This window comes from Nerophis lumbriciformis, linkage group LG01 (genome assembly GCF_033978685.3).
Source record: "Nerophis lumbriciformis linkage group LG01, RoL_Nlum_v2.1, whole genome shotgun sequence".
Lineage (NCBI taxonomy): Eukaryota > Metazoa > Chordata > Actinopteri > Syngnathiformes > Syngnathidae > Nerophis > Nerophis lumbriciformis.
This window is the reverse complement of record NC_084548.2, coordinates 19,140,126-19,284,304: the sequence shown is the minus strand read 5'-3', so window position 1 is coordinate 19,284,304 and position 144,179 is coordinate 19,140,126. Positions and strand designations below refer to the sequence as shown.

The 144,179-nt window shown below is 39.1% G+C and overlaps 1 long non-coding RNA gene across 2 annotated transcripts; it reads left to right on the top strand.

The window, feature by feature from the left end:
- Nucleotides 1–38,404: 38,404 nt before the first annotated feature.
- LOC140678743 (uncharacterized) lies at nt 38,405–91,582 on the top strand. 2 transcript variants are annotated; one of them, XR_012050360.1, is made up of 5 exons: nt 38,405–38,545; nt 59,232–59,308; nt 70,933–70,989; nt 84,336–84,461; nt 91,514–91,582. It is a non-coding gene; the product is annotated as an uncharacterized lncRNA (long non-coding RNA). The 2 variants fall into 2 exon arrangements; XR_012050359.1 differs by lacking the exons at nt 84,336–84,461; nt 91,514–91,582 and adding an exon at nt 74,094–74,406.
- Nucleotides 91,583–144,179: the final 52,597 nt, after the last annotated feature.

Sequence of the window (144,179 nt, the reverse complement as noted above, 5' to 3'; positions counted from 1 at the left end):
TTTTTTGTCTACTTTATACCTTTTGCTTTTAACCTCTTTTTGTGCCCGTGTGTGCGTTGTCCTTTCCATCCTTACCCTTTCCATCCTTTGTAACTGAGCTACTGTGTGGAACAATTTCCCTTGTGGATCAATACAGTTTGTCTAAGTCTAAGTCTAAATTTTTTAATAATACAGTAATATTTCAATTTATGGGCCTGATTGTTTCTGTGACGGGACTCTTGATTCAAAACACTGAAATGAATTGAAATCCATTTACCGTATTTTTCGGACTATAAGTCGCAATTTTTTTCATAGTTTTGCCGGGCTCCAGTGCGACTTATATATGTTTTTTCCCTTCTTTATTATGCCTTTTTGGCAGGTGCGACTTATACTCCGGTGCGACTTATACTCCGAAAAATACGGTAATTGGTATTTGCCGGTTTCTCGTTCCAGCTGCTTCTCCATCAAACACACCATCAGCAGTTGTTCCATATTTTCATTGATAGTTTTCCACCATTATTTTAACATTATTGTCTGTCGTTCGACTCATTCTGCTTCAGTATGGCGCAGACTAGCAGTAATACGCCAAATGCGCTTCACCATTTCAGCTACACAGTCTGTGATGTTTTTGATGATTTACTTCCTTAATTCAATTAATTTTATCCACTTATTCTCAGCACTGTCCTTCACACTAACCTTTTTCCTTTCCATGGTTGGAAAACAATTGTGGCAGTTCCTCTGCCGTGGGTTCCCCTGACCACCACACACCGGCACGAGAGCCCCGGTATTCTGGATTCAATAATGTTTTTATTTAGTCCACTCTGCGGCAAACGCACTCGACTTTTCGGCCTCAGTCTCTCTTGCGCTCCCTTGTGCTCTCCAGCGTGTGTCTTTCTCTCTCTCCAACTCCAACAACGTGTCTCGGTCAGGCTGCTGCTAATAAGGTGATTAGATAACCAGCCCCAGCTGGGCAATCTACTCACCTGTCGCTCGCTTCGAGGCAGGCCCGCAGACCACGCCCCCCTCCACAGCAATGTTATGTCCATCCCTTGCTATAAGCTAATGCCAGACCAGATGTTTTGGGCGACTCCTAACGGGGTTCATTTCGGCTATCGCTACATCAACTAATGACGGGGATGCTTGCAACTTAAAGCATCACAATTAGTTAAAAGACAGCACAGTCAGAAACTGCGACACCCATTTAACATTTAAAACTGCACTGAAAACTAATCAGACATGCACGCACAATTACATTATTCACTTGTTTTTGTTTGTTTTATTTTTTTTGTCCATGGTCTGTGCTTATGGTATGTTTGTAATGTGTAATGTCTTGTGATTTATGTATTCTTTTGTATCCTGACCTGTTGAATGTTTACTGTATTAACCTGCCTCAGGACAACGGATGAAAATTAGCTATGGTGCTAACTCCGGCATATTTACATTGTTGCTCTATGTTGATGAATATGCATTGTCCTAATTCATATAAATAAATAAATAAATAAATGAACACTGTTAAGCTGGGGCACTCTTAAGTTGAGGTACAACGCTATAACAACTGGACAGCATAGTTACAGTGGGAAGGGATTCATATAGCCTCAATCGTTACGGTTTACCTGACACATGAAACGTGACAAATGGGGGGGGGAGGGTTTCTCTATCCACTTGAGCCGCCAGATGGCATTAAAATGTGTAGTGTGGCAATTCCAACTCGGTTGCTATGTCGTGTGGCGCTTTCCATCATTTTCGGCAAACTGCATTGCAAAATGATTACCCCCAACAGCTTACTTTTGGATGTTAAGTAAAAAAAAATGGTAACACTTTAGTAAGGGGAACATATTCACCATTAATTAGTTGCTTATTAAAGTAGCAAAGACTTAATTTAGAGTTATTTGGACACTAAGGGAACATATAAGGGTTAGGGTTAAAGTTAGGGTTAAGTTTAGGGTTACGAATAAGAAATAATTCTGAGGTTATTGAGGGAAGACTCTTAGTTAATGGCTTACTGGTTGTATAATAAGGCCATGCAGAATAAGGCATTAATAAGTACTTAATAATTACTAATTAAGAGCCTGTTACTAATTTGCATGTTAATAAGCAACTAATTAATGGTGAATATGTGTTCCCCATACTAAAGTGTTACCAAAAAAAATATTTCATTATTGAATAATTAACATTTATTAAAACATGAACCCTCACAGTAGTACTGAATACAGTTGAGTACCGGTATCGATTCCCAGTACCTCGGGGCTTCTGTTTGCATGTTATTGTAAGACTCATGCAAGAACCACAAGTGCGATTGTGTCACAAGTGTCGCGTTGGGCCGTTGTCCACACAAAGACGTGTCCCGGCATGGAAGAGTAGCGAGGGGGACAGGTTGGGCGCGACGAGAGACATCCATTTTAATTAAATGCTACACAGTCCCACTCGGAGGCCTTAATACAAGTGGGCTTACTGCAAAGATCTCATTTAGGACAAACAAGATGACTGCATCTTTCTCTCACTATCAGCCCCAGCCCTCGCTGGGATGCCGGCCTGTAAAATGACTGATGTTTGTAAAAAGCGACAGTTGTGCCTGCGAAGCACTTCTGCAGGGACGCTGGCGACTTTTTATGTGCGGGTTCATAAACTCCCAGACTAATGCACTCTGACACTCTGTTTTGATATCATTACGCCGTTGTGCTCATCCCTTTTTTGAGGGGGAAAAACGCAAGTACTTTGAAAGTCGAAATTCATAAATACATTTATGTCAAACTGCACTTAATATTGATTTTGTTAGTGTACAGATTCAATAATAAGGTACGGAGTGCATGAATATTTAAATATCATCTTCATTTCTGCATCTCCTAATGGCTTTTTCTTCTCCGCACTCAATTTAAACACAATTTGAAACCTATAATGTATTGAAAATGACTGGAATTTAGCAATAAATCATTGCCAGACCTTCTTTTAAGATAGTCCCGTATTATTCTCTAAGGAGATAGCCACAATTAGATTTTGTTTAGCATCTATTCTTCCTACTATGGTTTTTATTTATTTTTATATTTTTTTATAATATTTATTTATTCATTTGATAGGGAAATCATAATAAAAGTACTGAGAAAACAAACACTTTTTTTGGTCCCCCTCCACCGCCCGAAAAAAAAAAAAAAAAAAAAAAGAAATAAAATAAAATAAAAAATACAAAAATAAATTTTTTTTTTTTATTACAGACAAATAATAAAAGTAAAAATAATAACACCCCCTTCCACTCCCCGTCCCACATTTCAGTCACAGTGGGTAGCAATGTACTGCCTTCCTTTTCACCACAAGCAGATAGAGAATCACAATAACTGATTAAAAGGAAAAAAAAAAGAAAAGATAAAAAAAAAAAAAGCCAAACATACAGAGAAGTGTCATTGAATAAAAACAACAACAGAGAAAAAAGAGTTGAGGTAAGTGAAAAGGTTCATTGTCTACAGTGAGTGTCACATTGATCCTATAGTGCAGTGGTCCCCAACCGGTACCGGTCCGTGGATCGATTGGTACCAGGCCGCACAAGAAAAAAAAAAAAAAAAAATATATATATATATATATATTTTTTATAAAATCAACATAAAAAACACAAGATACACTTACGATTAGTGCACCAACCCAAAAAAAAAACCTCATTCACACTCATTCGCACAAAAGGGTTGTTTCTTTCTGTTATTAATATTTCTGGTTCCTACATTATACATCAATATAGATCAATACAGTCAGCAGGGATGCAGTCCGTAAGCACACATGAATGTATTTATTTATGACCAAAAAATAAAAATAAATAAATACAAAATAAAATAAAAACTAGCTCCAATAAAATCCTTCTATGAGCTATTAATGATGCAAAGGCGATACTATCCCTAAAAGTCTGCTTAGTTTTTTGATAGTTTGGTGGAATTCCAAAAATGGCCAATTCTGCACGAGGCGTCAATTTAAAATGTAATGCATTTGCAAGATGTTTAAAAATATTAGTCCAGTAGGCTTTCAGACAGGGACAGGACCCGAACATGTGTGTCATGTTTGCAGGAGTCGATTGACAGCGATTACATGTGTCTGCAATATTGGCATACATTTTGGAAAGTTTGGTGTTAGTAAAATACGCTATATTGCCAAAAGTATTTGGCCACCTGCCTTGACTCACATATGAACTTGATGTGCTATCCAATGGAATTGTCCAAAATGTTTTGGCGTCCTGGAGCATTCAAAGTTCCTTTCACTGGAACTAAGAGGCCAAGCCCAACTCCTGAAAAACAACCCCACCATAATTCCTCCTCCACCAAATTTCTCACTCTGCACAATGCAGTCCGAAATGTAGCAATCTCCTGGCAACCTCCAAACCCAAACTGGTCCATCAGATTGCCAGATGGAAAAGCGTGATTCATCACTCCAGAGAAGGCGTCTCCACTGCTCTAGAGTCCAGTGGCGACGTGCTTTGCACCACTGCATCCCACGCTTTGCATTGGACTTGGTGATGTATGACTTAGATGCAGCTGCTCGGCCGTGGAAACCCATTCCATGAAGCTCTCTGCGTACTGTACGTGGGCTAATTGGAAGGTCACATGAAGTTTGGAGCTCTGTAGCAACTGACTGTGCAGAAAGTCTTTGCACTATGCGCTTCAGCATCCACTGAGCCCTCTCTGTCAGTTTACGTGGCCTACCACTTGGTGGCTGAGTTGCTGTTGTTCCCAAACTCTTCACTTTTCTTGTAATAAAGTTGACTTTGGAATATTTAGGAGCGAGGGAATTTCACGACTGGATTTGTTGCACAGGTGGCGTCCTTTGACAGTTCCACGCTGGAAATCACTGAGAGCGGCCCATTCTTTCACAAATGTTTGAAGAAACAGTCTCCATGCCTAAGTACTTGATTTTATACACCGGGCCAAGTGATTAGGACACCTGATTCTCATCATTTGGATGGGTGGCCAAATACTTAAGACAACCTTAAACTGTATTCGATTAAGCTAGTGGTTCTTAACCTGGGTTCGATCAAACCCTAGGGGTTCGGTGAGTGGGGCTCAGGGGTTCGGCGGAGGTCAAGACACACGCGACTCATCGTGTAAATAAAAACTTCTCCCTATCGGCATATCACAGATACGGCAACAGCAGAAGTCACACTGATTTGCAGGTGTGTAATTTGTTGTGAGTTTATGCACTGTGTTGATTTTGTTGTTTGAACAAGGTGATGTTCATGCACGGTTCATTTTGTGCAACAGTAAAAAAACATGGTAACACTTTAGTATGGGGAACATATTCGCCATTAATTAGTTGCTTATTAACATGCAAATTAGTAACATATTGGCTCTTAACTAGTCATTATTAAGAACTTATTAATGCCTTATTCGACATGGCCTTATTATAACCCTAACCATCTAACCCTGGCCCTAACCCTCTAACCCTAACACTAACCAAATAACTCTAAATTAAGTCTTTGTTACTTAGAATATGTTCCCCATACTAAAGTGTTACCAAAAACATAAAACTTTGTCTTGAATTTGAAAAAAACTAACATTTTATTTATCACTAAAGAAGGTTTCGGTGAATGCGCATATGAAACTGGTGGGGTTCGGTACCTCCAACGAGGTTAAGAACCACTGGATTAAGCTTTGAACAAGATGTGCTATCATTTATTTGTACCAAAGCAGATTTCCAGTCATTGTCATCCAAAACCAATTTCTGCTTTGCAGTCGGTTCTAATTCTACGGTTTTTCTTTGTTGTCATTGTCATTGTTGTAAATAGAGAAATGCCTAAATGGACAAAAGAGCAGACTAAAGGTCAAATTACATGTAGCCTCGCAAGATACCCTTAAAGGGGAACATTATCACCAGACCTATGTAAGCGTCAATATATACCTTGATGTTGCAGAAAAAAGACCATATATTTTTTTAACCGATTTCCGAACTCTAAATGGGTGAATTTTGGCGAATTAAACGCCTTTCTATTATTCGCTCTCGGAGCGATGACGTCACAACGTGGCGTCACATCGGGAAGCAATCCGCCATTTTCTCACTTTCGTTGGTGTGTTGTCGGAGGGTGTAACAACACGAACATGGACGGATTCAAGTTGCACCAGTGGCCCAAAGATGCGAAAGTGGCAAGAAATTGGACGAAATTTGTTCAAAATACGAGGCTGTGGGGAAAGCCGACGAAATGGTCAGTCGTTTGTTCCGCACACTTTACCGACGAAAGCTATGCTACGACAGAGATGGCAAGAATGTGTGGATATCCTGCGACACTCAAAGCAGATGCATTTCCAACGATAAAGACCCTAGCTTCCCTGGCCTGCTGACATCAACTCCAAAACTGGACAGATCAGCTTTCAGGAAAAGAGAGCAGATGAGGGTATGTCTACAGAATATATTAATTGATGAAAACTTTATTCATTACTCGCGGTTTTACGTAAATTATTATACATAAACTGTGTTTACCAATAATTTAGCTTAAAAACATTTATTTTTTTCAATCATTCGAGTACATTCGGGTAGTCTTGTGTAATGCAGTATTTTGTGTCTATTTAGGTATGATTAACCTGAGTGCTGAAATCGTGGACAAATATATGTTCTTAGCGCGCCTGAAATGGGCTGTCTGCACTCTCAAAGTGCATGTTGTTGCCAAATGTATTTCATATGCTGTAAACCTAGTTCATAGTTGTTAGTTTCCTTTAATGCCAAACAAACACATACCAATCGTTGGTTAGAAGGCGATCGCCGAATTCGTCCTCGCTTTCTCCCGTGTCGCTGGCTGTCGTGTCGTTTTCGTCGGTTTCGCTTGCATACGGTTCAAACCGATATGGCTCAATAGCTTCAGTTTCTTCTTCAATTTTGTTTTCGCTACCTGCCTCCACACTACAACCATCCGTTTCAATACATGCGTAATCTGTTGAATCGCTTAAGCCGCTGAAATCCGAGTCTGAATCCGAGCTAATGTCGCTATACATTGCTGTTCTATGCGCCATGTTTGTTTGTATTGGCATCACTGTGTGACGTCACAGGAAAATGGACGGGTGTATATAACGATGGTTAAAATCAGGCACTTTGAAGCTTATTTTAGGGATATTGCGTGATGGGTAAAATTTTGAAAAAAACTTCGAAAAATAAAATAAACCACTGGGAACTGATTTTTAATGGTTTTAACCCTTCTGAAATTGTGATAATGTTCCCCTTTAATACAACTTTTTTCCCCTTACAACCCGTTATTGTTTCCAGCTAACGACTAAAAGTACAAGCAAGAGCAATGTGTAGCTCAGGCGGACGCAAATGAATGAACACGAGTGTAATAGGCATGTGGAGCCTCAGCGTGCGATCCATATGATGGCCATCAATAATTCATTCTTGGCTTTGGCCTTTTGGGAGGCATTAAGGTAATATGAAGAGCAGCCGGGCCAAATGGTTTGCAAATCCTTTTTAAGCAGGATCCATGGTATCGTTTACTCCTTTCCAGTGAATCTAAGCGTTTCAGATGCACACTTCATTTTATTGGATGTGATTACAAGCTATTGTGTGGCTAACACACAGGAGAGCGACGTCACAACACGGATGATTTCATCAGAGGAAATTAAATAAGCGTAAAGAGGAGACTTTTTGCCGGGTTTTGGGACAAAGTACGTGTCATGTGGACGTCACGCTGTCCACATCTGCTTGTGGTGTGTTGTACTTCCTCCTTGAGCATCTTTGCCACAGCCTCACTTCCACTTTGGTGATGAGACCTTTTGATTTCTCTCCAACGTCCATATGGCTGCGGTTTGTGAGGTGTCGCACGCAATTGGGGGAAAAAAAAAGGGCTGTGAATCTTTGGGCACCATACGATTTGATTCGATTCAGAATCAATTCTGGATTCAAAACGATTTTCAATTCAAAATCCATATGTTTTATTAACATTGGGTGCCAGTTCTATGATTAACTACGTTCCTCCATAAAATAGATAACCAGCTGTGACACATTTCTGTATTACTTAAAAGAAAACTGGTTTTATTTAATAAAATGCTACCCATACTTGCCAACCTTGGGACCTCCGATTTCGGGAGGGAAGGGGCGTGGTTGGGGGCGTGGTTAAGAGGGGAGGAGTATATTGGCAGCTAGAATTCACCAAATTGAAGTATTTCATACATACCGTATTTTCCGCACTATAAGGCGCACCGGATTATAAGGCGCACCTTCAATGAATGGCCTATTTTAAAACTTTGTTCATATATAAGGCGCACCACATTATAAGGCGCATAGAATAGAAGCTACAGTAGAGGCTGGGGTTACGTTATGCATCCCGTAGTTGCGAGACCTGTTGTGGCTCAATATTGGTCCATATATAAGGCACACCGGATTATAAGGCGCACTGTCAGCGTTTGAGAAAATTGGGAGGTTTTTAGGTGCGCCTTATAGTGCGGAAAATACGGTATGTATATATATATATATATATATGTATATATATATATATATATATATATATATATATATATATATATATATATCCTGAAAATATGCAAACAAAACTGTGTTTGGATAATTGATCCTTCAAACTTGCATAAATAAATCTTAAGGAATATAACATAACTTGGCTTCTGAGAGCTTCAAAATGTAATAAATAAAATGCTAAAGTTGTTGATAAACAAGCAATTATTTTAATAATTAAATATGGTCATTTTAAATGAATAATTATGATCATTTAAAATGTATTATTTCAAATATGTTTATTTTAATGTATAATTCTAAGGCTGGATGTAATAAGGAGTCAGAAAAAATACAAATAAAATACAATTAATTTTGATGTTTTTAGCAAAATATAGTAAAAATTTATTTAGTTTTTTTTTTATTTTAATTAATAAATATATGTATTTTTAGGTAAGATAAACATAATAATACAATTTATCTCTAGTCTGGATGATTTAGTTCTTGTCACCCTGCTGTCCTTCCGTCGTGAAAAAAGGCTGTCATCACTCAGGTCCGCATGGAGCTGGAGGGGGCGTGGCTGAAAATCGGGAGATTTTCGGGAGAATATTTGTCCCGGGAGGTTTTCGGGAGAGGCGCTGAATTTCGGGAGTCTCCCAGAAAATTCGGGAGGGTTGGCAAGTATGATGCTACCCAAACATTTATTAAAGGAAATGCAAACTAGTGTTGTCCCGATACCAATATTTTGGTACCGGTACCAATATTATTTCAATACTTTTCTAAATAAAGGGGACCACAAAAAAATGCATTATTGGCTTTATATTAACAAAAAAACTTAGGGTACATTAAACATATGTTTCTCATTGCAAGTTTGTCCTTAAATAAAATAGTGAACATACAAGACAACTTGTCTTTTAGTAGTAAGTAAGCAAACAAAGGCTCCTAATTTAGCTGCTGACGTATGCAGTAACATATTGTGTCATTTATCATTCTATTATTTTGTCAAAATTATTAAGGACAAGTGGTAGAAAATGAATTATTAATCTACTCGTTCATTTACTGTTAATATCTGCTTACTTTCTCTTTCAACATGTTCTATCTACACTTCTGTTAAAATGTAATAATCACTTATTCCTCTGTTGTTTGGAAGCTTTACATTAGTTTTGGATGATACCACAAATGTGGGTATCAATCCGATACCAAGTCGTTACAGGATTATACATTGGTCATATTCAAATTCCTCATGTGTCCAGGGACATATTTCCTGAGTTTATAAACATAATATAAATTAAAAAAAAAAGCGAAAGAAGATGTGATGACAAAAAATATCGACATAATCATAGTAGTATCGACTAGATACGCACCTGTACTGGGTACCATTACAGAGGATGTCAGGTGTCGATCCACCCATGGCATTTGACTGGTACTTTTCAAAGGCGGTACAGTACCAAACGTTATTCATTAGTATCGCAGTACTATACTAATACCGGTATACCGTACAACACTAATACAAACAAAGCAACGAGAGAAATATCCAACACTTCGCTTTTCTTAAATAAATTTGTACAGCAGATATGGGCATCTACATTAACAATATGATTTGCTTGAGTGGCTGGACGGGATAGATAAAGAAAAACAAAAAAAAACATTTTTAATCGGTTAAGAATCGTTTCAAATAAGTATCGCGATTCGTTCTAAAATCAATTTTTTTTGACACCCCTATTGTTTTGTGTTTGATAGTTTTTATTGGCATGCCTGCATCCCCTGTTATGTACATAGAGTATATGGACTGGAGTCTTCCAGCAGTTTGACTCTTCAGCCCTGTGATTAGTCCACCCCATAATATGTAAAGGTGGCCCGGCGGTGGTGGCTAATAGCCTCCCTGTCTGTGTAAGTTATGGATGTAGCCTTTTGTGCTGCAGGGTCGCACATAAAGGCCCCCTCTTTTTAATTTCCACTCACACATGGTCAGACTAAATGGCTGACAGTGGAATTGAAGGACCCGCGTTCATTCCAGTACACATACACTTTGTTGCAAAAAATGGCTATTGTCACAGACTAAAGAACGCCGACTGCTTTCTCTGCCATATTTCTACAAGGTTAACTATATTACCTGTGGTCCTCTCTGCACTGAAATATAGCTCCCTGGGGGGTATTGATTCAACGCATTTCCTCAAAGTATGCTCAGCACTACAAGCTATTTTAGTTTTTTTTGCTGGGAATAACGCAAATAAGTATACTCGTACTAATAATATCAAAGATGTGTACAGAACAACACGCTGTATAGAATATAGCCATAATCTTTTTATCAAAATATCCATCCATCCATCTTCTTCCACTTACCCGAGGTCAGGTCGCGGGGGCAGCAGCCTAAGCAGGGAAGCCCAGACTTTCCTCTCCCCAGCCACTTCGTCCAGCTCTTCCCAGGGGATCCCGAGGCGTTCCCAGGCCAGCCGGGAGACATAGTCTTCCCAACGTGTCCTGGGTCTTCCCCGTGGCCTCCTACCGGTCGGACGTGCCCTAAACACCTCCCTAGGGAGGCGTTCGGGTGGCATCCTAACCAGATGCCCGAACCACCTCATCTGGCTCCTCTCGATGTGGAGGAGCAGCGGCTTTACTTTGAGCTCCCCCCGGATGGCAGAGCTTCTCACCCTATCTCTAAGGGAGAGCCCCGCCACCTGGCGGAGGAAACTCATTTCGGCCGCTTGTACCCGTGATCTTGTCCTTTTGGTCATAACCCAAAGCTCGTGACCATAGGTGAGGATGGGAACGTAGATCGACCGGTAAATTGAGAGCTTTGCCTTCCGGCTCAGCTCCTTCTTCACCACAACGGATCGATACAGCGTCCGCATTACTGAAGACGCCGCACCGATCCGCCTGTCGATCTCCAATCCACTCTTCCCTCACTCGTAAACAAGACTCCTAGGTACTTGAACTCCTCCACTTGGGGCAGGGTCTCCTCCCCAACCCGGAGATGGCATTCCACCCTTTTCCGGGCGAGAACCATGGACTCGGACTTGGAGGTGCTGATTCTCATCCCAGTCGCTTCACACTCGGCTGCGAACCGATCCAGTGAGAGCTGAAGATCCTGGCCAGATGAAGCCATCAGGACCACATCATCTGCAAAAAGCAGAGACCTAATCCTGCAGCCACCAAACCGGATCCCCTCAACGCCTTGACTGCGCCTAGAAATTCTGTCCATAAAAGTTATGAACAGAATCGGTGACAAAGGGCAGCCTTGGCGGAGTCCAACCCTCACTGGAAACCTGTCCGACTTACTGCCGGCAATGCGGACCAAGCTCTGACACTGATCGTACAGGGAGCGGACCGCCACAATCAGACAGTCCGATACCCCATACTCTCTGAGCACTCCCCACAGAACTTCCCGAGGGACACGGTCGAATGCCTTCTCCAAGTCCACAAAGTACATGTAGACTGGTTGGGCAAACTCCCATGCACCCTCAAGGACCCTGCCGAGAGTATAGAGCTGGTCCACAGTTCCACGACCAGGACGAAAACCACACTGTTCCACCTGAATCCGAGGTTCGACTATCCGGCGTAGCCTCCTCTCCAGTACACCTGAATAGACCTTACCGGGAAGGCTGAGGAGTGTGATCCCACGATAGTTGGAACACACCCTCTGGTTCCCCTTCTTAAAGAGAGGAAAAGGCATGATATAGTAATTTTTGTACTAAAAATGTCTCAATATTGCCAGGAGAAAAAAATTAAATATTCTGTTAAAATGTTATTCAAGAAAAAGTTTACATTGTACTTTATAGATTCAAATTCTTACAAATATTACTTTGAATTTTTTAAAATTATTATTCTAAAAAAAAAAAGTTCTCTTGGTATATCCAAACTCTAATATACAACTTTATTGTAGTATTTGTATTTACGTCATACAATTATGACTTTATTCTTGTAATATTTTGTACTGATGACCTTTTTCCTCATCTATTCTATTCTATGATGCAACAAATATAAACTTGTTTTATTACATATTTTCCATAATAATTCACAACTCTATTTTTAGACCTAGACTGAGACAAACTTTATTGATCCACAAGGGAAATTGTTCCACACAGTAGCTCAATTACAAAGGATGGAAAGGGTAAGGATGGAAAGGATAATGCACACAAAGGCACAAAAAGAGGGCGAAAACTAAAGGTACAAAGTAGACAAAAAATGTACCATAGTAGCAGTATAAAATATAACATATATGTAAAATGTATATATTATATATACAGTATATTATATATACTGATATTTTATTATATTATATTTTTATTTGATCACATTTAAACAATATTATTGAAATTCTATGACTTTATGCAATAAAAAGTATCAATGAGGGATGTCCCAATCAGCATTTTTGGCCTTTGATCCCAATCGAATTTCGAACCCATTTTTTTCACAATAAATTATAGAACTTGAAATGTTTTATAACAACATTTTTTATGAAGCTTATCTTATTATATATACACTTTGCTAGTATTGTTGTGAATCATAAGATGTATCACATTTGTGGTATTTAATGCTCCATACAATTGTTTTTAAACAAAATCAAGTGGCTAATGCACAATACCAAAACAAAAGCCAAAACTATTATTGGCTCCCACTTAAATCATTTGGGTTTTACCCTCAAAGCCTTCCTGTATCCAGAGACATACTCCCTGGCTTTGTAAACAATAACACACATACTAAAAACATGAACAAGAACAAGAAAAATATCCATTCAATCACTTTTTAGTAATATTTATATCGCGATACAATTATAGGTATCGATAGTATCGACATCTGGATCGATCACCCCTTCTCTACATTGAAACTTTAGGGGTTAGCGTCTTGTGTCGTCCTGCTCGGTGTGTGTGTGTAGCATGCTTATCCATTCCTTTTCCTCTAGGCCTGCAGTAATAATACTCAGCACCTACTCAGTGGCCTTGTGGTCAGAGTGTCCGCCCTGAGATTGGTAGGTTGTGAGTTGAAACCCCGGCCGAGTCATACCAAAGACTATAACAATGGGACCCATTACCTGCTTGGCACTCAGCATCAAGGGTTGGAATTGGGGGTTAAATCACCAAAAATGATTTCCGGGCGCGGCACCGCTGCTGCTCACTGCTCCCCTCACCTCCCAGGGGGTGAACAAGGGCATGGGTCAAATGCAGCGGACACATTTCACCACACATAGTGTGTGTGTGACAATCATTGGTACTTTAACTTAACTTTAACTTTAACTTAACTTAATAACAATAATGATATCTTAGAACAGTGTTTTTCAACCACTGTGCCGCGGCACTCTAGTGTGCCATGAGATGCAGTCTGGTGTGCCGTGGGGAGATTATCTCATTTCACATATTTGGGTTAAAAAATTTTTTTGCAAAGTAATTATAGTCTGCAAATGATGTGTTGTTGTTGAGTGTCTAGAGCTCGGCAGAGTAAATGTGTAATACTCTTCCATATCAGTAGGTGGCAGCCGGTAGCTAATTGCTTTGTAAATGCAGGTAAAAAGGTGTCTTATGCTTAAACCAAAAATAAACAAAAGGTGAGTGCCCTTAAGAAAAGGCATTGAAGCTTAGGGAAGGCTATGCAGAACGAAAGTAAAACTGAACTGGCTACAAAGTAAACAAAAAGAGAATGCTGGACGACAGCAAAGACTTACTGTGGAGCAAAGACGGCGTCCACAATGTACATCCGAACATGACATGACAATCAACAATGTCCCCACAAAGAAGGATGAAAACAACTGAAATATTGTTGATTGCTAAAACAAAGTAGATGCGGGAAATATAAGACATGAAACTGCTACAGGAAAATACCAAAAAAAGAGAAAAAGCCACCAAAATAGGAGCGCAAGACAAGAACTAAAACACTACACACAGGAAAACAGCAAAAAAGTCCAAATAAGTCACAGGGTGATGTGACAGGTCGTGACAGTACACCTCTTTGAGACAAGAGCTATAGTGATGCATGCTTGGTTATGCTTTAAAGTCATATCCAACAATTGCGACAACGACTTTTTACTGTCAACTGAGTTTATGATTTCTGCTGGTGGTGTGCCTCCGGATTTTTTCAACGCAAAAAATGTGCCTTGGCTCAAAAAAGGTTGAAAAACACTGTCTTAGAAGACAATTGCAGCTTGCGCACAAATTGGAGCCGGTGTTCTGGCAAGACACGCAACTTCCTGGAACTTAAAAGGCAAATATACTCAACATAAATACTACAGTGCAGTGGTTCTCAAACTTTTTTCGCCAAGTTCCACCTTTAGAAAACACCATGATGACCAACATTAAAATACAGTAGCGTAGTAGGCCTAAGTATTCATTAAAAAACCAGGCAGATTTTACAGTATATTAAATATGCTTGTTTACTTGTATACTAAGAGAAATCTAATCTTAGAGAAACATTTTATTCAAAACATTTGTACGAACGTACAACACTTAAGACCTTCAGTGTATCAGTATATGGAATTAAATTATGGAATGGATTAAGCAAAGAAATCAAACAATGTACTAATATGATCCACTTCAAGAAACTCTTCAAACTTAAAGTGTTTACAAAGTACAAAGAAGAAGAACCATGATAAACATTCTGAATTTATCTCACCCATCCATTCATTTTCAAGATAATCTTACTTATCTCACCAAATATAACTTACTTCATTTTATTGTTATTAATTATGGAGTATATTGTGAATAAATTGAGAACAGGAAGAGAACAAAAGTTTTAGCAACTGCTATGTATAGGAAAAAGGGTAGGATTAAATAAACTCTGCTTCTTCCTACTCCTTTTCGAACATGTTGAATAGAGAAACTGGAAATTGTGATGTATCATGTTGTATGCTTGTATGTTCCAAATGAACTCAAACTCAACTCAGCTCAAATATTTTGGCCACTGTAACATTACACACAGTTTGAACAGTAACACTGTGTTTGTACATAAGACAATAAAACACTGTACTTTAATCAAGTGATCCTTTGGCGTACCACTAGATCAGTGGTTCTTAACCTGGGTTCGATCGAACCCTAGGGGTTCGGTGAGTCGGCCTCAGGGGTTCGACGGAGCCTCCGCCGCGGATGTCGAGACACACCTGACTCATCGTGTAAATAAAAACGTATTACGGATACGACAACAGCAGAAGTCACACTGATTTGCAGGTGTGTAAATTGTTGTGAGTTCATGCACTGTGTTGGTTTTGTTCTTTGAACAAGGTGATGTTCATGCATGGTTCATTTTGTGCATTGGTAAAAAAACCATATAACTTTGTCTTGAATTTGAAAAAAAAAAAAGATGTATATTTTTTACTGAAGAAGGGTTCGGTGAATGCGCATATGAAACTGCTGGGGTTCGGTACCTCCAACCATTGCACTAGATGGAGCTCTGAGAATCACTGTTAAAGTAAATTGTGCTTTGATGGCAAAGTGGATTGTTACTGTTTTAATTAAAAGAAAGCTTCTATAGTAAAAAAAAAAAAAAAAGATACAACAATATGGTGGTTGGAACGTGGTAGCATTATTCAGAGTACAACATCATTTTGCAGCCTAACACTGTTGACTAAATGTTGCAGAATTCCATTTCGAGCATTTCTGAGTAGCACTTAATTTTTTTTTTTCTTCCTTGAGTAGATTATTAAAAATTGATCATTCTTTGTAATAGAGTCATATCTGTCGCTTTTCATATTTTAATTCTGTTTCAAGGAAAACACGGGACATTAATCAAAAATGACAGAACATACTCTTAATGTAATCATGCGGTGGGGAATAGGAATTGCAAATGTCTGACTGACTGAAGCACCACCCCAACACACATACATGCATTTCCATTAATATTGCAAAATACAATAATCATGTACTGTAGAGGGATTTTTTTTTTTTTTTTAATAGATTTGAGTGTGGGAAATGCGGATACGCAGTGAACAAGTGGTGGTGCCGACACGAAAGTAGAATGCTTCTCCATCATGTGCCTTGGAGAGAAATGTGAGATTAACGCAAAATGAGGCAAAGCAAGGAGTTGGCTCACTAATGACATCCTGCAATAAATGCGATCCATTATGGACGACTGGGCATTATTACATTTATGGCCCAAAATATCTCATCAGCATTGGAAAGTTGTTTTTCCTTTAAAGGGACTGGGAAGGAGCATTCCGCAGACACTGGCTTGAAATAGAGAGGCATACCTTTCAAAACAAGTCAATATTCAGCACAGAAGAAAGAGGTCCTAATTAGATTCATTTGCCTCTTGGATCAATGTTTTCCAAGGGATGTGAGTTATAAAGTCAGAGTGGGGCATAAATAATCAAAAACAAATAAAGATGTGTGTTTGGAGAAATATGGCTGATAGTGCTCATAAAATCTCTGCCAAGCGAGCAAAAGCAAAATGAATATTTAAAGATGGGAAGGAAGAAAATAGCCCAGGATGGAGCGGGGAGTGGGGGTCTAAAAAGGGTCTGACCTTGGCCGGCAGAGTGGAGGAATCCTTCAGAGGGTACCTTGGCCATACTTAGTGAAAAGTAGATAATTTGTTCATGTCACGCACTTGTTGGAAATGGCAGATAAATGGATTCCAGCCATTATTTTCCAGCCTAAGTGAAGTGAAGGAGGAAACGTTGCGGAGAGGACAAACCCAGTTATGACTGATAAGTGTCTAAAAGCTAATGAAGGCGGCCCGGGCCAAGGTCAATGGCTGAGAGCGAGATGCTATGTGCTGCGCCGTTGTCCCGCCGCTTAAACATAGAGGAAATACACATTGAGCTTTTAACACCTTGAAACATAGGAGAGACTTGTGTATGAAATATGGCCATGTAATGGCTTTTTAATGATGGCCTCCCAGCCCACTGTTCTGGCCTGAGATTGGAAATCTGAGGTGAACCTTGATATCGCTGCACTAAGTGCTTGTAATGCACCGTAACTTCTGGCCGCCCCGATGAGTGAGACAGTTCAGGCCAGCAGATAAATGCCCCTCCTGTGGACAGGGGCCTCGGCTGGTATAGGAGGACATGGCCCTCGTCCTGATTCCTGCACCAGGACCTCCTCTGTGACCGGACACCCCTGTGATTTGTGGCTCTTCATGCAGACGTCTATGCAAAAAAAAAAAAGATAAATCAGAGCAAAAGTCATTGTTTTGTGGCAGGGCAGGTGCAATAAATGCAATGTGAGTACAACCCTCAACACTCAAGCAGCCCTTGTCACTGCCTGGGCGCACCTCAGTGCGCAATCATCTGCGCCACTCCGGCTGCAGCAGCCATCTGCAATCAGCACACCTGTCACTGATTAACTTCCTGGGCTTCTTAAGCCAGTGCAAACCTGTGTTCCGGGCCAGAACGTAGTTTACTGTTCTGTACAGTAAGCCGACTCGTATCAAGCTCTATGCTCTCTCTCTCTCTCTCTGTTTTTTCTCCTCCTGCGTGTTCATTGTGTGTCGTGTCGTTCCAGCAGCATTTTTCCGTCCCCTGATTGCGAGCTGTGTGTCTCGTCTCCCCGTGTTCCCCTCTGGTTCCCTGGCTGCCCTTTTTGGATCTCGACCTCCCGCCTGGACACAGACCTTTGACGCCTCTCTCCTGCCCTTGACCTCACGCCTGCTCACGGACTTCCGAGCCTGCCTTGCCCCTCTTGGACTTCCGCCTCTCACTCAACATCCATCTTCAACAACTCCCGGTAACACTCAACACATAATCACTACACATAGTCGCACACATCTACATTTTGGTTTAGTTACACGCCTCACTCCATTCTATTGTATACAATATATATATATTTTTATATATTTTTATATATATATATATATATATATATATATATATATATATGTATGTGTGGGAAAAAAAATCACAAGACTATTTCATCTCTACAGGCCTGTTTCATGAGGGGGGGTTCCCTCAATCATCAGGAGATTTTAATGGGAGCATTCACATACCATGGTTTGTATAGGGCACAGAGTGGGTGGGTACAGGCTGGCGTAGGGGCGTGGTGATTGGCTCATGTGTTACCTAGGAGGTGTTTCCGTCTGTGGCGGCATGCTGTTACAATTTCGCTGCGCTTGTTGAGGGATGACAGGTCTGGACGATAAATAATAAACAGTTTCTCTTTCAAGCATAGGTTGCATCTTTTATTACCACTATTGTAAGGTGTGCTGGATGCAAGAATTTGCCATGTTATTGAATATTCAACATTATTGTCTTTGAGGTCCCAAATGTGTTTGCTGAGTTCTGTGGTATTCCGCAGGTTTTGGTTCCTGAAAGAAGCCTTGTGATTGTTCCATCTGGTTTTGAACTCTCCCTCGGTTAATCCTACATATGTGTCGGATGTGTTAATGTCCTTGCGTGTTACCTTAGATTGGTAGACAACTGATGTTTGTAAGCACCCCCCGTTGAGAGGGCAATCAGGTTTCTTTCGCAGTTGCAGCCTTTGTTGGTTTTTCTTTATTTCATTCTGTTAATTAACATAAATTATACAATTTGTTTCTTATTGAAGGGCAGCACGGTGATACAGGGGTTAGTGCATGCAATACGAAGGTCCTGAGTTCAATCCCGGGCTCGGGATCTTTCTGTGTGGAGTTTGCATGTTCTCCCTGTGACTGCGTCGGTTCCCTCCGGGTACTCCGGCATCCTCCTACCTTCAAAAACATGCACCTGGGGATAGGTTGATTGGCAACACTAAATTGGCCCTAGTGTGTGAATGTGAGTGTGAATGTTGTCTGTCTATCTGTGTTGGCCCTGTGATGAGGTGGCGACTTGTCCAGGGTGTACACCGCCTTCCGCCCGTGTGCATCCCCCGCAACCCCGAAAGGGACAAGCTGTAGGAATTGGATGGATGTGAAGTGAATTATATTTATATAGCGCTTTTCTCTAGTGAGCTTTACATAGTGACACCCAATATCTAAGTTACATTTAAACCAGTGTGGGTGGCACTGGGAGCAGGTGGGTAAAGTGTCTTGCCCAAGGACACAACGGCAGTGACTAGGATGGCGGAAGCGGGAATCGAACCTGGAACCCTCAAGTTGCTGGCACGGCCACTCTACCAATTGAGCTATGCCGGATGGAAGTTTCTTATTGATATTACTCCCTTCAAGCCACGCCCCTGTTGTGTCCCTCCCACTTCTTTAAACCAGATTTTGAGGTTGGGCAAGCGCAGTAATGCTCACGCTGGAATATAGTCAAGCGAGAACATTAATATAGTGCTTGACTGTGTACGATTTCCTCTTAAATCTTGTGAGAACATGTTGAGGAATGAGTGTGATCAGCGTGATAGAGCGCAGGTCGTCGCTGCTGCAGCTTGGGCACAAGCAGACCTTTGGCTGGACTTTCAGTTTGGGCTTCCATAATCCAATCATCTGAGTGAATAATTACAAAATAATAACACGGCGCGCAGCATCGTCTTGGCTCCATCCACAGGAGTGGCTTCCCACCCCGCCACTTGTGTGCTTAATGTCCTCTAAAGACCCATATTACACCCCAATTAGATGGCACTCTTGTTTCCTTACATCAAGGGCTTGACTCTACTGGCTTGTCACCCTCCCTTGGCCTAATCAATTTCATTACTCCAGTTACAGCCCCAGCCCTGGGAAAGCTGTGCCCTTAAACTTCAGCTCTTGCTTTAATCGATCAATAGTCCACGTCCCTGCCAAGGTTCCATTTAAAGTTCATTTATTTCAAGCCATCATATAAAACAAGACAGAGCATCGATGCGGCCCCACTTTGTTTTATTTGAACGTGGATTTTCCTCGGCGACACTCAAGTACGCTCCGTTTTTGTCATGGCGCCGTTCTGGGAAAAGGCCCATTATTGTAGGTCACATGATTTTTTTCAACTTACCTTACACTCAACTTAAATATAGAAGCCACGTTTTTTATTTTTGTTCGCTCCCAATGTCCAAGATTTAAGGTAGAAAAGACAAGGTCCGCTGTATTAGGGTTGGCCGAGTCTTTTTTGGTTACCCATACAGTGCATCTGGAAAGTGTTTACAGCGCTTCACTTTTTCCACATTTTGTTATGTTATTTCAAAGTACAATTAATTCATTTTTGTCCTCAAAATTCTACAAAAAATACCCCATTATAACAATGTGAAAATATATATTTTTTTATTTTTTGCAAATTTATTAAAAATAACATCCTGGATCAAAACCAAGGCTTCCCATCCAACGCGATGGAGCTTAAAAGGTTCCGCAAAGAGGAATGGGCAAAACTGCCCAAGATACACTATATTGCCAAAAGTATTTGGCCACCTGCCTTGACTCACATATGAACTTGAAGTGCCATCCCATTCCTAACCCATAGGGTTCAATGGGATGTCGGTCTACCTTTTGCAGCTATTACAGCTTCAACTCTTCTGGGAAGGCTGTCCACAAGGTTGCGGAGTGTGTTTATAGGAATTTTCGACCATTCTTCCGAAAGCGCATTGGTGAGGTCACACGCTGATGTTGGTCGAGAAGGCCTGGCTCTCAGTCTCCGTTCTAATTTATACCAAAGGTGTTCTATCGGGTTCAGGTCAGGACTCTGTGCAGGTCAGTCAAGTTCATCCACACCAGACTCTGTCATCAATGTCTTTATGGACTTTGCTTTGTGCACTGGCACACAGTCATGTTGGAAGAGGAAGGGGCCCCCTCCAAACTGTTCCCACAAGGTTGGGAGCATGGAATTGTCCAAAATGTTTTGGTATCTTGGAGCATTCAAAACAACCCCACATCATAATTCCTCCTCCACCAAACTCTTCCATTTTCTAATAATAAAGCCGACAGTTGACTTTGGAATATTTTGGAGCGAGGAATTGTCATGACTGGATTTGTTGTACAGGTGGCATCCTATGACAGTTCCACGCTGGAAATCACTGAGCTCCTGAGAGCAGTCCATTCTTTCACAAATGTTTGTAGAAATAGTCTCCATGCCTAAGTGCTTGATTTTACACACCTGTGGCCGGGCCAAGTGATTAGGACACCTGATTCTGATCATTTGGATGGGTGGCCAAATACTTTTGGCAATATAGTGTAGATGTGCCAAGCTTGTGGCATCATATTTAAAAAGACTTGAGCCTGTACTTTCTGCCAAAGGTGCATCAAGAAAGTATTAAGCAAAGGCTGTGAATACTTATGTACATGTTGATTTTTTTTTTTTTCATAGACTATGTTTTATAGACCATATTCAAGTGATTTTCTAACCTTCGCTGCAGGATGCACTGTTTTGTTGCACTGTCTTATTTACGTGGCTCCAGTTCAACTGCGACTTCTCCCCGGCCATTTTGTTGTAGTTTTTAGTCTACTGACAGATATAAGTTAAAAGTATATGCTACTTTGTATTAAAAATGGCAACAGCAGAGGATGCATGTCCATGCCAGTCTGCCCCACAGCAAGAGGATGCTAAAAAAGAAGAAACTTATTGACTACAGAGTCGGACTACCATGGCGGACAGGAGTAAAGCACTTTATGCCATATATGGATAATCCGCTGTTATCACCAATGGGAAAAATGTCACTAATGGGGCACTTTCCAAATGGATCGTTTAGCGGAAGTCTGAAAAGAAAGGCAAGGTTGTTTTATTAAAGGGGAACATTATCACCAGACCTATGTAAGCGTCAATATATACCTTGATGTTGCAGAAAAAAGACCACATATTTTTTTAACCGATTTCCGAACTCTAAATGGGTGAATTTTGGCGAATTAAACGCCTTTCTAATATTCGCTCTCGGAGAGATGACGTCACAACGTGGCGTCACATCGGGAAGCAATCCGCCATTTTCTCAAACACCGAGTCAAATCAGCTCTGTTATTTTCCGTTTTTTCGACTGTTTTCCGTACCTTGGAGACATCATGCCTCGTCGGTGTGTTGTCGGAGGGTGTAACAACACGAACAGGGACGGATTCAAGTTGCACCAGTGGCCCAAAGATGCAAAAGTGGCAAGAAATTGGACGTTTGTTCCGCACACTTTACCGACAAAAGCTATGCTACGACAGAGATGGCAAGAATGTGTGGATATCCTGCGACACTCAAAGCAGATGCATTTCCAACGATAAAGTCAAAGAAATCTGCCGCCAGACCCCCATTGAATCTGCCGGAGTGTGTGAGCAATTCAGGGACAAAGGACCTCGCTAGCACGGCAAGCAATGGCGGCAGTTTGTTCCCGCAGACGAGCGAGCTAAACCCCCTATCGACCCTAGCTTCCCTGGCCTGCTGACATCAACTCCAAAACTGGACAGATCAGCTTTCAGGAAAAGAGCGCGGATGAGGGTATGTCTACAGAATATATTAATTGATGAAAATTGGGCTGTCTGCACTCTTAAAGTGCATGTTGTTGCCAAATGTATTTCATATGCTGTAAACCTAGTTCATAGTTGTTAGTTTCCTTTAATGCCAAACAAACACATACCAATCGTTGGTTCGAAGGCGATCGCCGAATTCGTCCTCGCTTTCTCCCGTGTCGCTGGCTGTCGTGTCGTTTTCGTCGGTTTCACTTGCATACGGTTCAAACCGATATGGCTCAATAGCTTCAGTTTCTTCTTCAATTCCGTTTTCACTACCTGCCTCCACACTACAACAATCCGTTTCAATACATTCGTAATCTGTTGAATCGCTTAAGCCGCTGAAATCCGAGTCTGAATCCGAGCTAATGTCGCTATAGCTTGCTGTTCTTTCCGCCATGTTTGTTTGTGTTGGCTTCACTATGTGACGTCACAGGAAAATGGACGGGTGTTTATAACGATGGTTAAAATCAGGCACTTTGAAACTTTTTTTAGGGATATTGCGTGATGGGTAAAATTTTGAAAAAAACTTCGAAAAATATAATAAGCCACTTGGGAACTGATTTTTAATGGTTTTAACAATTCTGAAATTGTGATAATGTTCCCCTTTAATATCTCAACCATGTGTCCACGGTTTGATTGAACATTTTTGGGACGTATGCAGATCCCAAATGCACAACAGCAGGAACTAATAGGTAATGGTTTTGCATAATAGGTCCCCTTTAACTGAGCAGAATAAGGAGCGCAATCCATTTAGCATGTCCGTGTTTATGAATATGCAGAAAATGTGCTGATCATCAGAACTCCCACTATTGCAAATGACGTCACATCCAGCTCACATCCGGTCCATTAAATATGCGTGGTGGTAAAGCAGGGTCTGTTCTCAATGAGTACTAGACGCCATTCAGCCTTTCTCGAAGAAAAAAGCCCTATGCTTGCGTTGTTTTTCGGCTCTACGGACCGTTTGAATCGTTTGTATATTAATTTTTTACAAACAGAAACCAGAAAGTCAGGGTCAATGATACTTTGTCAGGAATGGTACTTCTACGTCTCCCCTCTTCTTTATTTTGTTCACAAATGTGTCAGAATACATATGACAACAGTACACAAATCAAATATGGTGATGATTCAATTGTTACTTTGTTAAATTAATATGTAGTCGTGGATGTCAGTTGTCGGGTGTTAGTATGTAAAACGCTTTGAGTCACTAGAGAAAACGCGCTATTTAAATTAAATTCACTTCACTTCACTTCACTTCACTTCACTTCACTTCACTTCACTAGTAGTCTCTGTTTGTTTACATGGACGACATCCTGGCTGGAGTTATACAAGGGGATACACTAGCCCCCTTCCTCTTCATCATAGTCCTTGATCATGCGCTCAGGAAGGCAATAAATGGGCGAGAGCAGGAACTTGGCTTCACGCTGACACCAAGGAAGTCGAGTCGACAACCGGCAGTGGTCCTGGCAGACCTTGACTATGCGGATGACATCAGTCTGCTCTCCAACAACGTGGAACAAGCACAAGAACTCCTACAGAGGGTAGAGCTAGAGTGCGCCAAGGTTGGCCTTAGGCTAAATGCCAAGAAAACTGAGGTCATGACCTACAACGTTCCACTAGAACATCGACCTCTGGTAACAGCAGGAGGCACTGTGCTGAAAGAAGTTGAGGATTTCAAATACCTGGGCGGATGGGTCAACTCAACGGAGCAAGATTTAAAAGTGAGGAAGGCACTTGCATGGAGTGCCCTGAACGGCATGACCAGTGTATGAAACTCCAACCTCCCCCGCCAAATCAAACTCAGCTTCTTCTACGCGACAGTTGAGTTCATTCTCCTCTATGGCAGCTGGACCCTGAAGCCAACCCTGGAGAAATCTCTGGATGGTTGCTACACCAGGATGCTCCGTGCAGAGCATAACATCAACAAGAGTGCGCACGTAACCAACAGAATCCTCTACAAGGGAATACCAAGGGTGAGCGAGAAGATTGCTGTAAGGAGAATGAGACTAGCAGGACACTGCCAAAGGCATCAGGAGCTGCCAGCCAGCAAATTGGTGCTGTGGGAACCAACACATGGGCATCGGTCAAGAGGACGTCCTACACTAACATACGTGGACATACTCAAGAAGGATGCAGGAGCTCAGAGTATCAAGGAACTGGCCAAATGTATGGAGAATCGGGATGACTGGAAGCAACGATGGAAGGCTTGTCTGAGGACTCCCCCGCCAAATCAAACTCAGCTTCTTCTACGCGACAGTTGAGTCCGTTCTCCTCTATGGCAGCTGGACCCTGAAGCCAACCCTGGAGAAGTCTCTGGATGGTTGCTACACCAGGATGCTACGTGCAGAGCATAACATCAACAAGAGTGCGCACGTGACCAACAGAATCCTCTACAAGGGAATACCAAGGGTGAGCGAGAAGATTGCTGTAAGGAGAATGAGACTAGCAGGACACTGCCAAAGGCATCAGGAGCTGCCAGCCAGCAAATTGGTGCTGTGGGAACCAACACATGGGCATCGGTCAAGAGGACGTCCTACACTAACATACGTGGACATACTCAAGAAGGATGCATGAGCTCAGAGTACCAAGGAACTGGCCAAATGTATGGAGAATCGGGATGACTGGAAGCAACGATGGAAGGCTCGTCTGAGGACGATCTAGAGAGATCATGAGCAAAAACGATGCATATTCATCAGGGAGATTCTTGATACTAATTTCCTTGACCCAGCCACACACCAAGAAGTTGAAGGCCTTCATGCTTCTCCAAGTTTTCATCTGTTTTGTGGTGTAGAATGAACTTCTGGAACACCAGATAGTTCGATATGTGTGGGAACTCCACCAACGGATAATCCTTAATATCACTCGACAAATCTTTTTTGATAAAATATAGCAATCTATTCCATTGCATTGTTAGATTTTTTGCTCCTATCTGCTTTTTGAAGGAAGATCTAGGCCCCTTGTGTACTCAAGAGTTTGCGTGCTGCTTGCTGCAAAATAGCCATCTCAGCTTGGTTGACCACCACTGTTTTCACTTCCGGTAAGAAGTCACGTGACGGAATACAAGCATTACTGGGAGGAAAAGATGCAAATACAGTTATGTAGCATGCACATTGTGATCTATTGAGGCTGAAACTGCTCTGTGGGCGCTATTTTGCGTGTTTATTTAAGGCGTCTGAAAAGCTGTGAGAAAATAGGCTATTGCCCTGCAAAGATGATGGACAAAGAATAATCCGTCCTACATGTGTGTGTCTACATATTTGGACTGTCATAAAGGAACACATATTACACATATTGTATATTCAGCAATTTCACATATAATTTTATAGCTACTGGATGACTTAAGAAGCTGATTAAAATAACTTCAACTGATGCGTTTTGTTATCTGCTTTTCTTAAACTTTTCATTAGTTTTTTCATTCAGGAAATGCACTATTATAAAACTATATCTCCTATAGGAAAACAAATATTGTAATATACATTTTATTGCATTTGGTCATTCCAGACGCATGAATGCACTGCTGTTGTAATGAGCCATCGCCTCTCTGCAGAGCCTGTGAATAGTTTGCTGTCTTGATTGCGATTCTATAAAAGGTGGTACAGATTATACTGTAGATACAGTATGTGCTGTTAGTTGAACAACATGGCACACAGGCTGGAAAGCATAATTCCAAAAAATGTGGAGGGAAATGAGTGTTTCCATGGCCACAGCCAGTAGTCCACAGTAAAACCTTATTAAAATAGGGCAGCAATACATGCAGCAGTGACGTGCGGTGAGGTTGATGGCTGGTGAGGCACTGACTTCATCACAGTCAGATTTACAAACATATGAACCCTAAAGAGTATCTTACTCACCATTTGATTGGCAGCAGTTAACGGGTTATGTTTAAAAGCTCATACCAGCATTCTTCCCTGCTTGGCACTCAGCATCAAGGGTTGGAATTGGGGGTTAAATCACCAAAAATGATTCCTGGGCGCGGCGCCGCTGCTACCCACTGCTCCCCACTGCTCCCCTCTCCTCCCAGGGGGTGATCAAGGGGATGGGTCAAATGCAGAGGACAAATTTCACCACACCTAGTGTGTGTGACAATCATTGGTACTTTAACTTAACTTTAACTTTACACATACAAACTGTAGCACACGAAAAAGCACATTTAATAAAAAAACGTTATTATGGTCTTACCTTTACTTATAAATGCGCTGCTGTTGTGCTGGATTAATGAACCCCCTGATGGGAGTGTGATATCAACTTTCCACATGCAAGATTGAATCTATTTAAAAAGTGTAACCGAGGGTTTATAAATGTCGCCTATACTGTATGAAACTACAAAATAACAAACACGGAGGCTCCAGTTTACACGAGGACCACTTTATTTACCTTCTTTCAAAAACCTCCGCAACGTGACATCACTTCCGCTCTTGGCGCCTTCAAAATAAGAGCTCAAGGCATATACTGTATAACAGTGCATAACAGGAACTTAACATCACAAAGAGGAAAGCCCATAAAAATAGGTTACAAAAGTTATTTAATAAGAAGCCAAAAAGTGCAAAAACAATAATGTTTTTGTTGGAGGAGTTGTGAATTAGGTACACCTGCAGTCTGCAGGTGTAGTGTACCTAATGTTGTGGCCCTGCAGTCATTCACAACTCCTCCAACACGAACATTATTGTTTTTGCACTTTTTGGCTTCTTATGAAATAACTTTTTTAAATAGATTCAATCTTGCACGTGGAAAGTTTAAGTGTGGGCTTTAGTTGATATAACACTCCCGTCAGGGGTTGCCGTGCATTCTACGGCGGGGGTGCAGGAGGCGAGCCTCAGCCAGTGCGTCTTTTGCAGCCGTTTTATGATCGCTCAGCACAAGAAATACTTTACACACATACAGTTGTTGACAAAATACACTGTACATTATATACCTCAGCTAACTAAACTATGGAAATGTATAATATAGTTCATATAGCAATACGGTCTCACTGCACAGCAGACCAGCAGTTAGCCGAGTCCGTCCATGTTGAGGCACTGAGTGACGTGCCTCGACTGGCTGCTGTTCACCGCACCGTCTCTTCTCAGTATTTGAACGGCAAATGTGAAAATTCAGCGATTTTGAATTAAAAAAAAATCTAAAACTGGTGAACTTAAATGGAAAATAACTTTATAGTATAATGACTGGATACATTTAATAATTTAATATATATTTTTTTCTTTTTACATTTTTTTTCTTTCCATGATGGCCTCACCTGCCTCTAGTGACTGCACGTCACTGACATGCAGTCTTAGTAGATCCCACGCAACATGGCCACTAATAGTACACACAATTTTATAGTTTGCACATGCTTTTTAGCGCGTGGTATTTAGATCTTAGTAGATCAAGCCCTTAAAGTATTCATGAGTTTCACTTATTAATCCCACACATAAAGTTTCACAGGACTCTATACACCTCCCACACATTTCCTTCTTCACAGTCTCCCTGTGGATCCAGCAAGTGTAACATCTTATATTGTCACCAGTTAATTAAGTTCAATGATTAATGAAATATACCTAAGTCTGTCTCCTCCATTACCTTTTTCCCCCACTTGTGAAATCTATAGAGGGGACCATGCTTTGCTGCACAATCATATCCAGAATTAAGGTTCTTCAATATTCATTAAGGCTTCTATAGAAGATGATTGTGATTGTGCATTATAACTCCAGACTACTTCATTATCATTCACAGCTTGACAAAACCGTGGCATGGATTCAGAAATCTAATGGTGATAATTAGCGTTGGATAATGTGAACGAGGTCCCTATTTACATGAAAGTGCCAGTTAAAAAAGTCATGTCTTTGACTTATTTTGCCTCTTTGCATGAACTGTCTGTTTAATGGTGAAGACACTGACGAGTTCACACTTGACTAAACCGCATGAGCTGCTGTCGTCTCAGGTTTCATGACAGGTGTCAAGACAACCACTCGGCGACTTTTGTGGGCTTTGTGTGTTCATTTGTGCTGCCGGTGAGTCGGTGCGTGACGGCTCGACCACAAACCACAGCCACTCTCCTCAAATGTCCGCTCACGCGGGGAGGAACGCCGCTACTTGTCGCGAGATATTTTCTCAGGTACACCAATCATCACTCACAATGGCGATACACAACTGGTAGCGACACTAATGAAAGTTTTTTTTAATTTTTTAAAAATTTTATTTAAGATTTATTTAGGATTTTCAATTTTTACAACACATATACAGCAGTATACATTGAAATGTTGGCAATGCAAATGTCCACAAAACATCACGAACAACAGGGGGAAGGATACACCAAGAAGACACATTTCAAAGGAACTGAACTTAACAGTCAGTGGAGAAAAAAAAGAAAAAAAAAAGTATACAGGTATATATGCATACATACATACACACACCCCACATACACAAATACAGTAGTGTTATGAAAACATAAAACCAAGAATATGCATACATGTATACAAACATACACACACACATACACAACACCCCCCCCACAATAAGATACAATTAAAAAAAATTAAAAAAAACCCTGCTAAGGTTAATGAAAAGTTTTTAACATTTTAGTTATACGTTTCACGGTATGTAATGTCACTTACGGAGGGTCAAATTGGACAAAGTAAAATAAATAAATACGTCTTTAAATACTGAAGTACCTCAATTTACGAGCTGGATTGGTTCTGTGACGGAGCTCTTAAAGGCCTACTGAAATGCGATTTTCTTATTTAAACGGGGATAGCAGGTCCATTCTATGTGTCATACTTGATCATTTCGCGATATTGCCATATTTTTGCTGAAAGGATTTAGTAGAGAACATCGACGATAAAGTTCGCAACTTTTGGTCGCTGATAAAAAAGCCTTGCCTGTACCGGAAGTAGCAGACGGGTAGCGTGACGTCACAGGTTGTGGAGCTCCTCACATCCGCACATTGTTTACAATCATAGCCACCAGCAGCGAGAGCGATTCGAACCGAGAAAGAGACGATTTCCCCATTAATTTGAGTGAGGATGAAAGATTTGTGGATGAGGAAAGTGAGAGTGAAGGACCAGAGGGCAGTGGGAGCGATTCAGATAAGGAAGATGCTGTGAGAGGCGGGTGGGACCTGATATTCAGCTGGGAATGACTAAAACAGTAAATAAACACAAGACATATATATACTCTATTAGCCACAACACAACCAGGCTTATATTTAATATGCCACAAATTAATCCCGCATAACAAACACCTGCCCCCTCCCATCCATATAACCCGCCAATACAACTCAAACACCTGCACAACACACTCAATCCCACAACCCAAAGTACCGTTCACCTCCCCAAAGTTCATACAGCACATATATTTCCCCAAAGTCCCCAAAGTTACGTACGTGACACGCACATAGCGGCACGCACGTACGGGAAAGCGATCAAATGTTTGGAAGCCGCAGCTGCATGCGTACTCACGGTACCGCGTCTGCGTATCCAACTCAAAGTCCTCCTGATAAGAGTCTCTGTTGTCCCAGTTCTCCACAGGCCAATGGTAAAGCTTGACTGTCATCTTTCGGGAATGTAAACAATGAAACACCGGCTGTGTTATCCGGCACAACAGTCAGGGGGTGCATTCTATGGCGGGGCGCGTTATCCGGCACAACACCTGCCGCAATACACCGCTTCCCACCTACAGCTTTCTTCTTTGCTGTCTCCATTGTTCATTGAACAAATTGCAAAAGATTCACCAACACAGATGTCCAGAATACTGTGGAATTTTGCGATGAAAACAGACGACTTAATAGCTGGCCACCATGCTGTCCCAAAATGTCCTCTACAATCCGTGATGTCACGCGCAGGCGTCATCATACCGAGACGTTTTCAGCAGGATATTTCGCGCAAAATTTAAAATTGCACTTTAGTAAACTAACCCGGCCGTATTGGCATGTGTTGCAATGTTAAGATTTCATCATTGATGTATAAACTATCAGACTGCGTGGTCGGTAGTAGTGGGTTTCAGTAGGCCTATAATGCAAACAATTGTATCTCAAATCAATCAATACGTTTCCATTCACTAAATTAGTCTGATTTCTCAAATAGTTTGTCTTTCTGTATTTTTACACCTACATGTGAAATCCAATCGTCCATGCAAACTCTCTAATTCAACTATTGGACGTACGCCATGTGCCTCCCGAACACTGGGGGCGCTTATTTCTTTTTAGCGTGGATAAAACTATTTATTTTCCGGCTGAGCTATGATGTCACACTAGGTGTCAGTGGCTCCTAACAAGTTAACAGCCAATCTCTGTTGTGATGTCCGCTGTAATATTGACGCAGATTACAAATATTAGGTCTCTAATGGCTATGCTGATGTTAAATAGCACACAGTATTAACAAATGATCTTGGATTGCGCTACAAACATGACCCTACTACCAAGAATGCAGTGGAGCAAATGCAGGTCCGAAGCAAAGAAAGACCGGCGGAAGAGAGTTTTTTCGAAGGAATTTTCGGATGGAGAATAAGATAAACAAAACTTTCGCATGTCTCCGAGTTCATTAATAAGGATCTGTGCATTGATGGAAGGAGTTTTAAATTTGAAGGAAAAGACCGTTTGTGCCCCGATGTTAAATAGCACACAGTATCAAGAAATTATCTTGGATTGCGCTACGAACTTGACGCTACGACCAAGAATCTATCGGAGCAGATAGAGGTCCGAAGCAAAGAAAGACCGGCGGCAGAGAGTTTTTTCAAAGGAATTTTCTGATAGAGAATGAGAGAAACAAAACTTTCGCATGTCACCGAGTTCATCAATAAGGATCTGTGCATTGATGGAAGGAGTTTTAAATTTGAAGGAAAAGACCGTTTGTGCCCCGACTGATAGTGTTCCAGATGAGGGTTGCTATTGTTCTGGACTATCTTGCCAATTGTGTGGGATACAGAGTTATTGGTAATCAGTTTGGAGTGCACAAATGCAGCGTGAAGAGGTTTGTGTACGCTTTATTATTTGCTTTATAATACACCTGTTCTTTTTCTTTTATTCCATTCGTATTTTGTTTGGGAGTCCGAATTAAGCCGGCATTCTCAATTTCTTTCGCTACCTTCTTAAATAAAGCTGTTTAAAATGTTCTGTTCTTTTACTTTGTGAAGCAAATAAACAGTCCACTCTTCATTACAATTGGCGGGGATGCTTGTAACTCAAATTTTTGCTTTCAACTTAAAGCATAACAATTAGCCAACAGACAGTACTTATCACAAAACACTTTAAGTTAAGTACCACTGTAATTACTTTAATGTATCACTATGTGTCACAACGCATCCATCCATGAATTTTTCTATAGTGCTTATCCCAGGGTTACCCAAGTTAAGGCTTGTGGGGATCCGGCCTGCCAGCGTCTACAATGTGGCTGGTGGGTCACCTAAAGTTATTATTATTTGTATTTAGTTTTTAATTTTTTAATCTGTCCTGTCCAGCCATTCAGGCAAAGCATATTGTTGATGGACTGTAGATGCCCATTTTTGCTACACAGATAAATTACAAAAGAGAAGTGTGGGATACTTCTGTTTTTGCCTTTTTTGTATTTGCCTTCATTAAATGTTTGGATATATTTAGTGTTTGGCACAGCCGGACCGGAGCAGTAGGGGATCAAAAGAAAAAAACAAAAAAAGTTTACAAAGGAAAATTGTCGGACAAGATGGGGACACACAATAAATAAAATACATGTATGTATATAAATAAATAAATAAATAAATACAATTTATATATATATATATATATATATGTATATATATACCGTATTTTTCGGACTATAAGTCGCCGTTTTTTTCATAGTTGGGCCGGGGTGCGACTTATACTCAGGAGCGACTTATGTGTGAAATTATTAACACATTACCGTAAACAATCAAATAATATTATTTAGCTCATTCACGTAAGAGACTAGACGTATAAGATTTCATGGGATTTAGCGATTAGGAGTGACAGATTGTTTGGTGAACGTATAGCATGTTCTATATGTTATAGTTATTTGAATGACTCTTACCATAATATGTTACGTTAACATACCAAGCACGTTCTTAGTTGGTTATTTATGCGTCATATAACGTACACTTATTCAGCCTGTTGTTCACTATTCTTTATTTATTTTAAATTGCCTTTCAAATGTCTATTCTTGGTGTTGGGTTTTATCAAATAAATTTTCCCCAAAAATGCGACTTATATATGTTTTTTTCCTTCCTTACTATGCATTTTCGGCCGGTGCGACTTATACTCCGGAGCGACTTATACTCCGAAAAATACGATATATATATATGTATAAATATTGGTTATGGGTTATACTTCTATAGCGCTTTTCTACCTTCAAGGTACTCAAAGCGCTTTGACACTATTTCCACATTCACCCATTCACACACCCATTCACACACTGATGGCGAGAGCTGCCATGCAAGGCCCTAACCACGACCCATCAGGAGCAAGGGTGAAGTGTCTTGCTCAAGGACAAAACGGACGTGACGAGGTTGGTAGTGTTTGGGGATCGAACCAGGAACCCCCAGGTTGCTGGCACGGCCACTCTCCCAACTGCAACACAAAAACAATGTTGCAACAGCTTGGTTATTATACAGGTTACGGAACATAATCAAAGTATTGTTTGCGGTTTTAGTATGCATTTTTAAAGTGATTTGCAGGTAAAATTGATTGCATTAGCTGCAGAACGAGAAGATTCTTAGAAATTAAAATGCAAAAAATATATATATTTTATCTTGTTGTCGCTCATTAGGATTGTGAACAATAGGCACAATTCCAAAAGAGTGCAGTTACCCTATAAGACCAGCCATGTTAAGAATTCTCCATGTTTATCTATGTTTTCAGATACTTTATTTTGAAGCATTTCTTGACAGTGTCACTTCCGCTTCTTTCCTGTTGGGGTCACTTCCGCTTCCCTTTTGATGTGTGTTAATATGTGCTGACTTGTTTCTCTGCTACGTTTAATCGGTGCTCTAGTCTTTGACGATGTGAGTATGTTGATTATTATATAAGACTAATTTAGTTTATTAATAGACATCACTGTGTTTGTGTAACATTTAGTGGTGTTTTATGAGTATTATTGGTGCTGTGTTGTCAGAATGCTACGAGCTAACATCTCCCTGTTAAGGATAGCATTGTTGCTGCTAATGTGGCTAGCTCACATGCCATTGTAGAAATGCAATATATTATATCTCTAGTATTTTACTTTGAGCATATATTTATATTGTTGTTTAGTTAAATGACATAAATGTTGATGAGTGTTTGCTTCTGATTTACAGATACTAACTAAATAAATGAACCTAAACCAATATGCACCATTAAAGTTGGAAGAGTCCAAATGATGACTGTGTGTTCTCTGACCGGAACCCCAACGTGGTCAATATCCGAAAAAAACAGTCGCAGAGTTTAATACTCAACAAGCCACAAAACACAAAATTCTGAAAAGACAGTCAGAAAGCGGCTTAAAGATGGTTTGTAAAAGATTATCTATGCAAAATTTTGACCAAGGAACCACCATTACAGTAGTAAGAATATTCGGCACGGTTTACCTGACACAAGAAACGTGTCAAATGGGGGGTTGCACTATCCACTTTAGCCCCCAGATGGCAGTAGAATGTTGAATATCATAAAATGTGTTTTTTGTCAATTCCATCTTTGACCACAGTGTCAGTTGCTACGTAGAGTGACGCTTTCCATAATTTTCAGCATTGCAAAATGATCAAGCCCCCCTCTTCCTCTCACGCATATCCACCCAGGAATGGCAGTGTTTTAAATGTGGGGGAAAAAAACGTTATAGTACCCCTTTAAGTTTATTCCTAACCTGCTTTCCATTACAAATCACTAAATATGCTTTTTTTTTGTGGTCTAAACTGTTTCAAGAAGAACATAAAAGTATAAAAATGTACCATGATTGAAATGCGAAGGACTGTGTCCCATTTTTAGCCCCATTTAAATATTCTCTCACAGCCACAGTTGGCAAACTAGTTTTGATATTAGAAACATACAAATAAGAAGCTCATGCATGTATTCACACATTTCTGCACAATAAACAGACAAAGTGCATGATCAAATGATCTTTTATGAGGTTTTATAACAACGGTTGTTTTTAAGAGTGATGCTAAACGAGTGGTGCCCCTGGCTCTCACTGATGCTTGATTTAGTAAACATGTTTAAAGGCAATAAAAAGCCTCTTTGGTACAAGGAGCATGTCAGCTTTGCCACATACGACAGAAGCTGCTTGCTTGCTCGCACTGAGGCTTGGCAAGCAAGAAGCCATTTCTTCCAAAGCTGGCCCAAAAGACAGCATCTTGTTTTAATCAGGGATTTTGGCTGCGATAACTGCAGTGAGAGCTGCGAGGACTTGGCAGCCGCTCGCAACGCCAACCGTGGCACTCGTACAAAATACACAAATATTTCCACAGTAATTATGTGTCAAGTGAAACAAGCAATTGAGGGCTCGGGGTGAATGTGCTGGGAGGAAGCTGAGAGCAAAAAAGAGTTACTTGGGTGCACGAGTGGGGGCCCCAACAAGACAAATTAGGCCATCAGGCTTTCAGAAGCTCCGGGATGTTTTGTTTTTCTTTTTGGCCCAGCTGGTAAATGCAACAGACCGTGCCGTGCTTGTGAATACCGGATTGAACAACATCATGCGGTGATGCCAGGTCTATAGTTTCAACTCTCGTGCAGCTCCCCAAATCCAGTTCAAAGACACAGCAGCTTGCCTAAGGGGCTTATTAGCCATTGTGAGATCATTGACTGATGCTTTTTTTTTGTGGTTTGTGAAGGCAGATTTACGGCGCGATCTGGCGTCGTCACTTGAACATGAATCACTGTCACACAGTGTGCCTCAAACAGGGCTGGAAAAAGGCAAGATTTGAACACACATGTCAAAAGAATTCACACTTCTCCCAAACTTATGAACAGAAAACTGAGACCACCAGGATTTGCATGGTGTCATAGATAAGAATGTGATATGTAGTTATATATTTTTTGGAAAGTCTAAGAGCAGTGTTCTCTTTATCACTAGCCAACAACCATATATCTACACATTATATTTCATTTTATTCCAAAAGTTTTTATCTGTCTTAAAAGAAGAAGTGGTTTTAATTAGACAAAAACTAAAATAGAGGAATGTCTATGTCAGGAATTTAGAAGTTTCATCCATATGAGGATGACACTTGAACTTTCAAGGGTCGAACGCTATTCAACTGGCGGCCTTGGGACCAAAATGACTCCATACCGGCCCTCGAGTTCAGTTCAAAATTTGGGAGACAAACATTTTTTCAAACCAGGTCTTAAAACCACTAGAGTGCTCCTGTTGTATCGAGGACCTTGGACCACTGTAAACACATTGGCAGATCATTGCATTGACATTTTAATACAAACATGGAACACTAGGGTCCAAACTTGTCATTTACATAACTGAGGCGTTCCTCAAGACACCCTTTTAAGTCCTCTCCGTTTTGGAAGTTTTCTTTCACAGAAAAGAGCAATTTGTATCATTTTTAAAGTAGGATATAGAGACCACACAAATCCACTCTTCATTAGGTCAGGATTATTAAAACTAAAAGACATTGTAGAATTGCATACTCTATTAGTGATGCTCAAAGTTAGAAATAAAGTTCTTCCAAAAGACTTACAAAAGTTATTTGTGTTCACGTCGGAAGATGAGAATCACAGAAGGCCGTATGACTTTAAATATCCAAGAGTGCGAACAAATTTGAAGCAAATGTGCTTATTTGTTGCTGGTGTGAAAGCATGGAATGCTCTAGACAAAGACTTAAAAAGTTGCAAGAATATCTTTGAATTTAAAAGGAGTTACAAAAAGAGACAACTGGAATTATATCAAACTGATTTTTGATTGGAACGTGTCATTTTGAAAATTCTTAAACGAAAATTAAAAGTATGTTGGAGTTCGGGTGTTGGTGGAGGGAACAGTTATAGAGTCATCTAAATAACTTGTGTTAAAAAGGGGGCAGATAAATATAAGAATAGTATTCTTCCATCTGCTCCTTTCTGATCACGGAAATGTATAAGAAACAAAAAAACAATGGAAGTGTCAACTGTATATGGCTTGTATATATGCATTTTCATGAAAGGACTAAAAAGAAATGATGATGATGATGAAGTTACATTGTTTTATAATGGGATTCATGTAACAAAGGTGTTTCTGTAGCTTGTTTATTTCAGATGTAGTTTATTTAGTTTAACGTCTTTAGTTATACTAGTGGTGTTCCTCAAGGTTCCATTTTAGGTCCTGTTTTTTTCATCATTGGGACTATTCAACTGGCGGCCAACGAGTTCAGTTTAAAAAAAGAGATTCTTAAAAAGACTCTAGCGCTGTCATAAAGATGATGTTTGACTAGATTTTACATTTTTGGAAAGTGTTATTAAAAACAGCAAAGCGCTCCTGTAACTCTGAAAAAGCTATTAGACCAAAATCAAATTTCTACTGTAGAGGACGCTGGTTTTCCGGAATATACACAATAATAATAGTGAAGGGAGAAGCCGAACTCAGGGTCCTTTGCTTTCCTAGATGTGGCCCCCAAAATTATTTTTGTTAAATGTCCCCTGGAGTAGACAGTGCTGACTGAAACTTGTGTCAGACCTTTTTGTCCATCGATTAAAATATTTAATCATAATTAATTTGTTCATAGTTAACGCAGATAAACATACTTTTTTGTCAAAAATAAGTGTACAGAGATTTTAAAATGTTGAATTCCACGACTGTACCATTAGTTTGCTTTAATAAAATGTTTTTTTTACACATTACCCTCAAGTTGCTGGCACAGCCACTCTACCAACCGAGCTATACCCCCCAATGTAAGAACAGGCATAGTAAGGAAAGAGAAATGCAGAAAGAAAATATAAATATAAAAAAAATAGCAAAAATAACATTTAATAATTAAAGTTGCAAGCAGCGATGGACGGGACCGACTTTGAGGGCTCATAAGATCCAAACCGGAGCAATAATTAAAACTCTTTCATCAACTTTTAATCAGAAGGGTTCAATCTCTCTCCTGTGCTAATTTGAAGCCGACACGACAAACGCGCTCAGAGGAGATAATGTTTGAAAAAAGGTGACTGTTTTTACACAACTTTTGTTTTGAAGGGGGAATTGCAAACTTCCTGTTGATTTTTGCTGGGGGTTGTCAGTGTATGAAATATAGGTCTAAGTGAGACCTACATAGAGGTTTTTGTTTCATGTCTCTACGACATTCCTACTGGGAGTTACAGGCAGTTGTGTCTGTGTTTTCTTCCTAGGGAGCGCTAGAGCGCAATTTTGAGTTTTGGGGTTTGGTTTTTTGATTAGATCGCAATTTTCACCAATCCTGATGTGTGTGTCCAATTTGGTGAGTTTTGAAGCATGTTAAGGGGGTCAAATTACAGCTCAAAGAGGCGGCGGTATATTAATAAAACGCTAGAAATACAATAGGGTCCTCTGTCCCAAAGGGACTCGGTCCCTAAAAATATATATACTAGGGTGTCCAGGGTTGGCGACTTGTCCAGGGTGTACACCGCCTTCTGCCCAAATGCAGCTGAGATAGGCTCCAGCACCCCCCGTGACCCCGAAAGGGACAAGCGGTAGAAAATGGATGAATGGATGGTTTTCTGATATCTTATAGTTCATTAATTGTATGATATAGTTACATTGCTTGATTTTTTTTGTCAATGACTTTTACAGATGAGAAGAAGTGGCTTTGTGGAAGGTGAGGAAAGATAACTTTGTTTGAGCAGTGTAGATATACTAGCTAGAAACAAAATGGCTTCAGATCCAGGAAGTGCAAGACAGGAACAGGAAGTGGGGAAAGTGATAAATGGGACACACAGGTAGTTTGACAGAAGAAAACATGAGGGGAGAAAAAATGAAAGGCCTCTTGAGGCCCAGGAAAAATAGGAATACTATTTGTTTGGCTATGAGAAGCAGTCACCTGCTCAGAAGTTGTTACATTCCTGTCTGCATGGAAAGTAAGTCCCCAAAGTTTCTTCTTAATGGTTTCATATGACTTTCTCTTCTAAAACATTCTCTTTCCTGTCGGCCATTTTGTCTTCCACTGTCATTATCTCACACATACACAATATTTATTTATGTACCTTTACCTAAACATCCAATGAAGCCAACTTAATCTTGCCAATTACTTAAATTCCCTTTTTTGTTTCGTATGTAGACTCAGTTGTTGTGTGCTTTATTACTGATAGAAAATAATGGTTCTTCTTTACTGATGTTTTTTTGTTTTTCAAAAGGGGAATCATTTCTTCTATTCATGTATTTTTATTACTCTTTTTTTTTGTATTTGTTCTTTGGCTGTAAACTCAAAATACATATATCTTTTCTATCCTAATTATCCATAACTTGATATGTTTGTGCTTTTCTGTTTTTTTTTGTTTGTTATTTGTATGGTATGACTTATTTGTTTCAGACATGCTTAAAGGGGAACTGCATTTTATTTTGGAATGTTGCCTATAATTCACAACCCCAATGAGAGACAAGAACACATAGATTTTTTAATGCCTTTTAACTCATAAAAAAAAGTAAGCTTACCATAGAGCCATTAAAACCCATAAATCATCTAAAAACTGCCAACAATATATTAACATTTCATGGCCTGAATATTAACAATGTATTAGCGACATTATTTTGGGGTGGTATAGCTCGGTTGGTAGAGCAGCCGTGCCAGCAACTTGAGGGTTGTAGGTTCGATCCCCGCTTCCGCAATCTTAGTCACTGCCGTTGTGTCCTTGGGCAAGACACTTTACCCACCTGCTCCCAGTGCCACCCACACTGGTTTAAATGTAACTTAGATATTGGGTTTCACTATGTAAAGCGCTTTGAGTCACTAGAGAAAAGTGCTATATAATTCACTTCACTTCACATTTTTAAGCGCTAATGTTAAAGGCCTACTGAAACCCACTACTACCGACCACGCAGTCTGATAGTTTATATATCAATGATGAAATCTTAACATTGCAACACATGCCAATACGGCCGGGTTAACTTATAAAGTGCAATTTTAAATTTCCCGGGAAACTTCCGGTTGAAAACGTCTAGGTATGATGACGTATGCGCGTGATGTCAGTAGTTGAATCAGACATTTTGGAATAAGTCGGTCGCCAGCTTAAATCGTCTTTTTTCATCGCTAAATTCCACAGTATTCTGGACATCTGTGTTGGTGAATCTTTTGCAATTTGTTTAATGAACAATGGAGACTGCAAAGAAGAAAGCTGTAGGTGCGATCGGTGTATTAGTGTCTGGCTACAGCAACACAATCAGTAGGACTTTGACTTGGATAGCAGACGCGCTATCCGACGCTAGCCGCCGACCGCATCGATGATCGGGTGAAGTCCTTCGTCGCGCCGTCGATCGCTGGAACGCAGGTGAGCACTGGTGTTGATGAGCAGATGAGAGCTGGCGTAGGTGGAGAGCTAATGTTATTAGCATAGCTCTATCAAGGTCCCGTAGCTAAGTTAGCTTCAATGGCGTCATTAGCAACAGCATTGCTAGGCTTCGTCAGGCGGTACAGCATTAACCGTGTGGTTACAGGTCCAGAGTTTGGTAGTATTGTTGATATTCTGTCTATCCTTCCAGTCAGGGGCTTATTTCTTTTGTTTCTATCTGCAGTTAAGTACGATGCTATCACGTTAGCTCCTTAGCTAAAGTGCTTCGCTGATGTATTGTCGTGGAGATAAAAGTCACTGTGAATGTCCATTTCGCGTTCTCGACTCTCATTTTCAAGAGGATATAGTATCCGAGGTGGTTTAAAATACAAATCTGTGATCCACAATAGAAAAAGGAGAGTGTGGAATCCAAAGAGCCCTTGTACTTAAGTTACGGTCAGAGCGAAAAAAGATGCGTCCTGCACTGCACTCTAGTCCTTCACTCTCACGTTTTTCATCCACGAATCTTTCATCTTCGCTCAAATTAATGGGGTAATCGTCGCTTTCTCGGTCCGAATCGCTCTCGCTGCTGGTGTAAACAATGGGGAAATGTGAGGAGACTTTCAACTTGTGACGTCACGCTACTTCCGGTACAGGCAAGGCTTTTTTTTATCAGCGACCAAAAGTTGCAGCAAAAATATGGCAATATCGCGAAATGATCAAGTATGACACATAGAATGGATCTGCTATCCCCGTTTAAATAAAAAAATGTAATTTCAGTAGGCCTTTAAGGACCTACACATTGATCAGAGGTAACTTCCTTATGCTGCTGTATTGACGTCATCAGCTGGTGGGCTGTTCTCTTGCCTCTGACCTGGTAAAAGTTATTTCTATATTATAAATCATGGGTAGTAAACGGATGTGGCCTTGAATCGAGAAGTGGGTACACTTTCACTGCCAACTTGGACCCGGAAATGGCGAAAAAGACCCGAAAAGACGGTCGGTTGCACCCCTCTCCTTCCTTTGCGATGATTATGAGTCATTCTTCATCTAATATATCAACATCCCATCAGTCGGCATCTCAGTGAGAGCAGATATTGTACAGCAAGTGGGGTTTTATTATGTTTGTTGGCTCTTATGCAGTCTGCCATGAGTAGTAGTCAAAAGTAGGGATGTCCCATAATATCGGACTGCCAATATTGTCGGCCGATAAATGCTTTGAAATGTAATATCGGAAATTATCTGTTTCGAAAAGTAAAATTTATGACTTTTTAAAACGCCGCTGTGTACACGGAAGAAGTACAGAGCACCAATGAACCTTGAAGGCACTGCCTTTGCGTGCCGGCCCAGTCACATAATATCTATGGCTGTGAATGCAAGCCAAACTTGATCAACAGCCATACAGGTCACACTGAGGGTGGCCGTATAAACAACTTTAACACTGTTACAAATATGCGCCACACTGCGAACCCACACCAAACAAGAATGACAAACACTTTTCGGGAGAACATCCGCACCGTAACACAACATAAATACAACAGAACAAATACCCACAACCCCTTGCAGCACTAACTCTTCCAGGACGCTACAATATACACCCCCTGCTACCCCCCCCCCACCCCCCCCACACCTCAGCCCCGCCCGCCCAACCCCGCCCACTTCAACCTCCTAATGCTCTCTCAGGGAGAGCATGTCCCAATTTCCAAATTGCTGTTTTGAGGCATGTTAAAAACAATAATGCACTTTGTGACTTCAATAATGAATATGGCAGTGCAATGTTGGCACTTTTTTTCCATAACTTGAGTTGAAGTTTTTCTCTTATTTTGAAAACCTTGTTACATTGTTTAATGCATCCAGCGGGGCATCACAACAAAATTAGGCATAATAATGTGTTAATTCCACAACTGTATATATCTGTATCGGTTGATATTGGTATCGGTAATTAAGAGTTGGACAATATCGGAATATCGGATATCGGCAAAAAAGCCATTATCGGACGTCTCTAGTCAAAAGCAAACGTGTTGCGTCCATGAAATTAATACGCCGCCGTATGCTTAAAATGAGCAAAATACGTAAAAAAATACGAAAACATTGCATGTTGTTATAAGTGTGCCTGTTGATGAAACGTTCGTGGAAGTGTTTGGATGCTTTTAAGCGCTCTCTAAGCAGAATTGTAAGCAGACTTTTGCCAGCATTTATTGACTATTTAGGCTGCATAAAAAAAGAAAAACGTACTGTATGTGTGTTTGGCTTACATAAGGATTGTGAATAATAGGCACAATTCCAAAAAAGTATAGTTCCTCTTTAACAAGTTGCATCACATGGTTACATTTGTACAGTTCAACATGTGTGAAAAGTAGTAGGAAGATAATTCTATAGCTCTTCTCACGGCTGCCCCTGGCTAAACAGGGGCACAGAGTAGAATTTTATTTTGAGCCCCCCCTTTCATTACAAACATTTTTCACATGTTTTTTTCTTTTTATCAATGTGAAAAGTTTTTATACTTTTACAACCAAACGTTAATGTACTTTGAGGCAGGTTTTGTACTAAAATGAATTAATGGGGAATACATTTTTCAATAATAGTTTTTGCTAGTGCAAAATAACAAATTGAACATATTTAAAACCTGTAACCAGTACAGCCATAAGGACTGTGCGCCATGGGGGGACAGTGAGAACATTTGGGGATGTTTGGCATGATGTTCTCTTAGTATAGTGACAGTGGATTCAACCCCACGCCCACATAGCTATTGTGTGACCTTAGAGCACCCTGCAGACAGAGTCTCAGTGCACCTGATTTAAAGCTTGCTTATCCAAACAGGACACCAAGCACTTGTCAATTCAGCAAAAACAATATCCCCTCTTGCACATATCCTAGTGTCATTCAAAAGGAGCTTACACAGGATCAGGAATCTGAAAAGTGGCCTTATATACCTTGGTCACCTTTGGTATGTAAGAATAGCTGCTCAAGAATAAACACCTCCGCCACTTGATAGTTAAAAAGTCCAATGTAAAACCACAATTTATTAAACTTTGAATAACCTATATATAGAATAATATGGAACATAAATGCAATTATGTTTGTTTATTATTATTATTATTATATAATTTATTTATCAATAAAAGACACAAAAAAGTGATGTACTATAACAGTGGTTCTCAACCTTTTTTCAGTGATGTACCCCCTGTGAACATTTTTTTAATTCAACTACCCCCTAATAAGAGCAAAGCATTTTTGGTTGAAAAAAAGAGATAAAGAAGTAAAATACAGCACTATGTCATCAGTTTCTGATTTATTAAATTGTATAACAGTGCAAAATATTGCTCATTTGTTGTGTTCTTTCTTGAACTATTTGGAAAAAAAGATAGACTTAGACTTAGACTTCCTTTTTATTGTCATTCAAATTTGAACTTTACAGCAGAGATAAGAACGAATTTTCGTTACATAAGCTCATGGTAGTGCAGGATAAAAAAGCAATAAGGTGCATATATAAATAAATAAATATATATAAATAATATATATAATATATATATATAAAATGAATAAATATATATAAATAAATAAATAAGATTACTGTACAGATAAATATATTGCACTTTTTCACATGTGTCCAAGTTTATGGATGTATGTTATATTGTCTTTTTTATTGTAGCGAGTTAATCCATTTTGGGGGGAGTTGAGGGGATAATGTAATTATGATGCGTTCAAGAGTCTTACGGCCTGAGGGAAGAAGCTGTTACAGAACCTGGAGGTTCTGCTTCGGAGGCTGCGGAACCTCTTTCGAGAGTCCAGCAGTGAAAAAAACATATAAAAATAACTAAAAACTTGTTGAAAAATAAACAAGTGATTCAATTATAAATAAAGATTTCTACACATAGAAGTAATCATCAACTTAAAGTGCCCTCTTTGGGGATTGTAATAGAGATCCATTCATGAACTTAATTCTAAACATTTTTTCACAAAAAAAGAAATCTTTAAGATCAATATTTATGGAACATGTCCATAAAAAATCTAGCTGTCAATATTGCAATGTTGCATTGTAATGAATGGAATAGCCTACTTGATTTGATGTTCAGTTTATGAACTTACATTCATATTTTGTTGAAGTATTATTCAATAAATATATTTATAAAGGATTTTTGAATTGTTGCTATTTTTAGAATATTTAAAAAAAGTCTCACGTACCCCTTGACATACCTTCAAGTACCCCCAGGGGTACGCGTACCCCCATTTGAGAACCACTGTACTATAATATTGGTTCCTCAATTGGCGGCACCCAAGTAATATAAAAAAACGTCACCCGCATAATATAACCATGCAGTTTTATTGATAACTACTCATTCGTGTAGGGGATATACTGACTGGCTGGATAGCTTCACAGGCAATATGCCTTACTCTCTAAAAAAAAAAAAAAAATATGATATGGTTTAAATCACAGTGAGTGTGAATGGTAACATGTGACATTATTATTGTTTTATCAAAAACAGGTATTGGAATTGTTAAAGTTCATAATGTTTCAATTATATTTTTATAATTTTATTCACAATACTGGTCCTTACAGTCTAAATCTGGCCCTTAAAACAAAGTAATTGATTATTGTGCTTAAATTGGTTAACTGCTGGGTTGCAACTATGTGACCTCGAGACACTTCTTGTTTTAGCTTGGGGGGCAAATAGCTAAAGAGCTTACATTTATTTAGCGACAGCTGCACAGATATCCGAGTCTATTTTTTTAAGGTTTAGTGGTGAATATACAAGCAAGATGAAATCATGAAAAAATATATAAATATAATATTTAAAATATTCATCAAGCTATCTGGTGGAATACACTTAATTTTACACTTGCAAGGAGTAAAAGTATTTATTTACATCTGGATGGTCCACAAATTAAGCATTAAACCATAAAAGATAATATTGAATATTTTTGGGCATGGAAGTAATACATAGACTGGACATTAATAAATGTAAAATAGCTAAAGACATATTCAAGAACAACAGTAACATCAGTGGTAATTAGATGAGTATGATGGATGGTCAGTTAAGGAGCAGCAACTTATTTCCCTCTATATTGGACTATTTTAGGAACACTGAAAAGACTTTGTCCAAAATCCCTATTCAAATCATTTTCACAGGCGAGAACATTGCATTCCAACTGACTTCCTGCTAAGACTAAACTTGAGTTATAGGCGACAAAAAAGCAATTAGAAATGTTTCATAATTTTAATCTACATTTAAAGCACTTCTTTTTGGTCTAGATAATATATATTGAATAAGCTTTTGTGTACATTTTGCATACATTTTGCTCCACAGTCACTTTTATAACCCGTTTTTAAAAATCTGTCTGCAAGATGTTCGTTTCTAGAGGCGTTGCCAGATTGCAAATGAAACCACGCCCACCTTCTTCAAAAGCATCATAATTTATGTTTTGAAAATGTACACTCTTTAAATATGTCTTGAAGTGTTTTTTTGCAGCATTTATGTCACTACATTTCACACATACAAACCCCGTTTCCATATGAGTTGGGAAATTGTGTTAGATGTAAATATAAACGGAATACAATGATTTGCGAATCATTTTCAACCCATATTCAGTTGAATATGCTACAAAGACAACATATTTGATGTTCAAACTGATAAACATTTTTTTTTTTTTGCAAATAATCATTAACTTTAGAATTTGATGCCAGCAACACGTGACAAAGAAGTTGGGAAAGGTGGCAATAAATACTGATAAAGTTGAGGAATGCTCATCAAACACTTATTTGGAACATCCCACAGGTGAACAGGCAAATTGGGAACAGGTGGGTGCCATGATTGGGTATAAAAGTAGATTCCATGAAATGCTCAGTCATTCACAAACAAGGATGGGGCGAGCAAATTGTTGAACAGTTGAAGAAAAACCTTTCTCAACTAGCTATTGCAAGGAATTTAGGGATTTCACCATCTACGGTCCGTAATATCATCAAAGGGTTCAGAGAATATGGAGAAATCACTGCACGTAAGCAGCTAAGCCCGTGACCTTCGATCCCTCAGGCTGTACTGCATCAACAAGCGACATCAGTGTGTAAAGGATATCACCACATGGGCTCAGGAACACTTCAGAAACCCACTGTCAGTACAGTTGGTCGCTACATCTGTAAGTGCAAGTTAAAACTCTCCTATGCAAGGCGAAAACCGTTTATCAACAACACCCAGACACGCCGTCGGCTTTGCTGGGCCTGAGCTCATCTAAGATGGACTGATACAAAGTGGAAAAGTGTTCTGTGGTCTGAAGAGTCCACATTTCAAATTGTTTTTGGAAACTGTGGACGTCGTGTCCTCCGGACCAAAGAGGAAAATAACCATCCGGATTGTTATAGGCGCAAAGTTGAAAAGCCAGCATCTGTGATGGTATGGGGGTGTATTAGTGCCCAAGACCTGGGTAACTTACACATCTGTGAAGGCGCCATTAATGCTGAAAAGTTCATACAGGTTTTGGAGCAACATATGTTGCCATCCAAGCAACGTTACCATGGACGCCCCTGCTTATTTCAGCAAGACAATGCCAAGCCACGTGTTACATCAATGTGCATGGCTTCATAGTAAAAGAGTGCGGGTACTAGACTGGCCTGCCTGTAGTCCAGACCTGTCTCACATTGAACATGTGTGGCGCATTATGAAGCCTAAAATACCACAACGGAACAACTTAACAACTTAAGCTGTACATCAAGCAAGAATGGGAAATAATTCCACCTGAGAAGCTTAAAAAATGTGTCTCCTCAGTTCCCAAACGTTTACTGAGTGTTGGCCATGTAACACAATGGTGAACATGCCCTTTCCCAACTACATCGGCACGTGTTGCAGCCATGAAATTCTAAGTTAATTATTATTTGCAAAAAAAAAAAAAGTTAATGAGTTTGAACATCAAATATCTTGTCTTTGTAGTGCATTCAATTGAATATGGGTTGAAAGGGATTTGCAAATCATTGTATTCCGTTTATATTTACATCTAACACAATTTCCCAACTCATATGGAAACGGGGTTTGTATGTGCTATTATGCACATGCGAAGGTTAGATATGGTAAATGGTAATTGGGTTATACTTGTATAGCGCTTTTCTACCTTCAATGCACTCAAAGCGCTTTGACACTAGTTCCACATTCACCCATTCACACACACGTTCACACACTGATGGCGGGAGCTGCCATGCAAGCCTTGCTAACCACGACCCATCAGGAGCAAGGGTGAAGTGTCTTGCTCAAGGACACAATGGACGTGACTAGGGTGTTAGAAGCCAGGGATCGAACCAGGAACCCTCAGATTGCTGGCACGGACACTCCACCACACTGTCGGGGGCCGTGCCATCAATTTGAAGGTTCCAGGTTCTATTCCTGCTTCTGCCGTCCTAGCATAGTGGGTTTTAAGAATAGACTAAGAGGAGAAGTATTGCGGAAAGAGATTATTCTAGATTGTACCTAATGTCATGACTGGTTTTATTGATTATTGACTATTTTATTGATTATGGTACAAGCAGTAGACAATGGATGGATGGTACTTTTTCGTCACTTATTCTTTGTCTTTGGTACACTAATGTATATATTTTAGGCCATTGGTTCTTTGTTTTATTTTTGCAAAAAAAAAAAAAAGTATATATATATATATTTTTATATTGCTCTTTTTATCTTTGGTATGAACATTATTATGTAAACTTGAAGTTAGTGGTTTTTTTTTTTGGTTCTTTGTTGTTGCTATTTTTGTATTACAACATTTTATTATTTGATTATGTTGTACTGCATTGTAATCTTTTGTTCTGTGATTGTGTGATGTTTTTTGCCTGGACCCCAGGAAGAATAGTCTCCACTGCGGTGTAAACTAATGGGGATCCTTAATAAACTAAACTAAACTAGTCACTGCCATTGTGTCCTTGGGCAAGATAATCTACCTACCTGCTCCCAGTGTCACCTACACTGGTTTAAATGAAGCTTAAAGATGTAGATCAGTGGTCCCCAAACTTTTTAACTCGGGGGCCGCATTGGGTTAAGGCATTGGGTTAAAAAAATTTGGCCGGGGGCCGAATCAAGCGCGATGATGTCACGTTATCGATGGGAAAATGCATTTTTAGATATGATTTGTCCAAGCGGTTAGGAGACACCGAAAGTAACAAGCGGTAGAAAATGGATTAGAAAGGACAGATTTGAAAAAATAATAATAAAACAAAACAAAAACAAAATATACAGTATTTTTTAATTTTTAAATTTTTTTTTTTTTACTTGGGATTATAACGCGGGCCGTAGTTTGGGGACCCCTGATGTAGATAATGGGTTTCACTGTGTAATATGCTTTAGTTCTCTAGAGAAAGAGCACTGTGTAAATATAATTCACTTCACTTCAGATGAAAATATTTGATCATCATTAGATAAAAATAATATTTTGTTCTACAATTTTTTGTGTTTCCTCAAAGCCTGAGGCCAAGCGTTTGACCCAATGTTCAAATTAAAGACATCCACCTTGATGTGACATCACAACGCAGCCAGACTGCAAAACCCAGCAAACAGAGGCATCCAAAACTGCGTACAAGCTCACGCCAGCACGCATGAACCTTATAATTTGATACCTTGGCATTTTTCAACACCAGTATCCAACATTGTAACACAATGTATAAGTAAAAAAAGACAACATTCATCATAGGTCCACTTTAATGAGTGTTGTACAGTATAAAGACATGACCACCCTGCATGATATTTTTGTTGAACACATTTCGACAAGGGGACTTTAAATTAAATATTCCTAAAGATTGTTCTTTTTCTTAAGAAAAGAAACAACAAATATTTTGTTTTGTTTTGTTTGCAGTCTATTTCCAAATATAGGAGGTTCTCTGCGCAAACGGCTTTGATTGAACTCTATAGAAAATGCCAGCGCCTCTTAGTGATGCTGTTTTCTCTCCCTCAGTTTTTTTCCTATTTTGTGTACCTTTTGTACATAATGCGGGAGTTGAGAAGGTGTTCCCTGAATTCATCTCTTATTCAAATGCTCGCATTGTCTGTTCCAAAAAACTGTGATTTCCCTCCTCACTCTGCTACACAAAGCCGAACATCCCAGGTGCCTCGCTACAGATGGCGATAAAAAGGTATTTGCTTTTTGAAGACGTTGTCTTGGGTTGTGGCGTAAATTCATTATTAAGGATATCCTTGGTTGGCTCTTTTATTATTGTCGTGTTTTTGGATGAAAACTTCCTGATTGCTGGTGGAGTGAAGGATGAAGAAGGCGCGGGCCCCTGGATAGTTCATCTGTGCAACTGTGCAACATCAACAAAGTTTTAATGAAAAGTGTGACAAGAATTCCAATAGTTGAGCTGGTGGTTGTTGTTTGCACATGCTGATGCACTTTTAACCAGAAAGAGGAAATCATCTTGGCTTTTTTTTGACAGGATTTTACATTGTGGTGAGTGACTGACCTTTCAAACCTTATACATTCATGTGCTTTAATCAATATTAATACATCAAGAGGATAACATCAAAATAATTAACTTAAGGTAGTTTTCAAATACCATATAATCAAATTTTTTTTAAACTGTAAATCATTTTTGCTTTTATCTTTTAATTATATAAGTCCATGCGCAAAAGTCCCCTTTATTTTTCTTTTGCTTTTAAAGGGGAACATTATCACCAGACCTATGTAAGCGTCAATATATACCTTGATGTTGCAGAAAAAAGACCTTTTTTTTTTTTAACCGATTTCCGAACTCTAAATGGGTGAATTTTGGCGAATTAAACGCCTTTCTATTATTCGCTCTCGGAGCGATGACGTCACAACGGGAAGCAATCCGCCATTTTCTCAAACACATTACAAACACCGAGTCAAATCAGCTCTGTTATTTTCCGTTTTTTTGACTGTTTTCCGTACCTTGGAGACATCATGCCTCGTCGGTGTGTTGTCGGAGGGTGTAACAACACGAACAGGGACGGATTCAAGTTGCACCAGTGGCCCAAAGATGCGAAAGTGGCAAGAAATTGGACGTTTGTTCCGCACACTTTACCGACGAAAGCTATGCTACGACAGAGATGGCAAGAATGTGTGGATATCCTGCGACACTCAAAGCAGATGCATTTCCAACTGGACTGGACAGATCAGCTTTCAGGAAAAGAGAGCGGATGAGGGTATGTCTACAGAATATATTAATTGATGAAAACTGGGCTGTCTGCACTCTCAAAGTGCATGTTGTTGCCAAATGTATTTCATATGCTGTAAACCTAGTTCATAGTTGTTAGTTTCCTTTAATGCCAAACAAACACATACCAATCGTTGGTTAGAAGGCGATCGCCGAATTCGTCCTCGCTTTCTCCCGTGTCGCTGGCTGTCGTGTCGTTTTCGTCGGTTTCGCTTGCATACGGTTCAAACCGATATGGCTCAATAGCTTCAGTTTCTTCTTCAATTTTGTTTTCGCTACCTGCCTCCACACTACAACCATCCGTTTCAATACATGCGTAATCTGTTGAATCCCTTAAGTCGCTGAAATCCGAGTCTGAATCCGAGCTAATGTCGCTATATCTTGCTGGTCTATCCGCCATGTTTGTTTGTATTGGCATCACTGTGTGACGTCACAGGAAAATGGAGGGGTGTATATAATGATCAAATCAAATCAAATCAACTTTATTTATAAATGGTTAAAATCAGGCACTTTGAAGCTTTTTTTAGGGATATTGCGTGATGGGTAAAATTTTGAAAAAAACTTCGAAAAATAAAATAAGCCACTGGGAACTGATTTTTAATGGTTTTAACCCTTCTGAAATTGTGATAATGTTCCCCTTTAAAAGTCTCCCAGCCGCTTTTTCCTCTCTGTATTTTGTATTTGCCACTGCCTGCTTACCGGGGCCGGCCCCTGGCTTAAACACTAATCGGTTGTTTAGGGCCACAACCACTAAGGGGGATACATGATTATGGCTGCCTGTCATCTGTCGCTCTGCAGGTGTTTACTTGTCCTGCTTGAGTCAACATGTTCTTTGTAATAGTTGTAGTTCAATTCAGCAACATCGGGGCCACGTCCATTCAAAATCCCATCGAAATAATTGCCAATTTAGCATCACTTTGAATGCTGTCGTCGTGACAGATTTACGGACGTATTTTTAAAATGACCGCACTATTTCAGTTTATTGTGTAGTCAAAACTTTTTACCCCAAAATGTCAATGCGTTTTGTTCTGGAGAGAACACACAAAGCTATTAGAAATAACAGAAGAAATTAACAAATTAAAAATATGGTTTGACAAAAACAGACTATCTTTGAATCTCAGTAAAACTAAAATCATGCTATTTGGTAACAGTACAAGAGAAATCAATAATGAATAAAGCTAAACATGTTCTATCTAGAACAAAATCACTTCATATTCTTTACTGCTCGCTAGTGTTACCATATCTGAGTTATTGTGTAGAAATATGGGGAAATAACTACAAATGTGCGCTAAATTCACTAACGGTGTTACAAAAAAGATCAGTTAAAATAATACATAATGTTGGATATAGAGAACATACAAACCCTTTATTTATTAAATCACAATTATTGAAATTCAACAATTTGGTGCATTTGCAAATAGCTAAAATTATGTATAAAGCAAACTATAACCTGCTACCGAAGAATGTACAACAATTCTTCTCAACAAAAGAGGAGAAATATAACCTTAGAGGAAAATCTAATTTAAAACATTTGTATGCTCATACAACACTTAAAACCTTTAGCATATCCGTATGTGGAATTCAATTATGGAACGGATTAACCAAAGCAATCAAACAAAGCGCCAATATGATTCAGTTTAAGAGACTCTACATAGAGTACATAGAACAATGGTTCTTAACCTGGGTTCGATTGAACCCTAGGGTTTCGGTGAGTCGGCCACATCCGACTCACCGAAAAAACACATCCGACTTATCGTATGAATAAAAACTTCTCCCTATCGGCGTATTATGGATACCCCCAAACAATGTTCCCTCTAATTTTCCATCTGATTTGCAGGTTGTTACATTGATCGATTGAAACTTTTTCTAGTAGATTGCAAAGGAAGAGAATACATTATATGAAACAGTACAGTTTACACAGTACAGTACATATTCCGTACAATTGACCACTAAATGGTAACACCCGAATAAGTTTTTCAACTTGTTTAAGTCGGGGTCCACGTTAATCAACAATTCATGGTAATGTGTGTAAGGTGTGTAATTTGTTGTGAGTTCATGCACTGTGTTGGTTTTGTTCTTTGAACAAGGTGATGTTCATGCACAGTTCATTTTGTTCACCAGTAAAAAAACATAAAACTTTTTCTTGAATTTGAAAAAAAACAAAACATTTTGTTTATCACTAAAGAGAGTTCGGTGAATGCGCATATGAAACTGGTGGGGTTTGGTACCTCCAACAAGGTTAAGAACCACTGACATAGAACAATAATTATGATGAATATCATGAACCCTTTTTTTTTTTTTCCTTTTGAGATAAAGATTATTTATGTATTTAATTTTTTTTTTTTTACTTACTATGGTATATTATTTATTTATTATTTATGTATTCACTGTTCTGTTACAGAGAACAGGGAAATGGGATAAAATTGCTATGGTATGAAAAGGGGTAGGATTAAATAAACTGTGCTTCTTCCTACTCCTTTTCGGACGTGCTGTAATGAAACAACTGGAAATATGTGATGCATTACATTGTATCGTATGCATGTTCGAAATAAACTGAAACTGACTGACTGAATGTAGTGTCTAAAAACATTTTTGCCCATTGATTGTTCTTTAAGTTTTTCAAATAAAACCTAAGCGGCATAGCTGTTTTGAATTGGCTTCACTGCAGTAGGAGATATAAGCACATATTAAACATATATGATTAATCAGAATTGTAGTTGTCAGCTAGTCTTTTGGTTTAATGTTCACATGTGATTATTTATGGTAAATACAAATCTTTACATAACTTATATTACACTATTTCTTAATATCTGAGTTTCAGAATCAGCTTTGATGGCCAAGTATGTTTAACACACAATAACATTTGACTTGGTAGGCTGTGCTCTCTTGTTCAATGTAAAAACATTAATATTAAAGATGAACTTAAATATAAAAAAAGCACTTAAATAACTAATATGTGCAACACTAGTAAATTATAGTGCTGTGTGAATAGAGCAAAGCAAAAAGATGATGACTTGTGCATGAGTTAGTACATTTACAGTGACAAATTTGTTCCGGAGTTTTTTCACAGTATACTTGATTTGCAATTTTTTAGTCGAGTCTCTTACGCACACTCCCATGACCAAATGTACGTACAGTAAATACAGTAAACCCTTGTTAACTGTACCAGAACTACTTGTTTTGGTAAATAATGTCCTTGAAGTAAGAATTATTGATTTATAAATGTAATATATTTCATAGCTGGAGAATTAAAAAAACAAAACAGTTTATGATTTTTTGACATTACAATGCCTGCCAACTCACCTCTTTAGTCTAATCCTTTAAATCACAATGACGCACTTTTCGACACAATATGCACGTTGAAGACTTAAAAAGTAATTGATCTAAACACAAATGCAAGAGCAGGGACTTGATGGCTCATGTATGCGCTGGTGCTCTCATCCGCCAGTGGGGGGCGCTTGAGCAGTGTTGGATCTTCACCTGTGTGTGAAGGTGTCAAAACTTTCTTGACATGCTTTTATTTTGTATGCAGGATGTCTTCACATATATATTATTCAATAACTATAAGCATTATATAAACTTAGCGCCCATATCACCATCAACCATTGCACAATCCATTTAGAATGAGCCTTTCCAAAGAAAGTAATGCTCAAAGAGGTATTAATAATTAACATCATGTTGTAGGTTGCAGTGTACAGCATCATACGAAAAGCTGTTTCTAGTATTCTACCTATATAATGTTAGCAACATATTAGAAACCGCTCTCAAATTAGTGCGGTGCAGTTCTTGTACAACCACAATAATAAACATATCAATGAAGTGTGCAATTTTGATGTTGAGGCAATGCACAGTAATAATAATAGTAAGAGAAAGAAAAGTAGCCTACATTGCAATCAGTGGTGATTAAAAGTCCAAGCATCTTCTTGCAGGGGCAGAGGGTCAAAGTGTCTTTTCTCAAATTTCACTTCATTCACACCAAGACAGTGAGACGCCTCCATGCAGTGCCAGTCAATACCGTATAGCCAAAAGCAATGACAGTATCTGCAATGCAAAGGCATACTGCTAAGACTCTTGAAATGAAAGTGAAGAACATCGTGTGCAGCAAAGACGACAGAAAATGTTACAATCCAAACAAAATATGTGCTCTTTGTTGGGCTTTAAAGACATTTTATAGAAGTAGATATAAAGTCCATCTGTCTTTTCTCCAGAAACAAGGGCTTCAAATACCAGCATTTTTCCCCTCTCGTTTTATTATTATCTTGCATTTTTTTCATTCCCTGCTTCGCATCTTTGCCTACCAGATGTGCCTCCACGTTGAAGAATTATTTCTCCTCCCCTGAGTCAAATAAATGCAATCAATATAGCTCTCAGGCCTTGAAATATTACAATAATGTTCCATGTGGTGACATTTTAGCTGGAATTTTCAAATACATCATGAAGGCCCAAATTAATATTTATCAGCAAGAGGCTTTTATGCTGTGCAAAACAGTATGAGTGTGAACTCCACTAATCTTGGCCTGAAAGGGGAAAAGTGTCGGAACATTTTGGCTGTTTGGAAACACAGCAGATATCTCCATGTTCATTCAAATTGTCCAAAATAACAGACAATATTGTTATCAATCCGTTACAATGGATCCATTGAAAACAAAATTGTACGATATAAATAATGAAACACGGAATCGTGTCAATCCATTTCATCTGTTCCAGACACCCCAAATTGTTAAAACTTTTTATGCAAATGAAATAGATACATTAGCATTTAGCATCACTTTTACCTTTATTAAAGACTCTTGGCGGCACTTTTATACGTTTTTACCAAGGAAACAATCACTGGTGGCAGTTATAAAATACAATTTGATTTGAATTATTCAAATTCAAACCAATTATGCTCTTATATGTGGAAATATTCAAATATATAAATTATATTTAGGGATGTCCGATAATGGCTTTTTTTGCCGATATCCGATATCCCGATATTGTCCGACTCTTAATTACCGATACCGATATCAACCGATACCGATATATACAGTCGTGGAATTAACACATTATGCCTAATTTGGACAACCAGGTATGGTGAAGATAAGGTCCTTTTTAAAATAATTTATTAAATAAAATAAGATAAATAAATTAAAAACATTTTCTTGAATAAAAAAGAAAGTAAAACAATATAAAAACAGTTACATAGAATTCAGTAATTAATGAAAATGAGTACAACTAACTGTTAAATGTTAGTACTATTAGTGGACCAGCAGCACACACAATCATGTGTGCTTATGGACTGTATCCCTTGCAGACTGCATTGATATATATTGATATATAATGTAGGAACCAGAATATTAATAACAGAAAGAGGGGGGTTTAGGTTGGTGCACTAATTGTAAGTGTATCTTTTGTTTTTTATGTTGATTTAAAAAAAATAAAAAAATAAAACGATACCGATAATTAAAAAAAACGATACCGATATTTCCCGATATTACATTTTAAAGCATTTATCAAACATCTCTAATTATATTGATTTATTTTGGCTTTTGTTTTCATTGTATACATTGCATAAGGTGATAGCTTATCTCAATGCTTACAGTGACTCACTAGTATTTACTAAAAAAAAAAAAACACCCTTTTTTGATCCCTTTGGGATTTGAACCCAAGTCACTGGGGTGAAAGGCAGATATGTAAACCACTTTGTGGCACAATAAAAACTACACAAGCTATAGATACATTTAGTGCAACAACTTTACTGTAAAATTTTTGTAAAAGCGCATTTTAATACAGTGAAAATGTAGCCTACAAATAACACATGAATACAATTACAATAAAAATTAGGTGTATGCAAAATTGCACAACTCCTCTGCTAAAGTTTAAATGTAAAATGCATCCACATGTTCCGTTGCGTTGCTCTGTTTCCTTTTGAATTTGTCTCATTTTGTGTTTCGTTGATCTTTTTGGTCAAATAGTCCAGTCAGGTTACCGAGTGGGCAATTTGTACATAAACATGGCTCGCAACTACAAATAGGTTCTTGTTGTTCACTTAAAAGAGCTGTTCAAAAGACTTGACCCGTTCACCAATCTCACATCGCTCTGAGACCGCTTTACAGCACATCACGTCACACTGTCAGGACTCTGCAGCCTTACAATACATCAATAGGGAATGCAAGGTGGAACAAATTTTCAAGGCAACCTAAGCACGGCTGGCACGTTTAAAGTGGCGGATCTTAAGCTGCGCTTGTAGCTCTCTTTCCATGTCTGCCAATAGGATGTCGGTGCATGATCAGGTGCTACAAAACTATCATATTTTCCAGACTATAAGGTTTTATAATACTTTTTTCCTATGCTTTGTACCCTGCGGCTTATAAAACGGTGTGGCTAATTTATGGATTGTTCTTTGTTAACGGCCATAATGCTTTGTATTCAACAAATAGTTTTCATATAACACCGACAGAGACACTAAAAAGGTGTTATTTTTTGTGCTATGGCACCATATTTTGGACGAGTTCAGTTACTGCAGCTGCTGTGGGTTGAAAGTCTACTGTATTTCCTTCTGTTTAGTACCTTGGACCGGAAGTACAAGTGCCGTTCCGTCTACTTGTCGTCCATAACGTTGCTACCCGTATGGTTTCTTCAATGATCACTCCAAGCACCAATTGTATCATACTTACGATAGCTTCACATGTTTGATAGTGTTTTCATGCATATTTGTACGTGTTATCATAATGTACTCAAGCTAGCGTTGTTAGCATTAGCTAATATGCTAACGCATTTACAAGTGTATGTGTTAGTATGATTAATGTACAATAGCATTCTTTTTGTATTGTTTCAGTTTCACAAATTTCTCAGTAAATTCACCAAAAATGTCAAAGGGGTGCTATTGACTGTGTTAACCTCTTTGGGAGCTGGCTTCCGTAGACTTCTGTTTTGTTTGATCATCTGTTTTACTGCCATGTTACAGGCACCATTTGAAAACAATTAAGGTAAATAAACATATATATCTGTGTAAATAACTCAGAAAGAGTTATTGCGGATATAATATGGAGAAAAAAATTATTCTAAAATTTAGTGTGTGCGGCTTATACAGTGCACTCAATAGTCCCGAAAATACGGTACAAGCACCATATTGCTTTTGTTTGGCTAGACCAGGGGTCGACAACCCAAAATATTGAAAGAGCCATTCGGACCAAAAAAAAAATGTCTGGAGCTGCAAAAAATTAAAAGCCTTATATAAGTGTTATAATGAAGGCAACACATGATGTAAGTGTCTATATTAGCTATATTGACCAACTATCAAAGGCTGACGCAAATCTTCGTTGACAGAAATGTTGTATTTTAGTTTTTATTCTACGTACACATTTTTGCAACATTGGAAATCATTAGTAAAATGGAGGCTTCTCACAGGATGAGATAACTTCTGGAAATTACTGGCTCAGAATGGCCAAAGGTCTATAAAGATGCGTGTGTCCAAGTTAAAGGAAACGACAGGCTGTCTTCTTCTAATGGATTTATTACAATCCTTGCAAGCTGGGTAATGTTTGCTGTAGTCTGGAACAACATGGCACACAAACAACTATGAGAAATGCAGCCAATATTACATACATATAATGTGTCATGAGACATGAAAACCCCTGGATAGACATGAAAATATAAATTAAATACACCAGGGGTCCCCAAGCTACGGCCCACCAGCGTCCAAAACCCGGGCCGCGGGAAGTCCCAAGTATAAAAAAATAAAAAAATAAATGTTTTTGTTTTTTTTTCAAATTTCTACCGCTTGTTACTCTCGGTGTCTCTTAGCCGCTCAGGCAAATCATACACACAGCCAGGCCTCCGGAGAAATTTTCTTTAACCCAATGCGGCCCCCGAGTCAAAAAATGTTGGGCCTCCTGAAATACACAGAGGACATAAGTAAAGGAAATTAAATGAGCTCAAATATACCTACAAACAAGGCATAATGATGCAATATGTACATACAGCTAGCCTAAATTGCATGTTAGCAATGATTAGCTTGCAGTCATGGATTGACCAAATATGCCTGATAAGCACTCCAGCAAATCAATAAAATCAACAAAGCTGTGTGTATTCACGCACAGCATAAAATGTTTGGTAGACAAAATGAGACAAAGGAGTGGCATAAAACAAGTCTTTCTGTGGCAGCATCGGAGAAAGTTGTACATGTAAACAAACTACGATGAATTCAAGGATCGCTGAAATTAGTAGGACAAAACGGTGCTTGCCAACTACTCATCAGTGAAGCATGTATAACTAACAGTGGGATTTCTAACAGTTAGGAAGGTTTGTGTCATGTTTGTTCTCCTCCAGAAAATATATTAAAACAAAAAATACATATTTTTCTTCATCTTTTTCCATTTTCACACATCTCTGAAAGAGATCCAGGGCGGTGCTAAAGAGCTGGGCTAGACTTACCCTAACAGTGTGGTATGTTCAGTGACACTCTGAAAACACGAACTCTAAGGTTTTCGTTGACAATGATTGTACTAATATTGTACTTTCTTTGGCTCTATGGTGGATTATTCTCATCATCGTTTGTTTAATCGTACGAAACCCAAGGCGGTGTGTGAAAACCAAAGTACCACTGTATCTATAAGCATCACACCTATTCTAGGGCACATTATTTCCATTTCACAACCTTTACATTTGCCCCCTATCCCTCAAGCTGGTGAAGGGTGGGGGGCTGTGCATTGTTATTATTTATTCAGATATGTTAAATAATTTGTCCTTCCTCTCCTTGCTGATCAGAGCAGAAACGGCAAAGAAATTCCGAAAAGATCAATACCTCAATATGTACTTGAACTCACCACATAAAGGCACAGTATTGAAAAGATGTGTTTATGCGCACACATGCTTAATTTAATGTCGTATAGTCCATTTTTTTAACACAAGCAAATATTTTTCATGCCGGTCCTAGGTCATTGTTATTCATCTGTGGCCATAGGGAATAGCATTCTATCGTTTATAGATCTGTTTTAAATTATTCTTGTCATTGAGCCTTCAAATTTATGCCACCATTGATCCGGCAAGGAAAATATGAAACGAATTGGAGTTGCTATTTGATGACCCCGCAGGTCAAGGAGATTTTAACATTGGTATTATTGAGCGTGGCATCTGTCGTTTTTCACCCAGGCCGCTGCCCTCCTCACTTTCGCTGTTCTTCACTGCCAGACTGCGAGCACAGACGCTCCAAATATGATGACTGCAAGGTGAAAAGGGAACATGTAATATAGAGGGGCTTGCAATATACTGTAAACTCATTTTAACAAAGTGTTCAATGTAGTACTCTTTTATATGTATATTTTTTGGTAATCTTTCTAAGAATGTTAGCAAGATTGTGCAAACATTGTTTGCACTAAATGTTGCGGAACAAGTAAAAAATAAAAGCTTGCTCTGGCCATTTTTATATTTTTGAGTTTCAAAACCAATACAATATATGCTGTATATAGTAAATAAGACTGTCAAACAATTACAATATTTAATCTTGATTAATTACGGCTTGTTCTTAGTTAACTCATAACTAATCGTGTTATTCGCCGATATATATAATTTTTCGTCATTGGTGTACTTTAGACGGATAACTTTTAATCGTTTAATACCATGACTAGACAATTAGTTTGTAATAACATTTTGTTTTTAAACATTATGCTTTTTTAAACAGCTAAACACAAAATGGACATAAACAGGCTTTTGATGAGAATAAAAAAAGTTTGTGTTGTGTTGCCAGATTTTGTATTTTGTATGAATACATAATTTGTATTCCTGCTGTAGAAGGAGCAGCTACACCATGTTTAGATACCAGTTTCACGCAGTACTAACACAAAATGTGAATTGTTACGATCATGGTTTGATTGTCAAAGATGTTTGCTCATTAAAAATGGGATATTTCTACCTGAATAAATGCATGACAATGTTTTGACCTCTATTTATTATTAAAATGTGATATTCAGCCAGCTAAACATTCTGTGATTGCGGTCTATAATTCAGAACAGGTTATAAAATAATATACACTTTATTTCAATCGGCCAGAAAACATTTATTTAGGCAGAAATATCACAGATGACTTTACAAAACATCTTTGACAAAGCATGGTCATAATGTAAGACATGTTTATTTTGTTAGTGTTGTTAGGCCAATATGTAAAGCGTGTCGCTTTTATTGTGAAGCCGGAAGTGTGTGATTGGTTTCAGAAGACATGGTTTGACGACGTGAAAGTCCCCGATAAAGAATAACTAGACTTCCTCTCTACCTCTATTCTTTTCTGCTAAGCTTTTACTCCATCCTACTAAAGCAGTTAGTTTAAAAATCTAAATTTGATGCTATTATTTCACTCAACTGTAATCCAAACAAGGAAGTAAAGCTCCACTCTGCAAGCAGCAAAGGCGCCAGCAGGCAGTCGCTGCAGTGATGCCGTCTCACAACAATAGAAGATAAAAAGATTTCTTGTCGGGAGAATGACTTAAGACAAAAAATTACTATAATGTACCCTTTTTTTGTGCATTTCTGTTCACTGTTTTCAATCTTGTGGCTCAACAGCAACTGAAGGGTATTTATTACATTTCCCATGCTACAGATAGTTAACTTGTTATTATTGCGTTAATTTTGACAGCCTTAATCGTAATCTTTTGGGCTCCCCTTAATTTTGGTGAACATTAAAGGTCCCGGGCACCCAAAACGGTCTCAGTCTTTAAAGTGTTAAGAATAAGTCCTATATTAATATTTTTTTTACTTTAACACTTAAATATCTATAGCTAAACTACAGATCTATCCATTGCATAACGCTTTTGTTTCTTTTGTGTTTTATGCACCATTTTATTCATAGAAAACCCTTTTTCCCCCCCCCCAAACAATTTTCAAAATGGAATGTTTTATGTGAAGAAATTGGAACCTCCATCCATCCATTTTCTACCGCTTATTCCCTTTGGGGTCGCGGGGGCGCTGGAGCCTATCTCAGCTACAATCGGGCGGAAGGCGGGGTACACCCTGGAACCTTGAATAGTTAAATAATTCATAACAACATTGCGTTTCATACATTATTATTATTTGAGCAATTAAAAAAACTATCTGACTAAAGGTCTGGAGGATCCAAAAGGCCCCCACTCATAAAATTGTTTAAAAAATAAGTCTCATGTCAATATATATTATTTTTACTTTCAACGTTTAAATCCCTCAATCAACTTCAGTTCTATCCGCCCGCCCATCCATTTTCTACCGCTTATCTCTATCCGTCGATTATACGATTGTATTTTTTGAGCAATGGTTATTTTAAAGTAAAAGAATGCCTGCATGGCAGCTTTGTGTTATTAATGTCAATGATGCAACATTTACTCATTACATTGCACCTGTGTGTTCTTTTATTGCACTTTTTATTTTTTATATAATATTTTTTTTAAATTTTCCGTAGGCCATTAAAATTAGCTGCTGGCCACAAATGGCCCCGGGCTGCACTTTGGGCACACCTGGAATAGGATCATTTGTGATTCATTATACTAATATACACAAGAACAACTTGTGCTCACATTCTTTCTCCTTCTATCCCTAACTTATAACTTTGCGATATTCAGACTTTATTTTCTTCAGTTCACAATTTTTCTAATATACAACTTCTTCTTTCGAAAGTAACTTCACTCTTGAAACTTTTTTTTATCGGCAATCTATTCTCGTAACTATTCCACTTATCTAACATAACGCGACCTCAATTTTTGCTGTCATGACTTCATTCTTGTCAATTAATTTTTCGGATCATTCGTGTCACTCTGGCCATTTTCGGGTCCTAAATGGCTGTCAAAGTGTACCAACTTGTCGGAATACCTAGTCAGACTTCTTCTGTGAGATGCATGATTTATGATCTAGAATAAACTTCCAGGGAGAAAGGAAGCGAGGAAGCAGCAGACCATTCGATGATGTAAACATAGGGACACACGGTAATGATCACGGCGCCGCAATAAATAGTTTGTCTGTGTTAGCGCATATAATAACAATATCACTAATACTTGGTTAACATTTAAGTCACGAAATGTAAATGGAGTATTGTTGGCACGTTTTTAATGGTTATTCTTTGTAGTTTATGGGCGAAATAAAGGACCTCCAATTGGCTCAGCTTTAAGCGGACTTTTACTTATCTTTATTTAATATTTAAAATCCATTAAAAGAAAAAAAAAATCCCTTTGTCGTCATGTCTTTCATAATAATTGTGAACGATAGGCAAAAAAAAAAAAAAAAAAAAGTGCAGTTCCCCTTTTAAATATGACAAAAATATATACTGGAAAGAAATAAACTAAAAATCAGTTGAATCTGCTGGGACACTGCCCCTAATGGAGTATTGCTATTTTGTTTGAAATCCAATACATTTTAATCCAATCAATCAATCAATCAATCAATCAACATTTATTTATATAGCCCTTAATCACAAATGCCTTAAAGGGCTTCACAAACCACAACGACATCCTCGGATCTGAACCCACCTCCGGGCAAGAAAAAACTCAGCCCAATGGGAACAATGAGAAAGTATTTTAGTTTTTGTTAACATTTTTCAAAGTGTTCTAGAATTCCTTAACAAATAATGCATGCATCACGACATTTTGGAGCACTGGTGTTTATGAAAGTGCACAATTTGAACAAAGGATGTTTTGATCATTACTATTACATTAGACTGCTGCTAAGTTTCCATAGAGAAGACTTTGCATCCTGCTGCAGTGACAGTGGCAGTGAGCATCTATTATGTGTCAGATTGGCAGAGCGTGGCAGAGCATCGAGCTTTTTGCCCGGGAGCTCAGAGTGGGAACGAGCCAGGTGTTGTGGTAACAGACTTCCCCCGTGGCCCACTGATGAAGAACATCTGGAGTGCTTCTGTTCCGCCACTTCTTTCCTGTCCCCGATATGACCAGGCGATGTAGCTAACAGTGCGATACATGTCGACACATGGCTCCAAGGTCCCCAGATAGAGGAGGAGATGCTGCGATATTCCTTCCTGACAGGTCTGCCCCGTCCGCACAGACTGTGCTCTCTTTCCATATGTGTGACTGGTGCTGGGTGCAAAGGGTGCCAAGTCCTGCCAAGAGGGAGACTCTTTAAGGACTCAGTGCTGAGAGACGGGTTTTGCTTAGTGAAGCATTTTTTTCTAAATCATATACTTTGCTATTTATTTTTGTATGTTTTTTTCTTCCACAGCATGAGAAGTAGGGCTTTATACAGCTGATTCCAATACAGAGCTTCTTCTTCATCAAACACACCACCAGCAGCCTCTGTCTATTTTCATGGATAAATGTCCGCCATTTAAATTATATTATATCGCGTATTGTGGCGTGCGGTGTGGCTCGGTTGGTAGAGCGCCCGTGCCAGCAACTTGAGGGTTCCAAGTTCAAATCCTGCTTTCACCATCCTCATCACTGTCGTTGTGTCCTTGAGCAAGACACTTTGCCCACCTGCTTCCACTGCCACCCACACTGGTTTAAATGCAGCTTAAAGATGTAGATAATGGGTTTCACTATGTAAAGCGCTTTGAGTCACGAAAGAAAAACCACTAAATAAATATGATTCACATCACTCACATCGTCTTTGGCGAGCGTTATTTACTCCTGCTTCAGTATGGTGCTGACTCTCAGTGCTACACTCAAACTGCTTCACCAAGTCAGCAACACGCTTGGTCATGATTTCTTTCTATAAAGGGGATCTATAATGACTTTATTCTACCCTTAAAACACTTCCTTGTGGTCTAAATCAGTGGTTTTCAAACCTTTGTAATCAATCACCACCTCATTGGGTTTCACTATGTAAAGCGCTTTGAGTCACTAGAGAAAAGCGCTATATAAATATAATTCACTTCACTTCACTTCAGAAAACACTTGGCTCTCCAAGTACCATCAAAATGACCGAAATTAGAAATACAGGAGCGTAGTATGCCTAAGTATTCATTAAAAACAAGGCAGCGGTTCTCTTTTACAAGTATATTTAATAATTTGGCCACTGTAATATTACACACAGTTTGAACAGTAACACTGTGTTTAAATATTTAAAAATAAAACACTAATCACTAAGTGAAGTGATTCTTTGGCGTGGATGGAGTCCAGCTATCACTAGTGGTACCCGTACCTCTGGTCTCGATAATATGTATTGGAATAGGCTTTGGTGTAAAGTTTGCAAGAATCTTGCTCCACAATCCCATTTAACCCACTTTCTGAGTATGCCTGCAAATGGTTTGTTTTCAGAGGCGGTCCCTTCAGATGCAAATGAACCCTTCCATGCCCCGCCTGTTTCAAAAGTATCATAAATGATTCTTTGCAAATGTACACTGTGAAATATATATCTCAAAGACGGAGATCACCGCTAATTTTTTTACAGATCCGGTCGAAAAGAAACTTCATAAACATTATATCATACTTGCCAACCCTCCCGAATTTTCCGGGAGACTCCCGAAATTCAGCGCCTCTCCCGAAAACCTCCCGGGACAAATATTCTCCCGAAAATCTCCCGATTTTCAGCCGAAGCTAGAAGCCACGCCCCCTCCAGCTCCATGCGGACCTGAGTGAGGACAGCCTTTTTTCATGAAGGGAGGACAATAGGGTGACAAGAACTAAATCATCCAGACTAGAGATAAATTGTGTTATTATGTTTATTTTACCTAAAAATAAATATATTCATTAATTAATTTTTTTTTTTTAAAATACATGTTTACTATATTTTGCTAAAAACATCAAAATTAATTGTATTTTTATTTGTATTTTTTCCTGACTCCTTATTACATCCAGCCATAGAATTATACATTAAAATAAACATATTTTAAATAATTGATTTTAAATTATCATAATAATTCACTTAAAATGACCATATTTAATTATTAAAACAATTGCTTGTTTATCAACAACTTTAGCATTTTATTCATTACATTTTGAAACTCTCAGAAGCCAAGTTACATTATATTCCTTAATATTTATTTATGCAAGTTTGAAGTATCAATTATCTAAACACAGTTTTGTTTGCATATTTTCAGGATGTAGATATCTATATCTATCTATCTATATATATATATATATGTATATATATATATAATATATATATATATATATATATATATATATATATATATATACCGTATATGTATATATATGTATGAAATACTTGACTTGGTGAATTCTAGCTGTCAATATACTCCTCCCCTCTTAACCACGCCCCTGACCACGCCCCCACCCCCCACCTCCCGAAATCGGAGGTCTCAAGGTTGGCAAGTATGCATTATATTAAAAAAAAAAAAGGAAAAAAAAGTATGCATTATATAGATTCACCCGGTCACAGTATTAGGTACACCTGCACACTCTGAGATCAGCACAAGAGCCGCATCTAAAAAATGTGTTTTTAGTAGCATTTATCTCACTGCATGTCATGCTTTACTGTTGTTGTACACATGCCATGATTAGATCAAAAATAATACTTCTTCCTACCTTATCTTGTGCTTCCTCGTCCTCAGGCAGCACCCAACAGTCAGCTTGAAACAGAGAGGATGTCTGTGCTGACAGCAGATACTAGATTGCCAACATTGATATGGCCGTCAATGTGTGACGTCACAAATTGCCCACAGTTTAAAATAAAACTGAAAAACATAGCAGGGAGAGGCATTTAAAACTATGTGCAAGGTCACGCCGAAATGCATGGACCTTATGATTTGATGCCTTAACATTGTTTAACACGAGTATTTAAAATTGCAACATATTTTTAATTCTGAAAAGACAAAAATCATCATAGGTGCCCTTTAGATTCAACGACTATAATCAATTTCTTATTCTGAGCACTGTATTTCACTCAATCCTTCCCACTGTTGGAAAAACAATTTTATATTTCTTATTTCTAGCTATAAGCTAACGCTTACGTCAAAGAGAGAATGTTTTGAGGTCGATCCTACGAGGTTCCCTGTGGCATTCGCTGCGCCAACTCGCGGTGGAGAAGCTCGTAAACAGAATTTTTGCTCGCAAATTAAAGCACAACAATCAGCCGAGAGTCAGCCTGTATCCAAAAAAACTAAATATTTTTTTCCTCCTTCATCCTTGCGGCGCCCCTAAAAGAATCCCGCCCATATGGCCCATAGTGAAAATTGGTTAAAAGATCTGTCTTTGACAATAGCAGTCAGAAGTGAGCTTTAGTTATACACCACCACCTCATCTGGCTCCCCTTGATGTGGAGGAGCAGCAGGTTTACTTTGAGCTCCTACAGGATGACAAAGCTTCTCACCCTATCTCTAAGGGAGAGCCCCACCACCCGACGTAAGGAACTCATTTCTGCCGCTTGTACCCATGATTTTGTCCTTTCGGTCATAACCCAAAGCTCATGACCATAGGTGAGGATGGGAACGTAGATTGGCCGGTAAATTGAGAGCTTTGCTTTCCGGCTCAGCTCCTTCTTCCCCACAACGGATCGATACAGCATCCACATTACTGAAGACGCCGCACCGATCTGCCTGTCAATCTCCCGATCCACTCTTCCCTCACTTGTGAACAAGACTCTGAGGTTCTTGAACACCTCCACTTGGGGCAAGATCTCTTCCCCGACCCAGAGATGGCACTCCACCCTTTTCCGAGCGAGAACAATGGACTCTGACTTGGAGGTTCTGATTCTCATCCCAATCGCTTCACACTCGGCTGCAAACTGATTCAGTGAGAGCTGAAGACGCTGACCAGATGAAGCCATCAGGACTACATCATCTGCAAAAAGCAGAGACCTAATCCAGCAGCCACCAAACCGAATCCCCTCACAGCCCTGACTGCGCTTAGAAATTCTGTCCGTAAAAGTTATGAACAGAATCGGTGACAGAGGCTCAATATCCACCGCCTCCTTCATGACATGTTCAAAGTTCTTACGGAGGTTGGAGTAGAAACTCTCTGACAGGAGACTCTGTTAGATGTTCCCAGCAGACCCTCACAATGCGTTTGGGCCTGCCAGGTATGTCCGGCATCCTCCTCCACCATCAGAACCAACTCACGACCAGGTGGTAATCAGTAGAAAATTCCGCCCCTCTCTTCACCAGAGTGTCTAAAACATGAGACCGCAAATACGATGACACAACTACAAAATGAATCATGGAACTGTGGCTTTAGGTGACTAGGTGCCAAGTGCACATATGGACACCCTTATGTTTGAACATGGTGTTTGTTATGGACAATCTGTGACGAGCACAAAAGTCCAATAACAAAACACCACTCGAGTTCAGATCCGGGCAGCCATTCTTCCCAATTACACCTCTCCAGGTTTCACTGAGCGTTGAAGTCACCCAATAAAACAAGGGAATCACCTGAGGGAGCACCCTCCAGTACTCACTCGAAGGAATCCAAAAAGGGCGGATACTCTGAGCTGCTGTTTGGTGCGTAAGCACAAACAACAGTCAGGACACGTTCTCCCACCCAAAGGCAGAGGGAAGCTACCCTCTCGTCTACCGGGTTAAACTCCAACGTACAGGCTTTGAACTGGGGGGCAACAAGAATTGCCACCCCCGTTTGTTGCCTCTCACTGCGTGCAACGCCAGAGTGGAAGAGAGTCCAGCCCCTCTCAAAAGAACTGGTTCCAGAGCCCTTGCTGTGCATGGAAGTGAGTCCAACTATATCTAGCCGGAACTTCCCCACCTCGCGCACCAGCTCAGGCTCCTTCCCCCGCAGCTAGGTGACGTTACACGTCCCAGAAGTTAAGTTTATGTAGCCGAGAATCGGAACGCCAAGTGCCCTGCCTTCGGCTGCCGCACAGCTCACACAGCACCCGCCCACTTATGAGTGGTGAGCCCATTGGAGGGGGGACCCACCTTGCCTCTTCGGGCTGTGCCTGGTCGGGGTCAATGCGGAGAGGTCCTGGCTCCAGTGGAGGGCCCCAGTGACCCGCGTCCGAGCGAGAGGTCCTCGTCCTCGTTTTTTCTTCTTCACAAAGGTCTTCGAGCTGCTCTTTGTCTGATCCCTCACCTAGGACCTGTTTGTCTTGCGAGACCCTACCAGGAGGGCATAGAAGCCCCAGGGCAACATAGCTCCTAGGATCATTGGGGGACACAAACTCCACTACCACGATAAGGTGGCAGCTCAGAAAGGAGATGGGAGCAATCAATTTGAACTCTAAATCACTTTAAAAATGCATTCAAAAACCGCAAACAATACTTATTTTACGTTCCGTAACCTGTTTAATGACCAAGCTGCAGCAACATTGTTATTGTAAGACAGAACACAAAAGAACATCGGCATGCTTTGGTATTAGCCGTAAAAGTTAGCTACGGCAGGAGATAAGCAAGCTCCTACGTCAGCACCCGAATTGCGTTGGAGTTTGTAATGCACAACACAATGCGATAGGACACCAATCTGTACTGACTGAAAAACATGAACAATCATATTACAGTATCTGAAATCTGCTTTCAAGTAATACTAGCCTCCATTTCATGTTTTGTTTGTACACAGCTAGCTCGACAGCATACTGTAGGTACTGTAGTTGTACTAACGCGCATGACGTGTTGCGTGTATCAAGATCAATAATATATCGATTTACTCGAACAGTTATCCGTGTGTTCCAGTTGGCCGGGGATGTTTTTTCAGTTTATTTTGGGTAAGCAATCCATTTATGTCGAAATAGCTTGGCTCCAAGCTCCGCATTTACAGCGTCAAAGTCACGCCGACCTCACTCTCTTAGCTTCCGTCTGCTCCAACGCTTCACCCTTCCTTCGTGTTCCCTTCTACAATCTTTCGTTCATCTCTGTATAATAATAATAATAATAATAATAATAATAATAATAATAACTGGGATTTATATAGCGCTTTTCTAAGTACCCAAAGTCACTTTACATGTAGAACCCATGAATCATTCACACCTGGTGGTGGTAAGCTACTTTCATAGCCACAGCTGCCCTGGGGTAGACTGACGGAAGCGTGGCTGCAATTTGCGGCAACGGCCCCTCCGACCACCACCTATCATTCATCATTCAATTTACCGGTGTGAGTGGCACCGGGGGCAAAGGGTGAAGTGTCCCGCCCAAGGACACAAAGGCAGCGATTTTTGGATGGTAAGTAAGTTTGTATATTCAACTTAAAAAAGATAAGGTTGTGAAACCTCATTTGTACAATAATGGGAATATTTGTGGTCTATTGTCAACAAGTCTTCCATGATTAGAAAACATAAGTGTTTGATTCAGGAAGTTTGAACACACAATTTGTTGCCGGAAGTCGAAAGTGCGCTGCTTTAGAAACAGAAATAAATGTGCTGAGGAAAGAAGTTCCGATAATGCATAAAATGACCAAAATACGGTAAATATTGTACATATAACATATTGTTATGAACGGATCTGTTACTACATTATACTGTATATATACTTGCAGTGTGTATATAAGACGTTTATGGAGTGTTTTGAAGCTGTTTTAGAGGGCTTTGAAGGCTACAACGGTGACTTACATTAGCCTCATCTTCCAAGGGTTTTTTTGGTCATCTTTAAAAAAATAAAAAATAAATAAATTAAAGATTGTGAACGAGGGCAGCACGGTGGAAGAGGGGTTAGTGCATCTGCCTCACAATACGAAGGTCCTGAGTAGTCCTGGGTTCAATCCCGGGCTCGGGATCTTTCTGTGTGGAGTTTGCATGTTCTCCCCGTGACTGCGTGGGTTCCCTCCGGGTACTCCGGCTTCCTCCCACCTCCAAAGACATGCACCTGGGGATAGGTTGATTGGCAACACTAAAATAGGCCCTAGTGTGTGAATGTGAGTGTGAATGTTGTCTGTCTATCTGTGTTGGCCCTGTGATGAGGTGGCGACTTGTCCAGGGTGTACCCCGCCTACCGCCCGATTGTAGCTGAGATAGGCTCCAGCGCCCCCCACGACCCCGGAGGGAATAAGCGGTAGAAATGAATGGATGGATTGTGAACGATAGTCAAAATTCCCAAAAAGTGCACTTCCCCTTTAAGGCTTCAATTGCTTAACATCAAAAATTAAATTTTTAATTTTGGGGGAGGGGGAATTGCATATTTTGTGATTGCAATAAAAACCCAGTTTTCTTTGAAAAAAACAACATAAAACAAACAAAAAACCCTTGAACAAATAATAAAAACGTATAATCGATAAACAGATCTGAATTTGAAGCGTTGAAATCGGGGAGGGGGGCTTACTTACAAATATTGCACCATGAAAACTTTTTGGGGGAATAATATTATACACTGTGTATAATATTTTGACAAAAAAGGGCTTAAACATAAATTTACTTTATATCAACAGACAAACCTGAAGTTCATCTAGAGATTTGAGTGTTGAGTAAAAAAATAGAAAACTTATTTTTAAAAATGTTTTGACTGAGACCCTTCTGGGTTCCCGGGACCAAACTTGCGGGCAGACCTGAAGGTTAAAAAAAAAATCAATAAATTATATCTGTTTTGAAAATGAAAAATATTAAAATGGCCCCCGCACGCTTTGAATTTTCAGTGTGCAGGCCTCAGTGGAAAAAGTTTGGACACCTCTGGTGAAGACAGTCAAATCCCTTGTGTGAAGCATAATTGACTCAAATGACTACACAAGGAGGCAGCAGCAGCCTTAGTGCAAATGTAAATACAGTAAACTACCAATTAATATCTATCTATATTGACGCTGATTACAAGCACAGTGGGACTTTAAAGCACAGTGCAGTGCAAAAAGAGAACAACAGTGCAGCCCACACCATAGATCTTACGTTATGAGACGTGATGAGCTGGACTGTATTTACAACGCCGGGCAGAGAAAAATTACAGTCGCTGAATGGCAAGTTTATATCTGTGTTTAGATACATGTGTAAAAGTGTAAGCTCATAAAAGAACAATGTAACTGAGATTGTTTTTTTGTCCTTCCCCTGCTCCTCTTGACAGCGGAGGCCATGGAAGAGTTAAACCTGCTGGAACTGTGCCCTGCCGGCCAAATGAAGGGTAAGCACAGTGATCCAAAACAGCCTCTGCAGAAATAAAACAATATATAGAAATGTGCAACACTAGGATTTAATTTTCCTACCACCATCCATTTATATAATACATGAAATGAAGCTCAAATTAATTTGCACCGTGGCTCTAAAGTAACAATGTAATCTCAGCGTTATAGCGCAGTCGCAAATGGATTTCTGTCTCCAGTAATTTTATAAGAAGCACTCCAGGGGTCACCTTAAAAGATGTCGCTATTTTTTAAAAGCCCAAACTATCCCGTGGCCTGTCAGCAAACGGGAATCTCGGCAATGCAATCTGTTTTGTGCCATCGATTTGTCTGCCGTTGCACCTTGTCACATGCTTTGCCTGTTTGCTTTGCTCCTATTGGCAGAGATGACTAATATTATACACGCACGTCTATAATGGAGCGAGGGGGGGGGGGTCTGCTTGCTTGTGTGCAACGTGGCCCTTACTAACCCCTGGAAAATGTTTAAATAGGGAATAGCATGATAGGACAACTAAACAACATAAATCAGTTTAAATATAAGTGTATTGGTATTAATATCACATACATCATACTCGGCTGTTTGAGACGTGTAATTTAAGGTAGTGACTCTCTGGCCAAAACATTAGATACACTTGCACAATATAGTTGTGGATATATATTGAGTTCATTTTTCTATTTACTATTATTTTAGATAAGACATTTGTGCAGCATTTTTTGCACTTTTTTCATTCATTTATGTCCAGCCACTCACGCAAATCAAAAGGCCCCAAATTTAGCCTGGGGCAGTACTGACAACAAATTTGATGAAAGTGAATTAGTCCCTTTCTTTTTTGTTATTATCTTAATGAGCAACCTATATAAACAGTGATTAGAGCAGGGGTGTCCAAACTTTTTCCACACACACTGAAAAATGAAAGCATATTGGGGGCCATTTTGATATTTCCAAAACAAATGCAATATATATTGTAACCCTTAGGGCTCCCCTCAATTTTGGTGAATGTTAAAGGTCCCGGGGACCCAAAAGTGTCTCAGTGATTAAAGTGTTGTTTTTTAACAATTTAATGTCTGGGGCCCTTTTGGGTCATATATTAATTTTTGACTTTCAACACTTAAGAATATAACTATAGAACAACTTCAGATCTATTCGTTTCCATAACGTTTATATTTTTTTAATGTTCCATAACTTTTTTTTCCCAAAGTAAAACCTGTTTTCTATGGACAAAAACACAATATTTTTTCCCGAAATATTTTTCAAAATAGAACATTTGATGTGAGGTAAAAATAACAAAATTGCTTTGGATTCATTATTATTCTTTCAAGCAATGAAAATAAAATAAAACATTACTATTTAGCTCTCAGGGATCCAAACGGCCCCCACTCATAAAAGTGTTAAAAACTACTCTCATGTTAATCTATATTAGTTTTACTTTCAATGCTTGAATCTCTAGAACAATTTCAGATCTATCTGCCTCCATAACATTTTTTTGTTGAAAAAAAAAAACAAAGTTTTTTTTTTTTGTTTTTTTCCAAAGTAAACACTGTTTTCTATGGAAAAAAACAAAATATAACATTTGATGTGAAGTAATTAGAGCCCTAAAAAGATAAATAATCCATAAAAACATTGCTTTTAATTAGAGATGTCCGATTATATCGGCCTGCCAATATTATCGGCCGATAAATGCGTTAAAATGTAATATCGGAAATTATCGGTATCGTTTTTAAAAATTTTTTTTTTTATTAAATCAACATAAAAAACACAAGATACACTTACAATTAGTGCACCAACCCAAAAAACCTTCCTCCCCCATTTACACTCATTCACACAAAAGGGTTGTTTCTTTCCGTTATTAATATTCTGGTTCCTACATTATATATCAATACAGTCTGCAAGGAATACAGTCCGTAAGCACACATTATTGTGCGTGCTGCTGGTCCACTAATAGTACTAACCTTTAACAGTTAATTTTACTCATTTTCATTAATTACTAGTTTCTATGTAACTGTTTTTATATTGTTTTACTTTCTTTTTTATTCAAGAAAATGTTTTTAATTTATTTATCTTATTTTATTAATTTAAAAAAAAAGTACCTTATCTTCACCATACCTGGTTGTCATAATAATAATGTGTTAATTCCACGACTGCATATATCGGTTGATATCGGTATCGGTTGATATCGATATCGGTAATTAAAGAGTTGGACAATATCGGAATATCGGATATCTGCAAAAAGCCATTATCGGACATCCCTACTTTTAATTCATTATTTATCTTTCAAGCAAACGGCAATAAAATGAATAAATAAATAAATAAAACACACCGAAGACCTCAGGGATCCAAACAGCCCCCACTCATAAAAGTGCTAAACCCTACACTTATGTTAACATATCTTATTTTTACTTTCAATGCTTAAATCCCTAGATCAACTTCAGATCTATCTATTGATTATATGATTTTATAATTTTTTGCTCAATGGCAGTTTTAAAGTGAAAAACTGCCTGCATGGCAGCTTTGTGTTATTAGTGTCAATATATACTATTAGTATTACATTACACCTGTTTGCTCTTTTATTTCATTTTAATTTTTTTGTGTGGAGTATTTTTAAAATGTGTCGCTAAAAAATAGCTGCAGGCGGAAAATGGCCCCCGAGCCACACTTTAGACACCCATTGATTAGAGCATATGAAGTCAAGTAAAAAACAACAACTCCTATGCCATGTAGGTTTGAAGGTCACCACAGGTAACATTTTAACCCATAATCTTGCAGTTTCTGGTCCATTTGAATGTATTTGTACTCAGAGGTATATGTGCCGCAGTGAAAATTCGGCATTGCATCCGCATAGACATTAAACAGAATATTGACAAAAACAACATGACAAAGTGCTCACAGGCTGATCAGGCCCAGGAATAAAATAGAAAGCCACATAATTAAAACATCAAAATAAAAGGCAATAGGACAAAACTGCCATAACTAAACAAATATGTGCATTACAACTTTGTACCACTTGCGCAGTCCTTATTATCTAGTGTTTAAATGGATGTTTAAAGTGCCAACATGCCTCCCAAGCACTGCAAAGCCATTAAATTGTCATCTTTTCCATTTGAAAAGGGCAAATATTCGACACATGCCGAGCAGCACGCAGCTGTCAGACAATCAGTCAACGCAGAACGTCCTCTTCCACTTCAAATCCACTCAGCGTTTCCAGAACTTTTTCATACGTCACATGATCCCACCCCGATAACTCCTCGGCCATAACTCAGGGCCTAAATTTAGGCAATATATTAAAGCCTCCCCTCCCCGCGCTGGACTCGATCTGACTTTTGGCTTTTTTTGGGAGCAGGGCGTTAAAAAGGGAGGCGGATGGAAGTGTGCCCTTGTGCTTTAGTTTTTAAATTACTACCACAAGGTTGCTCTGAATACACAATGTGACATGATTTAAAAATAAATAAATAAAAATGGCTTGTTGAGACACTCAATAAGACTGCATCATTGCTTAAAAAGACGACGTGCACAACATCGATGCTGTATAAAGTTATTGATTTGAGGCTTCTTTCTTCACCGTAATGTCGCAAGACTGACAATAAACGACTCCCAGTGATTGGATGCGACTTTGTGTGTCGCTCTTGTCCTTCACTCCCCATGCAACCCCGATCAGGTGGCTTGTAAATTCCCTCATTTCAGCATTTTATGGACAGCCCAGTTGTTGTTGTGTTCATAGACAAGCATTTCAGCTGACCTTTGCTGACTCTTTGTGTCTCAGCGTTTTCTCTGAAGGAGGAATTTAGGGCTCAGAAAGTTTATAAATAAGCCTTCTATCAAGTTCCACAACAGGTGTGACCCCGGTGTCCTAAAACTGAACACTTTCAGCGGGCGCTACATGTGAGCGCTGGGCCTGCCAGGGAGACTGCAGCCTTATCGTATTAATGCCTTGCTGTGGTATGTGATAACGTGCCCTAAAAGAAAAAAGGAAAAAAAGGACCCCTTGCGCTTTTGCATTAAGTGTTAAACAGCACTCATTTGACTTGGCGAAGCAGCTGGAGTGAGGACAAACAAGTCATGTTCTGTCTCTGCCAGGGGACACTGAGCTATTCAAGCTTTCAAGGATAAACGCCATATCAGTACTCTGACCAACTGTGTGTGACACGTGGAAAAGAACACACCTTGTCCCGGTGGTGTTTTAAGAAATGCAACAAGAGGGGAGGATGAATTAAGGACAATTTGTCCTGGAAAGTTGGGACTATCCACAGCTTAGCATGACCGCTCAGTAAACGCGGTCAGGACAGCTTTGGCACAAATTTAGCAAACGCAGAAAGCATCTGGAAGAGGATGCATTATAGCAAATACAGTGAAAGCTGCCAAAGACAAACAACTCAAAAGTGGTCCAATTTTACAAGTTTAACCAAAATATCTCACCTCATCTCACTACAATGCTCTATCTAAGCCTGGCCGATATGGCCTAAAAATAACACCTCCAATGATTTCACAAAAAAATAGATTTTTAGAAAGAAACCAATGAGTTGAGTTGAGTTTAAGTTTATTTGGAACATGCAAGCATACAACATGATACATCACAATTTCCACTTTCTCTTTTCAACATGTTCGAAAAGGAGTAGGAAGAAGCAGAGCTTATTTAATCCTACCCCTTTTCTTTTATATAACAGTTGCTAAAACTTTTTGTTCACTTCCTGTTCACAATTTATTCACAATATACTCCATAAGTAATGACAATAAAAATAATTAAATAATAATAATTTAATAATAATAATTGGTGAAGTAAGTCATATTTCATATGATGAGATAAGTAAGTTTATTTTGAGAATGAATGAATGGATGGATGAAATAAATTGAGAATGTTTGTCATGGTTCTTGTTCTTTGTACTTTGTAAACACTTTAAGTTTGAAGAGTTTCTTGAAGTGGATCATATTAGTACATTGTTTGATTGCTTTGCTTAATCCATTCCATAATTTAATTCCACATACTGATATACTGAAGGTCTTAAGTGTTGTACGTGCATACAAATGTTTTAAATTACATTTTTCTCTAAGATTATATTCCTCCTCTTTTATTCTTGGGTAGCAGGTTATAGTTTGCTTTGTGTATAATGTTAGCTGTTTGAAAATTCACCATGTCATGGAATTTCAGTATTTTTGATTCAATAAATAAATTATTTGTTTGTTCTCTATATCCAACATTATGTATTATTCTAACTGATCTTTTTTGTAACACTGTTAGGGAATGAAGTGCACTTTTGTAGTTATTTCCCCATATTTCTACACAGTAACTCAGATATGGTAACACTAGCGAGCAGTAGAGAATATGAAGTGATTTTTGGTCTAGAACATGTTTTGCTTTATTCATTATTGATGTGTTTCTCGCTACTTTATGTTGTATATTTTTTACATGAGATTTCCAGTTCAATTTATCATCAATCATTATACCTAAAAATTTGGTTTCATTTACTCTTTCAATTTCTATTCCGTCTATTTGTATTTGTGTTTGACTTTCTCTTCTACTGTTACCAAATAGCATTATTTTAGTTTTACTGAGATTCAACGATAGTCTGTTTTTGTCAAACCATCTTTTTAATTTGTTAATTTCTTCTGTTATTATTTGTATTATCTTCTGTGTGTCCTCTCCTGAACAAAACGCTGTTGTATCATCCGCAAATAATACTAATTTTAAATCTTTTGTAAATTTACAAATGTCATTTATATAGAGATTAGTATTGATCCCTGAGGTACACCACAACTTTTTGAGTACATATGACTTTGCTTTTATCTCATCAAAAATTAGTATTTTCAAATTACACTGCATACGCTGCATCTTACTTTTTATTTTTGTTCTTTTTAGACCAGATATACATAAATTGAACTTTTTATAGAGTAATTTTCAAACAACTAAATTAAGAGCTTCCTCTGGGAAGTAATAACTATTTCTGTTCACAGAAATGTAGCATTGCACATTGCAAGCAAATAAATAATAATATCCAACACAGAGATTAAAAAAGTGCAAACTTAAAACTTCTGTCTTGAATAAAATACTTCAGTTCAGTTCAGTTTCAGTTTATTTGGAACATGCATACACTACAATGTAATTCATCACATATTTCCAGTTGTTTCATTACAGCATGTCCGAAAAGGAGTACGAAGAAGTTGAGTTTATTTAATCCTTCCCCTTTTTAATACCATAGCAATTTTATCCTATTTCCTTATTCTCTGTAACATAACAGTGAGCAAATAAATAAATAATATAACATAGTAAGTAAACAAATATTAAATACATCGTTGTCTCAATAAAAAAAAAAAAAAAAGGGTTCAAAGTGTTCATCATAATTCTTGTTCTGTGTACTTTGTGAACACTTGTAGTTTGAACAGTCTCTTAAACTGAATCATATTGGTGCTTTGTTTGATTTCTTTGGTTAATCCATTCCATTATTTAATTCCATATACTGACATGCTCAAGATTTTTAATGTTTACTTCTGTAAAAAAAAAAAAAAAGGAAAAAAAAAAGGTGTTATACATTGTATATATGATCAAGTAAAACATTGAGAGGACTATAGTTTCAGTAAGTGGATAAACGCAGCCTTTTTCATTCACACATCTTGGCGGTGTGCAGAGCGACTGCTTTAATCATCGTTCTCACTGTGCTTCGTTCTCATCATACATGGTATCATCAAATATACCGGCTGTGAATGCATCCACCACAGTAAGCTGCTTTTTAGCCAGAGTTTGTTGTTTTTGCGGTCTTGTTTGCCTTGTAAAGAGTTGCATTTCACTCACTCGACTTAATACAATGCTGGAATAAGTTTGTTGTGCTGCTAACTTTTTTAAACAAACTTTGAAGCATGCAGTCACTTGTTCCACGCCTGTTGCCGCAAAACCAAACTACTGACAACACTTTTCTTTTCTTTGGAATAAACGTCTCGCGCTTGTTAGCATTAGCCATGTTTTGCGAGGTGTGTGAATGTCCCAAAGGAAATGAGGAGGGCGGGAGCCAAGGAAGCTCCTGGGGACAAAAAGAATGCCGGCGCAAGAGGAAAAATAAATATATTTTAAATTTTTTAAATTGTCTGCAACAAAAAAATGTATCGATAAACTTGATATATCTCTTACAAGCCCCGTTTCCATATGAGTTGGGAAATTGTGTTCGATGTAAATATAAACGGAATACAATGATTTGCAAATCATTTTCAACCCATATTCAGTTGAATATGCTACAAAGACAACATATTTGATGTTCAAACTGATTAACTTTTTTTGTTGTTGCAAATAATCATTAACTTTAGAATTTGATGCCAGCAACACGTGACAAAGAAGTTGGGAAAGGTGGCAATAAATACTGATAAAGTTGAGGAATGCTCATCAAACACTTATTTGGAACATCCCACAGGTGAACAGGCAAATTGGGAACATGTGGGCGCCATGATTGGGTATAAAAGTAGATTCTATGAAATGCTCAGTCATTCACAAACAAGGATGGAGTGAGGGTCACCACTTTGTCAACAAATGCGTGAGCAAATTGTTGAACAGTTTAAGAAAAACCTTTCTCAACCAGCTATTGCAAGGAATTTAGGGATTTCACCATCTACGGTCCGTAATATCATCAAAGGGTTCAGATAATCTGGAGAAATCACTGCACGTAAGCAGCAAAGCCCGTGACCTTCGATCCCTCAGGCTGTACTGCATCAACAAGTGACATCAGTGTGTAAAGGATATCACCACATGGGCTCAGGAACACTTCAGAAACCCACTGTCCGTAACTACAGTTGGTCGCTACATCTGTAAGTGCAAGTTAAAACTCTCCTGTGCAAGGCGAAAACCGTTTATCAACAACACTCAGAAACACCGTCGGCTTCGCTGGGCCTAAGCTCATCTAAGATGGATTGATACAAAGTGGAAAAGTGTTCTGTGGTCTGACGAGTCCACATTTCAAATTGTTTTTGGAAACTGTGGACGTCGTGTCATCTGGACCAAAGAGGCCAAGCCACGTGTTACATCAACGTGGCTTCATAGTAAAAGAGTGCGGGTACTAGACTGGCCTGCCTGTAGTCCAGACCTGTCTCCCATTTAAAATGTGTGGCGCATTATGAAGCCTAAAATACCACAACGGAGACCCCGGACTGTTGAACAACTTAAGCTGTACATCAAGCAAGAATGGGAAAGAATTCCACCTGAGAAGCTTAAACAATGTGTCTCCTCAGTTCCCAAACGTTTACTGAGTGTTGTTAAAAGGAAAGGCCATGTAACACAGTGGTGAACATGCCCTTTCCCAACTACTTTGGCACGTGTTGCAGCCATGAAATTCCAAGTTAATTATTATATGCAAAAAAAAAATAAAGTTTATGAGTTTGAACATCAAATATCTTGTCTTTGTAGTGCATTCAATTGAATATGTGTTGAAAAGGATTTGCAAATCATTGCATTCCGTTTATATTTACATCTAACACAATTTCCCAAATCATATGGAAACGGGGTTTGTACAATACTGAATATCATGTTCTATTCTTCAGCCAACAGAGCTGGGTCGAGTAGCCAAAAATTGTACTCAAGTAAGAGAACCGTAACTTTCGGATAAAATTACTCACATACAATAGAAATTAGTCATTTAATGTATGTTTGCACGTATGTATCTACATTACATGTATGCTAGCATGTCTTATAAAGTATTTTAAGTACTACCCATAGGAGGCACTACACATGTCATATCATCTTGTGAAAAAAATAGTTTCAGACCGTGAACTTGTTTTCTTTAGCTTAAGTTAGCCGTTATTTAACAGATGACCACTGAGTGAATTATTGATGAATTAATAAAACCTTATTATGCCCAATAAAGATATGTGTCCATAATAAGAAGTGTTTTTACGCATGCCAGACAATAATGTTTAATATCTTGTATCGAACCAACTTTATGCCATTTAGCTTTAACATAACACTGTATATGATTTATTTCATACCTTTAGGGACAGCTTGTGAACAAAAAAGAAACAGTATTAAACAAGTGTTTTGTACAGAATTCCAGAGGTGTGCAGATCCACATCTGACTAACTTATTAATGATTATAAAGAAATATTGTATTGATTGTAAGTAAAGAAAAAATAACCCCGCCTTCATTTCATGCATTTTAATACACACCATATATTAAGGCTTTGTTAGGAATAGGAAGAGGAAAGTTGAAAAATGAAACTGTAAGGAGCGATCAGACCCTGAGGGAATAATTAGGGTCAATCATAAAACTTTATCACAGTGTGAGACAAACACAGTGACAGAGACAGAGCTGATTGCTCCAATACAAGCTAAACAGCGATGTTCAGCCATGCATGACTGATGCGCTCCACTCTTCAGTCCTTTTAAAGTTATCACTTCAAAGCTACACAGTCATCATTCTACATCTGTCAGATATAATGGGACAATAACACCAGTTCATATCTGGATTGCGCTAATTATCTCTTTCTACCTTTTCCATTGTCAAAAAACTCTGGTGAAGCTAATTCATCACTGAACATAATCTGTTTTGGAACACAACTTGATCTTTGTCCAAATGTTTAAATATTATTTTCTGTAGGGGACAATAGGAATAATCTGTTCCAGTGTCAAATCTTTATAAACTGTTCAGGCCATGTTTTGAGTAGAGAAGTCCCAATCATGGGATTGGATCGGGAGTCGATATTTTTGTTTTTAAAAATTGTACTCAAATAAAAGATTCCCTCTAAAAGGATGCACGCTCAAGGAGACACAATTACATTTCCATGTTCCTTGTTACACACATGCAGGAGTTACATGAATACTAGGAGGGTGCATGTCTTGTTTATGTATCGTCCATCCACAATGCGAAGCCGCTTCTAAAGATACTAATCCTCCCCACCAAACTAAGTTTCTTCCAAGGAACATTATCACTGGAGGGCTAGAGGAAAAGGAATGGCTAAGCATGTTACACATACACTGACCAGGACGACACAAGAAGCTAACTGCTAAAACTTCAATGTAAAGTAGGAGTGATCAATCCAGATGTTGATACTATTGATACAGAATGGATACCAAAGTGATTACACTGAACAAATATATAAATGCAATATTTTTATTTTTGCTCCCATTTTTTAACGTAAAGATCTAAAACTTTTTCTATGTTCACAAAATAAATATTGTTCACAAATCTGTCTAAATCTGTGTTAGTGAGCATTTCTTCTTTGCCGAGATAATTCAACCCACCTCACAGGTGTGGCATATCAACAGGCTGTTTAGAAAGCATGATTATTGCACAGGTGTGCAGGGGCGCCGAAAAGGGGGGGTAAAGGAGACGGATTCTAGGGGCCCATGATGGAGGGGGGCCCAGAGAGGCCCTTAATGATGATGAAATTATAATACAGAAAAAATAATGACACTGTGTTGGGGGCCCTGTAAAGATTCTTTTCATGGGGCCCAAAATCCCTAGCGGCGCCCCTGCAGGTGTGCCTTAGGTTGCCCACAATAAAAGGCCACTCTAAAATGTGTAGTTTTATCACACAGCACAATGCCACAGATGTCACAAGTTTTGAGTGAGTGTGGAGTTGGTATGCTGACTGCAGAAATGTCCACCAGAATGATGCCGTGAATGTTCATTTCTCTACCATAAACCGTCGACGAAGGGGCTTCAGAGAATTGGGCAGTACATCCAGCCTGGCCTCACAACCGCAGACCACGTGTAACCACACCAGCCCAGGACTTCCACATACAGCAGGTGCACCTCCATGATCGTCTGAGACCAGCCACCCGGACAGCTGCTGCAACAATTGGTTTGCACGACCAAATAATTTCTGCACGAACTGTGAGAAACTGTCTGAGGGAATCAATCAATCAATCAATGTTTATTTATATAGCCCTAAATCACAAGTGTCTCAAAGGGCTGCACAAGCCACAACGACATCCTCGGTACAGAGCCCACATAAGGGCAAGGAAAAACTCACCCCAGTGGGACGTCGATGTGAATGACTATGAGAAACCTTGGAGAGGACCGCATATGTGGGTAACCCCCCCCTCTAGGGGAGACCGAATGCAATGGATGTCGAGTGGGTCTGACATAATATTGTGAGAGTCCAGTCCATAGTGGATCCAACATAATAGTAAGAGTCCAGTCCATAGTGGGGTCAGCAGGAAACCATCCCGAGCGGAGACGGGTCAGCAGCGCAGAGATGTTCCCAACCGATACACAGGCGAGCGGTCCACCCCGGGTCCAGACTCTGCACAGCCAGCACTTCATCCATGACACCGGACCTGTGTGTCTCCCCTCCACAAGGGATAGGGGGGAGCAGAGGAGAAAAGAAAAGAAACAGCAGATCAACTGGTCTAAAAAAGGTTGTTTTTTTTTAAGGCTAGAGTATACAAATGAGTTTTAAGATGGGACTTAAATGCTTCTACTGAGGTAGCATCTCTAACTGTTATCGGGCGGGCATTCCATAGTACTGGAGCCCGAATAGAAAACGCTCTATAGCCCGCAGACTTTTTTTGGGCTCTGGGAATCACTAATAAGCCAGAGCTCATCTGCATGCTCGTCGTCCTCATCGGGGTCTTGACCTGACTGCAGTGTGTCGTCGTAACCGACTTTAGTGAGCAAATGCTCACATTCAATGGCGTCTGGCACGTTGGAGAGGTGTTTTCTTCACGGGTGAATCCCGGTTTTCACTGTTCAGGGCATATTGCAGACAGCGTGTGTGGCGTCGTGTGAGACAGGTTTGCTGATGTCAATGTTGTGAATCAAGTGTCCCATGGTGGGGGTGGAGTTATGGTATGGGCAGGAGTATGTTGTGGACAACGAACACAAGTGCATTTTATTGATGGCATTTTGAATGCACAGAGATACTGTGACGAGATCCTGAGGCCCATTAATGTGCCATTCACCAGAAACTATCACCTCATGTTGCAGCATGAGAATGCACGGCCCTATGTTGCAAGGATCTGTACACAATTCATGGAAGCTGAAAACATCTCAGTTCTTGCATGGCCAGCATACTCACCGGACATGTCACCCATTGAGCATGTTTGGGATGCTGTGGATCGGCGTATACCACAGCGTGTTCAAGTTCCAGCAATTTTACACAGCCATTGAAGAGGAATGGACCAACATTCCACAGGCCACAATCAACAACGTTAAGCTTCTTGTTTTGGGACATTCATCCTCCGCTGTTGCCATTTCTAATACATAGTAGTGTAAAGTTCTTACTTATGTCAGTAAACTCGCCATGAAAGCGCTAAAACATACCGGTGTAGTGAGTTTAAATAATTCACCCAAGGAACTTTAGTCATTGAGAGTTTCGGTAGGACGGTTTTTCACAGGACACATTTCCGGTGTTGTTGCACTAGTGAGCCACGGATGAGGAGATGCTGCTCCGTTATTGATTTAAGTAAAGTCTGAATGTCATTAAAACAGTTAGCTCCATCTTTTGACACTTCTTCCACTCCCGTCCTTGCACGCTACACCGCTACAACAAAGATGACGGGGAGAAGACGCTATCGAAGGTGAGCCACGTAAATAAGACAGCCCACAAAACGGCGCATCCTGAAGCGACTGTCAGAAAGCGGCTTGAAGATGATCCGTAATAATGCTCATTGTCATTTCTGTATTATTTTTTATTTTCGCTAACTGCTTATTTGCTATTACTTTTACCATCATATTTGTACATGTCGTATTTGCTGATGTTGCTCTATTGTTGTTGTTGTTGTTTGCTGTTGTTTTTGTCTCTCTGTCTAATCCCCCTCTTGTCCCCACAATTTCCCCCTCTGTCTTCTTTTTTTTCTCTTTCTATCCCCTCCTGCTCCGGCCCGGCTGCACCAAATGATAATATAAAGACATTTAATAAAGTCAAATACAAATAAGGCAACAAGAGAAGTATCCTACACTTCTCTTTTGTAAAGTAAATCTGAACAGCCGACATGGGCATCTACATCAACTATATCATTTGCCTGAGAAGATGGACAGGACAAAAAAAAAAAAGCAAAATGTGCAGTTTATCCTCGAAGCCTGAGGTCTGAAAAAAACTCTGTATTTCTTACAAATAATTTAGTTGAATTCCGAATTGTAAGACTTTCTTGGACTCCAAGCTGTAAAAGTCACATGCCAAAGGTACGACTAAAATCTCAGTTACAGTGACAAACCACTGTAACTGAGGGTGCAAATATTTGTCAGAATACATCATGTTCCATACTGTAAAGAAAAGCAATGTCACGCAGCCTTTCAACATGAATAATGGCAGTTTTTTTTACAAAAACTGGTTAACCAACATTTTCACATGCATAAGAACATTCTGTACCGGGAGGAATTTTTGTCATGAACTTACTGTTAACATCATAGAATTTTTTTTTTCTTTTTTCTTGTACAGACGGACAAACATGCTTACGAAACTGGATACAATGGGTAATGGTGGGTAAAATGCATGTCACTCCGTTATCCTCAAATGTCCCTCCTTGTCTCCTGTCAGCTGAGACCGACTTGGAGTTGGCTGCAGGTAAGACAAGAATGAAAGCTGGTTGGTTTACTTTACATTACTCCAATTAATTATTCAAATGTCCCTTCTGCCGTCGTGGCGGCTTGACGGGATGTGTGCTGTAGCATCACACACAAGTATTTGGCTGACGATCAACATTTTACATGCGTGTTCTCACAATAACGTTCGTTTCCTGTCAACGTAGGGTGGAACGATTTCAGTGCAGGTTGCAGCAGGGCACACACATGAAAGAGAGAAAAAAAAAAAAGAGGATAAGATTTTATAGGCAGGGCCTCTGTCTCGGACCGTGACTTTTCAGTTTTGAGGGTGTGAAAAGCTAATAAATATTTAAGAATAAGGTGTGTGACAGGGGCAGGCCCACTGCATTTGGGCGTCTGCTCTGCTTACTCTCCCAGGGAAACAGGTGCAGACGCACGGAAGAGAATTTCATTTCCAAAATAGCATTCAGCATTTTGCTGCTGCTGGGGCATTTCTCAGAGAGAAATCCTCATGTAATCATACACCGTGGCTACGGAAAATGTCTGAAGTTGATCCACCGAGACATATGGCGTCCTAGTGGAGGGGAGGAGCCACGGGGGCTTGAGGGACCCAAATAGGATATAAATGTTTGTTTAGTGATTATCTGTAAAGGGCACATTTCTGTGACAACTGTGCAAAATGGCTCGGCCCGCTGGTTATTAATCCAAGTGAAGTTTGAAATAGAAATACCTCAATAAAAATGGAATCCTATATGTAAAAAAAAAAACTGCGCTTCAAATATCTTAAAAATATTGTTTTGTCCCTTTTTAAAGGTTGAAGAATATGTGATTACGGTACTTTGAAATGGACACAGATGTGATGGATGTCCCACAGCTGATCAACTCAAAAAGTTAGAGTAGCGAAACCATTTTCTGTGGTTAAAAATGTTGATTGTATTTCTAAATTAAAGCTTAGACAGGAATTGCACTTTTTTTTTTTTTTGTATAGACTTTTGCCCCTCATCCACATGTGAGACAAGAACACATGCATCTTTTTCTTTTTTGTACGTTCTAAATAGTGACATCAAGGACAGTCTAGCCAGAAAGGTTGCACTAGTAAGTTAAAGGCCTACTGAAATGCGATTTTCTTATTTAAACGGGGCTAGCAGGTCCATTCTATGTGTCATACTTGATCATTTCGCGATATTGCCATATTTTTGCTGAAAGGATTTAGTAGAGAACATCGACGATAAAGTTCGCAACTTTTGGTCGCTGATAAAAAAGCCTTGCCTGTACCGGAAGTAGCAGACGAGTAGCGTGACTCAGGCCCGGCCCTAACCAATCTGGCGCCCTAGGCAAGATTTTAGGTGGCGCCCCCCCCCCCCCTCACAAGAAACCGAATAGCTTTATCTTTGACCTTTTTTTTTTTACTTACAACTATACCTAATATATAAAGGGGTGGACAAGTGACTATTACCTGCAGGGCAAACATTAGCTAACCAGAAGACAATAACAATGTAAACAAAAACACCTGCTTAAAAGATAATACCTGAGGAATGTAAGGTGGGAGTACAGTAATTACCTAACATTACATTATTATTTTCCATAACAATGTAGCCCCCTCCACAATATTAACCCGACGTTAAAACAGAACTAGCTATTTATTGATTAGCAATTGCCGAATCATGTAACATTAGCTTAATGCTAACAAGCCAGGTTACTATCACATTCTGTAACAGACAAATAATTTCATGTAGGCTAACGTTACCTACCTGCTACCTCTGTCTTTTCTCGTTTCTACTCCTCTTCTTTTCTCTTTTTTCTTCCTTGGGCACCTGACAGTTTTGGCCGTTTTGACATCTTGTGTTGATTTTTTGATGTGGTGACGTCCAAAAAGAGTCATGATACGGGAAGGGAGGGGGGGGCGTAATGTTGTAACAAATAATATTTCTATTAAATAGGCTTTACTTTGCATTTTAATTAACGTGGGATTATTTTTTTGTATTTAGAAATAATAGTACCAACTTTCTTTCTTTTTTTTTTTTTCTCCAACATTTGTGGCACTGGCATGGCGCCCCCTGATGGACGGCGCCCTTAGCATTTGCCTATACGGCCTATGCCACAGGCCGGCCCTGGCGTGACTTCACAGGTTGTGGAGCTCTTCACATCCGCACATTGTTTACAATCATGGCCACCAGCAGCGAGAGTGATTCGGACTGAGAAAGCGACGATTTCCCCATTAATTTGAGTGAGGATGAAAGATTCGTGGATGAGGAAAGTGAGAGTGAAGGACTAGAGGGCATTGGGAGCGATTCAGATAGGGAAGATGCTGTGAGAGGCGGGTGGGACCTGATATTCAGCTGGGAATGACTAAAACAGTAAATAAACACAAGACATATATATACTCTATTAGCCACAACACAACCAGGCTTATATTTAATATGCCACAAATTAATCCCGCATAACAAACACCTCCCCCCTCCCGTCCATATAACCCGCCAATACAACTCGAACACCTGCATAACACACTCAATCCCACAGCCCAAAGTACCGTTCACCAGTCTTTGGTATGACTCGGCCGGGGTTTGAACCCACAACCTACCGATCTTAGGGCGGACACTCTAACCACTAGGCCACCGAGTAGTATACAGGTAAAAGCCAGTAAATTAGAATATTTTGAAAAACTTGATTTATTTCAGTAATTGCATTCAAAAGGTGTAACTTGTACATTATATTTATTCATTGCACACAGACTGATGCATTCAAATGTTTATTTCATTTAATTTTGATGATTTGAAGTGGCAACAAATGAAAATCCAAAATTCCGTGTGTCACAAAATTAGAATATTACTTAAGGCTAATACAAAAAAGGGATTTTTAGAAATGTTGGCCAACTGAAAAGTATGAAAATGAAAAATATGAGCATGTACAATACTCAATACTTGGTTGGAGCTCCTTTTGCCTCAATTACTGCGTTAATGCGGCGTGGCATGGAGTCGATGAGTTTCTGGCACTGCTCAGGTGTTATGAGAGCCCAGGTTGCTCTGATAGTGGCCTTCAACTCTTCTGCGTTTTTGGGTCTGGCATTCTGCATCTTCTTTTTCACAATACCCCACAGATTTTCTATGGGGCTAAGGTCAGGGGAGTTGGCGGGCCAATTTAGAACAGAAATACCATGGTCCGTAAACCAGGCACAGGTAGATTTTGCGCTGTGTGCATGCGCCAAGTCCTGTTGGAACTTGAAATCTCCATCTCCAGAGAGCAGGTCAGCAGCAGGAAGCATGAAGTGCTCTAAAACTTGCTGGTAGACGGCTGCGTTGACCCTGGATCTCAGGAAACAGAGTGGACCGACACCAGCAGATGACATGGCACCCCAAACCATCACTGATGGTGGAAACTTTACACTAGACTTCAGGCAACGTGGATCCTGTGCCTCTCCTGTCTTCCTCCAGACTCTGGGACCTCGATTTCCAAAGGAAATGCAAAATTTGCATGGTTGGGTGATGGTTTGGGGTGCCATGTCATCTGCTGGTGTCGGTCCACTCTGTTTCCTGAGATCCAGGGTCAACGCAGCCGTCTACCAGCAAGTTTTAGAGCACTTCATGCTTCCTGCTGCTGACCTGCTCTATGGAGATGGAGATTTCAAGTTCCAACAGGACTTGGCGCCTGCACACAGCGCAAAATCTACCCGTGCCTGGTTTACGGACCATGGTATTTCTGTTCTAAATTGGCCCGCCAACTCCCCTGACCTTAGCCCCATAGAAAATCTGTGGGGTATTGTGAAAAGGAAGATGCAGAATGCCAGACCCAAAAACGCAGAAGAGTTGAAGGCCACTATCAGAGCAACCTGGGCTCTCATAACACCTGAGCAGTGCCAGAAACTCATCGACTCCATGCCACGCCGCATTAACGCAGTAATTGAGGCAAAAGGAGCTCCAACCAAGTATTGAGTATTGTACATGCTCATATTTTTCATTTTCATACTTTTCAGTTGGCCAACATTTCTAAAAATCCCTTTTTTGTATTAACCTTAAGTAATATTCTAATTTTGTGACACACGGAATTTTGGATTTTCATTTGTTGCCACTTCAAATCATCAAAATTAAATGAAATAAACATTTGAATGCATCAGTCTGTGTGCAATGAATAAATATAATGTACAAGTTACACCTTTTGAATGCAATTACTGAAATAAATCAAGTTTTTCAAAATATTCTAATTTACTGGCTTTTACCTGTACAGTAAGAAAGGTGGGCGCAAAAGAGGACCTCCCATTGGCTCTGTTTGAATGCATTAAAAAAATACATTTGTCCTCATGTCTTTTATAATAATTGTGAATGATAGGTGAAAGGGCAGTTCCAATTAAATGGATGGCAATAATTTGAAGGCCCTAGTTTACATTTGTATTCAAATGTATCAATAACTACCTCAAAATGTGTTTCATTTGGAGTCAAACCAAGAATAAAAATATGCTTTTTAAGTCGGTTTTTTTGGACAGTACTCATTACATAAAGAATTTTAAAAAATGTATTTCATTATTTCAGACACAACAAACCAAAAATACTCTTGATCTACACAATTTAAAGACGAAAAATAGCGTTATCCAATAAATCTGAATACATTTATCTATTCCAAAAATATGTCATAACCAGTATTTATTGACAACTGGACAACTTCTAGCACCGATTTAGTACTTTGCGCTTAATGTACTTTTGAAATGTAACATTATCGACTGAAATTAAGGGCAGTCTAACCAGAAAGCTTAAAGTTTAGTTAAAGTACCAATGATTGTCACACACACACTAGGTGTGGTGAAATTTGTCCTCTGCATTTGACCCATCCCCTTTATCACCCCCTGGGAGGTGAGGGGAGCAGTGGGCAGCAGCGGTGCCGTGCCCGGGAATCATTCTTGGTGATTTAACCCCCAATTCCAACCCTTGATGCTGAGTGCCAAGCAGGGAGGTAATGGGTCCCATTTTTATAGTCTTTGGTATGACTCGGCCGGGGTTTGAACTCAGAACCTACCGATCTCAGAGTGGACACTCTAACCAATAGGCCACTGAGTAGGTACACTAGTATACTGGAGGAAGGGGATTCACATCGCCCCATTCTTCACGGTTTACCTGACACATGAAATGTGACAAATTGAGGGGGACTATCCACTTTAGCCGCCAGATGGCAGTAGAGTGTTGAATATTTGAAAAATGTGTTTTCTGACAACTTTGACTACAGTGTCAGTTGCTATATAGGATGGCGCTTTCCATCATTTTCAGCAAACTGCTTTGCAAAATGATTAACCTGCCCTCTTCCGCTCATGTGAGATCCACCCAGGAATGGGGTCATATGAATCATTTCCCCTGGGATGTATACTTCAACTGCACTTAAGTTTTTTAAGTGAGCTTCTAGTGCAGTTTTTGTGTTGCGAGCCGGATTCACATACAAACCCCGTTTCTATATGAGTTGGGAAATTGTGTTAGATGTAAATATAAACGGAATACAATGATTTGCAAATCCTTTTCAACCCATATTCAATTGAATGCACTACAAAGACAAGATATTTGATGTTCAAATTCATAAACTTTATCTTTTTTTGCAAATAATAATTAACTTAGAATTTCATGGCTGCAACACGTGACAAAGTAGTTGGGAAAGGGCATGTTCACCACTGTGTTACATGGCCTTTCCTTTTAACAACACTCAGTAAACGTTTGGGAACTGAGGAGACACATTTTTCAAGCTTCTGAGGTGGAATTCTTTCCCATTCTTGTTTTATGTACATCTTAAGTTGTTCAACAGTCCGGGGGTCTCCGTTGTGGTATTTTAGGCTTCATAATGTGCCACACATTTTCAATGGGAGAAAGGACTGGACTACAGGCAGGCCAGTCTAGCACCCGCACTCTTTTACTATGAAGCCACGTTGATGTAACACGTGGCTCGGCATTGTCTTGCTGAAATAAGCAGGGGCGTCCATGGTAACGTTGCTTGGATGGCAACATATGTTGTTTCTGGGTGTTGATAAACGGTTTTCGCCTTCCATAGGAGAGTTTTAACTTGCACTTACAGATGTAGCGACCAACTGTAGTTACTGACAGTGGGTTTCTGAAGTGTTCCTGAGCCCATGTGGTGATATCCTTTACACACTGATGTCGCTTGTTGATGCAGTACAGCCTGAGGGATCGAAGGTCACAGGCTTAGCTGCTTACGTGCTTTCTCCAGATTCTCCGAACCCTTTGATGATATTACGGACCGTAGATGGTGAAATCCCTAAATTCCTTGCAATAGCTGGTTGAGAAAGGTTTTTCTTAAACTGTTCAACAATTTGTCCACGCATTTTTGACAAAGTGGTGACCCTCGCCCCATCCTTGTTTGTGAATGACTGAGCATTTCATGGACTCTACTTTTATACCCAATCATGGCACCCACCTGTTCCCAATTTGCCTGTTCACCTGTGGGATGTTCCAAATAAGTGTTTAATGAGCATTCCTCAACTTCATCAGTATTTATTGCCACCTTTCCCAACTTCTTTGTCATGTGTTGCTGGTATCAAATTCTAAAGTTAATGATTATTTGCACAAAAAAAAATGTTTATCAGTTTGAACATCAAATATGTTGTCTTTGTAGCATATTCAACTGGGTTGAAAATGATTTGCAAATCATTGTATTCCGTTTATATTTACATCCAACACAATTTCCCAACTCATATGGAAACGGGGTTTTTAGATCTTTTATTCCTAAGTTCCAGGTTGATCTCCCACTCCCACCTATACCGTTTTTTTTCTTCCACACACTGTAACATAATGAGAGATGTGGCAATTAATTTTCTTTTAATCAAGGTTGAAATGAAGTAAATTGCTGCAGCTGGGCGAGTCCTCATTTTCTATTTTTGCAGTGATGCAAAACAAATACGATAAAATGATGGCCCTCCTCACCTCCTGTAATTAGAAAGCATGAATGATCAGAGGGAGATGATACGTATAGTACCTCCGACTGCGCCTCTCCCCCTCGAGATCAGATTTCAGCTCTTTTGAAACAGATGACCATGTTTTCCTCCCCACGCCTCCTTTATTTGCCTCTTCTTGTTTCCCTCTGCTGCAGTTGTAGACAGCCGGAGCAGCCTGACGTGACATTGACTGCACTGTTGTTGCAATGCCTCTCAAATCTTATTAAATACCACAGCTGTGAAAGACCTTGCTGACTCTTCACATTCCCATTAACTGTGTTATTTCAGAACCCTACCCAGTTGATTAGGAATGTATTAAAATTACCTGAGCATTGTATTGGCGACATATGGCGACCGGCGCTGTTCGGAAAACAGGGATTAGTTTTTTCATTTTGACATCTAGTTATCACATCATTAGGAATATTGAGCACAGACTTAAATGCGGGTTTAAAAAAAAAAGGCATTCTCGAGGAATACACCATTTCTCTTGAGAGAAAAGTTTTGATTGTGGCGATATTGCGGTCTTCTCAGAGAACCTTAATTTCCTGTTGGAGGTGATTGAGGAAGTAGTCACCTGCCTCTTATTGTCTGCTGCTTCAAATATGTAAACTTGGAGGCAGAAAACATATTGACCAAGGATGTAATGAACACATTTGATGAGTTTTAAACAGCAAAAATGGTCTTTTGTGTTTTCTGCTGTTTCCAGGGACAATAAATGTATTTTGTGATTTTTTTTTACATTATCTTCAGTAAAATTTGCAAAATTTGTGCATTGACCGATACAATATGGGGCAGAGACCCCTCACAAACACACTGCAAAAAGTCAGTGTTCAAAAACAAGAAAAAAAAAATTAGGGGTATTTTACTTGAACTAAGGAAAATTATCTGCCAATAGAACAAGAAAATTTGGCTTGTCAAGACTTTCCAAATCAAGGAACATTAGCTAACCTCAATGAACCCAAAAATACCTTAAAATAAGTATATTCTCACTGATAACAAGTGCACTTTTCTTGGTAGAAGAAAAATAAGAGACCTTTTTTCTCAATATGTTGAAAACTATTCTTAAACTAAGTAAAAGCTAGTGCCATTATCTTGACATAATGATATTTGCTCGGCATTACATTTCTTAAAACCAGCAAACTTATACTAAAAACGAATTTATTGTTTTTAATGGAAAGGCAACAAGGCAACCGCTTGTTACTTTCGGGGTCTCCTAGCCGCTCAGGCAAATCATATGGTCTAAAAATGCATTTTTCCATCGATAACATGACATCATCGCGCCAAGTGCGAAGCTCTTTCAGTCAATTAGTGCGCATATATACAGCCTGGCCACCGGCCAAAATTTTTTTAATTGTAATTTTGAAGAATTTATCTGAATGTGCATCAACTACTTCTGTTCAAAATAGTTAGAAATGTCACATGTTAAATGTTTAAATATTAACTGTCAGTTTACTTCACTCTGCCAACTGTACACTGCAAAAAGTCAGTGTTCAAAAACAAGAAAAAAACAAACATAAATTAGGGGTATTTTACTTGAACAAAGCAAAATTATCTGCCAATAGAACAAGAAAATTTGGCTTGTCAAGACTTTCCAAAACAAGTAAAATTAGCTAACTTCAATGAACCCAAAAATACCTTAAAATAAGTATATTCTCACTAATAACAAGTGCACTTTTCTTGGTAGAAAAAAAAAAAGAGACCTTTTTGCTCAATATGTTGAAAAATATTCTTAAATGAAGTAAATGTTAGTGCCATTATCTTGACATAATGATATGCGCTCGGCATTACATTTCTTGGAACCAGCAAACTTATACTAAAAACTCATTTATTGTTCTTAATGGAAAAGCAACAAGGCAACCGCTTGTTACTCTCAGGGTCTACTAGCCACTCAGGCAAATCATATGGTCTAAAAATGCATTTTTCCATCGTTAACATGACATCATCTCGCCAAGTGCATGCTCTTTCAGCCAATTAGTGCGCATATACACAGCCTGGCCCGCGGCCAAAATTTTTTTAATTGTAATTTTGAAGAATTTATCTGAATGTGCATCAACTACTTCTGTTCAAAATAGTTAGAAATGTCACATGTTAAATGTTTAAATATTAACTGTCAGTTTACTGTACTGTGCAAACTGTACACTGCAAAAAGTCAGTGTTCAAAAACAAGAAAAAAAATACAAAAATTAGGGGTATTTTACTTTAACTAAGCAAAATTATCTGCCAATAGAACAAGAAAATTTGGCTTGTCAAGACTTTCCAAAACAAGTAAAATTAACTAACTTCAATGAACCGAAAAATACCTTAAAATAAGTATATTCTCACTAATAACAAGTGCACTTTTCTTGGTAGAAAAAAAAATATGAGACCTTTTTGCTCACTATGTTGAAACATATTCTTAAATTAAGTAAATGCTAGTGCCATTATCTTGACATAATGATATGCGCTCGGCATTACATTTCTTAAAACCAGCAAACTTATACTAAAAATGTATTGTCCTTAATGGAAAGGCAACAAGGCAACCGCTTGTTACTCTCGGGGTCTCCTAGCCGCTCAGGCAAATCATATTGTCTAAAAATGCATTTTTCCATTGATAACATGACATCATCACGCCAAGTGCGTGCTCTTTCAGCCAATTAGTGCGCATATATACAGGCCAAAAAATTTTTAATTGTAATTTTGAAGAATTTATTTGAATGTGCATCAACTACTTCTGTTCAAAATAGTTAGAAATGTCACATGTTAAATGTTTAAATATTAACTGTTAGTTTACTGTACTGTGCAAACTGTACACTGCAAAAAGTCAGTGTTCAAAAACAAGAAAAAAAAATACAAAAATTAGGGGTATTTTACTTGAACAAAGCAAATTATCTGCCAATAGAACAAGAAAATTTGGCTTGTCAAGACTTTCCAAAACAAGTAAAATTAGCTAACTTCAATGAACCCAAAAATACCTTAAAATAAGTATATTCTCACTAATAATAAGTGCACTTTTCTTGGTAGAAAAAAAAAAAAGAGACCTTTTTGCTCACTATGTTGAAAAATATTCTTAAATGAAGTAAATGTTAGTGCCCTTATAGTGTGTTAGTGCATAATGATATGCGCTCGGCATTACATTTCTTGGAACCAGCAAACTTATACTAAAAACTCATTTATTGTTCTTAATGGAAAGGCAACAAGGCAACCGCTTGTTACTCTCAGGGTCTACTAGCCACTCGGGCAAATCATATGGTCTAAAAATGCATTTTTCCATCGATAATATGACATCATCGTGCCAAGTGCATGCTCTTTCAGCCAATTAGTGCGCATATACACAGCCTGGCCCCCGGCCAAAAAATTTTTAATTGTAATTTTGAAGAATTTATCTGAATGTGCATCAACTACTTCTGTTCAAAATAGTTAGAAATGTCACATGTTAAATGTTTAAATATTAACTGTCAGTTTACTGTACTGTGCCAACTGTACTACACTATATGAGTACGTATTTTCTATTGTTTCATTGAAAATAAAACAGCAAAGTCCATTTGGCTGTCATCTGTTTTAATTATGAGACACAATTGTGTCAAAGTCAGGATTTTTTTTGTTCATGCTTGAAGTAAGAAATTATTACTTTAAAAAAGTAGTTTTATACTTGTGAGTGTTGATGACACAGCTTTGCAACAGTTGATATTCTAGTTTCAAGCATGTTTTAGTCAATATAGGTCATCAAATCTCAGCAACAAGCTGTAATATCTTACTGAGATCATTTAGGACCAAAACACTTAAAACAAATAAAACACTCTAACATAAAATCTGTTTAGTGAGAAGAATGATCTTATCAGACAGAAAATAAGCAAATATCACCCTTATTTGAGATAATTCATCTTACTTAGATTTCAGTTTTTGCAGTGCAGTGGCAGGTGGTACGTGTCTGTGGCTATTTCTCATCCAGTACCCAATATAATGTTTGAAACCTTTATTATAAATAGAGATGTCCGATAAAATCGGCCTGCCGATATTATCGGCCGATAAATCCATCCATCCATCCATCTTCTTCCGCTTATCCGAGGTCGGGTCGCGGGGGCAGCAGCCTAAGCAGGGAAGCCCAGACTTCCCTCTCCCCAGCCACTTCGTCCAGCTCTTCCCGTGGGACCCCGAGGCGTTCCCAGGCCAGCCGGGAGACATAGTCGTCCCAACGTGTCCTGGGTCTTCCCCGCGGCCTCCTACCGGTCGGACGTGCCCTAAACACCTCCCTAGGGAGGCGTTCGGGTGGCATCCTGACCAGATGCCCGAACCACCTCATCTGGCTCCTCTCGATGTGGAGGAGCAGCGGCTTTACTTTGAGCTCCTCCCGGATGGCAGAGCTTCTCACCCTATCTCTAAGGGAGAGCCCCGCCACCCGGCGGAGGAAACTCATTTCGGCCGCTTGTACCCGTGATCTTGTCCTTTCGGTCATAACCCAAAGCTCATGACCATAGGTGAGGATGGGAACATAGATCGACCGGGAAATTGAGAGCTTTGCCTTCCGGCTCAGCTCCTTCTTCACCACAACGGATCGATACAGCGTCCGCATTACTGAAGACGCCGCACCGATCCGCCTGTCGATCTCACGATCCACTCTTCCCCCACTCGTGAACAAGACTCCGATAAATGCGTTAAAATGTAATATCGAAAATTATCGGTATCGTTTTTTTTATTATTGGTATGGTTTTTTTTTTTAATTTTTTTATTAAATCAACATAAAAAAACACAAGATACACTTACAATTAGTGCACCAACCCAAAAAACCTTCCTCCCCCATTTACACTTATTCACACTCATTCACTCAAAAGGGTTGTTTCTTTCTGTTATTAATATTCTGGTTCCTACATTATATATCAATATATATCAATACAGTCTGCAAGGGATACAGTCCGTAAGCACACATGATTGTGCATGCTGCTGGTCCACTAATAGTACTAACCTTTAACAGTTAATTTTACTAATTTTCATTAATTACTAGTTTCTATGTAACCGTTTTTATATTGTTTTACTTTCTTTTTTATTCAAGAAAATGTTTTTAGTTTATTTATCTTATTTTATTTCATTCATTTTTTTTTTTTAAAGTACCTTATCTTCACCATACCTGGTTGTCCAAATTAGGCATAATAATGTGTTAATTCCACAACTGTATGTATCGGTTGATATCGGTATTGGTAATTAAAGAGTTGGACAATATTGGAATATCGGATATCGGCAAAAAGCCATTATCGTACATCCCTAATTATAAACCACGGCTTTCTACAGCCTGTGTAATGTCTTTAATGTAAACGTAAATATTCCTGCTGATCGGACAATAAACTGCAGAGAAAAGTCATGAGGTGACACAGACGATGCTCTGTCACACCTGAAGGGCACACATGTGTAAATCCAACTCCTGAGTGCCTCACCAGTCGTGAACCTCCTGCACGTCACTGCTGTTTACCATACAAAGACAGCTCACCACAGTTAACTTCCTTAAGACAGCCACCTGCTAAAGGACATTTGTACATGTCAGTATTTAATTAAGGTGAATGCCACTTTGTCGGCGCCCCTCATGCAATGTGACTAAGAGTACGGTATATCGACCTTGATCATGCTCTTGACAGTGGAAGCAAGGTGTCTTCTCCATTGAGCAACATGTCAACTTTGCAAAAAATGGCACATACTAGTGTTGCAACACTGAGAATGTACAGTGCATCCAATAAATCTGTTTTGCACGTTGAGGGGGAACTCGCCCAAACTTGTACGCCATCAAGGACTCTGCACGTATAAAACCACACACACAGCACTATTCCACAAAATTGTTGTTGTCAGTTTTAGTCACATTGTATTGGCCTGTGAAAATCTCACTTACTGGGGTGAAATATGATATTGTTGTTTGATGAATCTAAAAACATAGGAAGCTCTGAGCCTTGGCCGATGATCTGTGTCTTTTGTGTTTTCTGCTGAAACTGAATTTTTAACAACAAAAATGCCATATTAGGGCCCATTGTGTCTACCTGGCACATGTGTGTGTGCGTGCCATACAAGCACTGAACACATAAAGAGGACGTGATTGGATGTGTTTGTCACATGACAAGAGTGATAATGAGGTCAACGCCCAGTACAGTTGAGTTTATTAGTCATATGTAGGTTAACACAGGGTCAACAGTACAACGGAATGTGTTTAACTAGAAAAACAGGTCTGCTCGATAATAAGAACTGTATGTATGCAAAATACACATTATATACAATTGTAGAGATCACATGCGGATGCATAATGAAGAATGAACAAAAAGCAATAAGTATTGGAAGGAGAGGGTATGGGGAACAACTACAGTACATTGACTGTAAGCCCTATAAGGAAATAAGGCCTATTTGGTAACATAAACGTACTGTAAGTAAAAATGTATAAAAGTGCCGTATAAAGGGTTAATAGAGTAATGTCACTATGAATATCCTTTATGTTATTTGCGCCTGTATGAACATGTAATCGTATGACTGCTGTTCACCTTTTCAAAAGAAATTGTGACATTCTGTTTTTTTTGATTGATTGAAACTTTTATTAGTAGGTTGCACAGTGAAGTACATATTCCGTACAATTGACCACTAAATGGTAACACCCGAATAAGTTTTTTAACTTGTTTAAGTCGGGGTCCAAATTGATTCATGATCATACTTGCCAACCCTCCCGGATTTTCCGGGAGACTCCCGAAATTCAGCGCCTCTCCCGAAAACCTCCCGGGACAAATTTTCTCCCGAAAATCTCCCGAAATTCAGGCGGAGCTGGAAGCCACGCCCCCTCCAGCTCCATGCGGACCTGAGTGACGTCAAGTGCGCAACACCACGTAAATCGTTGGCCAACCAAAAAGTAACCCCAGTACGCTATAGCCAACATTCACCAGGAGATGGCAACAGACAAACATAGATAATAACTCTATTACATTATTCCCCTTTTAGAAATGTATAGAAGTTACTCAAAATAAATAAACAACCCAACCAAAAAATGCAGCAGCTCAATTAAAAAACTGTACTTAAGCCACATTCTTTTTTTCTTTTTTTTTTAGTGCTGAACTCTTAACCCTCATTTGTAAAAAAATAACATGCTTATTATACAAACAGTATTTGTACACCTTTAACACAGATTTTTATACTGTCTTCAGAGATTCAGTTTTTTTGGTGGTACTCGAAACCTTTCTGGGTACCTGCGAAAGGGTGTTCAGCATGGTTAGAAAAATAGTGACAGAGAATAGAACAAGGATGGACAATTCAACCCTTAACTCAACAATGACTAGATGAGTGTTATGTGTGTGTATATGTGTAAATAAATGAACACTGAAATTCAAGTATTTCTTTTATTTATATATATATATATATATATATATATATATATATATATATATATATATATATATATATATATATATATATATATATATATGAAATACTTGACTTGGTGAATTCTAGCTGTAAATATACTCCTCCCCTCTTACCATAATATGTTACGTTAACATACCAGGCACGTTCTCAGTTGGTTATTTATGCCTCATATAACGTGCACTTATTCAGCCTGTTGTTCACTATTCTTTATTTATTTTAAATTGCCTTTCAAATGTCTATTCTTGGTGTTGGGTTTTATCAAATAAATTTCCCCCAAAAATGCGACTTATACTCCAGTGCAACTTATATATGTTTTTTTCCTTCTTTGTTATGCATTTTCGGCCGGTGCGACTTATACTCCGAAAAATACGGTACATTTGATTGTTTACATTTGATTATTTACAATCCGAAGAGGTATGATGAGGAAGGGGAGGTGTTAGTTTAGGGTTGAAGTTGCCTGGAGGTGTTCTTTTAGTGTGGTTTTGAAGGAAGATAGAGATGCCCTTTCTTTTACACCTGTTGGGAGTGCATTCCTTATTGATGTGGCATAGAAAGAGAATGAGTTAAGACCTTTGTTAGATCGGAATCTGGGTTTAACGTGGTTAGTGGAGCTCCCCCTGGTGTTGTGGTTATGGCGGTCATAAGGAAGTAGTTTGACATGTACTTCGGTATCAGGGAAGTGTAGCGGATTTTATAGACAAGGCTCAGTGCAAGTTGTTTTACTCTGTCCTCCACCCGGAGCCAGCCCACTTTGGGTAAATGTGTAATCTGCAGTCACATGACAAATACTGTTTTTAGCAGCTAACCTGATGAGTTTAACCATATGAAGTAATTTTAAAAATGAAGATATTTTTTATATAAAATAAGTGTATATTCTTGCAGTACTACAGCAGATTTTGGGACACTGGCTGGTTCTCTATAAGGAGTAATTGAAATTTGCTTTATGGTAAAACTGCAATGAAGACATAAACCAATTGTCCATTACACCTTTTGATAACTAGTAATAGACATGTAGGAAATTATAATTGACACCTTTAACATTCTAAAAGAGCCTCTCCGATGCTGACAACATTGGCACCAATTTCATAGTTTTGGACCTAAAAATGATGTCTACAGGTAAAATTCCCCTCCGTAATATACACAGTTGTAATTTCAGGCTTGTTTTCGCACATTTAGGAACGCCCACTTAGGGATGATACTCGAAACCGATTTTCCCGGTTGTTCGATAAGAAAAGAACCGAGTCCTCGGACTCGAATCCCTTTTTGAGAACCGGTACCCGTTATCGAGACCACTATAGTAAAGAAAAACAGTTGGTTCTTTTTTGAATCCCTGGGAACGAATCCCGTCCCGACCAGAAATGCTCCATGGGACATCACAAGAAATGACGTCACGTAACCCAGTCATTAGGCGCAGATAGCGAAAGCAGGAAAAAAATGGACCGGAAAAAGCGCTCCAAGGTGTAATAAAGTTCAAAACAAAAGGTATAATCCAATGAATAACTTTACTGAGAGATTTGAGCAGGGTACAAACACATGACGAACACTTTTACGACCAACCGGAAACATAGCAACCAGGCTAGCAACGCACCTCCTTTACGGCAGCTGTCGCAACGTTCTTAAAGCAACCGCAGCACATACATATATATACAACATATATGACATGATCATGGCTGAGGTCTTGACGTTTACTTTCACAGCGTGCTCATAACCTCATTCTTAGCTGCCGGGTGGCGACAGGCAACAACACTTTTCGGAGCTACCGCGCATGCTCGTCACTCCTGTTGCATGCTGGGTAGTGTAGTTGTTTATTCCCTAGGTCATAACATCACATCTTTCCCCCTATAAAGAAATCATGTTACTTTAATAAAGTGCATTTCATTTTTTAGCATTGTAACCACATCTGCAAGCAACTTTTCTCTTCATAGAATTTTCTTTCAATAAAGAAATAAAGTGCAAAAATGTCAAAGCATCATAACAAACAGTTATGTCAAATAGCAGCAGAAGTGCACTTTTTGGAGAGCTGTATTATTTGCAGTTTTGTGCCCAAGGGACTGATTTGATTTAACACTATATTATTATTTATACACCTATAGTGATCACAGAGACCGGTTGTTTTTGTGTTACTGTATGTATTTGTTTTTCTGAAAAATCCCACTTAATATACTTTGGGTAACAACAGTCAATATTTATTTATTTTATTTTATTTTTTTAGGAGGGTAACAGTCAATATTTATTTATTTATTAGATTTTATTTTTTTCTTATATATTAAAAGTGAGCTTTTGTTAAACCAAATATTGTGTGTTTTTTCCATATACAACAACCTATCTGGACTCGATAAGAGAATCGATAAGGAACCGGTTCGATAAGAGGATTCGATAATAGGCTCGAACTCGATAATTTCTTATCAAACATCATCCCTACGCCCACTTTTAGCTCTAAAATGTGGACAGGCCTGCAACAGCCAGCTGACGTCACTAACAGAAGACTGGAGGTAATTTCTCATTGTGTGGCACTATATTTTTGTGAATAATTCAAAGATATTAGCAAAATCCCTTTCATCGTGGAAAGACCAAGTCAGAACCTGCGGGAAAATATTCTGCACATTACGTGTTGTACAAGTTTTTGCAACATTTTGCTGCGGCGGTGCGGTTTCTTTTTGGATGCAGTGGTATCACCAAGACTTTCAGCTCCTCTTTGGCTAGGAGTAGACACACTAATGGCTACATTATGGATCTTGATAATATTCATATCATAAACACAAAAGTGTAGGTCCGCTTCAGGGGACACAAGCTCAGACACGCTCAAAAAGCAGAAGGTAACCCGCTAGTATTCTATTTTGCATCATCTTCTACTGATGTTTTATTGCTGCAATTGTATTTTGAGTTGAGTTGAATTGTGCTTGAGGAAATGCTGAGAGATTATACATATTTTATTTTAGGAGAAATTCACATTCCGAGCAGTGTGGGAACACACTTTGGTCTAAAAATGTAAAAGTCTACAAATAAATAAGAAAAAGTATTACAAATATCATAACAATCTTAATAAATACCAATGGCTGCCACACACTGAAGATTTAAAAAAAAAAAAAGTCTTAGGTGTCTTTATACATTTATCAGTTTTGAAGTAGTCATGGACAAGGGCAACAAAAACGTGCAATTAAGTGATCAAAATAATAGTTTTACATTCCCTTATCCAAACTGTCTCTACATAGATATAGGCCCCAGTTCTGTAGATGACGTCACACCAAGAGGGTACACTTAGTTGTCTACCGATTACTCAAAAACTAATGAATATTATGTAGATTGACTGCCATATTCCTTTTCGAGAGGGAAAAATAGATAATGAACATTTGTTAGAGAAATTTCGGTCATCTGGATGCTATGAGTCATTCAACTGCCATGCAAGTGTAAAAATAAGTTAAGCCCTATTAGTACTAACTTGTTATCGCATATTCAGCTTTAAAGGTGCCATATGTAATAATTTCATGTCAAGTCATCTTTAAATGGCCCTGATATGTCAGGACAAGCGGTAGAAAATGGATGGATGGATGGATGTCAAAGGCATTAATAAATTAAGTTCTTTTCGAATACCTTTATAACTGATAACCGTAGTTCAGCCGGGATATGCTCATTTCAAAATTAGATTTACAGCCCCAAAATATTGTTATTGTTTTCATTTTGATGGCCCGCCCTCCACTGTTTGACCAATTAAAAAGTCTGTGAGTGTGTTACATCCAGGTTGCCACACTCTTTGTCGAGCTACTGCCACTGGTAAAGTTATTAAACATGTCAGACATTAGGCGTCGTTACGATTATCAACTTATTCATGACAAAGCCAGGAACAAAACAAGGATTTGTATCGGGGATGCCTTTGAAAGATGGAGACGATTGAAGGCGTAGAAGATTTTTTTATCTGACGCCAAACTTGCTAATTTCCTCCTTGATAGGTAAGTCAGGCATTTACGTTTTCTTATTACATGTAATAAATGGAAATGGACATTTCGTATGTAAACTATTTTGTCTAATACAGTCTATGATCTTGTCTAACAAAGCTTGTATGTTTGTGCAACAAATGCTTAAGATCGAAGCAACATCACACGAGTGTAGCTTCGCATGCTAGCCCAGTTTTTGATTGATTGAGACTTTTATTAGTAGGTTGCACAGTGAAGTACATATTCCGTACAATTGACCACTAAATGGTAACACCCGAATAAGTTTTTCAACTTGTTTAAGTCGGGGTCCACTTAAATTGATTCATGATACAGATATATACTATCAGATATATGCTATCATCATAATACAGTCATCACACAAGATCATCACATTGAATTATTTACATTATTTACAATCCGGGGTGTGGGGGGAGGGGGTTGGGTTTGGTTGTTATCATCAGTCATCAACAATTGAGAACAGAGAAATGGATATTGGAACAGTGTAGGTCTGACTTGGTAGGATATGGACAGCAAGTAGTAGAGAGAGAGAGAAAGAGAGAGAGAGAGAGAGAGAGAGAGAGAGAGAGTAGGCATAAGAAAAAGTATCTGCATTTGATTGTTTACATTTGATTATTAACAATCCGGGGAGGGTGTTAGTTTAGGGTTGTAGCTGCCTGGAGGTGAACTTTTATTGCGGTTTTGAAGGAGGATAGAGATGCCCTTTCTTTTACACCTGTTGGGAGCGCATTCCACATTGATGTGGCATAGAAAGAGAATGAGTTAAGACCTTTGTTAATTCGGAATCTGGGTTTAACGTGATTAGTGGAGCTCCCCCTGGGGTTGTGGTTATGGCGGTCATTTACGTTAAGGAAGTAGTTTGACATGTACTTCGGTATCAGGGAGGTGTAGCGGATTTTATAGACTAGGCTCAGTGCAAGTTGTTTTACTCTGTCCTCCACCCTGAGCCAGCCCACTTTGGAGAAGTGGGTAGGAGTGAGGTGTGATCTGGGGTGGAGGTCTAGAAGTAATCTGACTAGCTTGTTCTGGGATGTTTGGAGTTTAGATTTGAGGATTTTGGAGGTGCTAGGGTACCAGGAGGTGCATGCGTAATCGAAAAAGGGTTGAATGAGAGTTCCCGCCAGAACCCTCATGGTGCTTTTGTTGACCAGAGAGGAGATTCTGTAGAGAAATCTCATTGGTTGGTTGACCTTTTTGATTACCTTGGTTGCCATTTTATCATAGGAAAGATTAGCCTCTAGAATGGAACCTAGGTAGGTGACCTCATCTTTCCTGGTGATAACAATGTCACCCACTTTTATAGTGAAGTCATTGACTTTCTTAAGGTTGATGTGGGACCCAAACAGGATGGATTCCGTTTTACCCAAGTGTATGGATAGCTTGTTGTCAGCGAGCCAGCGACATATAGGGGAAAATATATGCACGTTACCCTGTATGTCCATGTGTCATCCAACTGACAGGGCAACATAATGTATATTTTCGACAAATAAAACCTATGTGGATATGGGTAGTGTCAGTGCCTGTTTTGTTCTCAATATGCTGATACATGGAGGAAATGTGTTCCAACATTAGCACGGCTAATTGCAGTTTCTGGTACTGTATATGCATCAGGCACATATTGGGTCGTATTTGCTTGGCACAATATAATGCATTACATGTAATTATTTTCTACTTTGTGTGTTGACATGGTAGTAGGCTATATAATTTATGCGTAAAGTGGTTTTTGCCCGCCTTCCGCCCGAATGCGGCTGAGATAGGCTCCAGCACCCCCCGCGACTCAAAAGGGACAAGCGGTAGAAAATGGATGGATGGGTTGGCTCATAGAATTGCACTCTGCACTGAAAGATGGTGATTTGTGTACATGGAAGAGAATGCAGTGTGTCAGGTTGGATGCAACATGGAGTTATGCTGAATGAAATGTGGCAGTAATTTGACTGTTGGCCTTGGCTTGCAATCAAAGTAGGCCTATGCGATATATAATATATATTATTATATATAATTATTTCGATGGTGATCCGTGCGGTCAAACTAGACATTTTAGCGAGGTAATGCCAACAATCTGTCCCGCCTCCCGACGAAAATATTGTTGCGTAACTTTACAAATATATTTGGCTAATCAACATTAGTAAAATGTGGCATAATTACTTAGTAAACCATCTTGCAAGAAACATAAACAAGAGTAACCTACAGCGTAGGACTCGTCGATTGCCATTGCCATTCGGTTTCGGCTGCGTATCTGGCAACCTCAGTCATGGATATTGGGAGGGGACTACAGAATTTTGACAGTGATTGCAGTACCACAACAAAAGCACCATGAGGATTTCAACAAAAACACCATGAGGATTCTGGCGGGAACTCTCGTTCAACCCTTTTTCGATTACGCATGCACCTCCTGGTACCCGAGCACCTCCAAAACCCTCAAATCTAAACTCCAAACATCCCAGAACAAGCTAGTCAGATTACTTCTAGACCTCCACCCCAGATCACACCTCACTCCTACCCACTTCTCCAAAGTGGGCTGGCTCAGGGTGGAGGACAGAGTAAAACAACTTGCACTGAGCCTAGTCTATAAAATCCGCTACACCTCCCTGATACTGAAGTACATGTCAAACTACTTCCATAACGTAAATGACCGCCATAACCACAACACCAGGGGAGCTCCACTAACCACGTTAAACCCAGATTCCGATCTAACAAAGGTCTTAAATCATTCTCTTTCTATGCCACAGCAATGTGGAATGCGCTCCCAACAGGTATAAAAGAAAGTGCATCTCTATCCTCCTTCAAAACCGCAATAAAAGTTCACCTCCAGGCAGCTACAACCCTAAACCAACAACCTCCCCGGATTGTTAATAATCAAATGTAAACAATCAAATGCAGATACTTTTTCTTATGCCTTCTCATCTCTCTCTCTCTCTCTCTCTCTCTCTCTCTCTCTCTCTCTCTCTCTCTCTCTCTCTCTCTCTCTCTCTCTCTCTCTCTCTCTCTCTCTCTCTCTCTCTCTCTCTCTCTCTAAATAAAATAAAATAAAAATAATTCCAACAATAATTCCAATAATTCAATGTGATTATCTTGTGTAATGACTGTATTATGATGATAGTATATATCTGATAGTATATATCTGTATCATGAATCAATTTAAGTGGACCCCGACTTAAACAAGTTGAAAAACTTATTCGGGTGTTACCATTTAGTGGTCAATTGTACGGAATATGTACTTCACTGTGCAACCTACTGATAAAAGTCTCAATCAATCAATCAAACCATTTCCGGCCATATTACTACATATGACACCTTTAACACGTACAGGGAGGATTACTGCTTGTGCTTGGGATGCGAATCTCTTCACTTAAAGTTAAATGTACTTTCCGGTTACATTCCGTTCTATTTTTTCATTGCTGTCAATTTAGGAGTTCTTGAGAAACACGCAGATGTCTTGTGTGATGGAATTTCATTTAAAAAGCAGATTATTCCAGAAAATGTGGACTTTACAGTAGATTTGCCTTGTCTGTTTTACATTTAATAAACAGGATCCATTTCAGGTTGATGGCATGAAGCTACTCCAGTACATGGAGAAGATATATGACAAAGCCATAAAAAGGTTACAACACTGTAAGCATATTATTGTGGATTATGATGGTTATTATGTCATACTTAAATAAATGTATCCTTATCGTATGTTAAAAACAATCAGATCTTAAAAAACAATGTGTCTTTTCTAACCTTGTATTGGCCCGTGATTAGCTTTTAATGTTTTATAATTAGTGCGACTGGTGAAGGCGTCAGCAGGGCAGAGGTGTGCTGGCTTCGCCCTTGAGAGTAGGACTTATGAATCAGCGTGCTGGCAATAAATGGAGCGGATCATTACTGAATCAAGTGATCTGCAGAATAATCTATTGATTTTCTGGTCTTTCGTACTTCTTTATTATTCTGTATAGCAGTATTGCAACATCAGGAGGAACCCACTGATGGATGGGATGTCTCTGCTGGGACCGTGGGGGCGGGCTGGTGAGCGGCTGCTGTTAACACATTCAAGAGTACTGGACATGAAATAAACTATTATTAAGAGCTTTTCACCTTTCATAGTCCTAACTATATGAAGATCTATCACATTTTGATTCACTACACCATGTTGATATTTTGTTTATAGTTGGTGGGTAGCTTCAGTAAACACAGAGAAACAATTACTAAGTCAAAGTATTATGTAAGAAGTTTTTTTATTTGAATGTATTCAAGTCGAACATACAAATGTAAATTTTTCAATTTTTATTCCCCATCGAATGGCTGGCGGATTCAGAATCCTGTATTTCAGCAACCTTGAATTACCTTTTTTTGTCCATTCACCCAGTGCAAAGGTTTAAAAATCATTTGTACTACTGTTTATTGGATTTTTCTATGACAAAGGCTTTAAAATGTATTTGTGCTTTCCCCAACATTAGTCATTTTGAACCCGATCACAAATGTTCAGCAGCTCCTTTGTGCTATCGATCCTTTTGATTCTTCATTATGTACAACAGGACATGTCACAAAACTGCTAATTGGCAATAATCGGTGTGTCAATAGATAGCGGGACTGCAGAATTTAGATAAGGAAAGTTGAAGATACAACAGACTTTGCTTCAAGGAGCCTCCTGCTCAGAATACGTTGCAGGCAAATTATTGATGTATCGCAGGAAAGGTGAGAGAAAACCTAAAGAGGAAGTGACATTTGTGTAAAGTAGATTGAAGGTAAACATGGTGATGGAGGCAGTGATTGGAAAGGATGTGAGACATGCGTTTGAAATAACAAAAGACGAATAAGTTATTTCACTTTTTAATTTAAAGCTTAAAGCAAAACATTTAGATTGGGCAGACCTTAGCAGTCAATCACAGGAAAGCTAAAGACAAACAACCTTGTACGCTCACATTCAAACATACAGACAATCTTTAGGGTTTCAGTTGACCTTACTTACGTGTTTTGGGCTGTAGAAGAAAAGCGGAGTAAGCATAAGGGCATACAAGGTTCATTATCACCTATTCAAATGTTGCCATTATGGTAAACAAATCAGTAAAAACCTGTTTTGTTATGTGGTTTCTATTGTGAAGTCATTGCCATTAATCAAAGGTGTAAAGTATGCGGTCGGATTGCCTAAACCTAACTACTGGCAAATCTACTTTTGCATTGTCGTGTTAGCCTATCTGCTCTGTCTGACAAAAACTAATAACTAGCGTTACATAATACTAGCCAATAATTGTTGCCAGAAAACAAACCATGTGCTGTGTAAAGTATTACTGCCAGAAACCAACCATGTATTGCGTCAAGATACTCTAGTATTGTTGCCAAGAATTAACCATGTATGTCACCTAAGCATGCTTGCCAAAAACTTACCACATTGCGGTTAGTGCTTCAGCCTAGACACTTAATGGCTTGTACAAAACGATTACTTGCACCTTTCATTCGGTGACGAAATGCTTGTTGCACTTGCATTTGATAGATTGAAACTTTTGAAAGATTGTAACAAGACATTTAGTCACTTTAACTTTAGGAATGGTTCTAGTTTTAATTTATTTAGAACATGCATACAGTTACAAAATGGTACTGTACTTCACATATTTCTAGTTTCTCATTACAACATGTCTGAAAAGGAGTAGGAAGAGGCCGATCTTATTTAATCCTACCCCTTTTCCATTTCATAGCAATTTCTAACACATTAGTTTTTTCACTTCCTGTGCTAAATTTGTTTTACAAACAAAGTAGATAAATAATCAATAACGTACTCATGTATAAATAGTTGTATTATCTAATTATTTCAGGTTAAATATTCTCCTTCCTTGTACTTTGTAAATACTAAATAGTTCAAACAGTTTCTTGAACTGCATCAAATTGGGACATTGTTTGAATTATTTGCTTAATCCATTCCATAATTTAATTCCACATACTGATGTGCTAAATGTTTTAAGTGCAAACAAATGTTTTGAGTTTAATTTTCCCGAAGGCGAAATTCCTGTTTTATTGAGAAGAGTTGTTATACATTTTGGTAGCAGGTTATTGTTTGCTTTGTGCCTAATTTTAGCTGTTTGCAAATACACCAAATCCATCCATCCATCCATTTTCTACCGCTTGTCCCTTACAAAGTCGCAGGGGTACTGGAGCCTATCCCAGCTGCACACGGGCGGAAGGCGGAGTACACCCTGGACAAGTCGCCACCTTATTGCAGGGCCAACACATATAATTCACCAAATCATTTAATTTTAATATTTTTGATTCAACAAAAAAGGTTTTGAATGTTCTCTATAACCAACCTTATGTATTATTCTAACAGATCTTTTTTGTAACACGGTTAGTGAATTAGGTGTACTTTTGTAATTATGTCCCCATATTTCTGCACAGTAAGTCAGATATTGCAACACAAGCAAGCAGTAGTGAATATGGAGTGATTTTTGGTCCAGTACATATTTTGCTTTATTCATTATTGACATAGGTCTTTCCATCTTATGTTGTATATCTTTATATGACATTTCCAGTTCATGTTATTATTATTACACCCCAAAATGTGATTTATTTGACCTTGTCAATGTCTACTTCCGTTTATTTGTATTAGTGTTTACCAGTGACGTGCGGTTAGGTTTAGGGCTGGTGAGGTACTCACTTCATCACAGTCAGATTTACAAACATATGAACCCTAAAGAGTATCTTATTCACCATTTGATTGGCAGCAGTTAACGGGTTATGTTTAAAAGCTCATACCAGCATTCTTCCCTGCTTGGCACTCAGCATCAAGGGTTGGAATTGGGGGTTAAATCACCAAAAATGATTCCCGGGCTGCTGCCCACTGCTCCCCTCACCTCCCAGGGGGTGATCAAGGGGATGGGTCAAATGCAGAGGACACATTTCACCACACCTAGTATGTGTGTAACAATCATTGGTACTTTAACTTAAATTTAACTTTACACATACAAACTGTAGCACACAAAAAAGCACATTTAATAAAAAAAACTTTATTATGGTCTTACCTTTACTTATAAATGAAGTCCATGCGCAGCTCCTTTTGAACAAAAGCATCGATAACTTGTTTATAGAAGTCTTCCTTATCTTTCTTCAGTTTTAAAAGTCTCTCTGTCTCGATGGAGATCTTCCTTTAAGTATTACCTCCTGTTTCGATTGAAAGTCCAGTTTAGAAAACTGTTTTATTTTAGATATGTAATCCTCCATGTTAAAAATCCAGGCAAGAGGAAAAAATAAACGATCGCTAACTGTTGCTGCTTGTTGTCACTTATTCTGCAGCCGAGTAGTCGCAAGAATGATCTCTGGGATCACTACCGCCCTCTACCACCAGGAGGCTGGATTACTGTGAGCCTCACAGTGCGTCTTCGCAGCAGTTTTATGATTGCTCAGCACAAGAAATACGTTACACACATACAGTTGTTGACAAAATACACTGTACATTATATACCTCAGCTAACTAAACTATGGAAATGTATAATATAATTCATATCGCAATACGGTCTCACTGCACAGCAGGCCAGCAGTTAGCCGAGTCATTGCGCAATCCATGGTGAGGCTCAACTCAGTGACGTGCCTCAACTGGCTGGTGACTCACCGCAAGTCTCTTCTCAGTATTTGAACGGCAAATGTGAAAATTCAGCGATTTTGAATAAGAATAATCTAAAACTGGTGAAGTTAAATGGAAAATAACTTTATAGTATAATCACTATAACATATAACAATTTAATTTTTCTTTTTACATTTTTTTTCTTTCTATGATGGCACGTGAGGGCCCGCCTCACCTGCCTCCCCTGACTGCACGTCACTGGTGTTTACCGAATACCATTATTTTAGTGTTGCTTGGATTCAAGGAAAGTCTGTTTTTCTCAAACCATCTCTTTAATTTATTTATTTATTCTGTCATTTGTATAGGTTCCTGTGTGTTCTTTCCGCAACAAAATGCAGTCGTATCGTTTGCAAATAGATCTAACTTTTTGTAACTTTACAAATGTCGTTCATGTAGAGATTGAACCATTTTGGTCCCAGAATTGATCCCTGGGGTACGCCGCAAGATATATTTAGAGCTGCAGACATGTGTTTCATGCTTCATGTATTGCTTCCTGTTAGTTAAGCAGCTTCTTACCCAGTTCAAGACCAACCTTCTGATGTCATTATGTTCTAATTTCTTAAGATATGATGATTAATTGTGTCAAATGCTTTTGCATAATATACTTTTAACTAGGGATATCCGATAATGGCTTTTTGCCGATATCCGATATTCCGATATTGTCCAACTCTTAATTACCGATATCGATATCAACCGATACCGATATATACAGTCATGGAATTAACACATTATTATACCTAATTTGGACAACCAGGCATGGTGAAGATAAGGTCCTTTTAAAAAAATAAAATAAAATAAGATAAATAAATTAAAAACATTTTCTTGAATAAAAAAGAAAGCAAAACAATATAAAAACAGTTACATAGAAACTAGTAGTTAATGAAAATGAGTAAAATTAACTGTTAAAGGTTAGTACTATTAGTGGACCAGCAGCACGCACAATCATGTGTGCTTACGGACTGTATCCCTTGCAGACTGTATTGATATATATTGATATATAATGTAGGAACCAGAATATTAATAACAGAAAGAAACAACCCTTTTGTGTGAATGAGTGTGAATGAGTGTAAATGGGGGAGGGAGGTTTTTTGGGTTGGTGCACTAATTGTAAGTGTATCTTGTGTTTTTTATGTTGATTTAATAAAAATAAAAAAACAAACAAAAAAAACCAACCCTATACCGATAATTTCCGACATTACATTTTTAAAGCATTTATATTAATATTATCGGACATCTCTACTTTTAACCCAGCTAGGTGAAATTACATAATCTCCCACGGCACACCCGACTGTATTTCACGGCACACTAGTGTGCCGTGAAACGAGTAACTATAATTATTTACTTTTGAAAAAGTCCTGGACTGAAAGGCAGCAGGTCGCTAGCTTAAATGCCAACATGAAAACAAGAGATATTAATCTTTTCCCCCAATTTAGAAACAACATTCCTCAATATAAACTTATATTAACACAATGCTGTCTTAGCATTGAAGAGATTCAATTATGCACAATGAACCGACAAGCTGGGCTCTCTTATTGTCTCTGGAGTGATCGTTCTTTACTCAGAAGTAAAAAGACAGAGGTGTGTTCAAGGACCGCTGAACAGAGTAGGACACAATGCTCACCAAAAATAATAATAGATTTCATTTGTTACAGACTTTTCATCTAAATAAATCTTAACACGCTACAGTACAAAGCAATATTCAAAGCAATAAAAGCTTAGCCATTAAAACAGATAAAATAAGACTAAAACATTAGCAGTGAAGCAGAAGAAACAGGACATGTGCAAAATAGTGGGTTTTCTACTAGTGTGTCTATTTACTTTGTTTATTTAAAAAAAAACTTGGTCAATTGATTTCCGTCTGTGTATAACTAATTTTTGAGCACATTCAACAATACAGCTATAATAATGATAACTGTGATAATTTTGGTCACAATAAGTATGATCTGAAATGAAATGACGAACAATCAAATAGTTTTTAACTGGTTTGAAGTCCAATTCCTTGTTTGATGCACAAAAGGCATAAGTAAGTAAATATCCCTAAATAAGCAAAGCATTATGCTGATTCCAATGTGAAATACAGAGCTTTGTGTAAATAGAAAGAATAGAAAGTACTTTATTGATCCCTGGGGGAAATTCAGCACCACAGTTCGCTCACAATAGACAAGAATAATATATTCAGGTGTACTGGAGAGGAGGCTACGCCGGATAGTCGAACCTCGGATTCAGGAGGAATAGTGTGGTTTTCGTCCTGGTCGTGGAACTGTGGACCAGCTCTATACTCTTGGCAGGGTCCTTGATGGTGCATGGGAGTTTGCCCAACCAGTCTACATGTGCTTTGTGGACTTGGAGAAGGCATTCGACCGTGTCCCTCGGGAAGTCCTGTGGGGAGTGCTCAGAGAGTATGGGGTATCGGACTGTCTGATTGTGGCGGTCCGCTCCCTGTACGATCAGTGTCAGAGCTTGGTCCGCATTGCCGGCAGTAAGTCGGACACGTTTCCAGTGAGGGTTGGACTCCGCCAAGGCTGCCCTTTGTCACCGATTCTGTTCATAACTTTTATGGACAGAATTTCTAGGCGCAGTCAAGGCGTTGAGGGGATCCGGTTTGGTGGCTGCAGGATTAGGTCTCTGCTTTTTGCAGATGATGTGGTCCTGATGGCTTCATCTGGCCAGGATCTTCAGCTCTCACTGGATCGGTTCACAGCCGAGTGTGAAGAGACTGGGATGGGAATCAGCACCTCCAAGTCCGAGTCCGTGGTTCTCGCCCGGAAAAGGGTGGAATGCCATCTCCGGGTTGGGGAGGAGACCCTGCCCCAAGTGGAGGAGTTCAAGTACCTAGGAGTCTTGTTCACGAGTGAGGGAAGAGTGGATCGTGAGATCGACAGGCGGATCGGTGCGGCGTCTTCAGTAATGCGGACACTGTATCGATCCGTTGTGGTGAAGAAGGAGCTGAGCCGGAAGGCAAAGCTCTCAATTTACCGGTCGATCTACGTTCCCATCCTCACCTATGGTCATGAGCTTTGGGTTATGACCGAAAGGACAAGATCACGGGTACAAGCGGCCGAAATGAGTTTCCTCCGCCGGGTGGCGGGGCTCTCCCTTAGAGATAGGGTGAGAAGCTCTGCCATCCGGGGGGAGCTCAAAGTAAAGCCGCTGCTCCTCCACATCGAGAGGAGCCAGATGAGGTGGTTCGGGCATCTGGTCAGGAAGCCACCCGAACGCCTCCCTAGGGAGGTGTTTAGGGCACGTCTGACCGGTAGGAGGCCACGGGGAAGACCCAGGACACGTTGGGAAGACTATGTCTACCGGCTGGCCTGGGAACGCCTCGGGATCCCCCGGGAAGAGCTGGACGAAGTGGCTGGGGAGAGGAAAGTCTGGGCTTCCCTGCTTAGGCTGCTTCCCCCGCAACCCGACCTTGGATAAGCGGAAGAAGATGGATGGATGGATGGATGGATATAATATATTATATATATAATATAAATATGTTGTACATATACTCAGGGGCGCCAAAAAGGGGGGTTAAAGGAGACGGATTCTAGGGGCCCATGATGGAGGGGGGCCCAGAGAGGCCCCTAATGATGATGAAATTATAATACAGAAAAAATAATGACACTGTGTTGGGGGCCCTGTAAAGATTCTTTTCATGGGGCCCAAAATCCCTAGCGGTGCCCCTGCATATACTACATATACTCTACATGTAAGTGCAGTCAAGAAGGAACATATGCATTATGTTATTACACTACTTTATTATAGTGCGACATTGTTCCATATATAAGACAATCCTGAATATAAGAAAACCCCTATGTCAATGTCATAAAACAAAATATAGTCCAGGCCACTTTTTCCAAGCCACACCTGTGAAGCCACAAATTCAATTAAGAACTCCTCTTCCCGCTTGAGCAGATCTCCAGGGCACATCTTCCGAGCGACTCTCCGTGTAAGAAATTAGAAAATGCTTCAATAAAACGTGAAAACTACCCCCCTCCCCCCAAATTAAAATCATAATAATATCAACAACAGTAGAGCGACCCCTGTTATGACGCCACTTCGCCGTCAAGGCACGAGGTCGCGGTATAGTTGGAAGTGGCGACAGGACGACAAAGTCCACACAGGTAAGAGTTTGGCTTTTCCTCCAACTCTGCATGTTTCACGTAACCCCCTCCCTCCGCGTGGAAGTCCTCGCTGGAGGCGACACGGGAGTGAGTCTAGCGGCAGCCATGGAGGACTCAAAGTGGGCGGACATCCAGACACATTCACCGCGGTCGCCGCTCACTCTCCGCCGGCGGGACTTCCAGCGGCGCCGGCGTCGGCGGAGACGACAGCAGCCGCATGTGCTGTCTCTCTTTTAACTGTCCAGCGACCACAAACTACACGTTTTCCTCCTCCTTTCATATCTGCCAAAAGCGCTTAAAGCTTCAAAAGTGTAAATTGACAAAGTTTAGACGGTCATTGCAACTTTTACCGCCGCGCTAAAAAACACCACAACTTGTGCTCCCGAATCTAAAATATTAGTATTGTATTGTGTTTATTATCTAGCATAAAGCTTTCAAACGTTCATCTTTTCTTGACATGGCAGCGACATTCATGGGGAAAACTTAGTGAATCTGTCCATAAACAGGTAGTATAGCCCTCATACAGTGTCATACACTGTAAATTAAGTCATATGCTTGTGCTCCCAAATCTAAAATATTAGTATTGTATTGTTTATTATCTATTATAAAGTTTTCAAACGGTCATCTTTTCTTGACATGGCAGCGACATTCATGGGGAAAACTTAGCAAAACTGTCCATAAACAGGTAGTATAGCCCTCATACAGTGTCATACACTGTAAATTAATTCATATACTTGTGCTCCCAAATCTAAAATATTAGTATTGTATTGTTCATTATCTAGCATAAAGTTTTCAAACGGTCATCTTTTCTTGACATGGCAGTGACATTCATGGGGAAAACTTAGTGAAACTGTCCATAAACAGGTAGTATAGCCCTCAAACCGTGTCATATACTGTAAATTAAGTCATATACTCGTGCTCCCAAATCTAAAATATTAGTATTGTATTGTGTTTATTATCTAGCATAACTCTTTCAAACGGTCATCTTTTGTTGACATGGCAGCGATATTCATGGGGAAAACTTAGTGAAACTGTCCATAAACAGGTAGTATAGCCCTCATACAGTATCATATACTGTAAATTAAGTCATATACTCGTGCTCCCAAATCTAAAATATTAGTATTGTATTGTGTTTATTATCTAGCATAACGCTCTTAAACGGTCATCTTTTGTTGACATGGCAGCGACATTCATGGGGAAAACTTAGTGAAACTGTCCATAAACAGGTAGTATAGCCTTCATACAGTGTCATACACTGTAAATGAAGTCATATACTCGTGCTCCCAAATCCAAAATATTAGTAATGTATTGTTTATTATCTATTATAAAGCTTTCAAACTGTCATCTTTTCTTGACATGGCAGCGACATTAATGGGGAAAACTTAGTGAATCTGTCCATAAACAGGTAGTATAGCCCTCATACAGTGTCATACACTGTAAATTAAGTCATATGCTAGTGCTCCCAAATCTAAAATATTAGTAATGTATTGTTTATTATCTATTATAAAGCTTTCAAACTGTCATCTTTTCTTGACATGGCAGCGACATTAATGGGGAAAACTTAGTGAATCCGTCCATAAACAGGTAGTATAGCCCTCATACAGTGTCATACACTGTAAATGAAGTCATATACTCGTGCTCCCAAATCTAAAATATTAGTAATGTATTGTTTATTATCTATTATAAAGCTTTCAAACTGTCATCTTTTCTTGACATGGCAGCGACATTAATGGGGAAAACTTAGTGAAACTGTCCATAAACAGGTAGTATAACCCTCATACAGTGTCATACACTGTAAATTAAGTCATATGCTTGTGCTCCCAAATCTAAAATAGTAGTATTGTATTGTTTATTATCTATTATAAAGCTTTCAAACTGTCATCTTTTCTTGACATGGCAGCGACATTAATGGGGAAAACTTAGTGAATCTGTCCATAAACAGGTAGTATAGCCCTCATACAGTGTCATACACTGTAAATGAAGTCATATACTCGTGCTCCCAAATCTAAAATATTAGTAATGTATTGTTTATTATCTATTATAAAGCTTTCAAACTGTCATCTTTTCTTGACATGGCAGCGACATTAATGGGGAAAACTTAGTGAAACTGTCCATAAACAGGTAGTATAGCCCTCATACAGTGTCATAAACTGTAAATTAAGTCATATACTCGTGCTCCCAAATCAAAAACATCAGTATTGTATTGTTTATTATCTATTATAAAGCTTTCAAACTGTCATCTTTTTTTGACATGGCAGCGACATTAATGGGGAAAACTTAGTGAAACTGTCCATAAACAGGTAGTATAGCCCTCATACAGTGTCATACACTGTAAATTAAGTCATATACTCGTGCTCCCAAATCTAAAATATTAGTAGTGTATTGTTTATTATCTAGCATAAAGCTTTCAAACGGTCATCTTTTCTTGACATGGCAGTGACATTCATGGGGAAAACTTAGTGAAACTGTCCATAAACAGGTAGTATAGCCCTCATACAGTGTCACATACTGTAAATTAAGTCATATACTCGTGCTTCCAAATCTAAAATATTAGTATTGTATTGTGTTTATTATCTAGCACAGGGGTCGGGAACCTTTTTGGCTGAGAGGGCCATGAAAGCCAAAGATTTTAAAATGTATTTCCGTGAGAGCCATATTATATTTTTTAACACTGAATACAACTATATGCGTGTATATTTAAGTAAGACCAACATTTTTAGAGGGTAAAAAGTCTCTTATTCTTTTTAATAACATTGTTATTCTGAAGCTAATCAATAATAAATAAAATACTTCTTACCAATAATGCGACTTCTTGAACAGGTGCGGTAGAAAACGGATGAATGGATTAAAATGAATGAGAATGTTTTATATTTTGAACGTTATTTTTAACACTGTGATTACCAGCGGAATTATTCATTACTTATCATGTTAAGCAGTGTCAGCTAAGATTTATCTGAGAGACAGATGCAGTCATCAAAAGAGCCACATCTGGCTCTCGAACCATAGGTTCCCTACCCCTGATCTAGCATAACGCTTTCAAACGGTCATCTTTTCTTGACATAACAGCGACATTCATGGGGAAAACTTAGTGAAACTGTCCATAAACAGGTAGTATAGCCCTCATACAGTGTCATATACTGTAAATTAAGTCATATACTCGTGCTCCCAAATTTCTAAAATATTAGTATTGTATTGTTTATTATCTAGCATAAAGCTTTCAAACGGTCATCTTTTCTTGACATGGCAGCGACATTCATGGGGAAAACTTAGTGAAACTGTCCATAAACAGGTAGTATAGCCCTCATACAGTGTCATAAACTGTAAATTAAGTCATATACTCGTGCTCCCAAATCTAAAATATTAGCTTTGTATTAGGGTGTAACGGTACACAAAAATTTTGGTTCGGTACGTACCTCGGTTTAGAGGTCACGGTTCGGTTCATTTTCGGTACAGTAGGAAAACAACAAAATATACATTTTTTGGTTATTTATTTACCAAAGTTGTAAACAATGGCTTTATCCTTTTAACATTGGGAACACTATAATAATTCTGCACAAAAATAGAAATAGCTCTGTGTGTTCCAATTAAATTATTTAGTGTCTCTGGATCTTGTTTAAATCTCACCTCAGATAATACAGGTCTTGCAGAAAGGTTTTGGAGAGTAAAGCAGTATAGTCCATGTTCTGCGGTTAAGGGTGAAAATGTGTAGAGGGTTGGCTTGAGAGCCGCCTACCAGCCCAGACAGAACAGGTGTTGGGGTTCCTGGCTGGAATCTCCCAAGAAAGATCCTTGGACTAGATGCTTTTTTTTCCTTAGCTCGCCATCATAAAGAGAAGCCTGGCCTGTGTAAGAACCAGGACCATCCTTATAAATCAATGTGTACACAAATCAAATATCTTCATTAAAGAAGCCGTGAAATACAGTTTGGTGTGCCGTGGGAGATTATGTAATTTCACCTATCCATCCATCCATTTTCTACCGCTTATTCCCTTTGGGGTCGCGGGGGGCGCTGGAGCCTATCTCAGCTACAATCGGGCGGAAGGCGGGGTACACCCTGGACAAGTCGCCACCTCATCGCAGGGCCAACACAGATAGACAGACAACATTCACACTCACATCCACACACTAGAATTGGGTTAAAAATATTTTTTGCAAACCATTAATTATAATCCACAAATAGTGTGCCGTTGTTGAGTGTCTGTGCTGTCTAGAGCTCGGCAGAGTAACCGTGTAATACTCTTCCATATCAGTAGGTGGCAGAAGGTAGCTAAATGCTTTGTAGATGTCGGGAACATGGTTTGTCGTAATCACAATATGCGGGAGGCAGCGTGTAGGTAAAAAGGTATCTAACGCTTAAACCAAAAATAAAGCGAGTGCCGCTAAGAAAAGGCATTGAAGCTTAGGGATGGCTATGCAAAACGAAACTAAAACTGGGCTTGCTGCAAAGTAAACAAAAACAGAATGCTGGATGACAGCAAAGACTTACAGCGCGTGGAGCAGACGGCGTCCACAAAGTACATCCGTACATGACATGACAATCAAAAATGGGACCCATTACCTCCCTGCTTGGCACTCAGCATCAAGGGTTGGAATTGGGGGTTAAATCACAAAAAATTATTCCCGGGCGCGGCCACCGCTGCTGCTCACTGCTCTCCTCACCTCCCAGGGGGTGATCAAGGGTGATGGGTCAAATGCAGAGAATAATTTCACCACACCTAGTGTGTGTGTGACAATCATTGGTACTTTAACTTTAACTTTAACTTTAACAATGTTCCCACAAAGAAGGATAGCGTCCGCACAACTTAAATAGTCTTGATTGCCAAAACAAAGTAGGTGCGGGGAATAGCGTTCAAGGAAGACATGAGACTGCTACAGGAAAATACCAACAAAACAGGAAAAGCCACCGAAATAGGAGTGCAAGACAAGAACTAAAACACGACACACAGGAAAACGTCAAACACCTCAAAATAAGTCACAACGTGATGTGACAGGTCGTGACAATACACCTACTTTGAGACAAGAGTTATAGTGAAGCATGGTTGGTTATGGTTTGAATTCATATACAACAATTGCAAAAACAACTTTTTACTGTCAATATCGGCTGCTGAGTTTCAGTTTTAAATGATTTCTGCTGTGTACCTGGGGATTTTTTCAATGAATAAAATGTGCCTTGGCTCAGAAAAGGTTGAAAAACACTGCTGTACATAGAGGAACTTCAGTATAGTGCTTTCAACATTAGCTTAAAACGTGGAAGTTGTGCTTCCTATAAAAAAATTGTCATTATATTGTATTATTGTAATATTTTTATTTGCAGCTTTAACTTGATTTGTTCTGCGTAAATGAGTGCATCTTCACTCATTTGTGCATAAACAAGACAACTCATTCTGAGTAAACAGTTCCAAGAAATGGATGTTTATGCACCAAAGCACACAGACTATTAGAAATGGTTAATATGATTTTTGTGCTAGTTCCTGCTTAGAGTGGCTGACAGGCAGGTTTTATGACTTCCACCTCCTGTCGAACAAACAATCTGTTTAAAAACAGTGTGCAGAACTCTGCCTGTCTGCTTAGTAGTGAGATGTGAGATTTCATTTTACAGACTTTTCTGTAAAAAAAAGGGTCAGTGTTTGTTCTCAGTATGTTTGTTAATTTTTTAAAGGATGAAGATCAAGACAAGAATAGATGACTGGCACTTTAAACCCTGGGCTCTCATATTTTCGCCGGATCTTCCTCCTTTGCTAATTATTGTGTTGTTTTCAGAACAAATATGTCATATCCATGGCGACCAGGCAGGTTTATTGTCTCTCTCATGCAATAGCTCACACAAGTAATTAATTATCCTTTTTTTCTCCCAACCTCTCTCTCTTTTTCTCTCACCCCTCCTGTCTTTGCTTAAACAGATCATTCATTGAAAGTCATCATCTTTATTAAAATGCCACTGCTAGTACAAGAAAAGGTAAACAATGAACGTTTTTCAATTTTCCCCTTTTTGCGCTTTTATTGTTGTACCTGATGTGTGTACTTTTCTATGTATTGTGCCATCCTGCAGCTGCAGCACACCTATTCATACATGCAAAACAAGCACACACGCACTTTAAGGTGCTGTTTGCCACTTCCTCACAGTAACATTTTTTAAACCAAAAAATATAACAAGAACACCACCGGCTAGCCAATGTTACAATTAGTGGCTTGACAATTATCTATATTTTTCACAATTGCAAAGTTTGTGTAGTTAAATGTTGTACCGGCCCGATGATTCCTTTTTAAGGCGGTCACTCACCCGGTCTCGTCAACACGCGTGCACACGTAAAAAAGCAGTCCAAGAGAAGCAACGAAAAAATTGCAGTCATGTTGTTGTTATGATAGAATATACACTCAATGACAGCTAACCCTAACTATTCAAATTGCTATTATTAGCTAACAACACCGAAAGCTAACGCGCGTGCATGTGTTACATAGTTACGTAAATACGTCATTACAAACGAGAAGCCATGAGAGGGCGGGATATTCTGTGTAAAATACATTGGAAAGTGGGTGCCCTCCAGGCATCTGTGTAAATGTTGCAAACAGTCCCTTTAAATGAAGCAGTTTAAAAACATACTGTACGTTCAGACAGGAAATTAGTTTGCATTTTGGCCTCGTTCACACTGCAGATCAATTCCGTTTGTAAATTTTTTCTTGTCAGTTTGAACAGTGCAATTCCAATTTTTTCACATTCAACCATGGCCTCTATGATATGTGGACATAAATCGGATATTAATGCGACACGTTCTCAATGTGAACGCTATCGCGTTCCGGTCACATTCATCCGACCAGAACGTCATGAAAAAGCGATAAGTGTCATAATTATTCATAAAAAATGGACAGTTGCAAAATAAATAGTTGATAATGGAGAAAACAGGTAAAAAAATAATGTTTTAGGAACTCATGTGAAAGTTCCACCACTCCTGTCTCCGACTGCTCACCCACAAACGCGTTCTTCAAGCAGACATCGAAGCAAAATATCCCGTAAAACTGCCAGAGGCTAAATATTTGTCCTCTTCCTTCTCAATGTTCTACACGCAATAATTTGGTTCAGAAAATGTTGACGTTGATTGCACAAAAACTTTGAAATTTCCACAAATGCGCCGGTACTGAGACCGACGAGAGTTGAAGCCATGTTTACTTCCATAAACACTGCAGTGTAGGGCTGCAACTAACAACTAATTTGATAATCGATTAATATGTCGATTATTACATCGATCAATAATCGGATAAAGGACACAAACTACATTTCTATCCTTTCCAGTATTTTATTGAAAAAAAAACAGCATACTGGCACCATACTTATTTTGATTATTGTTTCTCAGCTGTTTGTAAATGTTGCAGTTTATAAATAAAGGTTTATTAAAAAAAATAAAAATAAAGTAGCCTCTGCGCTTGCGCATAGCATAGATCCAACGAATCGATGACTAAATTAATCGCCAACTATTTTTATAATCGATTTTAATCGATTTAATCGATTAGTTGTTGCAGCCCTACTGCAGTGCATGCGACGTCATGTCCGTCTGTCACATTAGTCAATACATTTTTGTGCAACGTGAACAGCCACATAAAATGATTGGATTTGACAAAAGAATCCGAACTGGACATCCGACCCTGCAGTGTGAACATAGCCTTTGTGTGCATTAAATCGTAAGCATGAGCCAGATAATAAGGTACTTCTATCCCATGAGGTCACCCTGCCATAATACCAAGCACCAGGTGAAGTTAAGTACAATAGTTCACCTGCATGCATGTAGAATTTGTGCCAAAAAACCTGAGCTACAATGATGAGTTGTTTGTCGAGTGCTGTTGAAATGTTGAAAGTGACGGCACGTGTCTTCTGTTGTGTGGAGGTCCGTCCTGAGCTGGACGCCATCCAGCCTTCACTCTCTGACTATAGTGGCACAAGTTTCTATTTCTCTTTAGCATTTCTGTGACACAGCAATATCCATCTGTCAAACATACTGCCCCTTATTTCTCGACACTGTCTTTTGACCGCTCTATGCCTCCTTTCCCTCATCCTGTAATGCCGCTACGGTTGACTTGAATGGGCCACACATCCACGTCTGAGAGAGCAGAGAGATAATGTGTGCTGTTTTAAAGGTCTGTGTTTGTAGAGTTGGTTTTATTGGCTTTTTCCAAAAATGAAATATCAAATTGCGGTATGCACTGTAGTACAGGACTATTCAGCTGGTGGCCCTTGGGCCAAATTTGACCCGGGAATGACACCATCCCGGCCCCCGAGTTCAGTTCAAAACAAACATTTTTACAGCAAATTCCTAAAAACATTAGAGTGCTCCTGTTTTATAAAAGAACTTGGACCTCTGTAAACATATTGGCGGATCCTTGCATTGACATTTTAACTTTGTGAGCAAACATAGAACACGGGGGTCCAAACCTGTGATTTACATAACCGCATTCTTAAGTTCTCTCCTTTTTGGCAGTTACAATTTTTACCCCGTAATTTGATTTATGTAACTAAGGTGTTGTAGCTTGTTTACTTCAGATGCAGTCAACTTCTTTAGTTGTTATGTTCCTCAAGGTTCTATTTAGGTCCTCTCTTTTTTATCATTTGGGCTATTCAACTGGTGGTCCGAGCGGTCAGTACAAACAAACTCGTGAGAGACTAACCACCAAGGGGCAAACGAAAGACTAGGGCTTTTGCTGCATAACCAGCAAGCGAGCGGCAACCTCAACATTTTCAACAGTAGAGTCATGTGAGACATGATGTCGGGACAAGAGCGTGACAGTGCAGCAGCATTTTAATTGCGTTTGAGTTGATCTTTGGGACTTTACTGGTAGATTCATAATTCCGAAAGTATTAGGAAATTAAATGTATTATCAGATCACTGCCTTTCCCTTCCGGAGAGTGACGAACATACCTGCCAACGGGCATTCACCCCACCAATCCCATCCCCAGACCAGAGCTCAGTCTTCGAAACTCAGACGATGCTCTCGTCCCGTGCTGAGGCACAAACGCTCAGCGCAAACCTGTTTTGCATTGTGTGCCCACATCAAAAAAATCATTGAGCTGCCGCAACTTTAACTGTTGCAACGCATCCACCAGCTACAGATATATAACAGCCATGTAACAACCACTATTGCTTGGGAAAACTTGCCATAAGCTAACAAGCCAAATAGTTATGGTCACTCACAGACTCGACGCCATACACCCCAAACCCTGACTGCTTCTCCTAGCTCACACACTTTGTGTTCCAACACGGATGAAACTAGATCTTAGTTGAAGGAACTGGTCAGTAAAAGACAACATTTTTTTCACCACCACTTGACACAAATTGCACTGCGCGCTAGTAACAACGAGGGTCGGCGGGAATATTGAATAACAAATCAATGATAGAAGTGACAAACTGGCCATTCAAATAATACCGCATTTGTTGACAAGAACATACAGCCATGGAAACACATTCAATCTATTTATTATGCAGAGGTAACGCAAACCAGTGAAAGATTCAAAAGAACTACTGTCAGAGCCGAAAAACTAAGCCCGCTAAGCTAACAAAAACAGCTCAAACTCAGACTCGCTGATATCACACGTCACTAGGTCACAGGCACCGCCTTTTAAATGGCACACACTGCTGTCATGTATGTATTAGTTAATTTCCTTAGTAATTACATTTATTAAAGAGCCATGCTGTTAGTAATTCAATTACATTTTTGGTAAAATAACGAGTAACTATAATTAATTACTTTTGAAAAAGGCATGGACTGAAAGCTAGCTTAAATGCCAACATGAAAACAAGAGATAATAATCTTTTTCCCCAATTTAGAAACAACCTACCTCCATATAAACTTATATAAACACCATGCTGTCTCAGCATTGAAGATATTCAATTATGCACAATGAACCTACAAGCTAAGCTCTCTTATTGTCTCTCAGAGTGATCGTTCTTTACTCAGAGGAAAAAAGACAGAGGTGTGTTCAAGGACTGTTGAACAGAGTAGAACACAATGCTCGCCAAAAATAATAATCAATCAATCAATCAATGTTTATTTATATAGCCCTAAATCACAAGTGTCTCAAAGATTTCATGTTACAGACTTTTCATTTAAATAAATCTTAACAAAGCAATATTTAAAACAATAAAAGCTTAGCCATTAAAACAGATACAATAATAAGACTAAAACATTAGCAGTGAAGCAAAAGAAACAGGACATGTGCAAAATAGTGGGTTTTCTGCTAGTGTGTCTATTTATTTTGTTTATTTATTTATTTTTGAGCACATTCAACAATACAGCTATAAGAATGATAACTGTGATAATTTTGGTCACAATACGTATGATCTGAAATGAAATGACAAACAATCAAATTATTTTTAACTGGTTTGAAGTCCAATTCCTTGTTTGTTGCACACAAGTCATAAGTAAGAGTATATCCCTTAATAAGCAAAAAATATGCCGATTTCAATGTGAAATACAGAGCTTTGTGTAAATGCTATTACACTACTTTATTATAGTGCGACATTGTTCCAGATATAAGACAATCCTGAATATAAGAAAACCCCTAATCTTCAAGATGCATTCAAATATCAGTGAAGCTATATGTAGGTTATAATAAAAAGGATATCGTGCTTCATACTGCTTAATCACCGCTATCTTAAAATTTTCATCGTAACTCCTCCTCTGTTTGCTGTTTTTCCCAATCATGAAAACATTTTTGTCGAGCAACTGATGTTAAGGCTGCATCTCTGGTGCGTTGAGTGACAGGAAGAGAAGCTCTGACTCTTACAGGGAGAATCCTTTGGGTGCCAACTGCTCTTTTTTTTTTGTCTGAATATAAGACACAGATTTTTTCGCACAATTGCTTTATCATAACTTTAGCATTGGCAGAAATTGTGAATTATATTACAAAGTACTTGGTGAATTGAGCAGTTCACATTTTTATCAAGTCCACAATAAAAAAGTTGTCTGTAGTTGTTTCATCTACTACAAACCCCGTTTCCATATGAGTTGGGAAATTGTGTTGGATGTAAATATAAACGGAATACAATGATTTGCAAATCATTTTCAACCCATATTCAGTTGAATATGCTACAAAGACAACCTATTTGATGTTCAAACTGATAAACATCTTTTTTTATGCAAATAATCATTAACTTTAGAATTTGATGCCAGCAACACGTGACAAAGAAGTTGGGAAAGGTGGCAATAAATACTGATATAGTTGAGGAATGCTCATCAAACACTTATTTGGAACATCCCACAGGTGTGCAGGCTAATTGGGAACAGGTGGGTGCCATGATTGGGTATAAAAACAGCTTCCCAAAAAATGCTCAGTCTTTCACAAGAAAGGATGGGGCGAGGTACACCCCTTTGTCCACAACTGCGTGAGCAAATAGTCAAACAGTTTAAGAACAACGTTTCTCAAAGTGCAATTGCAAGAAATTTAGGGATTTCAACATCTACGGTCCATAATATCATCAAAAGGTTCAGAGAATCTGGATCACTCCACGTAAGCGGCATGGCCGGAAACCAACATTGAATGACCGTGACCTTCGATCCCTCAGACGGCACTGTATCAAAAACCGACATCAACCTCTAAAGGATATCACCACATGGGCTCATTAACACTTCAGAAAACTACTGTCACTAAATACAGTTGGTCACTACATCTGTAAGTGCAAGTTAAAGCTCTACTATGCAAAGCGAAAGCCATTTATCAACAACATCCAGAAACGCCGCCGGCTTCTCTGGGCCCGAGGTTATCTAAGATGGACTCATGCAAAGTGGAAAAGTGTTCTGTGGTCTGACGAGTCCACATTTCAAATTGTTTTTGGAAATATTCGACATCGTGTCATCCGGACCAAAGGGGAAGTGAACCATCCAGATAGTTATCGACGCAAAGTTGAAAAGCCAGCATCTGTGATGGTATGGGGGTGCATTAGTACCCAAGGCATGGGTAACTTACACATCTGTAAAGGCACCATTAATGCTGAAAGGTACATACACGTTTTGGAACAACATATGCTGCCATCTAAGCGCCGTCTTTTTCATTGTCTTGCTGCTTATTTCAGCAAGACAATGCCAAGCCACATTCAGCACGTGTTACAACAGCGTGGCTTCGTAAAAAAAGAGTGCGGGTACTTTCCTGGCCCGCCTGCAGTCCAGACCTGTCTCCCATCGAAAATGTGTGGCGCATCATGAAGCGTAAAATACGACAGCGGAGACCCCGTACTGTTGAACGACTGAAGCTCTACATAAAACAAGAATGGGAAAGAATTCCACTTTCAAAGCTTCAACAATTAGTTTCCTCAGTTCCCAATCGTTTATTGAGTGTTGTTAAAAGAAAAGGTGATGTAACACAGTGGTGAACATGCCCTTTCCCAACTACTTTGGCACGTGTTGCAGCCATGAAATTCTAAGTTAATTATGATTTGCAAAAAAAAAAATACAGTTTATGAGTTTGAACATCAAATATCTTGTCTTTATAGTGCATTCAATTGAATATGGGTTGAAAAGGATTTGCAAATCATTGTATTCCGTTTATATTTACATCTAACACAATTTCCCAACTCATATGGAAACGGGGTTTGTACTTGACAATCCTACTGGTTAATCATTGTGTGATGCCACTGACGTTGATACTTCTGGCAACCATATCAGTCAGTGAAATGCTCCATGCCTCATAGGTACCCATCTGCTTCTGTCAAGTGGTGTGTAGAATTAAACCCTTGCATATTCCGTCTCAGTATGACCTTGGCGGTGCACCCCTGGTCTTCTAATGTCAAATAAGCATCAGTAATCCTAGGCGTCGCTTGAAAGGCTTCAGGAGCCATTAGTTTTCTTTCTCAGCTCATGAGCTTTATCAATTGCCCCTCAGCATAATGATTTTGTATACAAATTCATACAAGCGTTTGGCCTTGTAAAAATATACTGCTTTCAACACGTGCTGGTGTACCAGCATGGATACACACATTTTTTTTAATCACCGCTATTGTTTTTATTTTAGTACTGAGGAAATGTCCTTTTTGCATGCTTGATCAGCCAGTAGAGAAATCCAATATAATAGAGGTTCAAAGTAAATTACATCCCATGTGTTACCCCCGCCTCCTACAGAAGGTATATTCCACAGCTAAGTAAACAAATCAGACAGACTAACAGTAATATAGGCATGAAATAAATATATATCAAACACTGCAGTTCATAGATAAAAGGGCCCTTTTTGGTGATTTGACCTGAGCCCTTTTAATACAACTGGAAATGGGACAGACATGAGGTTGCAGGGGGAGGCTGTGGAAAAATTGGGGGCAGGATGAATGAAAGAAGTGAGGGAGAAAGACAAGAAAGATTTCACGGAGTTGAAAAAGGGACATGCTGCCCTGTTCTTAGCTCATTATCATTCCTAATAAGTCTTAAGGAATGAAGGAGCATTCAGTGTAAATGCAAGGTAATCCCTCTACTGTCCAAGGTTAGTCGGGACGTCAGCACAGACGCACTGTTCCCAGCTGGCTACTTTGGGACCAGGAGGGGACCAGAGGAGCGGAGTTAAGGATAGATGTTCAAGGAGAAAGTAAGGGACATTTAGACACTGGGTAAAGGTTGTGGCCTAGCATAACGCAACCTGGAGCTTCTCAATGGCAATGCACCAGCTGGCATGTTGGATGTTATTTGAAATTAACCATATTTGTTAAGGGTGTAACTCTACATGTATTTGTAATACATTTTTTCTGGATGGAACATTCGATTTGGGACAGATTTTTCACTCGCTACCCAGTAAAAGTAAGGGAAAAGAAGAGTCGCGCTTCTAATCTATAAAACAAACTGTGCAGCATAGCCTTTAGCAAGCTGGAGTCATGGTAAATGGTAAATGGGTTGTACTTGTATAGCGCTTTTCTACTTTTTTTAAGGAACTCAAAGCGCTTTGACACTATTTCCACATTCACCCATTCACACACACACATTCACACATTCACACACACTGATGGCGGGAGCTGCCATACATGGCACTAGTGATGGGTTGATGAGGCGTCATGAAGCGTTTCGACACATTGCAAAACTGTCTTGATACTGTGTCGATACTGTGTTCATAACTTCATTTAAATAAAAATATATTTGTTATCTTTTCTAGATACAGTCAATAAATAATGTGAACATGTATCATAACATGGAAATCTAAGAGAACGTGTTGTGAATGAGGATGCTTGTGGACTGGGAAATTATTATTATCTTTTTTTACACATTTTTATTAAAAAAATAACAGTTTTTCCAACGTATTCAATTTTAGACGTTTTCTCTTCTTAGTTATTATTTCTCCGGCTGTAGAAAAGACCCGCTCACAGGGCACAGAGGAAGCGTCAGTGCGACACAGTTCGCGTATCGGTCACGTGACCAAAACAGCTCATGATCGGTCACGTGACTTTCTAAAAGCGGTACGCGCACCGACACAGGGTTTTGCTCTTTGAGCTCGACGCATGCGCCGATGCATCAGTGTTGCCGGACCCATCACTACATGGCACTAACGTGACGTGACTAGAATGGTAGAAGGTGGGGATTGAACCATTGCTGGCATGGCCACTCTCCCAACTTCGCCACGGCTACTGATAGTGTAAAAGGGGAGCTGCACTTTTATAAAAAAAATTGCATATCGTTCACAATCATGAAAGACATGAAGACGGGGGTATTTTTTTAAATGCATTGTTACTCGTAAATAAACTGAAATAAAAGCCTGCTCACTATGGAGCCAATGGGAGGTCCTCTACTCCGGCCATAAAACCCAAAAATAACCATCCAGAAACCGCCAACAATACTCAATTTACATTTCGTGACTTGAATATTAACCAAGTATGAGTGATTTTGTTATTATAAGCGCTAACGTAGACAAATTAGTTATAGCGGCGCCGTGATCACAAGCTTATCGTGGATATGATTACATCATCGACTGGTGAGCTGCTTCCTCACCTCGGTGCTCAAAGTTATTCTAGATCATAAATCATGCCTCTCACCTGGACAGTACAAGGATGAGGAAATACTCCAACAAGTTGGTACACTTTGACAGCCAATTTAAACCCGAACATGGCGAGAAAGACACGAAAAGACGCTTGGTTCCACCCCATTTTTCTCGCGAGGATTATGAGTCATTCTTTATTTAAACGGGAATAACGCAAGATAATATCAGTCAGCATCCTAATGACAGCAGACATTGTACAGAGTGTGATGTTTTATTATGTTTGTTGGCTCGCATGTAGTCTGCAGTGATGAAGACAAAAAACGAACGTTGTGACGCGTTCTTGATGTTAATGTGCCGTATATGCTTAAAATGAGAAACATTTGTAAATATTAAATGTTATTATAGATGTGCGTGTTACTACTTTATAGGCAGAATAGAGCGACTCCCATAGGCCCCATTGTAAGTGGACTTTTGACCGCATTTGTTTATTTATAATGCATAAAAAAAAGAAAACATGTTTACATTGCACACCAAATCAGATTTTTTGGCCTTCAAGTGACACAGATCTGATTTTTTTTGCCAGTCTCGCTCTAAAGTGCTTCAAATCTGATCTTTTCGCATCAGATTCAGGCCACATCAGGAGGTAGTCCTGAATCCAATTGGAATCTGATCTTTTTAAATGTGACTTCAGTCCAAACACAATGCGACCCGAATGGGACTTTTTTTGTCAGCTTTGGGCGAGCTTCATCACTCGTGTGCGCAGGGAAAGACGCAGTTGCCAGCGGAAATAGATATTTCATCACAACATCCGGTTTCAGTGAGAAAAGTCTATTTAAGACGACCACATTTTCGGTACATCACTTGTCAATAGTGCACAAATAATAGGCTATATGTAATATATCAATATAGACTTTGATTCCGAAGAAATAGCGATTGTTGAAGGACCGGAATTGACGCTGTGGCGCATTTGCTTACATGTGAGTTGAAAATATAGCTCACGTAGATCCACGTCTCCTCTACTTAACAGCCATTAAAAGATTAGAACCCTCCAAAATATATTACACTATATATATCCATTCATACATCATATAACTTTACTTTATTTTCAGGTAAAAAACCCACTAATTTTTAAGGTCTTGCAACTTATATTTTGTTTTGTAGTAGTAGCAACTTCCTCCCGGTCAACTTTCTTTGTTTTCACTTTATCGAAGTGCGCATGCAAGTGACGTCGAGGCCACATAGGGGCCACATTGGAGCCTGTGCGCGTTTACACTGGAGTCTGATAAAAATCACCAAGCGTCTTTTCGTGTCGTTCTCGCCAGTTTCGGGTCCTAAATGGCTGTCAAAGTGTACCAACTTGTCGGAATACCTACTCAACTCAGAGATCTTCTGTCCAGGTGAGATGCATGATTTATGATCTAGAATAAACTTATAGGAAGCGAGGAAGCAGCAGAATACTCGATGATGTAAACATAGAGACACATTGAAGTGATCGCGGCACCGCTATAAATAGTTAGTCTACGTTAGCGCTTATAATAACAATGCCACTAATATTTGGTTAATTGTCAAATCATGAAATTTAAATGGAGTATTGTTGGTGGTTTTTGAATGGTTATTTATTGGATTTTATGGGCAAAATAGAGGACCTCTCATTGGCTCAGCTGTAAGCAGACTTTTTTAAAACTTTTATTTACAAGTTAGAATGCATAAAAAAAAAACATCCGTCGTCATGTCTTTCATAATGATTGTGAACGAAAATTCCCAAAAAAGTGCAGTTACCCTTTGTTTCCTATTTGTCAAGATATTTACACACATTTTGGCTATAATTTTGATATATTTTCTGTTGTCTTCATATCCATCCACCTATGTCGTGATGTTTGATTGAATCACAGAACATGAAACTCTGCACGCTTTTTTTGTTAGTTTTGCCGATGGCTGTCAACCAGACTTCATCGCTGAAGTAGCCAAAACAAACAAAAAGGGACCGGGAAGATGCTGGGCTAGAAGGACTAAAACTGTATTTCCCAGCAAAAATGGGAAGGTATACAGAGGAGATGTTCTGTAAACGATCAGAACCGCTTTAGAAGGAGGGAAAAGGGGTCGTGGCCGTGTGACGGCCATGGTAAACGCAGCTGACGCGTCCCTGGTAAACGCAGCTGAGTAGACTGGGGAAGAATTCTGACAAGAACTCAAATAAATACCCTGTCACATATCAATACATATTGTGTTTTTATTCTTAAATGAATTGAACATGAGTGTTGTGAAAATTGTGTTTCAGCAAAAAGGGCACTTTTCTCATGTAGGGCAAAAGGGCTGCTTTCAATTGTAGTGTAATAATGTTCATTGTCAATACTGGGTTATTACTATCTACTTCACCATTTTTAAGTACTGCTGTCATATGTATCTGCTGACGTAGTTCTGTTGTAGTTGCTTTAAAAAAGGGAAATACAGATAAAAAAGAGCTGAGACCGACATTTGTCAAAATACCAAATATCGGCGCCGATAATCAGTCGACTTCTAATGCAAAACCAACTTTTTTTTACCTATTGGTTCCTGTTTTTGTTTATTTGGGAACTGCGTAAGTCTCGGACATTTTGAATCAAACCATGGAGGCATTGCAGAGATATTTATAAAACAATCTTGCCTCCCTTTATACTTCTTCCAAACGAGCCATTTAGAATTTGCCCCATTTGTGACGTTTTACAATTTGTGACGCCAGCGGGTATCTCCATATATGGTAATAGTTTACTTGAAGAGCTTTGCATGAGTTCACTATTGTAGTCTTGACGTTGTATTCAATAAATTCCTTATATTTCTCTATTTTCTTGTTGTGGGGCAGACTGGCTCGTACATGCACATGCAGCCTTTGCTGTTGCCATTTCTAAAACAAAGTAGCGTATAGTTCTAACTTCTACCTGTCAGTAGAGTCCACATGAAATTGCTAAAAACTACAACATAGCTGACGGGGTGAAGACGCAGTCGAAGGAGGCTCGGCCTGGTCTTATGCTTGTAAATAAGACAGCACAACAAATCGTGGATCCTGAAGAGATCGTGAGAAAGTGGCTTGAAGTAGGTCTGTAAATCAAAATCCATGCAACATTTTGACCAAACAACCACCATTACATTTTATGTAATGGTGGTGTAAAGGAGGTGTTTTAAATGTAGAAAAAAAAATCATAATATGACCCCTATAAGCGAAAACATAAGGAACAACTTGAACATAAATGAACTTCCTGCTCTTTGGGTGTGGTCCAGCAACAAGCATTACATTGAATTGGATGAACTAGCGGCCAATTAGCTCACTTAACAAATTGCCACCCACGTGCAGCACTTGTTCAACCTTGTTGCTTTAATGGAAATCCAATGCGATGCTTATTTATTCACTGTTCTAAGCTCACAGTCCAATCTTCTGTCAACATGTCCATTCTACAGCGTTGTAATGTTATAGTGTTCATGCACATTAATCAGCTAAGATGTGGCACATTAATCTTAGTCCTCAGCGAAAAGTAGGGTTTTTATGATCTCTGTAATAAGAACATTGTTGCATGTCTAGATATTTTTTTGGAATTGTGCATGTAAAGTATATGAGAGATATGAACTTTACTAGTTGGTCGTGAGGACACAACTCCTCCTCGTATGGAAACTCTCAAGATATGAGAATATTTTAAAAATATATCATTTTTTTAAACATTAATTTAAGAAATACATATTATAGATGTATTTATTTAGCAGAGTGAAATATTTCAAGCCTTATTTCCTGCAATATTGATGATCGTTAGCCTGGGGGATTCATTAGGTCACAAAATGTGTTTAGGACTTTCACTCAGTACAAGTTAGAACACTTTATTTCTTTATATAGAGGCCAGGTGTGTTTATTGACTCAACAGCAGATAATAGCTTAATACTGGTAAGGCAATTTGAGGGTGTTAGAAGCATTTTTTTATTTTTTATTTATAAAATCTCACCTTACAGTGTTAAACTCTACTGTAAACCTCAGCTTTACAGGGGCTTGGTGTTTGTGCACAGACGGTGTGTGTTGTATTTAGATATCTACTACGATATATGGTGGTTTCAGTTATATCGCAGTAAGCGTAATTATACCTACTTATTGTGATTAATTGGTGGTCACTAAGGACATGCTGGATGGAATTTTTGCTTAAGATGTATTCTTATTACCGTATTTTTAGGAGTATAAGTCGCACCGGAGTATAAGTCGCACCTGCCGAAAATGCATAATAAAAAAGGAAAAAAACATATATAAGTCAAACTATGAAAAAAACTGCGACTTATAGTCCGAAAAATACGGTACTTGGTGTAAAACTCTTTAAATATATTCAAATGTGCCAGATGTTTCTGAATTATTTGATTCACAAACATTGCTATACATTAATTTACCCTCTTTTAGATTTAGATTTAGATTTAGTTACTTTTGGGCCAATATGTATTAATGAACATTTGACACGTAAATTTGTGAGTTTATAGCCAATAGCTAATTTCCTTGGAACATTTATGTTAAAACTAAGACAAACACATTCAAAACATGGCACACAGATTAACAATATCAAAATGTACAGTAAAATTCCACAGTTTTAAGTGACAAAGGTGCTGTTGTAAACTACTCACTGCCACACAATTACCTTGGACATTACACAAATACATAAAACAATTGATAAAATACATATTTTGTAATATACACTTTAACACTTACTGTATTTTCCAGGCGATAAAAAATCTAACTATGCAATGAAACTCATCCCTATATGTTATCAAAAAAGATTTGTCAAGTGAGCTCAAGGATTATTTGTTGGTCGCATTCTCAGACATGTCAAACGATCTGGTGCTCCAGACGTCATTCTACATGTCAAAACAGATGAAAACTTAGAAAAGCATGGAGTTCTCCAACTTCTTTGTGTGTGGCTGGGTCAAGGAAATTGGTATCAAGACACTCTTGGATAGATCATGTATCGTTTTTGCTTGGGTATGGTTGCTTTTCATGATTTAACTTCGCGTCTACAGCCATGTTTTGTTGTCTTCTTGTTGCTCACGCCGATTACAAGTACACATGGTTTTCCCTGTCTTTATCAAAATATAACAATATATCTCAACATTTCTGCTGAACGTTTTATTTATGACTGCTGCTTTTGGTAAAAGCTTAACTCTTTTAGGTTTTGCTCACATTTGCTTTCTTTTGTTCAGACTAGCCAAGTTGGGGGTTTACAAAACACTTACAGCAAACATCCGTTTTAAGAACTCCGAAACAAGATACAATAAAGATGACATCAAAATACAATAACGATAATACTTAAATGGGAAATACTAAACATTAAAAGTATATCAAAAAAACCTTTAACCAAGTGATCACTGCAAACTCGTGCCTTCTTCGACTCTGTTCTCTTGGACTGGAGTGCTATAACTCGAGAGCCACTTTTCTCGTCGTCTTTTCGTAAAATCTTGACATCTTTCGCCCTTGTTGATTGCCTCTCAAGGAACCTTTATCCTTTTTGCGATTTGAACGGTTCCAATAGCCTAAAACAGTAGGGCAATTTGCAAAATACCACCCAGAATGCTTTGACAACAGACGCTCGCTGGCCCACCACTTCGATTCTCACATATTAAAATGAGGTGGACGTGACGTCAGGTGAATACAACCTATAGAGAGCACGGGCATTTAAGCTGCACTCACCAAATTTTAGAAGAAATAAATTTATTTACATATATTAGCTGCATTGGACTATCGGCCACGATATCTGCCAAGTCAATGCGAAAGTTTTTACAAAAGTTTTACATACTTTGTTTCCAAACGGTGCCAGTGACAGGGCAGTAAAACGACTGCTCAAACAAAACAGAAGTCATCCTCATGGACCTACTACAATGCTAGTTTGATTAGATTAAGATTGCACCTACAAATATGCATGAAAACTCTACAGACATCACACATGGAGCGGTTTAGTAGGTATGAATTGTTTTAGATGTATTGTAAAACTTCCAAACAATGCTTGGTATGACGAACGGAGAATCCTTTCGAGCAGAAACACTATTGACGAATACGGGAACGAAACAGAAAGTACATTTTCAACCCGCAACACCTGCAGTGAGTGAACTCGTCCCAAAGATGGCGCCATAGCACAAACAATATCACACTTTTTCAGTGTCTCTTTCAGTGTTTTATTAAAACTCTTTTGTTTAATATAAAACATTCTGGCTGTCAGCAAAGAAAAATCCAAAAATTTGCCGCCCCCTTTTATAAGCCGCAGGCTTCAACGCGTGGGAAAAAAGTAGTGGCTTATAGTCTGGAAAATACGCTACATTTTATACCAGTAGCCATTAACTATGATTACAGTTTTGACTCTCAAGCAGCCAATGAAGGCCTTTTTAAATTATGCCTGTGTTGCTATTTCCCTTATTTTTACAGGTATTGATAGGTATTGTGTTCCATTTTTGACACGCTCGATAAGAAAATGAGAGTTGCCCAAACACACTCCCCCCTCCCCCCAAACACACTTATTATAAACAGCACCAAACATTCCCCTCTGGAGCCGGACCTAGTTGCCCTGTTGGCATTTCTATTTACAAAGTTTTTGAGAGGCGATGGTGCTAGGTCCTTAAAGAATTGAATTGAAAAACTGAATTAGCATACCTTATAATTATTTTACAATTAAGTATGTAATATTTCTCTAGTATTCTGCAATGATGATGATGATGATGGTGGGACTTTTTTATATAATACTTTTTTTCTTTTTTAAGATAATAAATAACTTTCACCAATTTAAGTGTGGATTTATTTGTCAGTGTACAGCTTGTGATACAGTAATTTAAATAAGGCATAATCATTGAATTAAAGTGCAATTTAGCGGAGTTTGTTGTTAAATAATTTATTTTATATTTCAAATTTGATGTGTTTAATATGTTATATACATAATTTTTACCTGCTGCTTAGTGGAAAACGGTGAATCCAGCACAAGTCCTAAATATTTAAGATATTGGGCTATCTATTACTTTGTTCCAAACACAGATACATCTGTATCAGTATCAATACTTGTTTTTTTTTGGAGAACATGCTCACTGACTTGGCAACATTAGTGTGTAAATGGAAGGGTTGCAGCTAGCTTGATACCTCTGCCATAGCAGCTGATAGGTGGAGTGTGGCTTGCTGCACCTTTTTTTTTAGCATGGACAGACAGAACAACCTTGTCTGCGTACATCTGGCAAAGTATATTAGATGGACACATTTTTGGTAGGTCAATGATGTACATACTATATACCAATAGGCCCAAGATTGAACCTTGTGGCACACCACAGTTATTGTCAGATGTAGGAAATGTTACATTGCTTTGTTGACACCAAATATGATTCCAGCTCGTTTAACAAATTCAGCGAAATATTAGAATTGGACAGTCTTGTGATTTATGGTGTCGCATATCTTTGTTAAAACAATAACTATTGCCCCAACAACGCTACTTCCATCTTGTCATACAATATCAAATGTGTTTTTGTCTTGATGATGGCTTTATAAGAAAAGTTTGCTTTAATGTCCATGAAGGGACATACATCATAACACATAAGTGTTAGTGGTCTTGCACAATGTAATGCAATACAAAGGTTATTAACCCTGAGACTGACGTCAACAGACCTTTGCTGCACCAGTTTTAGCCTTTTAAAGGTTACTCCCAGCAACATCTCGATTTTTGATCACACACAGTTGTCACTATGTCCAAGCTACTGTGTATGAGTTTAACCCTGCCTGACTCAACATAACACAGATGGCCATGTTTTTAAGACTAAGTCTTCATCACCATTTTCCTTATCAGTCTTCATTTCGGTTGCTGCTTACTTTATTATTGCTGCCCTCTTCCCCCTACTACCAACTCTCCAACCCCCTCCTGGGAGCCTTGGGAGGCAGAAAGCCATCACCATGGTGATCTGAACACAGATCCCCTACACACCGGTCCATTGTGACTGGTGTGTGTCGAGGTGAGAGGGAACAAAATGTCACAGCAACAGGCTTTTTTGTATGTTTTTGTTTTTGCCTTAATACTCAGTAGGATTGTGCTGGGATACAAAGGCTGATTTACACTGGAGGGAGTTCCTAAAAGACTGGGCATTAGGCAAACAACTTTTATTTCATGTTATTTTGTCCTAAATACGAGTTAGGAATCATTACATACAGTACAATATATGTAAACAAATTGTGCTGCTTTTACTATGGCAGAAAAAATTGAATGAGAATATGTATTTTGGATAAGAATATGTAAAGAGTATCACAAATGTTTACAAATAATACAATTAGCACAGACCCCTAATTATCCTGCTACCCGTGCTTCAATATTCCAGCTTTACTCAATCACATGGAACCAAACAAAGTCATGATAATGTGCCTCCCCCTATCCACTGCGTGAATTTAGATAACGGGCCAGTGTATGATGTTTAAAAAAGCATAAAGTGTGACGCCGTTCTGCAACGCTGACTTTCTCCTTCACTCAAATGTTGATTCACCTTTGTGACTTTCCCTGCTTTTGTTTTTAAGGGAGCGGAACAATATCCGCTAAGAACATCCATATATTTAAATTCAGACAGGATTGGGAGAAAAACAACCCCTAACTATTTTGTCTTCAACAGGCTCATCTCACTCAATCCCCTGTCTCTGCAGTCTGCATATGTATGTCATTTCCTTCTTTGCCTCCACATTTTTCCCTAATGGGGGTCAGTTAAATCTACTTTGGACCTCAGTCTTGTTTAAGTTCAGCATGGCCACTGATATAGTATTAAAAAAAAAAGACCAATCAAAGTTAATTTTTGCAGTTCCTCGGTTAGTTTTTGCAAATTTTTGCACAAAATCATCACAGTTAAGTATAAAATGATTCCTAAAGAAAAGTAACTGTCATGACAGTTTGGTCTGGAATTGTATGAAATGAAAACTACTACTACTATATTTAAAAATGTCCTTTCACAGAGAGTCCTTCACTAAGCTGAAAAGTCTCTATTTTTTGCCTCAACAATGCTTTATTAGTATTCAGGGAAAACAATTAAATAAAATCAAGTAAAATATCTTAGTTTTCTACAAAAACATAAAAAATAAATAAAGTAAAAAAAGACAACACATACTAGGTAACTGTTTTGTGGAAACAGGCTTTAGTGTTCTGGAGGTAGGTAGTCAAAGCTAAGTCTTTTGTGATCATGATGAAGTTAAAACTCTCACTGTTGGGTGATTTGGAGTTTAAAACAACAGTTAAACTGTTAAAGCTGTTACACAAACACTACAGGCGTGCATTTCTCTAGTATGAGATGATTCAGTACCTATCTAGATACATGGAGAACAATACAATTCAGAAACGATACATTTTAGAATGAACGATACAATTAGATTTGGTCAGAATGATCATTTTTGATTTTATATACAAACCCCGTTTCCATATGAGTTGGGAAATTGTGTTAGATGTAAATATAAACGGAATACAATGATTTGCAAATCCTTTTCAACCCATATTCAATTGAATGCACTACAAAGACAAGATATATGATGTTCAAACTCATAAACTTTATTTATTTTTTGCAAATAATAATTAACTTAGAATTACATGGCTGCAACACGTGCCAAAGTAGTTGGGAAAGGGCATGTTCACCACTGTGTTACATGGCCTTTCCTTTTAACAACACTCAGTAAACGTTTGGGAACTGAGGAGACACATTTTTTAAGCTTCTCAGGTGGAATTCTTTCCCATTCTTGCTTGATGTATAGCTTAAGTTGTTCAACAGTCCGGGGGTCTCCGTTGTGGTATTTTAGGCTTCATAATGCGCCACACATTTTCAATGGGAGACAGGTCTGGACTACAGGCAGGCCAGTCTAGTACCCGCACTCTTTTACTATGAAGCCACGTTGATGTAACACGTGGCTTGGCATTGTCTTGCTGAAATAAGCAGGGGCGTCCATGGTAACGTTGCTTGGATGGCAACATATGTTGCTCCAAATCCTGTATGTACCTTTCAGCATTAATGGCGCCTTCACAGATGTGTAAGTTACCCATGTCTTGGGCACTAATACACCCCCATACCATCACAGATGCTGGCTTTTCAACTTTGCGCCTATAACAATCGGGATGGTTCTTTCCCTCTTTGGTCCGGAGGACACGACGTCCACAGTTTCTAAAATCTATTTGAAATGTGGACTCGTCAGACCACAGAACACTTTTCCACTTTGTATCTTAGATGAGCTCAGGCCCAGCGAAGCTGACTGCATTTCTGGGTGTTGTTGATAAACGGTTTTCGCCTTGCATAGGAGAGTTTTAACTTGCACTTACAGATGTAGCGACCAACTGTAGTTACTGACAGTGGGTTTCTGAAGTGTTTCTGAGCCCATGTGGTGATATCCTTTACACACTGATGTCGCTTGTTGATGCAGTACAGCCTGAGGGATCGAAGGTCACGGGCTTAGCTGCTTACGTGCAGTGATTTCTCCAGATTCTCTGAACCCTTTGATGATATTACGGACCGTAGATGGTGAAATCCCTAAATTCCTTGCAATAGCTGGTTGAGAGGTTTTTCTTAAACTGTTCAATCCTTGTTTGTGAATGACTGAGCATTTCATGGAATCTACTTTTATACCCAATCATGGCACCCACCTGTTCCCAATTTGCCTGTTCACCTGTGGGATGTTCCAAATAAGTGTTTGATGTGCATTCCTCAACTTTATCAGTATTTATTGCCACCTTTCCCAACTTCTTTGTCACGTGTTGCTGGCATCAAATTCTAAAGTTAATGATTATTTGCAAAAAAAAAAAAGTTTATCAGTTTGAACATCAAATATGTTGTCTTTGTAGCATATTCAACTGAATATGGGTTGAAAATGATTTGCAAATCATTGTATTCCGTTTATATTTACATCTAACACAATTTCCCAACTCATATGGAAACGGGGTTTGTAATATAGTGCACATTTGTACAGTTCCTTGCTTTAAGTACCCTTTCATTTTTTTAAAATCAATTATCCTTGATCAGTTCAATACATTTCGGGCATCTGGTCAGGATGCCACCCGAACGCCTCCCTAGGGAGGTGTTTAGGGCACGTCCAACCGGTAGGAGGCCACGGGGAAGACCCAGGACACGTTGGGAAGACGGTCTCCCGGCTGGCCTGGTAACGCCTCGGGATCCCACGGGAAGAGCTGGACGAAGTGGCTGGTGCCCCCGCGACCCGACCTCGCATTAGCGGAAGAAGATGGATGGATGGATTTACAGTTCAATACATGTGGCACTGTTTATCTTACAAAAGACCAGTGACTATATGTGTAGCTTTTGACATGGCATACAGAAAAATGTCATTGTGTTTATTGCTGTAACACATTACACTTAAGGAACTTTAGAAAGTCAATCTCACAATGAAAACAGTCATACTATTCAAAATTCACTATTGGCACAAATTGACTTTAGTTTATCATACAACTCTGGCTTGTATTTTTGGATGAAATGCGGTTGACTTGTATCTTGTTCTGATGTTCCAATGTTAGACCTGGGCCGATAACACATTTTGTTGGAAGATATATTGTCCCTCAAATATTGCCAATAAACAGTAATATTGGCTGCATTATTTTGAGATGATTATAAATAATAAAAATAATAATTATTATGCAACCTTTCAAACGCATTTCACTTTTATTTCTCATTAGTATTTTTTACCATTCTATTTGTAGGGTCAATAACTTTTAGTTACCCTTAATAAGTAAACAAACATAAAAACATTTAGTCTTTCCCTCTTTTTGTGCTTGTTTACTTGAACTACCGTAATTGGAATCCAACCAATATTTTAAGAAAAAATATGCCTCAAAATTGGGCATAGTTTGAACCATCATCATGTGTGAAATTTTTCAGAGACTTCCGCTTAGCCAGAATCTATAGAATTAACATTTCAGGTTGTTACCACAAAAGTTCACCAAAGACGGAAAAGTATGATGATCTTACTTAGCCTAATTGTAATGGTGACCACGTTTCTGTCCTGGCTGCTTAGTACAATACAATATGGCTAAGGTGACTATAGGTGGAAATCAGGAAAAATAATGTCTGTAAGCCTAATTGGCTCATAATGGTCAGACTGTATTGTCCTTTGAGTCCTAAGTTTAAATAGACCTTTGCCCCATGTTGATCCAGTTAGCGTGCTGTCGGCTACAGTTCTTGGAGAGGGAATGGGGTTATAGCTATATTGTGGCGTTGAAGGGAAGTAGCAAATGTTGCCCTCTACCTAAGAGGATGTTAGCTGCTATTATGACAGGTCCAGCCATCCTCAGTCCCTGAGGTTAGGAAGGAAGGTTGACCTGTACCAAAGGGCACTAGAGGAGCTTCAAACAAACAAGCCAGACGTCTGGTGCAATGTCTGGGCCTCTTGGTCTCCTGGGACAGGAGATGCCCCATAACTTGACGTCAAGTATAAAAGTAATCTTGGTAGCTCTATACTTCCTTAATAACTTCTTTATTGCATCAAGCTTCATTAATGTTTGTTACTAAAGCTGCCAGGTCTTTTCATGCCAAGACTTCCCCAAGCAGATGCAAAGGTGTTGTCCTGAGAGAAGGTTTTATGTTTGGAGACCCCACTTGCTGCTTTGTTGACTGTGACCTCCACAGCAACAAGGCACCATTTCAGTCAGATCTCTGCTGTTAATCCCGCTTCAGGAATACTTTTGGCAAAAAAAGAAAATAAATTTTTCAGCGTTTATTAGAATACAACTTGCGAGAAGGGACTCCTTTCTTGATCTGCTATAGCAGCTCTGCCAATTAGCAAATTGATTAGGAGAACTTGAACACACCTCCTTGGCTCTTATCTCCTCATTGTTGGACAATATTACTGCGCCATGGGACGTTGTAAATATTTAAAGGGAGACCCTTAGTGAAACTCAATAAAATGGCTATGGGGCAGAGCAGCTGTCTCCTGCTGAAGGTCCAAGCCAATTTTCTAAACTATGATTAAAGAAAAGTTTTAGATTATCTGAACATGCAATGTCCTGTGGGTCTTTTCCTACTCCCAAGACTACAGTGATTATTGCACACCTCTATGCCAAGACTTCTTCCCTCCCTTTGGATCTATTAATTCAAAATCATTTGGGTGATGACTCTTTGAAAGTGTTGGTCATTCAAGGATGCCATGTTCAAAATGCCACAAAGACTTCTCTTTTATGCACAAATGCTAATTAAAATTGTTACCCCCACCAACCCCCCATCTCCAAGCTGCACAGGGAAAGACTTGGTAGCAGTTTGGCAGATAATCAAAATGCATTTTAAATAGAGTTTAAAGATGACTGGGGTCTGCCGACAGGAAGACGCACTGGCACAAATTAGGCTTGAATAAGATGTGGTGTGCAAAGGAACAAGACAAATAAATTCACATAACAATGTACATACATGGGAACATGCAGTATTTGATAAATTTTTAATGACTTGAAATTATTTTATTTAGAAAGAAGACCATCAGATTTGTTTTCATGCATGCAGGGATGCTGTTTTTCTTTTAATTATAACCTCCCCCTTGCAAAGTGGCATTTTTTTAACTGTGTGTCCTTATAATCTCAGTAGTTGAGGCCAAAACGCTAATGAGACATGATTTATTAACGGTTGTGCTACCTTGGAAACATTTTAGTCCTAATTTCATATTTTCAGCATGACAGAAATGGCAAACTGGGTGGAAAATGTTGTCAACAGTTATTTTGTCAGGAAAAATCTGTGCTTAGCTGTCCCCCCACATTTGATATACATCATTAAGTTCTTTCTAGCCAGTCAAATTATCTTTTCACCCGGCATTCCAGTACATATTAGTGACATCTTGTTAGCAGAAATGAAATGAGAAAGTTGGATTAAGGCTGAATTTCCCATAACCTCTTTTAGCCTCACGTTTTATGTTCCTACTAAATTGTCGTTTTCAGCTCAGTTCGACTCATTTGAAGTTAATCATTCAGATCAATGTAGCCTACAAGTGATGTTTGGCATGTAAGTTTAAAGATTGAAAGACTGCGATTTGTGTGCACTACAAAATAAACTGTGGAAGCATCTTTTAGGTTCCCCAGTCTTACTGACTGTGTGTTGTACCCTCTACTAGGGCTAACTTTAACTTCAATCAATCAATCAATCAATCAATGTTTATTTATATAGCCCTAAATCACAAGTGTCTCAAAGGGCTGCACAAGCCACAACGACATCCTCGGTACAGAGCCCACATAAGGGCAAGGAAAAACTCACCCCAGTGGGACGTCGATGTGAATGACTATGAGAAACCTTGGAGAGGACCGCATATGTGGGTAACCCCCCCCCCCCCCCCCCCCCCTCTAGGGGAGACTGAATGCAATGGATGTCGAGTGGGTCTGACATAATATTGTTGTGAGAGTCCAGTCCATAGTGGATCCAACATAATAGTAAGAGTCCAGTCCATAGTGGGGCCAGCAGGACACCATCCCGAGCGGAGACGAGTCAGCAGCGCAGAGATGTTCCCAACCGATGCACAGGCGAGCGGTCCACCCCGGGTCCCGACTCTAGACAGCCAGCACTTCATCCATGGCCACCGGACCCCCCCCCCCCCCCTCCACAAGGGAGAGGGGAGCAGAGGAGAAAAGAAAAGAAACGGCAGATCAACTGGTCTAAAAAGGGGGTCTATTTAAAGGCTAGAGTATACAAATGAGTTTTAAGATGGGACTTAAATGCTTCTACTGAGGTAGCATCTCTAATTGTTACCGGGAGGGCATTCCATAGTACTGGAGCCCGAATAGAAAATGCTCTATAGCCCGCAGACTTTTTTTGGGCTCTGGGAATCACTAATAAGCCGGAGTTCTTTGAACGCAGATTTCTTGCCGGGACATATGGCACAATACAATCGGCAAGATAGGCTGGAGCTAGACCGTTTAGTATTTTATACGTAAG